This window comes from Ixodes scapularis, unplaced genomic scaffold (assembly GCF_016920785.2).
Source record: "Ixodes scapularis isolate PalLabHiFi unplaced genomic scaffold, ASM1692078v2 PGA_scaffold12__126_contigs__length_90152505, whole genome shotgun sequence".
NCBI lineage: Eukaryota > Metazoa > Arthropoda > Arachnida > Ixodida > Ixodidae > Ixodes > Ixodes scapularis.
The window spans coordinates 75,966,065-76,110,243 of NW_024609838.1; the positions used below are offsets into that span (position 1 = coordinate 75,966,065).

The following is a 144,179-nucleotide window of genomic DNA, read 5'->3' on the forward strand; positions in this document are numbered from 1 at the left end:
ATTCTCATTTTGTTCAAACTCGCAGCCCGTGCTAACGACTACACTTTGGCAGCGATAACCGCCGAAAATTCTAAAATTTTATTTTTTTTCTCGCTATTTCAGTGATTACCTAATTTCAGCCACGTACAACATACTCACGGGGGCCCAGTTAAAAGACCCACGGCATGAAAGAAATAATGAAAGAGTGGCCGTTAGCCGAACTCTGTACGCGTAATGTTTCACAAGTAACTTCTCGCAGGAATATCGAGTTCATTTTGAATCCCCAGGAAACAACAAGGAAAACTCGAAGGGCTGGGTGACAACTGTCACGTGCAAAAAGAGTGAAGTTACGCGGACGCTGACGACCAGAAGCCGCAGTGCGGCCTCCCCAGCCTCGATTCTTCGTCATATATAGGGCGTTTCGGGGCATTATGTTTTTCCCCGATCGGCTGTTTCTCGGCGTCGGATGACAGATTGGTGTTCGTCGGGGCTTGTGCCGGAGAAAACAGCGGCAAAGGATTCTGTGCGACCCGAATACGTACTCGTACTGTGTCCCGGTACAGGAAAAAAAGCGAGATAAGGGCCGTAGTTTCCCAAGAAAAAAGCGGCCCCGCAGACCGTGCTCGGGCCGCGTTCGGGGTCGACGCAAAAAAAGCTTTCTTCCCGGGAAGCTTGGATTCCTCTTACTCGAGGATAACTTCAATTAGGTGCCCTTTGGTTTTCCGAGATTTCAATTAAACTGTCTCGAAGGTTACTTCTCGAGGGTTTGTCGGCACTTACCAAAGGCACGGAACCCTAGTTATAGTAACAAGAGATGGCCAAACGTGGAACTTTTGCACTTCATCTCGGTATTTCACGTTACCAGGCATACCCTTCTTTCCCCCCCCCCCCCCCCCCCGAGTCTCCAAAGCGCGCAGAGTGAGATTTTGGAGCGGCAAATCCAAAATGAAAGTGCGAGCCTATAAATTTGAGAAAGAGCTGGGCACTCCATTAAGATTTAAATGTACCGCCCGTATGTACCATCCATACTCACTCCGATTCCTCCTCCTCAGGTTCCGACTCGGTTTCGGTCTCCGACTCTGTCTCAGTCTCGGTCTCCGGCCTCCTGGGAAGATGCCACTCGAATAAGCTTCTGGATCGCCGACGTTACGACCAAAGTTTGCGGAGGGGAAGAGGAGGCGGTTCGGAGCTAAAGAATGTGCCGCAAGTTCGGCAGCCCGTGGATAAGCTCAATTTGCACATTCAGATGTCGGGAGTTCGACTTGCACCTCTGCCAGTTGCCAAGCATCGATGAAGACGGGCATCGTGCCGGCATCAGTTCGTGTCCCACATGTTGGTGTAATTGCTATGACACGAGACGCGTCGCATACCACGGGTCGGCGATTGTATGTCATTGCTCGAGTTTCCTCCTTCGCGGCGAAGGCACGATTCACCACAAAGACAAATTGACAAATTGACTGTTTTTCACGGCTACGAGCCATTGAAGCCTATCCCACATGGTGAACGTGTGATGTGGACTTCGGGAAGGCTGCGGGAAATGAACCGATTTCGGCACGATGCCTCTCTCTATCGATTGTACCCTTGTGGGATGAATACAGCATTTGCACCCAACTAGCCAATGCTCCGAGTTTGCTGGACCTTAGAGCAAACACTACTAGTCAAACTCTCTTAATTCAAGCTAGAGGATAATTCAAACTAACATGCAGGTCCCATCCTATGTGTCTCTATGGAAGGAAACTCCCGGTAATTCAAACTTTGCTTTATTCAAACGAATTTTCGGTCCCCCTCGATTTCCAATTAACGAGATTCGACTGTAGTTAAGTACAAATGCTATCATCACCATCCCACGGATGTACAACTTCGGTTTGGCCTGCAAATCGAAAAATTTGTATCCTAACATAAATATTCAACACTCATTTCCAGACATGCCTGTCTTATAATTAAACATGCTCATTCAATTAGAAGTGAATAATCATTATGTCAACTACAATTTCTCGCTAAATAGAATGTCAGTTTATGTAATTCTGTATAATTTCATGCCCTTATATTCTATACTCCCTTATGCCTTGGCCGACAAAGGTCAACCGGCAGTATTCTTCAAATAAATAAATATGTAAATGAACCACACATATTAAAAAGCATAAATTTTGCATGCCAGCGTCAAAAGTTGTCGGTCTCTTCGCTGCGATTTTCACTCTTTAATGCAACCCTTTAAAAAAAGAAAAACAAAGCTGGTGCATACTCATTTGGCTGGGGAAATAGGTGGTGAAAAATAGGACTTTTGGACGTTCGACCAGAAAATCCCTTAGGCCCCCACGGACGTCGCACTTTCCATGTCTTTTCAGGTGGCAATGTATTCATACCTGGAAAAAAAAAAAAAGCAGCAGTGATAAACAAAAAAAAAAACACGACAAAGCCAGGGATGAAAGGGCAAAAGCACGGACAGGCTGGTGAACTAATTTTGTAAGACAAACAGAGATAAGGATGTATGAAAAAGATTGTATGTGGTTGTCTTTTTTATTTTAGTTTTCCCAGTCTCTAGAATTTTTAAATCAAAATAATACTCAATAAAAAAGTCTTTACTACATGTCTTTTTTATTAGGGGTCTAGTATGTTGGCAAATAACGAAAAACGGCCACACCAAAGCATTGCCATTGGTGCAGCCTCGCTCACCACAGGGGATGGACTAAGGGTGCACAATAACAGATGCATTGACCAACTCTCACTACGGCTTTGATCAGAGTGAAGGCCACTTATCTGGAAAGGATTTACCCAAAAATATTAATCCGTTACAGTGAAGAGTTACCACCAAAGTAATCGAAATGCATTACTTCCCTAAAGGCAATTGCTTAGATTGATTATAAGGCTTTTGTTTTCCCCTCAGTCCCCTTGTCCCCCATGGAAGAGCAGACAACACGTATCTACGACCTCGGTGGTCCCTTCGCAGCGCTTTGCCTCGAGATCTGTACGGTGGCAACTACCGGTACAACCTGGAAAGCTTGAACGATCGTTTTTACAATTCCGTTTGCCGCCATTACTAGGCCTGTTGGTTTATCTTCTCGACTCTACACAGTATGCCAATAGGACCCTTCTCCACAAACTCCTACAAAGATTAAATCAAACTCCGTATTTGTTACCCTATTATCAGACCCTTTGTATAGTAGTGAAAGGCTGGTTCATATATTGCGTTTGACTGACCAGCTGCAGTAGGATCACTCGCGGTTGCTTACACCAAGGCTGCCTAGACAAGATGACAGACAAATGCCATTTATTGGGTATCTTTCCTCACCTCCAGCCTGCATAGGTGCACTTCCTGATCTGTTATATGGTTCATTTTTTTTATTGCAGGCTCGAAATACCTCTGACAAGATTATAAGTGACCATTTTTTTCGTAAACAGTGCGTGCTGCATCCACGCATTGCCTCGTCATGTTCCTTATGCGATTGTTCATGCGCAACAGAGTGCCTGTCCATCGTACGTGTCCTCTTATTTGTCCCAGTGTTTTGTGCGCTTCTTTTTTTACGATGAATCAGTACCAACAAGCCCAGCTTCCAACCTTGCCGCCCCATTATCACCTGGGCTCTGGCTAGATAACCCACAGCAGCACAGCTGTTACTTCCCTTTGTTCTTCGTTGCTGCACTCGACGTTTTGAGCACGCGTCAATAAAGGTAGTATGCCCTGCCACCGGCCAACATCCACCCGTTCTTACCCGAAGATATAACGGCGTTTTGATCTAACCGCGCAAAGACCGCAGAACCTTGGGTCTAGTTCAGGACCGGGAATGTTCATGGCCGGGACCATTCGAGATGGCGCCAGTGCATTACATCGTCGATAGTGAGCCTGGATTTCAGAGTGTTTCCAAGTGCCCGATCGGCGTCGGGTGGTTCGTGGGCCACGTTTGCTATACGAGCTGCAAAGAGGCGACCAACGTCGATTGCCTTTCCTCCTCGCCACACGCAAAAGCAATGCATGCGCACTAGCAACCAATCTGCCCGGAAGGCGCCTGCCATTAAATTGTAAAGGCTCTCCGCGGTTTGAGCCAGTCCCTCTCTCAAATCTAGGCTCTCTACTCGTCGTAACACAGTCAAAGGCAAATGTGTAAACCGGCCTTTACCGTGTTTGGCACGCACGAAATTTGGTTCGTGTTGTGTTCTACGACCACGGTCAATCGTTCGATCGATCGATTACGATTGCCACATCGGCGCCCTGTCGAAAAGTATTCTGCAAGCCTTACCCACACTCTTCCTCCAGAAGCAGGTCTGCGTCGTCTTGTGTTGCAGGGCCGCCCTGACATTGGACTGAGTTCCTACATTCTTCACGTATAGTCGACTGCAGGTCAGCAAGGGGCGCGGACTGTCCAAGTCTCTGGAGACCACCACGGGTGGCACTGGAGGCACCACAGGTGGCGCTGGAGGCACCACGGGTGGCGCTGGAGAAACCACTGGTGGCACTAGAAGCACCACGGGTGGCGCTGGAGGCACCACGGGTGGCGCTGGAGGCACCACGGGTGGCGCTGGAGGCACCACGGGTGGCGCTGGAGGCACCACAGGTGGCGCTGGAGGCACTCTTGGTCGAGATGGAGGCGCTTTCAATGGAGCGGGTGGATTCAACGACTGCAGCGCCTGCGTCACGAGCTGCAACGATAAATAAAGTTTTGCAAGAACTGCAACCTTGTCGAGCGAAGTAAATTCTTTTAGAGCAAGGGTCAGCAGCTCAGTCCGTCTCTGCATCGTGGCGAATCGGCCCACTACAAAGAGGTTGCCGACCCGTTCTAGGGTGTAGCTGTTTCGTGGAATCCTTTCTCGACTTTATTTGAGAAGTCTGAAATCGTATCCGTCTTCTGCGTACGTAATGTTATGAATATTTAAATCGTAGACCTCGCTGTAGTTGAGTAGCTCTTGGCCAATAGTTGCACTTTTTGCACGGTCAAATGGACAGAACCTTCTACACAGTCAAGTTGACGGCATTTTAACGCAGAATCTATTACATGGCAGCTTCTAGCAGTTTGTTGTTTCGCAGCCCCATTACGGTAGACCTGACACCAGTGCTGCGTTTGGCTGCAACCTGTATCCTCCCGGAAGCCACAGCACTTGTATCCAATCTCTGCCCCTCTTCCGGCTAATGAATTAACCCATTAAGTGCCAGTTCCTTTTTTTAAAAAGCAACCTAAAAATGCCATATATTTTTATTAAGGAGTTTTAGTCCTCTAGTATAACCGATAAAATTTCAAAAGTTTATAACGCAAAAATCAGCGGCAGCGAAAAAAAAAGGCGGCAACTAAAACAAGTGCTACCATCTACGATCAGCGCCGCAAACCACTCGGACGAGCTAGGCTCGTCCGTGGTATTGAGGGCTACAAGAAAAACCACTGGACAAGCCGAGCTCGTCCATGGCATTTTTAAGCAGAAAGCGGCCGACGAGCTCAGCTGTCCAAGGCACTTAAAGGTTAAAGAGTCTGGCGGCCTCCTTAACACCCATTTGCGCAGCAGCGTTTGACTACCTCGTGTTGGCTTCGTTCGAAACCTTAATCGAGTAGATCCAATTTACTCCCGGGGGTCATATCACACGATGACGGAGATACAGCGACACTTAAAGGGGCCCTGCAATCATATTTAAGCATCTACCTTTTTTGCGGTTTCCACGTTTCTTGGGGTTCAGGCAAGCCAGCGAGCACGGAGGAAGTAACTTATCAGTGTGTCATATTTTAACCGGACGACGCGGAAACCTCTTCCACTTTCGAGGCCGAATTGCAGGTGCCGAAAGCGCGCGGTATGTGATATCTTTCGTCCTGGACTTACTACTGGTAAGAGCCGCTAAAACTTTCTTTTTAGTCGAAATACAAAATATAAGTGGCGCGAGCCGTTTGAATCATTTATAAAAGTAACTTTTGTTCAGTATTTTAGATAGGAAAAGGCAGTATTTTAGATCGGAAAAGAAACAAATGCAGTTCATGAAGTACGGAAACAAGAAATAACCCGTCGACATACCCACCACCAAGCGGTGGAAAAGGCGGCGCCTACTAGGAAGGTGTAGTGGGATCAGGCACCGACGAGCAGCAAGCGTAGAAAGGTCCCGGATGTACGCAGCGGCGCTGCGGTCGTGTACTGGCTCGAGGATCCGAGCGTTCCGAAGGCCTTTGCGAGCAGGTTTGGCCGTTTGGCGGTATGGCAGTGCGAAGTGGCTCCCGTTCTGAACTGATCTTTACCCCGTGTTTGCTGTCGTTTGTGGCCAATGAAGTGTCATGCCGAATTAGTGTTTAATCGCACAGCAAATGAAATGCGAGCCGCCCTGGCTGCTTGCTTCATACAGCCTATCCAGAACATGCTTTGACGGCGCCCTCTCGAGCCGTCGACATGAAGTGCGGCAGCCATGAGCGCTCGCTGAGCTCACTACACCTCCTCTAGTTCACGGTCACTCAAGCGACTAAGGACGTCATGAAGGAGGTTATTTTTTGCTTGTTTTTTTCATTTTAATTTGCCTATAACTTTAAAAATAAAGCGAAATTCAAGAAAAGATAAGTTTAATTAGGTTACTACGTTCAGTGCGCTAAGGCTTGGTGCAAATTAAAAACCAGTAAAAAAGTCCTTGCAGGGCCCCTTTAAGTATGTTTTTGAGGATCAAGGTACAAAACCTTCACTCTGGAGTCGGACCAGAACATGCCCCAAGTGATTTTGAGTTGCAGGTACTTCCTTCCGCACCTCGTACGCCGCGTGCCGAGCTACTCCCCAAATCAGTTGCCAAGATTCGCGCGAAACACGGATGTCTGGCAACCCACAGTCCCAACTTGACGTAAGTTCTTGCACACAGTGAAACGGTACTCTGGTCATGGGCTTTTACGTAAGTGTCAAGCGGACGCACACACACATATGGTGGGAGGGTGTGCAAAGAGTGAGGGAAGAGAGCAAGCACGTGCTCCAACAAAAGTGGGGAGCCATGACACGTGAGTGGCGAAGTTGGCGACACGCGAGGTTGCCATGTGGAGGAACGGGGTTCGAATCCCATTCGACAGAGATCTCTTTTTTATAATTCTTGCGGAAATCTCCAGCCCGCTCTCGGTCGTCAGCAAGCGTTCTGGTTGGGAACAATCCTAAACGTATTACTTGCATAAAGTCGGCGGTAACGTGCAACTGAGGGCCAGTCGCCCTCCCGTAACCGACGCAAGATGCATTGCACCTTTCTCTTTAAGTTTGTGGGTGCAAGTTAGCCTCATTAAACATTTTTTTACGTACTATATTCGTCCCCCGTTTTTCATATGTGACAATAGTAGTCAAAACTGGGGCATGTGAATACAAAAAAATTTTAACTTTGAATTCCTTTCCTGCCCGAGTGCTAGCTTTGATGTGCCTTTCTTTCGCAGATGCTGCGCACGACAATGTTTGTGCTGCTGGGGCATAAAATGCATAGCAAGGTCCTCTGTGCAATGTATCACCGAGAAGCAGTGCACAGTTCCTTCTGTACCACCACTGCCTTTGTTACGGTAGTGTAGAATTTTCTCTTATCAGTGAAATTTCGTATGCCTAATGGGATTGGTGAAGCTTTCCCATTTTAAGTCGGCAATCAATCACGTGCCTCACCGATCGAGACTTCCATATTTGTTGCCGTTGTAAGAAAAACCTAAACATTGAGTCTCGTATAGCATCAGACATTCATGTGACACTAGTAAAGATCTTTTGCGAGTAAATTGGTTTTCTGTACAATTTTTTACAGCGATAATCATTAGTACCCCCTTCACCCCTTTGGGCAAAATCAGGCTGAGCCTGCAATGACGCTTTCGCTTTTCTCATCGCCATCGCCCTTCACTTTGTTCTCGTTTGCATTGAAAGGTTCATAGTATGACGGAGTTGCCCCTAGAACAACCATGTCATCTATCGCAAGGCGCGCTATTGGGCTATTGCTCCCTAATCGCTTTCACTTCGGGCTTCTGGAACATCCTGCGATGCCTCTACTTGGCGCTCGTTCCCTTCTCTCCCCTCGGACACGACCAGGCCATGCAAGATTCGCTCTTTGTGCGAGAAGCGGGAAACATGGCAGTGAAGATTGAGGGCTGCACCGGGAACAGCAAATGGCGCAGGACCCCGACTATTACCCACAAGAGGCAGCATGCAAGTGCCTCTCACACATCTCCCAAGGCACATCTAAGCTCTTAAAATAAATATTCTGAGACACCACTCAACGACGCAGCAGCTGCTGCTGTCGATCGCAGCACAATTAATTTGTGTAATCGTTTGCAACTTTTTTACAACAGTACATTTCACAGGGTGAACCAGTACTGGTATGATTAATGTCTTGTATTTGCAGGCCACCATAGCGCACGATCAGATGGAGCATCATTTACTAATCGACGACAGCTCGTCTGTACCGTTTGCTACAGCGCCTACGAGTGGGCACAGCTATGGCGGCCAGCGTTTCGCGACGTAGCGACTGCGGGCTGAAAACGGACTCAGTTTCGGTTTTGCCTTATCGGAGCTTCGCGTTATCTCCGGCAAGATTGTTTTGTGTCAGCCTTCCGCGATGACATAGCGAAAGATCCGAATGCGACTCAACCTCTTGTCTCCTCTCGCTCTCGAGGTTCCGGCGGCGCTCTTTGTTGTGCTCGAAGATGCTGGGCACGGCGTCGGGCTTGAGCTTGGACTTGGCGCTGCGGCTGGAGAAGCCGAACCGTGCCCTGAGCTGCGCCGACAAGTCGAAGCAGTCGTCCGAGAAATGCTCCGAACACAGCTTCGCACTGTGCAGCCTCGCATCCACAGTGCTCGCATCTTCTTTCAACGGCGAGTCATCGCGCCGCACGGCGGCTATCCACTGCTGCCGCAGGCTTTCGTTTTTTGGGAAGGCAAAGAACTTCACATCCGCGCCCACCACCTCTCTTCCGCGACGTCTGCTATTCGGACAGCCAATGACGCTGCAAATGAACGCTTTCCGCATTATCATCGGGTCAGGTGGTTGTTCGCTTGTTGACGGGTGCAAGCTATGCAAGCGGTAAAATTCATCGCGCCAAGCTGGCCAAGCCCAAGCCGTCAAGTTTCAAGCGAGGACGAAATCAAACGCGACGAACTCCTTTGAGTGGATGGATAAATGAATGGAACAGGCCTTTTATTTGGGCGGCGGCTTGCGCCACCTTACCGAAGATTTTATTTCAACAATTAACTATTTAAATTTAATAAATAAACAGTTAATTTAAGTATTTCGAGAATATACTTCCACATCCAGAATTAGTCAAGCACGCTGGAGATCCCGTATCGCTGCTAACGTGACGTCATTCAAAGAGCGCTCCGATAACCACCAGAGAAGAGGGGAAGAGAGAGCTCCCTTCTCATTAGAGCACTATATAGGCTCCTTGCACAGGACGTCATTTCCGTTGCCCTCCAAAGAAGAGGGGAAGAAGGAGCTCCCCTCTTATCAGGACCCTCCTTTGTACCTCCCGGATTTGTACAGGCGTCGCTATTCTCCCCCCCAGAAGATTATAGAAGATTAACCTGTCACTCAAAATTCTTACAAAAGCAGCTTCCCTCTCCTCCTCTTACTTGGTGTTCAAAAGTGTGCGATGTGACGTCAGTGCAAGGAGCCTATAGCTCCTCTATATAGTGCTCTACTTCTCATGAGGATCAGAGCCGTATATGGGGAGAGTTTGGTCAGTCTATGATCTCGCCGCCGTAATGCCCTCCTCCCGAGTGAGCCAGTCAGCACGCGGCGCAGAGCGAGAGGCATGAGCGCATGCGCGTGAACTCCCGGCTGCTCTCAGCTGAGCGGGGAGGGCCGCCATCTTCGATCATTCTCCCGGCAGAATGCGTGGGATCGGCATCTAAATCTCGATTATTGCCTTTTATATCGCTGGCTCTGGCAAGAAAATGACATTCTGTTATTCTTCGGTAGGTTAAAAATCTAATAAGTGAAGATTTTTCGGCGTATGACCGTAAATGTTTATTCAGGCGAAAAAGAAGTCGGCCCGTAGCAGACGACGCGTAGTCTCAGCAGCGCTCTTCTCCGACCAGTCTCCGACAGCGTTGCTCAAATATGGCGGTCGTCTCCTCTCCGCTCCCTTCTTTCTCTCTCGCTCCTTCGGCGCTCTCCTCCCTTTCATTTCCTTTTCTCCTCTCCGGCGCCTTCGTCGCCACACCCACTGGCCAAACTCTCCCAATATACGGCTCTGATCAGGATTCTCTTTTCTGCCTCCCGGATTTGCACAGTCGTCGCTATTCTCCTCCCAGAAGATTACAGAAGAATAACCCGTTGCTCAGAACTTTTACAGAAGCAGCTTCCCTCTCCTTCTCTTACATGGTGGTCAAAAGTATGCGATGTGACGTCAGTGCAACCCATGTATATTCACGCGAGGGAGAAATCTGACATTTTGTCCCGCAGAAAACCAACAAAACAAAACAAACAAAAAACAAAAAGCACGGTGCAAGCTTTTCTAGTGCAACGAGGAATTTTGAGAACTGGCTGTAGCGGATGACAGTGGCAACGAAGGCAACGCGAGCCAGGGTTGGCGCGCAAGTGCACTGCTCCCGCTCCTTTTCCGGACTTTTCCTAGTGATACACGCGCGAAGCAGGAAAGCCTTTTTTAAACGGGGCCCCCTTTTTGATACACGGCGTTTCTCAAAACTGAAGCTCCGCTTTCTCTAAACAGAGCTTCGATAAAACATATTCCCATTCTCTAAAACGTGTTTCGATGAAATGGTGTCTGATCAACCCTCCCTTTTGCCTTTTCCAATGTCATTTGGTGTGCGCATAGCAGATGCTGCGGGACCAAGGAGCAGCATACAAGATTTTTCCATGATTCATTGCGTGCCATGCGCGCAGCCTTTTTTATTTGCAAAAGTGCAGCAGTATCCAGTGGAGCTTAATTTTTCACCTAATATTTTCTTTTATTCGTGCCATGGATAGTTTTTCTTTACACTCGCTCCTTCTTTCTTGATGGAGTTAATTAAGACATTTGTTGCATTTGTACACCTCATGCGCACCAAATCATGGTGGCTTAATTTAGCACCACGAGTTCGCCAATCGGTTTGTGGGAGCTTCTCCATTCCATCACCAGCGTCGTTCTCCACCACGACGTCACCCATGCCAACTCCTCAGGTCTATCCCTTATCACTTTGTGCTATAGAGCCACTATACTATCCTCCTTACAATTGGGAACAGTAGCTGCGTTTGATTTACCCGCACCTTCCGCACCGGTGCAGAAAAGCGTAGGGCGCAGTGTACTTCCAGTATGTGTACCAAGATACGACCGGAAGTACACAGTCCTACACTTTTCTGCACTGGTGCAGGTGGTGCAGGTAAATCGAACGCACCTGCCGTTTGGTTCTTCTAGAGGACAAAAATTTGACTACATAGACACAGAAAAAAAAAGGAACTCGGGACGAGGGTTGGCAAACATATCTTTTGAAAGATTTGTTTGTCGTCCGCCCTTGTCCCGAGTTTTATTCTTTCTGCATCGTCAATTTTACCAACATGCTCTACAGTTAATAAAACACAAAACATTCCTCGTAGATTACATCAGTTGGTACACTCCTTCTGGGGGATCCATCCAATTTACACGTGTCCCAGATCGGTTCGGCCCACATGTTTCGTACCAAAATTTCTTTTAGAACGCAGCTTCTAGGCGCCAGTTTCCGGCTTGAGTGGCGTCGGCGTAACCGCGCGTTGCATTATGGGACGTTTCCCATAATGACGTCACAGGTGACGTCATGAGGGTCACAAGTGACGTCACGAGGAGGAGGAGGAGGAGTGAGGAGGGGAGGCAGAGAAGGAGGAGGGGAGGTGGAGGAGCAGAGATGCGTCACCCACCATTATGCAGGCAAGTGATATCACCATTCATAAATCACAGAAAGGCATGTATGAAAACGTGGTGTACTCTTTATACAAGTGGCCATCCACATGGGTCTGCGCTGTACTCATCGATCTCTGTGGCACGTCACACGAAGTTGCTACATTCTGTGCAGCCAAGGTTGACAACAGCTTGCTGATGGTAGCTCTGTATCTCTCGCCTACAGCACTCACCAAATATTTTGTGCAAGACAAAGAAGAACTTCATACAGTCATGTAGGAAAACATCCCATTGGCCCCGAGAGACGTGCACTCGCTGTTCTGCTGTGTCTATTCTTGGTATCACTTTCTAGACTTATGCTTTGGTAATAGTGTACGCCGTGCAGTCTTTGACGGTGCCTGACGCAATTAGGATGACATAGAGAGTATCATGAGCTTAGTCAAAATGTCGACTCTTAACACTGTCTCGTTCTCCCGCTTGCTCCTGCTGTACCTTCCTGGCACCGGCAAAACTTAGACAGAGTGGAGCTTCCAGATGTAAGAACTATATTTCCTTTCTCCGGACAACCAGTGAGCGAGAGTACAATATATATATATTTCTCAGATCGTTCAGCACAGTATATCGCAAAATTGAAATACCCCAATAGAGGAGGAGGAGAAGGGAAGGAGAGGGTACGGATAAGGAGAGCATACCCTCCCTTCCTCCTCCTCAAAAGCTGTGCTCTAATTCGGCGTTACAGGGAGTTGTAAACGTCTTTCTTTTTTTTTTTTACTCCCCACTTTTCTAGAATCTTGCATTCGTTCTGCAGAGGTGCAATGTCATGGCACCAATTGAAAAAGATTGTGCTAACAGCTGCAGCACTGCACCGGTGTGGTCTGCCTCTGACAAGGTGAGAACATCATGGAGGAGCAATTCAGTTGACCCACCTCCAGCGCAAGCTTCTCACCAAGCGTTAATACCTTGGACAACGCTTCGGCGTCTTGTGCTGGAGGCATTCAAAAGACAAGCCCTGCTGTTCTCACTTTGATGTAGCGATGGCTGCCCTTTTTGTGGCTATCGCAAATCAGCCGGTTAGTTCTGAACCTTGGTACGACATTGCTTGAAAGGTCATTGGCAACGAGCTGGCCCAGTACGTTACTAGCCGCGAGGGGTAAAATGCCACAGGCAACGCCTCCAGTAGGCTCTTCTGTGGAACAGACTGTCACGCTGCAACTACAGCAAACGTGGCAGTCTATCGCAACCTCTAGCTTCTTTAACGGCTTAATCTTCCCGTGGCTCCCCACATCGACCGTTGAAACCCCTTTCGTGGAATTACGTTTCGTGGACTTTTTATAGACACATTTCATATGAACGCACGTTTCGTTGACACAAACGTTTTATCCACACTTGATCGTTACGCAGATTGCACGCTGTAGGGACATTTCGTCACGCGTGTATCACAGGAGTGCATTATAACCATTTCATCGACAATTTGTTTCATCGACAGCTCGCCCAGATGTTGTTAATTCAGTCTTGGATAAGAAAAGACAAGAATAGGGTAGTTACCTTTAAAATGGAATGACATTACTTATAACCTCCTTCTCCATAAGACTACAAATTAAATAAAAAAAGCAGCAAATCTGTTCTCCCCAAGTTTGTTACCGCTGAAGCGCAAGTAAAGTCGGAGCAAGTTGGCACGAGGGAAGCATGACGCTAACCATGTCGGAAACCACCCACGTAGCATCCAATGTCGTGCGAACATTCCCTGGGTGTTCTGAATGTTGAAGGAACGTTAAAACACCATTCGGAACGTTCTAGGAACGTTCGTATGCGAACATTCCTTACAAGGTAAGCTGCTCAACATTCTAGAAACGTTTGTTGGCGAACATTCATATGCACAATGTTCTCGGAACGTTCCCCTTTGAACATTCACATGTGCAACATTCTTGGAACGTTCGCTTGCGAACATTCCTAGAATTTTCACAAGTGAAGCCAACTTTACGGAGCTTTCAAGCAACCTGTGTTTCGAAACACCATCCACTATATGCCACCTTGTGCCAAAAATATGCCAATTAAGTGGAGGTTTTGGAAACTTAGCATAAGGGATCAGTTTTATCTTATACGAGTCTACCGAGGAATGTGAGATAAGGTGTAGGAGAAAAGCAATGGTCTTCAAAATTTGATAATGAGCTTGGCACTCACTGCGTATGTAGAGGGGCAGTTTTGAATAGACCCGATTTTTAGCATCTCCGATTTAATACTTTGAAGAAGGTATGTCCCGCTTGAGTGTGGGATGGTGTAGGTATCTGTCGGTGTGAGTAATCGGTATGCAGCACGTTTTGATAAGTAGGAGTAAACTTCCGTTATAGTACAGGCTCTGGCTAATGCGCTGGAAAAGCAGCTACATTGTGCTAGGCCTGGAAAAAATATATTTCGATTAAAAAATATTGATCTCTCTGTGAGGAGATATTATATCAATATATGTAGTACGGCTCAGTGGTGCTGTAAGCTAAGCAAGCCATAATTGTGGAATCTTAGTAAACATTCAACAGAGAATGTTGCAGATGTTCTTTGAATGTTTTGGGAACGTTCTTAAAACATTGTTAGAATGGTGATTAAATGAACTCTGTCGTGCTCTGAACGTTCTAAAAATATACCCTAGAAAACATTCCCCGAATGTAGTGATAAGCGCCTCCGCCACATTCTGACAGCGTCGATAGAATGTTCTTACGTAAATTTGCAACATTCAGAGAATGTTGCAGAAGTTCTTTGGATGTACTGAGAACGTTCTTAGAACCTTGTGAGGATGTTTCAATGTTGCTTGAATGACCTGGTAATGTTCTATGTCGTTCTCAGAACGTTCCAAGAATATCCCTTTGAAGACATTCCCCGAATGTAGCGATAAGTGCCTGCGCCACATTCTGACAACGTTGATAGAATGTTCTTACGTAAATCTTAAACATTCCAAGAATGTTGTCTATGTAATTTTGAACATTCCCGGAATGTTCTCAGAACGTTCTCGTGCTACGTGGGCATTATCTGAATTAGAACTTGGGTTTGGGCTAGTTGGTCCATCCTGAATAGGTTAAAAGCGCAAACAAAACAGAAAGAATGAAGAAACACACAACAGGACAGGCGCTTTTAAAAGTTATCTGAAAAGCGCAAGCAATTACTGGATTGCACTCATTGCTGAAGAAACTAAAAAGGACAAAATTAAGATTGGTACTCTCGTGGTTACTTGAGAAAAGGTAATAGAATTATAGTTACATTTCAACAAGGTCGTACGTTACAGTTAAAAGTTATCAAAAAAAGTCACAAACACTTATCATTTTTATTAACCCACCGTAGAGAATGCCATCTGGTGGGACAAAGCTTGGTTGCAGTCTGATCAATCACTTCTTGTGTCTCCTCTCACGTACAGACATTTCGATCGACATGTTATCCACACAAATCTCAATGTCTCATATTTTTTTCAATTAGTGGTCCTATGCAGATAAATGTATGCACAATGTGCACGTCCCCGCTAAAAGATGCCGTCCTTTTGCCAAAAAAATTAACTATACATCAGTCTCTACACAGATGTAGTGCTAGCGTTAAGGACCATATCGATGCCAGTTTCGGAGGGTGCCGTGATTCGTTTTAAAAGTTCTAAGCGATTTTCAAAAAGTTTCAATGGGAAACCAGATGAAGCCCACAAATTCATGGGGGCGAATGGGGACAGCTACCAGGAACGAGACCCGTTTTCTCACTAAAAGTTCCAGAAAACCACTTGCAACTTTTGAGTAACGGTTAGTTTGCAAATCCTTGGATCTCACAACTCTCGCAGCTGACCTTGAGGCCCTACAGAATCAGGCCAAATGTTTTATATTCACTATAACTATCATAACGCAGCTAGTGCCTCAACCCTGCAAACTAATTTATCACTTCCTCCTCCTTCATTACGCCGAAAAATATCTCCTCTGTGCCTTTTCTATAAAATGTATCATTCCAAAACTTCACTGAAAGACAAACTTGCTCAGCTTTCATTTGACCGCACGTAGATCGTCAATTTAAAGTCGGAATTCCTCATTGCGTTACATCCCCAGAACATACTTAGAGTGGAAGCCACATTCAGTAAACATACCATCCTTTATTTAAAAGTGCAGTAACTGCTTATAACCTTTGCGTGTGTTCCGTTCTACAATTTCATAACTTGTTTAGATTTCTTTTATTGTTTTTAGAGCGCAGCTCTTAGGCGCCCGTTTGTCGGCGTAACCAAGGTCACCCCGCGGTCACGTTACCCCCGCGGTCACGTTACCCCTCCCAACGTCACCCCAAGGTCGCGTAACCCCCCGAGGTCACGTGACCCCTCTCAAGGTCACGTGACCCCCAAGGTCACGCGCCCTTCAAGGTCACCCCGAGGTCACGTGACCCCTGCCAAGGTCACCTCAAGGTCACGTGCCCCCCCCCCCCCCCCATGGTCACGTGACCCCCTTCCCCCAATGTCAGGTGACCCCCCGGAGCATATTAGAGAATGAGGGAAGGAGGAGGAGAAGAAGGGGTCTACCCTTCCCTCAGTACCCTTCCCTCCTCCTCAAGAGCTGCGCTCCTATTCGGCGTTACAGGGAGTTGTAAACGGCTTTCACTTTTTAGTATGTGGCTTATGTAGCATTTCTATATTCCAAATTGTATACTATTTTTGTTTGTCCCAGTGCCTTTGGGCCTTGAGTACTGAAATACTGTCACTACATTAGGGCGAGGACGGTGTTGCTTTTTTGTTCTTTTTCGGGGACATGTTAACATATGTACAAATGTATGTTACAAATATAACTATAGTGTTTTATTCTACAGTATATATGCTCCACTCCCTAATTTGCCACTGGACAGAAGACAGTTAGTCACCAGAAAATGAGAGTAGCCATGTCTACGCTTTAATCACACGGGAAGTGCCTAGACGGACAAAGAGACAAATGCCATAATATCTAGAGAAATTCAACTTTATCATTTCTTTATTTACATATTCTGAGTCAACCAGAACAAGAGCAGAGCACCTCAGTTCCATGAAACAAAAACTGCAGTCACCTAGCCTTCGAGGAATAAAAGCCAGTCTTGGGTTAAGTTACTTTTAAAAAGTAATTACCGTAGTTACAGTTAGTTACTTTCAGGAAAAAGTAGCGAAGTTACCGTTACAGTTACCGCAACAAAAGAGTGACTCGTTACAGTTACAGTTACTTTTAAAAAGTAACGACGATACTTTTCAGGAACTTTTCTATAACACAAAAAATTTAGAAAAAACTAGAAAACGCCGCTTACCAAGTTTTATTGCATAAAATTAAAAAGCATGCTTTTTACTTCATATTGTAACTTAGCAGCAGTTGCTTCTCGAAATTAGAGTCTGAAAGCTCCCCTCGTTTGACGGCGAACACGTCCCTGCCCTTGCTGAACATACCCCGTGCAACAAGGGCAACGAGCAAACCCCCTCGCAAACAGCACTAACTTTTGCCTCGACTGTTAACACCCTGCCGGAGTAGTGGTGCAAATCAAAATACCATACATGCGCAGTGCGGATGAGTGGCAATAATCAAAATACGACACATTCGCAATGCCCTCTGTGTGCATTGTTATTTCACGGTTGACTCACCCGATTAAAAGCGTTTGTGCAAAAAAAGAAAAAAAGAACAGCCGCAACATAGTTAGTGTTTCAAGATACTACGATGTAAGTGTTCAGTCACAAAGTACAAGCGCATGCATAAATATAACTAGGTTCTTTTTTGTTTTTTTTCATCATCTACACGTGGTTATTTTTGGGTCATGAATTGCGAGAAAGAACGCATTTACAAGTTTGTGCAAGGCCAGCTTAACACTCGAAATATCGGAGCAGACGATTTGGAATGTGCAAGGAATAGCTAGATTGTGCTGGAAAGTAACAACACAAATAATGTCGTTGCTTTCATAGTTACCTGAGAAAAAGTAATAGAACTACAGTTACAAGTTACATTTTCAAAAAGTAACTACCGTATTTACTCGCGTATAGGTCGACCTGTTTTTCAAAAATCGCCTCATCAAAACTGGGGGGTCGACCAATACGCGAATCCCGGTATTATATTTTTCAACTTTTTTTTTTTTTCGGGGGTCCCGAAGTTAGGGGGTCGACCTATACGACGTATCGACCAATATGCGAGTAAATACGGTAGTTACAGTTACAACTTACCGAAAAAGTAACGAAGTTACAGTAACTCGTTACTAGTAACACGTTACTACCCAAGACTGATAAAAGCCCACCTGTTCACCCCGTGAGACTTCATTTCAATTTTTCTTTTCACTGCACGCACGGTTGTGAACTTCACCGACAGGTTTCTCCATAACACCACAGGTATGTCCTTCTCTCTTTGCCGAAGGAGGTTCCGCGTTCTAGACACATTTGCGTTTTACTGCACTTCAGTATGAAACAACATCCCCGCAGCAGCTAGTGGTCGCTTGCTCCACGACACACGCCGTTGCGCAGTGCACCACACAAAAGTTTAATCGGGCTCAGCTTTCGGATGTGGCAATGCCGACGGAGTGATGTGGCAGAAAAATCGGAAACCGAGAAAAGAAAAGAAGGGTCACTTTGAATTGCCCACGCCCATTAGCGACACTCATCCGGTAGCCCGTTCCGAGACGGGATCTCGCTTTTAGATGTTGAGGAGTGGCGGGGACTCGGGGAGCAGGTCATTCTGAGGCGGGACATTCAGGCGGGACAGAAGTTGCGGAAGCCAGCGGGCAGCTCGACAACCCTGGCCCCATGGCTTGGGCCAGAAGAGGTCGAAGCGGCCGATGAAGGGGCCGTTGTGGCTGGGGGTTTGAGGGCGGCGGCCGCGGCAACTGGTGCTGCGGCAGGGTTCTTGGGAAGCTGGACTGGCTGGCCGGGGGCCAAGGCAGCGGGAGCCAGAAGGTCAGGGTGGCTTCTTCTCAGGAGCTGCACCGCTGCCTCCACGTTGTCAGGGTGGGGGCATGCCTCCAGCAGGTCGTGATGGAGTTGACCTGCCTCGTGGGTTTCTAGGTGGATGATTGGGACCCCGCACAGCCAGCAAGTGTCCGGCATTCCCAAGATGCGTGGCACCAACGGCCGCGTGTGACCACGGAACGGGTGTGGGACCTCGTGGTCAGGCTGTCCGGGTGTTGGCCTTGGTTGATGTTTCCAACGCCGGCGAGAGACATAGAGGATGGCCTCTCCTTCCCCACACGCCGTCCACGTGGCCACGGTGTGGCAGGGGGGCCTACTCCAGGCAGGTCCCCCCATCGCAGGCGGACCTGCCCCGTTTTTCGGAGGTGCCGTCGCGGACAGCCCTGCCCCATGCCGCGATGGTGCTTTGGACGTGCTTGCCCCGTGCCGCAAAGGCATTGCCGCTGCCGGGCTCACGGACGGCAGACCTGGGCAACGCCATCTGGCGTTGCCCAGGTCTGCCGTCCGGCCATCCCCGGTGCCGTTCCCTGCGTGATTAGCCATCATGAGGGTCTGGTCAGCCGGACTTACATGGACAGCTGGGGTTGCCCATTGTCCCTTGCTCTTTATGATATACCTCAGTGAGATGGAAAAAATATTAGAGCAGTGCAACGGTTTTGACCTGACTTACATGGAGGAAGGACATAAAGTAAATCAAGTATTGCCAGGTTAATGTATGCAGACAACATTGTACTCGTAGCAGGAAGTCGTGAGACAATACAGGAATTGATTAGGATTCGCAGCAGGGAAGGGGACATTTTAGGCCTAAAATTTAATAAGGACAAGTCTGGTATAATAACGACGAGAAGGGGGAGCCCCTGGAGATGCAGGACACAGTGATATAGAACACAGAAAAGTACAAATATCTGGAAGTATGGTTAAGTGAGGGAAGAAAGTATCTGAAAGAACATGAAGATATTGTAATAAAGAAGAGGAAACGAGATTCAGCTATTATGAAACAGAAGGCACTCTGGAACTATAATATATATGAAGCCGTTAGGGGTGTATGTAAGGGAGTCATGGTGCCAGGACTGTCATTTGGGAATGCAGTATTGTGTATGAGGTCAGAAATCCAGGCAGGTTTAGAGATACAGAAAAAATCCAAGCAGTTTTAGAGATACAGCAAAAATCCAGGCAGTTTTAGAGATACAGCAAAAATCCAAGCAGTTTTAGAGATACAGCAAAAATCCAGGCAGGTTGGCATTGGGGGCATATGGGAATACATCGAATGAGGGAGTCCAGGGGGATATGGGTTGGGCATCTTTCGAAAGTAGAGAACCGATCAGTAAAAAAAAAAATTTGAACAAAGACTGGCTCAAATTGAGGATACACGGTGGGCAGCGAAAGCGTAACAGTATATATATATATGAAAATTTGTCTTAACAGTAAGTGGACAAACCGAACGCACAAGCTGCGATCTAAATACATTCAACGAGATAGAGCCGATCAGAGCATATATCAGCAGAAAAGGGAGTAAAGGAAACTGAGAGGAAATTGTGGGAACAGAGCCCTGTCCATTGTTAAATCAGCTTTAACAATGGACAGGGCACAAAAACAAGAAATAAAGAAGGAACAGTAGTATGATAATTCATTGGGGAGCTCATTGCTGTTTGAAGCTAGAATGGGGTTGCTAAGAACGAAAACATATAGGGCTAAATACTAAGAAATAGACACTCTATATATGTGACATATGCGACCACAAAAGGGAAACTATAGAACATGTAATTTTAAAGTGCACGGACATGGATAAACGAATGGAGGGAAAGAATTGCGGTAACTAAGAGGAGATTGGAAAATTGGTGGAAAAGGTCTAGGGAGGGGTAAAAATACAGATAACAATAAGCATTGAAAACACTTCAAAGGGGAGAGGGTTGTGTTACAACAAAATTTATACAAATTTTAAGAAAGAAGGGATGATGAAATTTTAGGCTAGGTGGCACAAGCTGCTGCCTGTTACAAAGGGTATGGCCATTACCATCCATCCATCCATCCGGACCAGTGCCCTCCATCTTCAGGGCCTGGCTGGTTGGTCGTGCACCCGCCATTCTGGGTGTTTGGGGAAACGGCCCAAGCCGTATTCCCGTACGGTGGGCCTCCTGGGTGACGCCGTCTGGGACGGCTTCTCCTGGCAGGCATCCTGTGCAGAAAGAACTCTGTTAGAACACCGAAAAATAATTTACTTTCTGCTGCAGAATGTGGCAGCAGCGGTAACCTCCCGTAATTTTCTTGCCTATTGCGACGGTAGTACCCCTTCAAGTCCGCGATGTAAACTGGACCAGACCCCTTGTTTGTGTTACGCCGAGCAGGTCTATAAGTAAGCCGCGACACTCGCATCTATTGGGGAGGAGATCGAACAGTCACGCCACTAGCGGCATGCTGCAGCTGTGTGGACAACAAACCTAATTTTATTGTTTGTTGTTGATCAGAGAAATCTAAGATGACGATTCGAAGGCCGCTCCTCGTGCGTCCAAAGCACTGGTCAAAGCGAAACGCTCGTGCCCAGATCATGCTGGGCGAAGTTTTATTTCTTTGTTTTGCTGTGTTAGTAAACACCGCACTGTGGGGACAACAAGCTTGATAAAGCGCCCCCTATAGTTCGATCTCCTGTCCAATAGGGTTTTTTCCATCTCTGATCGAGCGAGCAATGCAGCGAAACTGCTAGCTGCGTTGCCCAGAGGGCGGGTTATTCTCAGCACCGAGTCACCAATTTTGAATTCCAAGCGCCTATGGCTCTTGTTATACTGCGTCACTTGCTCGATCCTTGCGGCATCGAAGTTCTCTCTAGCGTCGTGCAACGCCCCAGACAAGCAGTTCATTAGCTCTTCCGCTTACCTAGAGAGCGGGCGTCCTGGTGTCCCTTGATTGCTTTGTAGCCCGTTCTCCAGCGGAGATGGTATCTCTTTACCCAGATTCAGAAACGCTGGCATAAAACCAGTTGATGTGTTCACGGTATTCCGAATGGCAAAACCAGGGTGTCTAGAAAATTATTTTGAAATTCCCTGACTTTTCTAGGTTTTCCCCGACAATTTCAGGTGAAATTCTCTGACTACAACACAAGGCATGGAGCATTGGGCACTGTGAGGATCACTTTGCACGGGTTTAATCAACTTGCATATTCTATAATATTCGGGTTAAATCAGGTCAGGATTAAATTAGCACTTTCTTCGCGCCGACATCGTGAGTGAAGAGGCTACTTCCGGAAATCTATCTTATGTGCGCCCAGTGCTAGAGTACGCCTGCACCGTTTGGGATCCTTCTCAGCAAAACCACATTGTTGCTTTAGAAAGAATTCAGAGTTGTGCCGCTCGTTTCGTTTTGGTGCAGTACGGCCGCTTTGAGAGTGTAACCGACATGATAAAAGAACTGGGATGGTCTACATTGGCATTAAGACGAAGAAATTTGCGCTTGAAGTTTTTATACAACATTTATAACAATAAAACTGGCATTAATAGCTCATTTTACTTATTACCACCAAATTATATCGCAAAAAGAAAAGACCACATTCATAAGATTAGAGAATACCGCACCAGGACGGAATTGCGCAAAAATTCTTTTTTTGTTAAAACAATTAAGGAGTGGAATGCCTTGCCCAGTGCGATTGTGTGTGCCGCGAATTCAGAAATGTTTTTTCAGAGTTTATTCGCCCCCTGCGATAATGCCTGATGGCGCTGCAGGACAATGATGAATAAAGAATAAAGAAATACAATGAAAACACGGTGCCCAACTACACATGTTCATAACGGAATGGCAGCATGGCATGGCTGCCAGAAGCACACTTTCAGATACTTTCGGCTTGGATTGGACTGGGGTCTGCGGATTTCCTATTTGCTACTAAATTTAGTAGCTCTAACGTAGATCTGCTAGCCTAGTGTCCCACCCTCAATCCCCCAATCTAAGCCAAGCCAAGGCTTGGCCTGGATTTGTCGGCTGTTCCCTTTGCATCGGGTAGCACACACTCTACATCGGGTGAGCAGAGCTCGTGCTCCGCCGTAAGCAGCATTTATTGTCAATGTTTCTGCCCCCAAGTCCTCGCTCAGGGCACTCGATGGCGTTTCCGGCTCATTTTCCATGACTGGGCTTGTTTTTTGACAATATCCCTGACTTTTCCCGGTAACTAAAATTTCCGACAATTCCCGGTTTCGCTAGACGCCCTGAAAATTCATCTCGGCAATGTGCTTATCCCAGTCTCGGTGTCTCTCGGTCACTGCGATCAGTATGCACTTGACGTTCGATTCACTCGCTCAGTGAAGCTGGCTTGGGGATGGTACGGTGTCGTCCCCTTATGCTTTATGTTCAGCGCCAAGCACGAGTCCACAAACACTTTACTAGTAAAATAACTAGCGTCATCACTAATGAGACACCTGGGCGTGCCGAAGCGTAGGGAAGTATCTAGCAACTTTTCCCAGATCCGCTCTGAAACCAGCTTCCTCAGTGGGTACAACTCTACCCCCTTAAATAATCGGTAATAACCAAGAGGTACTGGTTTCCCCGTGGACTTCTCAGCAGTGGGCCAATGATGTCGCAAGTGATGACCTCCCACGGGTAGTGACCCTCCACAGACTGCATCAAGACCGGAGGCTTCCCCCCTCTGGGCTTTGCTTTCTGACAAACTGGACAGCTGCAGGCGTATCGGAGTGCATCTTGCCCCATCCCCAGCCAGGTTGCGGTGCAGCGTAACTTATGAAAAGTCTTGCTGCCACTGCCATGACCTGCCAGAGCAGAGTTGTGGAAGTACCTCATAAACTTCTTCCGTAGCTTCCTGGGAATCCCCATTCTGAAGGGAAACTCATTACCATCCGTTTCATCGATCGTTGGGATGTACCGAAGCAATAAGCCCTCTTTGCCCAGCATATATGAATCAAATTGCTCATTAACTCGTCTGCCAGCCTTCCCGGTTTTCAACCGCAATTTCGGCAAGATTTTAATACACCCGCTGACAAAACCATGTGCTTTCTGGGCCTCTACAAGTTCTTTCTTGCTTATCACTTCACCCCAAGCAACGATCCTTTGCTTCCTCGTGCAGCGCGCTAAAGCTGCTACGAGTGCTGGTTGCTTCACCTCCTCCCAACCGTCCGTGAGGGACCTCACTCCCACACCCGGAGACATTCTCCTGTTTTTCCCCGAGCTCCTCGTTACTCCCTGGTTGCGTCACCTCTTCCCAACCGCCATCCTGGAGAGTCCGAGAGAGCGCGTCCGCGACCTTGTTGGTCGAGCCCTTTTGGTACTCAACCATGTACGAGTAGCACTGCACGGTTAGTACCCAGCGAGCCAGCCTTCCCACCGGCTCTTTTAGCCGCTGAATCCAAGTAAGTGCTGCGCGATCAGTCTGAACGACAAAAGTCGTACTGTCGAAATAGAGGTCGAACTTCTTTAAAGCAAACGTGATGGCTCACCCCTCCTTTTCCATCACACTGTAGTTGCACTCCGACGGTGTGAGTATTCGGCTAGCAAATTCCACAGGGCGCAACTACCCATTGTGCTCCTGTAGCAACAACGTATATCATACTTGCTCGCATCCGTCTTTATGACGAAATTACGATTGGTCGGGTAAGCGAAGGCTGAAGGTGTTCGCTCTTTCTCTCGCGAGAGTATAAAGAATGCAGCCCCTTGCTCTGGACCCCAGACCCACCTCGAGCTTTTCTGGAACAGCAATTCAATGGCCGTGCCAGCTCCGCGCACATTGGGATGAATTGCTGGTACTAAAAGCCAACCATCCCCAGAAACCTTTCAAGGCTCTTTACGTCGTGCAGTGGTGGATAATCGAGAATGGCCCTCAATTTTGTCATTACTCGGCCTCAAGGTACCGTTGTCCACGACAAAGCCCGACATTTATCCTTGAAGCTGCCAGCTGCACCTTTTTTGGGTTGTTAGACCGGCCTCACTCATTCGAATTAAGATGATCTCGAGATGAGTTAGGTGCTTTTTGAACGACTTAGAGAACACCACATCGTCGTCCATGAAGGCCATAGCGAAGTTAAATTTCGCATCGCCCAGCCTGATGTCCACGAGCCGTTGGAAACTCGACGGCGAGTTCGACAACCCAAACGGAAAACGGGTGAACTCAAATAACCCGCTGTAACAGGTGAACGCCGTCTGGATAACAGGTGAACGCCATCTGGTTCCACCTGGATCTGGAAAAAATCCCTGCTACAATCCAGCGTGGTGAAAATCCTCGCGCCCCCCAGCAAATACATTATAGACTCAATAGAGAGAAAAGGATACACGTCCCTTACAGTGATCTCATTAAGTCTCTTGTAATCAACGCAAAGGAGCGCGGTGCCGTCTTTCTTTGATGCCAAGACTACTGGAAACGCCCAGGGACTCTGCAATGGCCGCATCGCTGCCGTGTCCAGCACCTCCTCAAGTGCCGCGTCTACGAGACAACCCCACGGCCTTGCATCTCCCATATCTGTCCTATGTTGTAAAGCAGTTCTTAGCTCCGGTTTCTCAGTAAACATAGCTGCGTGTTGGAACAAGGCATTCGCTAGCATCCGCCGTTGTTCGGCAGGGCCATCGAAAGACGCAATTATTGTTCGCACATTCCTGGGCATAACTAGTGCAGCTAACACCTGCTCCTGGTGAGACCCAGCGAGCGAGCATTTCATTCCCTGCGCCACAGATGATGGGGCAACGAAGAGAATAAGAGGGGAAAACGGATTATAGTGATATCCCTTGTTCCTCAAGTCCAGGATTATGCCCTCACGGCAGATGAAGTCCTGCACTAAAATAACAGGAATTGACATAGCGGGCGAGTAAACGAAACGCTGCCTCCTTCGTCTGCCGTCAAGGCCAAGGTGAAGGCGCATCGCACCTTGCGCTTCGGCCAATCTCGTCGCTAAACACAAGAGTCACAAGAAGCCCCGCGTACAAAGGTTTCTGTTACGGCAGTCCTTGTACACATAGGGAGTTTTAGAAGTTTTAGAATAGTGCACGCTAAATCTTTGCGTACTCAAAAAATAGCGTCGTCGCCACTGCGCATGCGTCAAACGCAAACCACATTTTGCGCTTTGCGTGCACTATTTTAGTGCACGCTATTTGCAAAGGGTCTTTGTGCTCCATGGAAAATAGAATGGTAGGAGAGGGCACAACGTTAGCTGCGTAGCCTCCACAAGCCAAGCTCCCTTGATGCCTCGCCTCTTTCTCATTTTCCTCCTTACTTTCCTCACTTATCAGCCCAAGGTGTTAACCCAACACATGACCCAACATGACCACATCACGTGACCGTCGCTAGCCTTCGTCTAGCCTTCGCTCTGATAAAACCTACCGGACGGAGCGCGCGCAAGCCAGTGGCGCAAGCCTGCAAGGAATCCTCCTACAATCAACCATCCATCTCGCACGTGACATGTCACGCACACCAATCGCCAGAGAGATCTGCGGTCACGATGGGCCTCCTCCAAGGAGAATTCGTGATGAGAAGTTGGCTAAAGCCAAGACGAGCACAGTCAAAAAAATGGCGGCCCCCAGGACCATGGCTATGGTGTTCTAGAACTGGGCAGTGTGTCGTCCGCGCCGAAAAGCAACGGAGGAAGGAGGTCGGCGCAGCGATGACGGAGCGCAAGGACGCCAGGGGGCGCTGCGGGTAACAGGCGTGCTCCTTTCCGCTCGGATTGCCGTGTGGCCGTACTGCTTGTGATCGCGTAGTTCGCGTCGTCGCCTTGTTTTGCTGCAGTTTTTTTTTTTTTTAATGGTTGAGTGAAATGGATTGTGATCATTGCCGTTCAGTGGGATGTAGACAACGCGTGCAATGACGGAAAAACGGCGGGACAAGAGAGACGGGACATGTTTTGTGTCGGGGCAGTGATTTCCCTACACCCCTCTACGGGGGTGTACTCCCCCCTTGTTTTTCCGAAAGCACCCCTTTAATTCGCAACGACTCTTATATTCTCATGCCCCCCCCCCCCCCCCTTCCCCTCTTTAACCTCAATAATTGGGGCAGGTGCCGGGTTGCAACAGTGGCAACAGTGGCAAAGAAGCCCGTTCCCTTTTTCGTGCCCCTCTTCGAGTTCGATCGGCGTCGGTCGTCGTCCCGCAACATTAAAAGGAGTGACAGGGAGACTCTGCTTCATGTAATGCAGGCAGTCATGGCAGTCGTCCTCTACATTTTTTTTTTCCGGACTTTTTGCAGTCTAAGTATCTGCTAAATCGGTTTGACACTGGTTTGGACACACCGAAGGGTCCTGTGCACGCTGACTGCATTAGAAAGGCTTGGAGAGGTGTGTGAAAATGTGACGTTAAAGGTTATAACCTCACATCAGCAAAAATTTTCCTAACGACTTTAAAATGATGAGGGTTGGCCCAGCACTCCGTCTCTTCAATGAGGAGGTGCTAAGAGGCCTCTTTTTATTTTTACCGCAAGAAAATTGAAGGGTCTTATGGCCCAGCGGAAGATACTGAGTCATTTATCCTGAACATGTCGAAGCTCCTCAAGATCATTACCTCACGTTGGAGAATGTAGAGGTACAAAACGCCATAGGCGCCGACTACGGGAAAGTTCGGGAGCGCACCCCCCCCTCTCCCGAGCTCTTAGGAAAAGCAAGTACCATCGCCTCCGAAATCCTTGGGTGCACCTCATTAATCTCATCTGTGCGCTGGCGCCCAGTGTATAATTAAAAATTTATCTGTGTGCCCTGGTGCCCACTCAATGGATAAATAAGAATTCATCCACTGTGGTTACTACCAGAGCTGGTGAGTGGATACATTTTTCTAACTATGCGCACAGTCCTGTTTGAAGACCCTACGTAGTAACAGAAAATATGATAAAGGCTAGTGCTGCAAATTCCTTCGAAAGCCCGTGGAAGCAGCTGCAAGAGTCGACAGTGGCACCTCCATGCAGCCTACGGAAGTAGACGATATAATCCGTTTTGTAAGCCACATTTTGTTTTCCCAAACATTGAAACAATTCATTAGGGTAGTGCGCGCTTCAACCACGGATTTCATTGATCACAACTACAGTGACAGCGAAATTATAGGGTCACAAAAGCACACATTTGTTTAGGTATCATGCCATCAGCATGCTTATCCTACGTTATCCAGGGGATTACACACGTTTGGGACGTCTCTTTCAAGAGACTTCCCGAACGTTTCCCTGGGGGATGGATTTCCCGCAGCTATTCAGAACGCAACATTGTTAACGCGAACAAGCGATCGCCGGTTTTTCTATGAGAAACCAAAGGATCTCAGCAAAGTTCTAATTGCTGGGGAAAAAGCTCATTCGGGTCTATAATGCAGGTGATAAAAGTTCGTCCTCACTAATACTCTTTCAAAGTAAATGCGAGAAAGCGCCAATGTCTTGTTCGCGCTAGCAGTGTCGCGATTTGCACTGTGGCGTCCTGCCCGCAGATGCACGTCTTGGGCAAAGCATTTGGCAACAGATTAGTGCGATAAATAATATGTGAAACAGCAGAAATAAAGAATACCGTAAAGAGTTAGCCAAACAGTACGAAACAATCGAGCCCGTGCGGAACGCCAAGCCAGCCAAGCGCTACCGCTGCCTGCGCTCCGCACTCCGGCAGCACACCTACTACACGTTGCGCCCTCTCGCGGCCACCGATCCGGTCATCGCTGAAAGAGCCCCCCCTCCGCCGGCGCTCGCTACACTGCCCAGTCTTCTAGTACACCATACCATGGCTGCGGCCGCTTTGGCGGCGTCGTGAGCGCTAGAGCACTATATAGCTCCTACGGAGCAGAGTAGCGCAATCCTTTGAACCCCGTGTTTTGCCGACAACATGGCTGACAGAGCGTCTCGGCGCGAGTCACGTGGTACTGAGGGTTCCAGGAGGCGGCCCGCCCTATGGGAGAATACATGGAGATCGACATAACACGGCTGATTAAAACATTAACGGCGAGTTCACACTTTTCAAAACTAGCCTGTCGTGAAGTTAGTAAAGCGCTAAACACTTTATCAAAGTTTTAATAATATCGGATGCGTATGCAAATTTTGAGAAGGCACTTTCCAAGGCAATGGCGTTTGAAGCAGACGATTTTTGCTCGCAGCGGAGATGGGCTTTTCGGGTTGGCCGGAACAGGTCACGTGAATGGTGTGACGTTGCCGTGTCGTCTGCTGCGTGATGCCGCTCAGGCAATTTTTTAAAAAAAGTTACGTCCTTGCATGGCACAAAACTTATCGAAAATTTTTCTAAAATGTTTCATTTTTATGTCAAAAATGATTGCCATTCCGTACATCCCCACAAAACTGAAGAAACAACGATTTTCTCACGTTCTCCATGCATTTCTGACCGCAGTTGGAACCTCCGGGCGTTCGCCGCTAGTCGCCGAGAGACGGCGTTCTAGATTGCGCTACTCTGCTCCGAAGGAGCTATATAGTGCTCTAGTGAGCGCGACGTCGGTCCGTAACTAGGGGTGTCGCGAACCGGCCGAGGTTCGAGTTCGACCAGGTTCGACTTTTTCGAACCTTTTGCGGAAATTTCGACGAACCTTGTATTGAGGTTCGACTCGTGCGCGCATGCGCGACAGGCTGGACAGTTGGCTTCGGATTGGATGGTAATGGCTAAGGGAGGAATTAAAAGCACCGCTGATTGGTTATTTCAGTTAATACAGTACAAAACAAATAAGTTATTAACGTCTTCAGTGACTAAAATTGGTTTCTTTTAATTGCAACTGTTCATAAAAGAAAATAAGTCTTTGCATAAAAATAAATTCTCCAAACCTAGACATAAGTGTATCAAGGTCTGGCCACACTGTCCGCAAAGTCGAACCGGTCGAATCTGGTAAAAAGTTCGAAGGTTCGTCGAACCGGTTCGACCCAGTCGAACCCCGGAAGTTCGACCTAAAAATCCGGTTCGACAAAAGTTCGCGACACCCCTATCCGTAACGTCAATGTCATCCTCGCGACTAGGGGTGTCGCGAACTTTTGTCGAACCGGATTTTTAGGTCGAACTTTCGGGGTTCGACTAAGTCGAACCGGTTCGACGAACCTTCGAAACTTTTCACCAGATTCGACCGGTTCGACTTTGCGGACAGTGTGGCCAGACCTTGATAAACGCATGTCTAGGTTTGGAGAATTTATTTTTATGCAAATGGTTATTTTATTTTATGAACAGTTGGAATTAAAAGAAACCACTTCTAATCACTAAAGACATTAATAACTTAATTTTGTTTGTACTGTATTAACTGAAATAACCAACCAGCGGTGCCCTTAATTCATCCATTAGCCATTACCATCCAATCCGAAGTCAACTGGCCAGCCTATCGCGCATGCGCACACGAGTCGAACCTCAATACAAGGTTCGTCGAAATTTGCACGAAAAGTTCGAAAAAGTCGAACCAGGTCGAACTCGAACCTCGGCCGGTTCGCGACACCCCTACTCGCGACTGCGATTTTCATACAGGACGACATTGCACTTAGTTTGAAAAACCCAGCAAGGTGGGCAACGATCACCGGCAACTTGATGCTTGCGACGAGCGGACGTTTATCGGCGAAGGTCGGTACACTCTTGCCGAGGCGACGCATGCGGACACATAGAGTGCGGACACGACCGGTCAACCGCTCGCGTCGCATTCTTATGTTTAAACAAATGTAAAATGGTACTCTGGACCGAAAAACTTGTTTTTTTCCTGAAGTTACAGCATTTCGTGTGTGAAATAAAAATAGTTACTGTATCTTGGTGGCGTCGAAAGTAGGGTATCGCAAGCGCGAGATGCTTGGGCTTTTGCGTCGCGATGGAGAAACGCTATCCTAGCTCTCGCGTCGCGTGTGCTAAAATTGCGTACGCTAATCTAAAACTCCCTAATAGGGAGTTTTAGAATAGCGCACGCTAAAGCTTTGCGTACGCAAAGAATAGCGTCGTCGCCACTGCGCATGCTCCGAACGCAAACCAGGTTTTGCGCCACTGATCTCTATTGTAGTAGGCTGGATCGCGGATCGCGGCCTCGGCAGCTGGGGCCGAGTGTCGCCACCGGCGGCCATTGATTGACACCAGCCAATGCATGGGACTCTATGGGAAGAACGAGAAAAAGTGCCATTTTCCCCTGTTTCTAAGCTGTTCTCGGCACTGAAACGTTTTTGATGCTTTTCGATAAGCCCGTCAAATAGCTTGCTTACAAACATTAAAACTGACAGCCCTTTCAATTCTTATAAATAAATATTTTGTGGTCGAGAGTGACTCCGCAGTAGTGCAGCTCAATGATGCGAGTTACCTAGAGTTACCGCGGAGTCGGTGGCGGTTTCGTTGAGTTGGGTTTAGCAGACGACAAGCTCCAAGGCTTTGCAACGCGGAATTCGCTCACTCTCGGAAAGCCGTTGTCGAGATGGAACTTCTTTGTCATTCATCAACGTCAGGGCTTTCCCGAAGACGGTCTCATTGACGGCAAGTTCATTTGTTTACCCTACTAAGAGAGCAAGCTTGCCAGCTCAGTCGTGGGTGCTCCGGTCGCTCCGGTACGTTTGATTTTTTTATTCGGCGACCGAACGTTTGACAAATACCGATTCGATCTGCAAACACCCGACATAATGATCGCACCGCACCATAAAATACTCGCCTCCGAGCACAGCGTACATGCTTTGATATGCTTACTTTTGTGCGTTTCTCCCATAGACTTGCGTGTATTGCCTGGTGTCAAGCAATGGCCGCCGGTGGCGACACCGACGGGCTCCCGATCCGCGATCCAGCCTACTAAAATAGAGATCAGTGTTTTGCGCTTTGCGTGCGCAATTTTACCGTGCGCTATTTCTCGGAAATAGCGTGCGTACGCCACTGATCTCTATGTCTATTTGCTGGATCGCGTTTGACCAGCTCCTCCTATGGACCGGAATGCGGTCACTGGCGGCCATCTTTAGGTAGAGTTATATCATCTCTAGCCATCATAGTAATATGGCGGACAGCGCAATGGCGGCAGGCTGCCATAAAAATAGCCGTAGATCTAGTACACTGTACCGTGGGTGACGTTTCGTGCTTGATTGAAGTTGTTCGACGAAGCAGATTCTTGAAACCCGGCGTGAACGGTAGCCTCATCTTTGAGGACCCGGCAAAAGTTCTACGAAAGCGCAGCACCGGGGGAAAGCAGCGCAGCTCGCATCAAAAGCAGACTCCGTACCGTCGTCTGCTTCGATGCTTCTTTCGATGCGACTTTTGATACGTGCTGTGCTGCTTTTCTCCCGGTGCTGCGATTTCATGAAACTTTTACCAGGTCCTCAAAAACCAGACTACTGTTCACGCCGGGTTTCAAAAACATGTTTCGTCAAATAATTTTAATCAAGCACGCAATATCACCCACGCTATTTTGACCGCAGCCTGCCAACCTACCTGCCAAAACGCTATCTGCCATGGATGGATGATAGCGGCTGCAGCAGCTTACATTGGCTAGAGGTGATATAACTCTACCTAAAGATGGCCGCCACTGACCGCATTCGCGGAGCGGGCAAACCACTGGGCAAACGCGATCCAGCAATTGTCATAGAGATCAGTGGCGTACGCAAAGAGTCTTTGCGCCCTTTGCGCTTCTTCGATGAGGATTCGTGATGAGAAGTTGGCTAAAGCCAAGACGAGCACAGTTAAAAAAATGGCGGCTTCCAGGATTATGTCGGCGGCTGCTTTGGCGGCGTCGTGAGTGCGACGTTGGCGGCATCCTCGCGACTGCGATTTTCAGTGCGGGACAACATTGTACGTGGTTTGGCAACTACCCTCGGCAACTTGATGCTTGCGAAGCGCGAACATTTCTCGGCGAAGGTACGATGTGCGAAGGTCAGTACGCGAGACCTCTCTTCCCGAGGCGACGCAAGCGGACACGACTTGTCAACCGCTCGCGTCGCTTTCTCATGTTTAAACAATTCTAAAATAGTACTCTGAACCAAAAAACTTTTTTTTTTTCTTCTAAAGTTTCAGAATTTCGTCTGTGAAATAAAAATTGTGACTGTATCTTGGTGGTGTTGCAAGCGCGAACTGCTTCGGCTTTTGCGTCGCGGCGGAGAAACGTTATTCTAAAACTTCCTTACGTCGCGTGCGCTAATACAAGCGCTAAATTTAGCGCTAGCGTGCGCTAAAATTGCGTACGTTATTCCAAAACTAGGGAATTTTCGTAGACCGCGTTGCCCCCTCCGCTAAGCGTTCCGCAACGAAAAAGTTGCAACTGCGCCTGCGCGCCGATAGCCTTGACTGTGGAGTTCCCGCTATCGTAGCGGGTTGCGGAAGGCCTTGCGGGACGGCGAAAACGATCTACGAAAACTCCCTACTCCCTATTAGCCAACTTCCCATCACGAATCCTCCTTGGAGAAGCGCAAAGACTGCATACGCACGCTAAAGTTGCGCGCGCAAAGCACAAAACCTGGGCGACCTGGGTTGCGTTCGGAGCATGCGCAGTAGCGACGACGCTATTCTTTGCGTACGCAAAGCTTTAGCGTGCGCTATTCTAAAGCTCCCTACTTTCTCTGCGTCAGACGCGGATGGTTCGGCCCACAGTGGTTCGGCCAGATCTGTGAGACTCCTCAAGGGTGAGCTTCCTCTGGAGGAGCGGAACGAACAAGCGGCAGACCAATCGGCCCCACGTTGGGTGCGTTAGAGAGGATGTGAGAAAACACTTTACTGTTCCTTGGTGCTTGACCGCGTCTTGTGTTCCACCGACTCGTTCAGGCTTGCTCCGTTGCGGCCGGTCCTGCTCGCTCCTCGTCTCGCACTGCTCGCGCGCCGGTCTCGAGCGCCGCTCGGCCGCCCATGGCGTGTCCACCTCGCGCCGTCTTCCTCTTCGGCTTGCCTCAAGTTCTAAGCGATTTTCAAAAAAATTCAATGGGAAAAAGGCGGCTGATGAAGCCCTCAAGTATGGAGGTGAATGGCATTGGCTACTGGGAACGGGACCCAAACGGTTCCGAAACCCTGGATCTCTCATCTCTCGCGGCTGACCTTGGGGCACTCAGTGGCGGATCCAAGAGGGGGGGGGGGGGGGGGGGGCGGGGGGGCGGGGCGGGCGCCCCCCCCTTCCTTAAAGTCGACCCTTCTTCCTGCCCCCTTCTCGGAGGGCAATTTGACGTGGGTGGACCCCCCTGCGTAAGAAAAAAAAAATGGGAGAATAGTATCCTTAAAAATTGTCCGCCCCATTTCCCCCCCCCCCCCCCCCCAAAAAAAAAAAAAAAACGGATTTCTGCATCCGTCCCCGGGGGCAGTACAGAATCGCGGCAACTGTTTTTCGTCGCACAGATAGTGCCTCGACTATGCAGGTTAATTTATCACTTGCTCCTCTTTCATTACGCCCAAAAATATCTCGTCCGTGCCTTCCCTATTAAATTTATCATTCCAAAACTTCACCGAGACAAACTTGCACTAAATTCAGCTTTCATTTGACCGCGCGTAGGTCATCAATGTACAATGTAAAGTCGGAATTCCTCAATGCGTTACATCCCCAGAACATACTTCGAGTGGAAGCACCTTCCTGCATGTTCAGTAAACACACCATCCTTTGATTTATTGAAAAATGCAGCAACTGCTTTATAGCCCCTCCGTTTGCTCCGTTCTATAATTTCATAACTTGTTTACATTTTTGTATTGTTTCTGTATGTGGCTTATGTAGCATTTCTATACCTTTGGACCACGAGTACTGGAATAAATTATTAAATAAATAAATCTGGTCAGGTCCGCCATCACTACATTTGGGTGATGACTGCTTTCTTGTCGTTTTTTGGGGACATGTTAACTACGTATAAATATATTTTACAAATATAACTAGTATTCTACTCCACAGTCTGTATCATCCACTCCTCCTTAATTCACCATTGGACAGAAGACACAGGTAGTCACCAGAAAATGAGAGTAGCCATGTCTGTGCTTTAGCCGCACGGGAAGTACCTAAACGGGGAAAGAGACAAGTGCCATGATATCCAGAGGAATTCCATGTTCACCTGCATATACTCAAGACTTTACAACTGAGACAGGGCAACGTTATAATTTCTTTATTTACATACTCTGAAACAACCAGAACAACAGCAGAGCACCTCAGTTCTACGGGACAAAAACTGCAGTCATCTAGCCTTCGAGAAATAAAAACCCACCTGTTCGCAACGTCCCGTCCGACTTCGTTTCAATTTTTCTTTTCACTGTATGCGCGGTTGTACACCTGAACGACAGGTTTCTCCATAACACCACAGGTATGTCCTTCTCTTTTTGCCAGAGGAGGTTCTGCGTTCTAGAGGTGCATGCACATTTGCGTTTGACTGCAGTAGAGTATGAAACAACATCCCTGCAGCAGCTAGTGGCCGCTGGCTCCACAACACACGCCGTTGCACAGTGCACCGCAAAAAAGTTTAATCGGGCTCAACTTTCGGACGTGGCAATGCCGACGGAGTAATGCAACAAACCAATCGGAAACCGACAAAAAAAAAAAAAAAAAAAAAAAAGGCCACGTTGTTGCCTGCGCTCATTGGTGACACTCATACGGTAGCCCGTTCCGAGACGGGATCTCACTTTTGCATGTTGGGGACCCCATTCAACTTGACTGGAGCTGAAAAAATTCACAGGGTTTCTTATCCCCAAGATGGACTTGAAGGTGAAAACCCAAGTGCCTTTGCATTAAAGACAGACACATAATTTGCTTTGTTTCACATTCTCTTTTTTCAAATAGCCACTTTGATTAGCCAGCTTAATTTGCAGTGTGCTGAGTCATTCTCCTTAATGTGCAGTCATCTTAATTTGCATAGTCATCCACTTAATTCGCTTTGGTTCCTATTAAGTCACTTTAATTCCTCTTAATTAGCTTTAATAACTCTTCTCTTTAATTCCTCTTATTTCACTTCAATTCACTTTGATTCATCTTAATTCACTTTGATTCCTCTTAATTTGCTTTATAGTCCTTAATTCCCATTGATTACTCACTTCTTTTAGAGTGCAGCTCTTAAGCGCCAGTTTCCAGCTTCCGCGGCGTCGCCGTAACAGCGCAGTATTATGGGACGCGCGACGTCATCGGCATCGTCACTGATGACGTCATCAGTGACGTCGACATCGTCCCTGTTGATGTCATCAGCGATGTCACCGATGACATCATCAGTGACGTGACTGATGATGTCATCGGCATCGTCCCTGATGACGTCATCAGTGACGTAACTGATGACGTCATCGGCATCGTCACTGATGACGTCATCGGCATCGTCACTGATATCGGCATCGTCGTCACTGATGACGTCATCATTGACGTCATCGCCATCGTCACGTGACCCCCCTGAGGTCACGTGACCTCGTGAGATGACGGCGATGCCGCTCGGAGTAGCAGACAGGATGAGGAGGTGAGGAGGAGGGAGGAAGGATATACCTTCCCCTCAGTACCCTTCCCTCCTCCTCAAGAGCTGCACTCTAATCTAGCGTTACAGGGAGTCCTAAACGAATTTCATTTTTAATTCCTCTTAATTTGCATTATAGTCCTTAATTCCCATTGATTACTCTTACTTCTTCTTAATTCCTCTTAATTCGCTTTGATTCCTCTTAATTTGCTTTAGTCCTTAATTCCCATTGATTACTATTACTTATCTTTAATTCCTCTTAATTCACTTTGATTTCTCTTAATTTGCTTTATAGCCTTTAATTCCCATTGAATACTCTTACTTCTTTTTAATTCTCATCAATTCACTTTGATTCCTCTTAATTTGCTTTATAGTCCTAAATTCCTATTGATTACTCTTAATTCTCTTTAATTCCTCTTAATTCACTTTAATTCCCCTTAATTTGCTTTATAGTCCTTAATTCCTATTGATTACTCTTCTCTTCAAATCCTCTTAATTCACTTTGATTCCTATAAATTTGCTTTATAGTCTTTATTCCCCATTGATTACTATTACTTCTCTTTAATTCCTCTTAATTCACTTTGATTTCTCTTAACTTGCTTTACAGTCCTTAATTTCCATTAATTCCTATTACTTATCTTTAATTCCCCTTAATTCACTTTGATTCCTCTTAATTTGCTTTATAGTCCTTAATTTCCATTGATTATGCTTCTCTTTAATTCCTCTTAATTCACCGATTCGTCTTAATCTGCTTTATAGTCCTTAATTCCCATTGATTACTATCACTTCTCTTTAATTCCCCTTAATTCACTTTGATTCCTCTAAATTTGCTGTAGTCCTCAATTCACATTGATTACTTTTACTTCTCTTTAATTCCCCTTAATTCACTTTGATTCCTCTTAATTTGCTTTATAGTCCTTAATTTCCATTGATTACGTTTCTCTTCAATTCCTCTTAATTCACTGATTCCTCTAAATTCGCTTTATAGTCCTTAATTCCAATTGATAATTCTTCTCTTTAATTCCACTTAATTCACTTTGATTCCTCTTAATTTGCTTTATAGTCCTTAATTCCCATTGAATACTCTTCTTTTTAATTCTCATTAATTCACTGATTCCTCTTAATTTGCTTTATAGTCCTAAATTCCTATTGATTACTCTTCTCCTTAATTCTTCTTAATTCACATTGATTCCCTTTAATTTGTTTTATAGTCCTTAATTCCCATTGATTACTTTTACTTCTCTTTAAATCCCCTTAATTCACTTTGATTCCTCTTAATTTGCTTTATAGTCCTTAATTTCCATTGATTATGCTTTTCTTTGATTCCTCTTAATTCACTGATTCCTCTTAATTTGCTTTATAGTCCTTAATTCCAATTGATTATTCTTCTCTTTAATTCCACTTAATTCACTTTGATTCCTCTTAATTTGCTTTATAGTCTTTAATTCGCATTGAATACTCTTACTTCTTTTTCTCATTAATTCACTTTGATTCCTCTTAATTTGCTTTATAGTCCTAAATTCCTATTGATTACTCTTCTTTTTAATTCCTCTTAATTCACTTTGATTCCCCTTAATTTGCTTTATAGTCCTTAATTCCCATCGACTACTCTTACTTCTCTTTAAATCCTCTTAATTCTCTTTGATTCCTCTAAATTTGCTTTAGTCATTAATTCCCATTGATTACTCTTGCTTCTCTTTAATTCCCCTTAATTCACTTTGATTCCTCTTAATTTGCTTTATAGACCTTAATTTCCATTGATTATGCTTCTCTTTAATTCCTCTTAATTCACCGATTCCTCAAAATTTGCTTTATAGTCCTTAATTCCCATTGATTACAATTACTTCTTTAATTCCCCTTAATTCACTTTGATTCCTCTTAATTTGCTTTATAGTCCTTAATTTCCATTGATTATGCTTCTCTTTAATTCACTGATTCCTCTAAATTTGCTTTATAGTCCTTAAATCCCATTGATTACTATCACTTCTCTTTAATTCCCCTTAATTCACTTTGATTCCTCTAAATGTGCTTTATAGTCCTCAATTCACATTGATTACTATTACTTCTCTTTAATTCCCCTTAATTCACTTTGATTCCTCTTAATTTGCTTTATAGTCCTTAATTTCCATTGATTATGCTTCTCTTTAATTCACTGATTCCTCTAAATTTGCTTTATAGTCCTTAAATCCCATTGATTACTATCACTTCTCTTTAATTCCCCTTAATTCACTTTGATTCCTCTAAATGTGCTTTATAGTCCTCAATTCACATTGATTACTATTACTTCTCTTTAATTCCCCTTAATTCACTTTGATTCCTCTTAATTTGCTTTATAGTCCTTAATTTCCGTTGATTATGCTTCTCTTTAATTCACTGATTCCTCTAAATTTGCTTTATAGTCCTTAAATCCCATTGATTACTATCACTTCTCTTTAATTCCCCTTAATTGACTTTGATTCCTCTAAATGTGCTTTATAGTCCTCAATTCACATTGATTACTATTACTTCTCTTTAATTCCCCTTAATTCACTTTGATTCCTCTTAATTTGCTTTATAGTCCTTAATTTCCATTGATTATGCTTCTCTTTAATTCACCGATTCCTCTAAATTTGCTTTATAGTCCTTAAATCCCATTGATTACTACCACTTCTCTTTAATTCCCCTTAATTCACTTTGATTCCTCTAAATGTGCTTTATAGTCCTCAATTCACATTGATTACTATTACTTCTCTTTAATTCCCCTTAATTCACTTTGATTCCTCTTAATTTGCTTTATAGTCCTTAATTTCCATTGATTATGCTTCTCTTTAATTCACTGATTCCTCTAAATTTGCTTTATAGTCCTTAAATCCCATTGATTACTATCACTTCTCTTTAATTCCCCTTAATTCACTTTGATTCCTCTAAATGTGCTTTATAGTCCTCAATTCACATTGATTACTATTACTTCTCTTTAATTCCCCTTAATTCACTTTGATTCCTCTTAATTTGCTTTATAGTCCTTAATTTCCATTGATTATGCTTCTCTTTAATTCACCGATTCCTCTAAATTTGCTTTATAGTCCTTAAATCCCATTGATTACTATCACTTCTCTTTAATTCCCCTTAATTCACTTTGATTCCTCTAAATGTGCTTTATAGTCCTCAATTCACATTGATTACTATTACTTCTCTTTAATTCCCCTTAATTCACTTTGATTCCTCTAAATGTGCTTTATAGTCCTCAATTCACATTGATTACTATCACTTCTCTTTAATTCCCCTTAATTCACTTTGATTCCTCTAAATGTGCTTTATAGTCCTCAATTCATTGATTACTATTACTTCTCTTTAATTCACTTTGATTCCTCTTAATTTGCTTTATAGACCTTAATTTCCATTGATTATGCTTCTCTTTAATTCCTCTTAATTCACCGATTCCTCAAAATTTGCTTTATAGTCCTTAATTCCCATTGATTACAATTACTTCTTTAATTCCCCTTAATTCACTTTGATTCCTCTTAATTTGCTTTATAGTCCTTAATTTCCATTGATTATGCTTCTCTTTAATTCACTGATTCCTCTAAATTTGCTTTATAGTCCTTAAATCCCATTGATTACTATCACTTCTCTTTAATTCCCCTTAATTCACTTTGATTCCTCTAAATGTGCTTTATAGTCCTCAATTCACATTGATTACTATTACTTCTCTTTAATTCCCCTTAATTCACTTTGATTCCTCTTAATTTGCTTTACAGTCCTTAATTTCCATTGATTATGCTTCTCTTTAATTCACTGATTCCTCTAAATTTGCTTTATAGTCCTTAAATCCCATTGATTACTATCACTTCTCTTTAATTCCCCTTAATTCACTTTGATTCCTCTAAATGTGCTTTATAGTCCTCAATTCACATTGATTACTATTACTTCTCTTTAATTCCCCTTAATTCACTTTGATTCCTCTTAATTTGCTTTATAGTCCTTAATTTCCATTGATTATGCTTCTCTTTAATTCACTGATTCCTCTAAATTTGCTTTATAGTCCTTAAATCCCATTGATTACTATCACTTCTCTTTAATTCCCCTTAATTCACTTTGATTCCTCTAAATGTGCTTTATAGTCCTCAATTCACATTGATTACTATTACTTCTCTTTAATTCCCCTTAATTCACTTTGATTCCTCTTAATTTGCTTTATAGTCCTTAATTTCCATTGATTATGCTTCTCTTTATTTCACCGATTCCTCTAAATTTGCTTTATAGTCCTTAAATCCCATTGATTACTATCACTTCTCTTTAATTCCCCTTAATTCACTTTGATTCCTCTAAATGTGCTTTATAGTCCTCAATTCACATTGATTACTATTACTTCTCTTTAATTCCCCTTAATTCACTTTGATTCCTCTTAATTTGCTTTATAGTCCTTAATTTCCATTGATTATGCTTCTCTTTAATTCACTGATTCCTCTAAATTTGCTTTATAGTCCTTAAATCCCATTGATTACTATCACTTCTCTTTAATTCCCCTTAATTCACTTTGATTCCTCTAAATGTGCTTTATAGTCCTCAATTCACATTGATTACTATTACTTCTCTTTAATTCCCCTTAATTCACTTTGATTCCTCTTAATTTGCTTTATAGTCCTTAATTTCCATTGATTATGCTTCTCTTCCTCTTAATTCACTGATTCCTCTTAATTTGCTTTATAGTCCTTAATTCCAATTGATTATTCTTCTCTTTAATTCCACTTAATTCACTTTGATTCCTCTTAACTTGCTTTATAGTCTTTAATTACCATTGAATACTCTTTCTTTTTAATTCTCATTAATTCACTTTGATACATCTTAATTTGCTTTAGTCCTAAATTCGTATTAATTACTCTTCTCCTTAATTCCTCTTAATTCACATTGATACCCCTTAATTTGCTTTAGTCCTTAATTCCCATTGAATACTCTTTTTAATTCTCATTAATTCACGTTGATTCCTCTTAATTTGCTTTATAGTCCTAAATTCCTATTGATTACTCTTCTCCTTAATTCCTCTTAATTCACATTGATTCCCCTTATATTTGCTTTAGAGTCCTTAATTCCCATTGATTACTCTTCGCTTTAAATCCTGTTTATTCACTTTGATTCCTCTAAATTTGCTTTACACTCCTCAATTCCCATTGATTACTATTACTTCTCTTTAATTCACTTTGATTCCTCTTAATTTGATTTATAGTCTTTAATTTCCATTGATTACTATTACTTCTCTTTCCCCTTAATTCACTTTGATTTCTCTTAATTTACTTTATAGTCCTTAATTTCCATTGATTATGCTTTTCTTTGATTCCTCTTAACTCACTGATTCCTCTTAATTTGCTTTATAGTCCTTAATTCCAATGGATTATTTTTCTCTTTAATTCCACTTAATTCACTTTGATTCCTCTTAATTTGCTTTATAGTCTTTAATTCGCATTGAATACTCTTACTTCTTTTTAATTCTCATTATTACACTTTGATTCCTCTTAATTTGCTTTATAGTCCTAAATTCCTATTGATTACTCTTACTTCTTTTTAATTCCTCTTAATTCACTTTGATTCCCCTTAATTTGCTTTATAGTCCTTAATTCCCATCGACTACTCTTACTTCTCTTTAAATCCTCTTAATTCACTTTGATTCCTCTAAATTTGCTTGTCCTTAATTCCCACTGATTACTCTTGCTTCTCTTTAATTCCCCTTAATTCACTTTGATTCCTCTTAATTTGCTTTATAGACCTTAATTTCCATTGATTATGCTTCTCGTTAATTCCTCTTAATTCACCGATTCCTCAAAATTTGCTTTATAGTCCTTAATTCCCATTACTATTACTTCTCTTTAATTCCCCTTAATTCACTTTGATTCCTCTTAATTTGCTTTATAGTCCTTAATTTCCATTGATTATGCTTCTCTTTAATTCCTCTTAATTCACAGATTCCTCTAAATTTGCTTTATAGTCCTTAACTCCCATTGATTACTATCACTTCTCTTTAATTCCCCTCAATTCACTTTGATTCCTCTTAATTTGCTTTATAGTCCTTAATTTCCATTATGCTTCTCTTCCTCTTAATTCACTGATTCCTCTAAATTTGGTTTATAGTCCTTAATTCCAATTAATTATTCTTCTCTTTAATTCCACTTTGTTTCCTCTTGACTTGCTTTATAGTCTAATTCCCATTGAATACTCTTTCTTTTTAATTCTCATTAATTCACTTTGATACCTCTTAATTTGCTTTAGTCCTAAATTCCTATTAATTACTCTTCTCCTTAATTCTTCTTAATTCACATTCATTCCCCTTAATTTGCTTTAGAGTCCTTAATTCCCATTGATTACTCTTACTTCTCTTTAATTCCTCTTAATTCACTGATTCCTCTGAATTTGCATTATAGTCCTTAATTCCCATTGATTACTATTACTTCTCTTTAATTCCCCTTAATTCACTTTGATTCTTCTAAATTTGCTTTATAGTCCTTAATTCCCATTCATTACTATTACTTCTCTTTAATTCACTTTGATTCCTCTTAATTTGCTTTATAGTCCTTAATTTCCATTGATTTTGCTTCTTTAATTCCTCTTAATTCACTTTGATTCCTCTTAATTTGCTTTAGTCTTTAATTCCCATTGAATACCCTTCTTTTTAATTCACTTTGATTCCCCTTAATTTGCTTTATAGTCCTTAAATCCCATTGATTACTCTTACTTCTCTTTAAATTGTCTTAATTCACTTTGATTCCTCTAAATATTTGCTTTGTAGTCCTTAATTCCCATTGATTACTATTACTTCTCTTTAATTCCCCTTAATTCACTTTGATTCCTCTTAATTTGCTTTATAGTCCTAAATTCCTATTGATTACTCTTACTTCTCTTTAATTCCTCTTAAATCACTTTGATTCCTCTTAATTTGCTTTACAGTCCTTAATTCCCATTGATTACTATTGCTTCTCTTTAATTCCTCTTAATTCACTTCGATTCCTCTTAATTTGCTTTATAGTACTTAATTCCCATTGATTACTCTTACTCCTTTAATTCCTCTTAATTCACTGATTCCTCTTAATTCGCTTTATAGTCTTCAACTCCAATTGATTACTCTTCTTTTTAATTCCTCTTAATTCACTTTGATTTCTCCTAACTCGCTTTGTCATCCTTCTTAATTTCACTGCCTCTAATTCACCTGAGCGGTCATGGAAACGTTTTCGTACCTTTCGTGGCAGCAACGTGTTTTCGCTCAAGGACTTTGAAGGTCGACTGAATGATGAGACATAGAAGGCTTCTCCCTTAATAACAAAAGATAAAACAGCTTGGACAAACAACACGCGGTATATTTGAGCTTTGCTGTACAAAACATGGGAGACAACAATTTGTAAGCAGACGCAGTCGGGTGAACCTCGTCCAACCGTGCAATCTTCATGACTAAAGTGACGTTTCCGCGAGGCTGCTGCTAGGCAGTCCAAAACGCTCGTTTGCCCGACGGCGCCGAGAGGTCGATGACTTTTTTTGTTGCCGAGATGGCGATCACCCTAATATGTTTCTTCGTAAATTGCTGTAAACAAAGTGAGAAACATTGGGCAACGGTTAGTCTCAAAACTGTGTCGGCAACATTGATGTGGCAATATTACGAGGAAAACTAGCGAAATGGCACACATAGCTTCTGAAAGAATGAACGACCGGCATTTATTTTTCTAGCTCGAGCCTATTGTGGTCAATAATTTGTCCATGCAGGACTAGAGAAAAGTGCTACGAGGAGAGGTTGACCAGTAAAGTTGAGGAGTATTTCTATGTAGGCAGGCATATAGCAACATACACACATGAGACATATTATATTTTCCGGACTACACGAGGATGTTTTTCTAGGTCATTCATTATGACGAGACGTGGCGGATTTTGTGAAGGCGAGGGATCATTAATAACGATTTACGTACGATACCAGCTTCTTTGTGAACTAATAAGGGAGGCATTGCTTAAGGTGTGCCGTCTACGAGAACTTCTGCCGTGCGAACTAGGCATCAGGTGCGGACTATCTAAGGAAAAACTTTCATTTTTCAACTGAAATTCGCCCCTGCAGACTACCATCCGGAAAATATTGCGAGCGTTAAGGAACTGGTTAGTGCTATTTTTTTTTATTTACAGAATACCTACAGTGCCTCGAGGGCTTTATCATAGGAGGGGCAGGAAATAACACACACACACACAAAAAGACACAAAATGGTCACTTGTCCGCACAATTAGTTATACAACCGAGTAAAAGGTAAAATATTGTCCGAGATGCTCACCAGTTCCCCTGGCAGCAAATTTCACCCTCTTATTGTTTTTACAAAAAAGGAATTATGGAAACTGTTTGTTTCATAGGGACATGCAAAAACCTTTCTAGAGTTATCACACCTTGCTGAAACATTTGTTTCAGCAAGGTGTGCCGCAGAACAAGATGTAAAAATTGATCAGTTAGTTCAAAATAAAGAATATTCAGAGCCAAAATTTTTTTTCTGACAACTGCAATTTCCTTTTTATAGAAAAAAGCATTATTTAAAAGAAAATCGTGCAGCATTTTATAGGAATTTGCACGTGATGTACCAACAAACTTGTTGATTAACTAACAATTCTTCTTAGTAATATTGAAAAAAAAAAGAGACAAGGATTTGTTTTATACATAAGTATGCCCAGTCAGATATATTATACTACTGCAAAATACACTCCATCCACCTGGTCAGGCATGTGCCCCCCTCTATTTTTTTTTTTTTTTGCAAATTTTGATGAGAAAAAACTTACTGAAGTTTATAAACACAAACATTATATTTTCAGATATTTTCTTTTCAGAATTTCTTATCACATTTCATTAAGGGAGGAAACTGTAGCACAAACAAAAGCATTGATTGTACCTTCTTCTTCATCATCAATCAGTGGAGAATCACTAGGCTCCTTACTGCAAAAGAAAAAAGAAGCTAGTTTCAACTACCAGTTATTCACCCATCAGCTAGGCTCTCCAAACAACCACCGAAAACAAACTTACTCATAATTGGGGGACAACGCCTTCCGCGATGTCATGACCTGCGCAAAATCATAAACGGTACACGTTTAAGAAAAAAGTCTACGAATACAAAAGCAAGGTGCACGGGGTGCCAAGAAGCACTCGCAAGCAACGGCACCTCAGCTCGAGCACAAACCACGCTTCTATGCGCGCAGCCGTCGTAAAGATCCGAACGACCCAAGCATGCAACGAACGCGGCGTTCGAGTGCAAGGTCAAATGCACGACCAAAGGCGTGCACCGCGGTAGAAAACGGCGAATCGCTGGAAAGCTGCAAAGAACAAAAATGTACGATGCAGATCACGTCTACGGTTGAGTCCCATGCACATAATAAGCTTTCGTACAAGCGCGTGCGTTTGTCGGTCTCGTCAATGGCGGCTCGGCTTAAGCACCCCCAATCGCCAGAATAGGGGTTCTCAAAGGGTTCTCGTTTCGAAAAATGCCCGTCTGTCCACCGATAGCCAAAGAACCCGTCCTGGTCTTGGCACTGACGCGGTAAAGCGAGGGATTAGCTTAAGGGCCTTGCGATCTATAATGCACATACCATTGGCTCGTAGTTCAATGGGTAACTTGCATCAAATGCTGGAAAAACACCCCATTGAGGGCCGGGAATGGTCGAGGAAATTCGGCTACTTTTCATTTCATTTCATTTATTGTTCCCTTAAAGCACCCGTAGGGCTTTACATAAGGGGGGGCTTTGACAACAAACAAAAACAAAGAAAGGAAAAACACAGGGTTAAAGGTTGCTAAATATCGAGAAAAGTAGCAAGTGCAGCTTTGAATCCAGATGAGTTTTGAATTGTAACAATATGTTCTGGCAGAGAGTTCCATTCTGAAAGTAATAACTGCAGTGGAGAGAATTTAAAAAGGTTCGTCCTTGGTGGATACTGTGGGAAACCGCTCCTAAGAACTCCGTTTGAGAACCCATCACGCTAGGTTATCTTCCAGACAGAAACTCTGTGGGGCTCTTTGTCCCACCAGAGTAAAACCTAGATAGTGATCCACCATGCATAATGAGCCCCATTCTCCCTGGATGCATTGTAGCTCCACAGCCCCTAATACGCAGGGTTTGCTGCCGGTTGAACGGAGGCCTCCCAGCCTTGTATTGGCAATGGCACCAGGGGCCACAAATGGAAGTGTGGCACACCTGTCGCATTGTGCCGGCCTATCTTTCCGCCAACTGTCGGCGCGGGTATAGGAATGAACCGAGCCATAGTTCCGTGACCACGCGGTAAACTTCCGTGCTCGATGCAAGCCCGTGCAAATTCCGACAAAGCAAGATGTCGTTGAGTGTTGTACGCGATACTTAAAATCGTGTTTAAAAATTTGGCTCATGCGACTCTACGACGTGAAAATTTAAAACGTATATGTGCGCCATCAAACTGCTGTTTCCGGCGCAAAACGTTGGGGAAATGGCACGCACTTCCCCGCAATTTGTTTCCCCATTCGAAACAGCGATGTGGCTAAATGTTCTAAAGACTGCATAAGGCCTACGAGCACCGACAATTTGACAAAAATCAAAGCCACCGAGACAGCAGCGTGGTTTCAATAGCAGTGCCGAGAATGATGCCAGGCTGGCAAAACGTGCCTGTTCACGGCACATGAAAAAACGGGTGACAAAAACACAATAAAAACACTGCAACAACACCAGCCAAGCTCCAAGCTCAAAAGCAAAGCAGTTGGCGTGCCACAGAGCATGCCCCGCTGGCGCATCCGAGCAAAAGCGAGTTTTTTGCAAAGCCAGGAAAGGGCCATCTACAGTGCGCAGTCCCCTTCCTCTAAATGGACCACTCCAGTTGAGCCTTCGATTTGCCATGAAAAATATTAAAATTCAAACGATAGTAGAAAACCAAATGCCTTAGTAACGATCCTTTAGCTTGTCCAAAGTGCAATGCCCTCCAAGTCTGTTCTACAGACCACCTCCCAAAACCATCTTTCTTACTCCATCAAAATAAAGTTGTAGGGTGTATTTTAGTGGTGCATTTACCTCAAGAAATTTCAAAGTGTCAAGATTTCTGATATCCTATATATATATCAAGCAGCGAATCTTCTCCTCACTGCCATCTAAATGCATGTGAACCGAATTTGCAGTAGAACCTTTCGTAGACAATGAAAAACATTCGCTTCATTCCATATATAGGTAGGCACATATTCCAAACATTGAGACTGTCTAGGAATGGATGTACTAAACCTACGCGGACAACGAGGCTTCTCGAACTGGAGTGGACCTCTGAGCAGCAATCTACGCAAACTACGGCCAGACATGTGCGTCGGCTACGGCTTCAGCTAGTGCAGTCAGACGCAATCCGGTGACTTGCCCCACGCAGGTCGTCAGCTTGGCCAACCAATGGTAGGGCCGCTGGGGCCAGTCTTCCCAGTCGTCACCTCCCTATGGCCGACACCGGTCGTCAACTTTCGTGGCTTCAAAACGATCGCACTGTGCGAACGGGCAACAAACACTGCTCCCCAACGTGACATAAGAAGCTTTTTTGACGATTCGGTGATGCTCGGGTGTAGGGTGGCACAAGCGGATTTTCCGCCGTAAAATGAGCCGTAAAGATCGGCACCTGCACAGAGAAAGTTCAAACTTTCACGGAATGTGCACCGAGCAGGTCAGTTTTACCACATGAAATTTCAAGGCGTTGTTCTCTCCCTCTAAAAAATGAGAGCAACAAACTTGTCCAAGAGAGAGTTAGCGATGCTATTAATTTGAGGTACCATCTGCCGATAGGTGCAGCGAGCGGATGTCGCATTCTGCTGTCCGCTCGCTGCACCTATCGGTAGATGGCGCCACAAGTTAATAATGTAACTAACTCAGTTGTCTGCAAATGCGCCCCACATTGACTTGGGCAAGTTTGACAGCACTGACAGCACACATTCAGTAAAAGTTAGAACTTTCCATGTGCAGGCACCGTTTTACGGTGGAATATTTGCTTGTGCCAGCCTATACATAAGTGAGGCTGTAAACAAGCCGTTTATGACAAGTTTGCGAGCAGTGTCTGGTGAACGTTTGTCTGGTGCAAACTGGGCCACTGTGGATCACGTGAAATTTGTGTCCTTCAGAAGGCCACAGAAAGTTATGCATCAATTTAAAACAAAAAAACAAAACTAGCTTTTAGTTTGGGGAAATTTTTGAAGCCCACAGATTCATAAAAAGAAGCAAGCAACTGATCATCTCTACTTAAATGACAAAGTGCTGAAAAAAAGCTACACCCTTTCAACTCGCTCACAAAGAGTAGCACCGAGAAATTCGAGACACACTGCAAAAATTAGAGATTATTTGGTCCATCTGTCTCATCTCAAACGGTCTGTTCTTATCCACAAACTGGCCACTGGTGCCTCCCAACACGCAGTTACTTCACCTACAATACCCCACAGGACCTCCGTCAGAGGGGCTCCTAAGGTGCCATTTATGCCAAATGACCAAGTGCCACACGACAACTGAAAAGGCATTGATTTAGATCAAATGATGGCATTTGAGTTGCTACGTGGCACTCACGTAATGGTATTGAAACAGAATGTCATTTGGCGTAAATGGCATTTTAGCTGCCCGTCCGAGAGGGGTACGAGAGATCTGAAGCTGCTGGCAAAACATTCTCAGTTTCCCTCAGAAACATGATCTTGCCAATAGTCTCAATTATTTCACTCTTATAGGCTAACTGCACAAGACTAAAAACTGAGGGGTGCACCCTGTTGAAAATGTATCCACATTCAACCTCAAAACTCTCATTCTTCATTTCGGGGAGTGACTCTAAGCATCCATGGCCGAGACCGAAGTCTGATTCTCCGGGGGATGCTTCGGATGAGGGTGGGCGGTGTGCACTGGCAACAGAGCGACCCATGCAAAAGAGAGGAGTGCCAAGCAAGAACAAGCGCTTACGAATTTGATGGATTCGGCATCTACCTCAATGTTGGTCAGCTCCACGTAGCCAACTGAAATCAAAGTTGGGAGAGAAAGGGCATCACGTACCGTCGTGAAACATGCCTCAAGTGGCAAACGAAATCTAGGGGTTACGATACATGCAAACATTAGAGGTCACGACAACAGCCGAGCAAAAAGGTAGAAGCATATGCTAGGAACCTTGCATAGGAGCATGGTGTTCCACCAGAGCAGTAAATATAGAAACATAAAGTCAAGATTGTTCCCACAAAGGATCTAATGACCAAAACGTTCCAGAAAAATGGCACAAATTTTTGGGGAATGGCCCATGTTCCGTGATATTCGTCCCTGAATTTTGCACTTTTATTCGGAACATGGGCTGGTTACGCAAATTCTACAAAATAAAACAGTCTTGGCATACGACCGCCTCAAAGTTTGTTATGAAACATATATCCTAATTACAGTAAATAAAAGTTAATTAACGAATTTTAGTTAATGTGTTCGATAATAGTGATGGTTATGTTCCCATCTAATGTCCACCAAGCCACATAAACACGCAATGAAAACCACACTTGTAAGACTTTTCCCCCTTTATTTAAAAGTTTGGCGCAGCTAAAAAGAAATGCACTGTATGCTAAATGTTTGCTCAAAAATGGAAAGGAAAAGAAGCTCAGTCTTTTAACTGGACAGGCCGAAGCACGAATCTTAACGTAGGGTTAGCAATGGCATCATCGAGGGCGCAGAATTTAAAAACGTTAACTGACGCCGATGTTAACTGTCGGCGTCGGTTAACCCAAATGCACATTTTTTTCTTTCGGCGTCAGTTGTCATTAAACCAACACGCTCCTCAGTTCCCTTTAAACACGTTGTTTCTAATTATGTTTTGCGTTCCAAATAACCGTGTTTTTCTTTTTACGCACTGATCAGTTTAATTTTCGTTTTTATGCATGCCATTCGGACATTCTAGACCTAAGAGAGGAAATAAGTAAGTAACAGAGAGCGGGCTTTAAAACAGTGTCTGGCCGCTCCAAAATGGACTCGAGGTCCTTTAAAGGGACACGGCCGTAGATCGAGAAGGGCTGGGAAGAGGGTGCACTGACCGTCCCCCCTGTCGTTCTTGACCAGCCACTTGCCCGGGGGGTTCCGGTCCATGCGGAGGATGAGCACGGCCTCCCCTCCCCGCAGGGCCAGGTCCAGGCGGCCCCCCCGGCTGCTGCGGCGGGCACGCCCCGTGTCCAGGGGCTCCTCGCCACCCTCCAGCTGCACAAGGGGCAGTCCCTCGCACCCAACTTGCTCGTCCGCCCCTTAGGGGACGCCCCCTCCGCTGCCCCCGAGTTGCTAGTTTGAGCAATACCCTATTTTCCAAATCCACATGCCACGCACGTTTCAATGTTTACATTTTTATGTGGTTCAGACACCTACGGGTACGGACAGTGCCGCCACACCAATAGAGCGAGCTGGAGGGTTCCTTAGCTGCGCTCAGAGACAGTTTAGATAGAAAAGTTTCAAGATCCCAAACCACCACCTTTGAACGGAGCTTTTTGAGGCACTATTTTGGCCTATCTAAGCCACCCATTGATGCGTAACTATGAGCCAATGCTGTCGGTACGTACGGCATTGTTTGCCAGGTGTGTAGGGTAGGCTTTTGCGCTCATTTATTGTTTCTATGCCAATACCGGGTGGGGAGCTCCCTGGCTGTCAGTTGAGAAAAAATGGGGTTCCTCGAGATAGGAAAGCTTGGGACAAACTCCCAAAAGACTCCTTCCGTGAAGTGCCTACACATGAGTCACAAATAAAGAAAGAAGATACAGCGCAATATTTGCGTCGTGCTACACTCATTTTGAGTGAGGAGCGAATCCGAAACGTGCTTCCATTCTGGCACGTCGACCTAAAATAGAAGCACGTCACAATCCTCAAAACGGCTCTCACAACCTAAATATTGCGCTAAAAATCTTCTCTTTGCCCGAAAAAGATTTTTTTTGGGACACACATTCTCACCGGGGACTTTTTAGAAAAAGCAAGTGGAGTGCAGTGCCCCTCTAAAGCCGTCAAAAGAAAAATATAAATCGCCTCAACCCTACGTACGAGGTTAGAATTACACAGAATACACCCAAGACGACACCGTCTAAGGTTACGCCGCACAGTCACGTGACCTGAAGTGGCACCGACCGCGTGACCGTCGCATACTGTGGAAAGTTCTCGGTCTGACGCGGTCACGCAACGCCAACCACGATGTCGCAGTGTCACGTACTTGTACCGTCCGAAACTACGACGCGACACCGTGACCTCACGTGACCCAATGTCACGTACATGGTCACGTGGAAGGCCACGTTACATGTGTTCGTAAGAGTATTTCTAATGCGATAGACTCTGTAACTGGCCCATAAAAGCATTCCGCTTTAAAACAGAAATAAAGCAACGAGACGGGTGAGCCGAGATCTTGCATTGTTGGCCATATCATAGCATAACTCAAACAGATATTGTATTTTCGAGACTACCGTAAAATCCTAAAACATCCCCCCCCCCCCCCCCCCTTTTTTAGCACGATTTGCTATTTCTTCAAAAAACACCGAAAGATAGCCCACTTATTGTAATTGCGGGGCCCTGGCCAATGGTGACCTCGGCAGAAATGGTGTTACTTAACCACGGCAAGAGATCAGCAAACACTGCTGAATGGAAAGGACAGTCGTCTTTGGTTCTTTGCCTCTCCCTGGGATTACAAGTTTCGCAGGTCACAAAATCAAAAATTAGCATATTTTTAAACATTCTTTTTGTTGCACATTGAAAGTTAATTTACTCCTTATCTTTGCCCGATTTGCTTTCGATTTTAGGTGGGCTATTGAAATCTGTAATACGGTATACACATTTCAAAGTAGGAATTTTATGCGGTGCAGACTATCTACATGTGCAGAGTATACAAAAATGTGTTTCTTCGAGATCATTCGTTATTAAAATTGCGACAAATTTTCTGTAGCAATTGTACTCTTCGTAGCTTTAGAGACTTCCCATACCCAGTTTCTAGTGGTCATTCTTGATCACTACACTTTATAAATGACACGTCAATAATGATTTTTGTTGGGTACAAGCCCTTTTGAGCTTGTACCCAACATATGCTGTTGCATATGTTAATTTTTCACGTGCATACTATCCGAGGAAAAACCTTTTTTTCTTCGACCGACATTTGTCCTTGTGGACTATATTCCAGAAAATATGGTAATAGCGATCCAAGGCTAAACATTGAAATAACTTTCTGTGGCAATCGAAAAAAGAGAAAAGACCGCACATGCGTTGACTTTGTTTTCCCAAGAGCATTGGCTCGCGTGGCATTATTATGATGATGTATCCCCGTGACTTCGGTTTCATCGTTACCATGGCATTCGGCCCTACGAGTCAGGCTGATGGCTAAAGGGCCATGGTAGCGTACAATCTTCATTATTTCCACTCGCGAACCCTAACCGAACGTTTCAAACGAAGCATCGGTCCCCGGGAGAACCAAAATGCGCCGACTCACTCCAAACTTTTTCCGTAGCTTCTCGCTTTCCCGGTCCTTCTTGTCCTTGGACTTTCCCTCCTTTTTGGCAGAGCGATCGGCCTTGTCAGACGCCGTGGAGGAATGCCTGCAGAAATGGCGCAAGTCCATTCAGTTAGTGTTCCCACGTGTAGCTTCCGGTAACCACGAGAGATAGGCAACGAACTCCAAGTAGCTCAAAACTGTGTCAATTAAAAACACCGGACCAAAGCACTTTCAGAAGTTTGTCGATTCAACGCGGCACAAACTCTGGAGCTCCGACGATTGTTTTAGCTACCCAGTGCAAGGGTATCGTTCGAATGCCGATGGCTTCATGATTCCTAAATGCTGTCTCATTTCCCCATTATATAGTTAGCTGGAAAAGTCATGTTCAGTTCGATACCCATACTAAAACTTTGTTTTCCCTATTTTGTCTCCACCATCCAAAAGTGATGTCGCCAATGGAAACATGGCGCACGGCTGGCAATGAGGTACTCTCGCATCTACCGTACTCGCGTCTCGCAAGGAAACAAGGGCATTTGTGCCATCTTAAAGGTTGACCTACAGAATCCTCCTCTGCCGGGAAGAAAACCGGTTGCTGGTTTCCTCCTCGCACTCCGTTCTCCTCCTCTCCACAAGGAGCAGAGGAGGAGGGTTTCCCTCTTTCTCGGGTGGAAAGGAGGAATTAAGAGTTTCCTCATTTCTGGCTGTTCATCGACCTTTAAAGGGGCCCTGCAATCATATTTAAGCATCTACCTTTTATGCAGTTTCCACGTCTCTTGGGGTTCGGGCAAGCCAGCGGGCACGGAAAGAGTAGCTAAATATCAGTGCGCCATATTTTAACCGGACGACACGGAAACCTCCTCCACCGACGAGGGCGACCCGCGGTACCGAAAGCGCACGAAATGTGACGTCTTTGGTCCTGGGCTTACTACTGGTCAGAGCCACTAAAAACTTCTTTTTGGTCGAAATACAAAATATAAGTGGCGCGAACCGTTTCAATTATTTATAAAAGTAGTTTTTGTTCACTATTATAGATGAAAAAAAGAAAGAAATGCAGTTTATAAGGTACGGAAACAAGAAATGACCCGTCAACATACCCGCCGCCAAGCGGTGGAAAAGGCGGCGCATACTAGAAAGGAGTAGTGGGATAAGGCGCCGACACGGAAAAATCCCAGATGCACGCGGTGGCACTGCAGTCGTCTGGACAAGAGGATCCGACCGGCTCCGAGCGTTCCGAAGGCCGTCGGCGAGAGGCTTTGTCTTGCGGTTTGGCCGTTTCGCGATATGGCAGCGCGAAGTGGCTCCCATTCTTAACTGATCTTTATCCCGTGTTTGCTGTCGTTTGTGGCCAATGAAGTGTCATGCCGAATTAGTGTTTAATCGCGCAGCAAACGCAATGAAAGCCGCTTTGGCTGCCCGCTGCGTACAGACTATCCAGATCATGCTTTAGTGGTGCCCTCTGGCGCCGTCGACACGGAGTGCGGCGGCCGTGAGTGCTCGATGAGCTCACTATTCCTCCTCTAGTTCACGGCCACTCAAGCCAGGACCTACGACGTCATGAAGGAGGTTATTTTTTGCTTGTTTTTGTAATTCTAAATTGCCTATAACTTTTAAAATAAAGCGAATTTCGCGAAAAGAAAAGTTTCACTAAGTTACTACGTTCAGTGCGCTCAGGTTCGGTGCAAATTAAAAAACAGTAAAAAGTCCTTGCAGGGCCCCTTTAAGGTAATATTAATCTCTACGGTAGAACCTTAATTATACGACTTTTGCGGGACCGCCCACGAAATTGTTGTATAATCCGGAAGTCGTATCATCCAAAAAACATTACGGACAGCGATCGGCCTCATACGAAAAAGACAAGCGGTGGTTTTACTGATGTCCAAGCTAATAATTTGCTATACTTCGATGAAGCAAAAACTGTCAAAACAAATTGAAACAAAACTGTAGAAATGTGCAGTAAAGGCGCGAGTAACTGACTTTTTTTACGGTCACGAAACATCAGCTTTTATCGAAGGCCGCAAGTTCTGGAAGCAGATCAGTGACGCCATCGTGGGTGCAAACAAAACCGAGGTATATCTTTTTTTTTCTGCTTCTTCCATAATTTTTAGCTTTACTCATATCGTCAATGGTGTCCGTTTGCGAGACATCGTTCGAGTGCGTGCACAATTGCGACAATGGGATCCTTGTCGCTTTTCTTGCTTTCCAAAAGCGGGAACTGCGGGAACCAGTGAAAGTGTGCTCAATCCTGGGAGAAGCAACGAGTTGGAGAACGTGGTGCGCAGAGGAAAGGGAGGGTAAACGAGAGAACGATAGGATGAGCGGAGCAAGGATGGCAACACAAAATCTCCGGGGCATTTCACAACCCAGGGAGGAGAAAGGCCCCCTCTGAATTCGTCCCGCGTTTCCCTCCGGAACGTCGTATGATGCGGGACATGTAGAATCACTGAATTGAACCATGGTTAAAAGCGCTAAAAAAGACGTACACAAGAAAGAAGACAAACACGGGCGCCCGTGTTTGTCTTCTTTCTTGTGTACGTCTTTTTTAGCGCTTTTAACCATGGTTCAATTCAGTCAACACCAACTAGCCCAACAACAAGTTCTTTTACAATGTAGAATCACGCCTCGTGTAAACAAAATTTTTAATGCGTTATTTCTATGAGGAGTTTGTCGGGACCAGGCAAATCTGTCTTACAATGCGGGATGCCGTATAAACCGAGGACGCATAATCGAGGTTCCACTGTATTTGTACAAAGATGGCCTTGGCCTCTGTGCTGCAGCAATTGGGATTTTGAGAAAAACATTTTGCAACTAGGAACGCTTGAGCAGCGGTTCACTATTTTCGTAAAATCGTTGGCTTAAACCCATTCTCTTCTATCAGAAGCGAGCAATAATGGTGGCAAAAAGTAGAAGGGTCTCGCAATACACCTTTTGCCAAATTACCCAAGCACCGAGAAAAATGTTTGGCTTCTGGGTACGGGTGCCGCATACGCTCGCATCAACTAAATGCACGTGAAATTCCTCTTCTCCCACACCCTCTCTCTCTAAAAACCGATTGCTTTCTTCTCAATTGGATTGGGCTCGACGTGCGACACAACCCTTCCCATGAGCCCATGCAAATTCGTCTTAAGCTGGTTGTCTGCTTCGCAACGACGCCATGAGGGAGCGTCCGATGGCCGCTGCTCCGTTGTTTACGGCATGGACGTAGGTCTGTCTTCTTGTAATGTGACCTTGACGGCAATGCAATGTTGTTCTGTGGGTTGTGCAAATAGTATTGCAAAAGAAAACCTTCTCCTTGTTCCACAAAACACGCTGTTCTTTTTTTATTTTTGGTTGAAAAGAGCCATAGTTATGTGAAGGAAAACGGAGGTAAACGGAAATATATGCTTATCAGACTAGCTTTTAGCCCTGGACAGCGGCTGCCTGCCAGGGGTCGTTCTCGCATAATGTGACCGTTATCAGTTTGGTACCTTTTGTTTTAGAAACGATGCACACAGGGATTTACTGCAAATATCTGCAAAAAATGATCTAGTTTTGGGCTTCTGGATTTGGATAATTTTAAACAAAAGTAACTTAACTTTGAACTTTAAAACAGAACTGCTAGACCAGCAGTCTTGTCTACCCACAAAATGTACCTGCATTCAATGGAGGGGGGATGTAAATAGCAGATGAATTTGCAAGCCATATAGACTATTACAGACCTGCCAATGCATGTGCATTGTTTTCAGGTAGCGTCTCATGTTTTTTGAAGAATGCATCAGGTAAACAGAAGCCCTGGTTCAGCAAAACAATCGGTAGCGCTAAAGATCACAAAAACATCTATCGTCTACACGCGTCGTGGTGCCTTTTGTCTCCCGATCCCAAGTAATTCCTTCTCCGCAAATAAACTTTTTTTTCTTTTTTCTACACTCAGGAATTAGTGTTTTACATGACCTGCCGGCTCTCAGTACATGTTGCAATGAATGGGAAAATACAATTTAGTTCTGCAGTCCGTGTCCATGTCCCAAAATAATTGGTACAGCATTGCTGTTCTCTTAAAGGGGCACTGATACGTCAAAATCATATATTTTTATTATCCGACACGATTGAAAACGATACCTGGACATTACCCTCAAAATTCGAAACTTGGGAATTCAGTATTTGTGAAGTAAGAAAAACACTGTCTGCCGTTGCCACCCCGACCCGAAGCGAGGAGGTGAGGAGCGAGAGAGAAGGTTGCCGGCATACCAGGAAAAACCCGATTCCTCCATGCGTGCCGCGATGCCTGCCTATTGCTGCGAGCAGACGACGAATGATGTCTTGCTGCTTCTGCGTGAAAGGCTGCCCCGGCGATGTCACAACCAAAACTATGATACACAAACAAAAACCCAGTTATTGCGATTGTTTGAAAATTTCCTTTTCGAAGTCTGAGAGGTCACCGGGCACCTAAGAAAAATCACTTCGTCCGATTCCCTGACTCACCGATCAGCCATGTTTTCTGAGGGAGGATAAAAATCCAGGAGGCGACATCACAATGGACTCAGATTTTTGGTATTTCAAAAAGAAAGGCCGTAGTGCGTTCGCAATTGCATTAAAAAACATGTTTTAGGATTGCCATTATTAAATATTATAGAAATGTCGCCTACAAAGCTTCGAAATTTCACGATATTTGATGTCACAAATTAAAAAAAGCGAGGGGGTGAGGGGCGGGAGAGAAAAACAACAAAAATTAAAAGGCGCGCACGCGCGTAAGGCAATTTTTTTTGCAATGCAGGATTTTTTTTTGTCTATGACTACAACTTGCATCGTTTCAGTCAATAAAAAAAAAATACGACCTTTGAGGTGTCAGTGCCCCTTTAAGTCGTCTGCATTGGTCTTCATTTTGTCTTCAACCCGAGCGACTGCAATTCTGCTAGCAATGACATTAACTGCTCGAGACATCCTCCCGCACTCATGACCTCAAGTAAAGGCCCGTTCACACTCTTGCAACTGAGTACGACCGAGAAAGACGAGACCTGTTGAAACCTTTTAAAATTTCTTAGGACGAGGGAACACACTGGCATACTTGTGCCATCTACGCGGTGACCCTGGAACTGCATTTCACAAGAGCAAAGGTTTTGCGGGATTTCTGAGGTCAATGTGCGTAATACCTATAAGAAAGGCTCGCTTGTAATGTTGACAAAAGTTTTTCGAGCCACGAAAGAAAGGATAATGCGCGAGAAATAGAAAATATGCCAGAACACTTGGGTACCAGTTTACACTGGTACCCAATATAGATGGCACCAGCGTGTCCTCTCGTTGTAAGAGGTCTCAAAGCACCCAGTTCTAAAAGGTCGCAAGCGTGTGAACAGGCCTTTAAGGTGTAGGAACGCTACGCATTTTAGGTTGTAAAACAGAACTGTCGTCGTATTTGAAGGACTTCAGGGTCATTCTCCCTCGTGGCAGCAGGACGGCTGCCGGGAAAATTGGGCGAGGAGATTTCGCCTTGCCCAATTTGTGCCGAGAAATGAGTATTGTGCTACTTTTGAGTATATGGGGACCTTAGGTTTGAGCAAAAATAAAATAATGGCTCCCTCAAAAAAATAAAAAATAAAAAGAAATATGCTTTTTTTTTATCCTTCAAAGGCTATTTGACAACATCTTGCACTGTTCTGCGATGGTTCTTAGTTCTTCAGCTAGGTGGCACAAGCCACCGCCCATTATAAAGGGTACAGCCGTTAACAACCATCCAACCACTGGACGACCAAAACAACTGCTCCCTCACCAAAAATAAATAAATAAGGGGTGCATGTTTTTTTTTTATCCTTCAAAGGTTTTTTTGGCGATATACTGCACTGCCCTGCTGCGATAGTTCTTAGTTTTTAGGCTAGGTGGCGCAAACCACCGCCCATTAGAAAAGGTACAGCCATATGTATTTTTGTGTCTGTTTTTCCAATGTATAATATGAATTATAACCCCCTTTACGTAATGCTCTCACGTGTCCTTAAGGTTAAAAAAAATGACCGCGTCTCCACGTGGTGAATAATGTTGATTGGGGCGAAGCTCTGATGGTGCTGATGATACTGATTTTGTTCATAGGTAGTGCTGATGGTGCCGATTTTTTTTTTTATTGCTCATAGGTAGTGCTGAGTTCCGGGTTGCGTTGGTATGGAACGTGGTTATATACGCATTTGACCGCAGCGTCCTCTTGTCTATAAACGTTGAGCCAGTGGATGAAAGTTTAACACGGTTATATACACATTTGACCGCAGCACCCTCTCCTGTATAGACGTTGAGCGGCTACATGCAACGTTTCATCCACGACATCCCCAGCTCTTGAGTTACTACCACATCTCAGAGCCCCCTACTCGTCCCGCAGCCATGGCCGAGTTGTTAAGGCGATGGACTAGAAATCCATTGGCGTCTCCCCGCACAGGATCGCATCCTGTCTACTGCGCAAACATTTTTTTTTTCTTATTTTAAGAAGACAGATGGAATGGCAATCAATGTGAGCACGGACGCCGGACAAGGATGCACCCTAAGGAGCTTCGCCCCTAATAAGTGAAATGAAATGAAACAACCATCCACCCGTTGGATGACCAAAACAAATATGGTGCATCATTGCGTTTTGTCTGTTCGCTGGTCAGTCCTGTGGCGCAATTCTTGGTTCCATGGGCGAAAGAAGCTGCAGGAACTTTGCCCGAATGACGCGCTGCAGGTTCCATTACTTTCTCGGGTCCTTGTCACGAAGCTTCTGTCAAAACTCATCTTGCATGCCGCTATTTATCCTGCACATCCATCCAGCGTTTCATTGAGCGAGACCTCTTTTGAGGCCATGGTATGCTAAAGCATTGCGCATGAGCACACAATGCACATGACGGCATCTGTAAACGCCCCTCCTCGAGCCCCAAACTTGGTTCAGTTCTATGCCAAGCCTCTGCGAGTAAGACCATACTTTCGTCACACCTTTTGTTAGTAAAGCTAGTCAATCGTGCACTCTTCCAGTCAAAGATTCGACGGTGGAAAATGTTTCTGTTTTCTTTACAAATATCCGAAGCGTAATAAAGAAACGCGATGAATTGTGCTCCGCTCTTGATTCTGCTTCTGCCGACATCATTGTGTTGACCGAGACATGGCTCTCTAGCAAAATACGTAACGATGAACTTTTTTTTTGTGATAAGCAGTACAAAGTTTATCGGCATGATAGGGATTCGCGGACGGGCGGAGGCGTGCTGGTTGCAGTTGCTGATTACATTGAGTCATCCCATATTAACTTAGCATCTAGCTTAGAAATTGTGTGTGTACGTTTCCAACTAAGTCACAGAAACATTGTTGTCTGTGCATGTTACCGCCCACCTACCTTTGCTAAGAATTTTGTGGAGTTATTACATGACACACTTAGCGGGATTGTTTCAAGGTTTCCTAACTCGCAGCTATTTATTTTTGGCGATTTTAACTACCCAAATATTAACTGGTCACAAGATATTCCTATTTGCGTGCCTTATTCTTCTGAAAGCAACGATTTCCTAAATCTCTGTGCAGATTTTAATCTTTCGCAATTAGTAACCGAGCCCACGAGAATTACGTCCTCAGCATCCAACGTTCTTGATCTTATTTTAACTACGTCTAAGGACCTCATAGAGCCGATCTCTTATCTTCCAGGTCTTAGCGACCATTTAGCCTTGCATTTTTTCCTGAAAAGTCCTAAGAACAATCCTGCTGATTGTGTCAAACACATCCGTGATTACGCCAGAGCCGACTTTGAATCCATAAACCGCGAGCTATGTACATTCATGGGCTCTTATATGCAGAATTTTTCAGAACGATCGGTTGAAGGCAATTGGTGTCTGTTCAAAGATAAAATTACTTCATTGATCACCAACTACATTCCCTGTCGTGTTGTCAAATCAAACTCGAAATCACCTTGGTATAATACGACTTTAAAAAGGCTGTCTAATAAGAAAAAGCGCTTGTTTCGAGCAGCTAAATCATCAATGTCTCCCGATCGCTGGGCCGCGTACCATTCGGCAGCTGAAGTATACAAATTGGCCGTCGATGAAACTAAATATAACTTCTTCAGCATAAAATTACCCTCAATGCTCACTAACAATCCAAAACAGTTTTGGAACTTAGTCAACCCTGCCGACAAACATTTAATACAACTTAAAAATTCAGGCGGAGAGGTGATTTCTGGTGAAGATTGCGCTATGACTTTCAACGAAAGTTTCATCAGTGTCTTTAGTGATTTCTTAGGTGCCAACCATCCCGTACTACCATCTTCTGATTTTTTGCCCATGTTACCAATTGTGTTTGATCCACCCGGTATTGTTAAAATTATTGAAAACCTCAAGCTGTCGTCGGCATCAGGTGTCGACGAGATAAACGCGAAATTTCTAAAAAATACCAAAATGTACTCCTCAATCATCTTGTCATCTTTGTTTCAACAATCACTTGATCATGGCGTCTTACCCGAGGACTGGAAGGTAGGGAAGGTTGTTCCAATTCACAAAGCTGGTGACCGTTTCTCCCCTTTCAATTACAGGCCAATATCTCTTACTAGCGTACCCTGCAAAATCATGGAGCACATAATTTCTTCACAGCTCTCGCGTTTCCAGGAGTGCAACTCCTTCTTTAGCCCTTTTCAACATGGATTCCGCAGATCTTTCTCGTGCGATACTCAGCTTTTAGTTTTCACCCACAACCTCCACTCGGCTCTGGACCGTGGATCTCAGACTGACTGCATCTTTCTGGACTTTGCAAAGGCTTTCGATAAGGTAACACATAAACTACTACTATACAAGCTTAGCCTACTCAGTATTGATCCATATATCTTATCTTGGTTAGAGTGTTTCCTCACTAACAGATCGCAATTTGTAACTGTCAATAACAAAAACTCGTCATCGTCCCTCGTTAAGTCCGGTGTACCACAGGGTTCTGTCCTAGGCCCCCTCTTATTCTTAGTATATATAAATGACCTACCTACTAGCATTTCCTCCTCCATAAGCGTATTTGCGGATGATTGCGTTGTTTACCGTGAAATTACTAATGACTCTGACGTACACATAATTCAATCCGATTTAAATGCAATTTCTTCCTGGTGTGATGCTTGGCACATGAAACTAAACACTATGAAGTGTAAGACAATGAGGATTTCTCGCAAAGCAGCACTCTGTCCTAACTACTTCCTATCAAATAACATCCTTGAAAACGTATCAACTTACAAATATCTAGGTGTTCATATCTCTCCTGACCTATCATGGAAAACTCACACCGAATATATCGTTAATAACAGTAACCGCATGCTTGGATATTTAAGGGAGGAAGTGGGTTCTCAAAACTTTTTTTTTGTTTATTGGCCTATCTCAACGATTTTTGGCACATGCATGCAGTTTATTGTGCTGATTTCATAACTGCTATCAGATTTCAGATATCTCGTTTTTGTGAAAAGTTAATAACAAAATAAAATATTAATTAGCTAATTTCAGGAAAAGTTTTTAATGACCTTCTTATTAAAATTTTAATGAAAAAAAGGTATCAATTGCTTCCTAAAGAAATGTCATACAAGCTAAAGCTATTTTTATTTCTATAGCACCATACAATCACGTAAAAAAATTAAAGTGAACAGAAGACATACAATAGAGGCTATAACAATGGCTAATAATGAACCGCCAGTTCTATGTACCAAAAAATATCATAATAAAAATACTTTAGCTTGCAGTCCAATTCATTCCAAAAAAAATAGTACCAAGTTTATGAAAATCGGTTGAGCGCAAGTGAATCAAAAAGCCTTCCTGGCCGGAGAATATGCTGAAAAAAACAAAGCTGAGAAAAAAGACTTTGAAGTTCGGGTATGCAAAAGTAACAACATTGAAGCTTTAGATGGGTGGAATGCCCTTGGTTTGAATTTCATACTAAGGGAGAGACACGGGTAGGGAAAGACAGCCCGATATGCAACAATTGGTTAGCCCTGAGAAGGGCTTTTTTAGGGGGCGTCTTCAAAACACCAGCTTGTGAATGGGCGATGGGCGTGCCTGACTCTCAGAGAAGCCCAGGACTATAATCCTGGTCTGTGCCTGCCCTGTGCCTTGTGGAGAGTCTCTTCTTCATGCTGTCAGCATCAGAGAACTCTTTGTTAGCCTTGTGCAGCCTCCGACTGTCCTTCTCGGTGCTCCTCCTGACGAGGGCAGTGCCAGCCGTGTAGCCCAGGCTGCTAGCTACGCTCTCGTTTGTCTTCCTCACTCCCTGGTTGAAGACGCTCACAGCTTCAGCAACAGCCCTCTGTACACTGTACAGTGATGCATGGGTGTTCTTCGAGACCTGTGCCCAGATGACGGAGTGCAGGCTTTCACTCGGGTTCTGCGTCTTGCCATCACTGCACCGCTGGAGCAAGTCCTTGTTGCTAAGCCTGGCAAACACTGGTTCCAGTGCTTCTTGAACAAAGCCTGGGAGGGCGTTCTTGTGGCCACGGGGTTGCTCGTTGTTGGCAAGTGCTCTGTTGTAAAAACACCATGAGCTGGCTCCCTCGGGGCAGAGGTCGTGGTCGGGAGACTCGTCGGTGGACGACATGTGGCGAAGGGTGGCTTGCACAGCTTTCTGCATCGCAGGTACGTCGTGGCTGTGGCTCCGAAGGGCATAACCATAGTAGTTGGTTATCTTTTTTATCCTGTCTTGTGTCAGCCTGCCCTTTCCTCCGAGCACCTCGCCTTGAGCCTTCTTTTTGTCAACAAGCGTCCGCAAGGCTGATCCCATCCTCTTGTGGACATGGTTGAGGCAGTCCTTCTTTTCAATATCCACGAACCCGTAGACAGCTTCATCTGTAAGAGCATGATGCGTCCTGCTGTCTCCGTCAGAGAGGACCGTTGTGTAGCGCAGACCATGCTTCTCAAAGGACCTTCTGAACATGATGAGTGCTGCCTCCACCTCCATTCGCCCCGACTTGCAGTCTCTGTTCTTTTTGCAGTCTGGCTTGTGCTCGGCCAACCACGCACTGTAGCTTTCCTCTTCGGGCTTTGGGCCAAGTGAACATCCCAAGCAGAGGTTGCAGAGGACGATGTGGTCGATCACCAGGCCGGTGTATAGCTCCACGATGCAGCCCACACCAATGTGAGACGTGCGACCCCGCGTCTTCCAGGTGCCATCATACATGACGTCAATGTTGTTCGGAAGGTTCAGAAAGTCTGCATAGAGGGTCCTCACAGCTTCAACACTTCCTGCTTCACAAGCTGCTGCTGACAGCTCACAGGCTTGCATCACTGTCGGCAAGTGGTGCTGGAACGTCTTATGGTGAAGGCCTCTGTGAGAAACGTTCAAGGCCGCGCAGAAGTCGGAGAGCGCAGTGGACCCTTTTCCAATGGACTGAATCCCTTTCACAGCTCTCATGTTGAGCTCAAAAAGCGTAATCCGTGCCTCCCCTTGAGTTCTGGGCGACGAAAAATGCTTCTCGCAGAAGCCGCACGACGGGCACGTCAGCACCAACTTCACAGCCAGCCCGTACTCTTTCTCCTTGGCTTTCTCGAGCGTAGGCGCGGCCAATCCGCACTGCCCACATTTGGTGCTCGCGAAGAACATGTTCAGCACGTTCAAATCGACGATCACGAACTGCGTGCCGGAATCTGTCTCTTCATCCTCGACCGAGACATTGAGGAGGTCGAACTTCCGTTGCGTGGCAGACTTCGCGGCCAAATCCTTCTTCAACTCGTCAGCCCGCGCCGCACGTTGGGCAGTTTCGCTTGCCGTGTAGAAATGCGAGTCGAGTCGTGACGGACCAGGGCCGAAGCCGTCGTCTCCTTCATTGCTCACATCAGGGGCGGGCATCACGGAAGACGATGTAGCTGCTGGCAGCTGAACTTGCCGCATGTCCGTCTCAAGCAACGCGGCTGGCGATGCGAGCGAAGTCGTCTTGTTCGACGCCCGACGCTTCCGCTTGCCGTACGCACGCTGCGTTGAACGCTTCACGCTAGGCATCGCGATCGCTACCGATGTCTCCTAAAGACGTCGTGCTAAACGAAGCAGGCGGACGCCGAAAAATAACGTGCTTGAAGCCAAAACGCAACCGCTAGCAGACGACAAACAACGATCTCAACTGCGTTGCTGGACCTCTTGGCTCCTTCCGCGCCGCGAGGAAGGAGAGGAGGGAGAGGAGAATGACATATTTCAGGAGAGGAGGCATGCGTTTCGGCCAATAGCGACAGCGCTCGCTGCGGCCCGTGCTCCTTAGCCAATCGCTAGCTCGGTTTCTTTCTCCGGGGAAACGCGGTATTCTGTGCTTTCCCCGGGTGGACGCCATTTTTAGTGGCGCCAAAAATGTAGACAAAGAAGCAAGCTTTCGAACGAGACCAAAATTGCCGCGAACGGGCGCGCACCGGCGGAGCGCGGAGGGCGCGCATTTCGACGTCGGTTTCCTCTTTCGGGAAGATTTTGGGCGCGTTCCGCGCGACGTAATTATCGTTTTTTTTATACTTTGAGTTTGAATTACGCTATAATATTTCGGACAGAGGTGCCTGGATATGTAAGGCACCCAAATACGGGATTTTTGAAAAAAGAACTTGTTGTGTATTCGAGTTCTCGCGCCCCGGTCCTCACCGAGGAGTCGCGTATATTGAGGTTCCCCTGCGTTGTACCAGATGGAACCACGCGTCCGGAGAGCACCGAACCGGGCGCGTGTCAGGTTTCGTTTTCGCGTGCCTCGCGTGCCTGCGGACTCTGCGCCCCCGCGAGACCGCGCACGTCCTCGCCGAGCGTTGGAGCGATCTTCCACAATGTAATCAAGGTAATCCCGGCCAGCCACACGGGCTGGATATATACTCTAATAAAGTTGCGTTCTTACGTATCAAGGACTCAACAACTGGCGACGAGGCAAGTGATCCCCGGACTCGCCTTCCACGTATGTACGGCGTCAGAGCGTACTACGTCCCGTTTTGCGCGTGAAGCCCTGCGCTGCGCTCCGAAACCAGAACTCTTGGGTGTGGCCACCCTCCATTGTGTTCACCCTCCTTGGACCCGACATGTCTTCCCCGGACGAAGATACTCCGACTGTTGTGATGGCTCCTTCGGCCCCATACCTCGCCCTGGCTGAATTTTCGCCGGATCAGCCAGCCGCTTGGCCCGTGTACCGGGAACGGCTTGAATTTTACTTTCAAGCTCAGAACATCGCAACCGATGACAAGCGGAAAGCCATCCTCTGTAGTGCCTGCGGAGTGGACACCTACACACTTCTTCGCTCCCTGTGTGCCCCCAAGACGCCGATGCAGACACCATACGCTGACATCGTGGCTAAACTGGATACCCACTTCGTCAGCAAGCCCTCTGTCACCTTGGAACGCTTTCGATTCAACAAACGGGATCAGCTCCAAGGAGAGACAGTGCCGGCCTACCTCGCTGCACTTCGGCATCTCGCTCGTCATTGCGAGTTTGAGGACTGGCTTGATCGTCTACTGTGCGACCGACTGGTATGCGGCTTGCGCGACGAGACACTTCAGCGCCGACTGTTGGCTGAACCAGAGCTCACACTGACCAAGGCTGTTCAGATGGCTCGGGCTGCTGAGGAAGCAGCCGTTAAGACAGAAGAACTTCGTCGCACCAGGTCAGAAGCTCGCCAAGAGCAAAACCGAGTGGCACAGGCGCCGCGGAAGCCCCCCAGTGGTAGCGCTTCCACCAACGATCGATCTTCTCATGTCCAGTGCTGGAGATGCACGGGCTCACACGACGCTGCAAACTGTTCCTACGCCAGTGTCGTATGCCACTTCTGCGGCAACAAAGGACACCTGCAGAAGGCCTGCCGTAAAAAAGTGGCAAAAGGAAAAAAGAAACAGGGCAAGGCTGCTGAGCGACCACCTGACTCCGAACGGCGGCCCAGAGGCCGTAATCACCAGCTGACAGAAGCAACCGATCCCCCAGATCAGGACGTATACCACTTGACGCCGTCCGTTTGCCACACGGGTCAACCTGTGGAGGAGGTTCCGGTTCTTCAGTCACTGTCGACAGTCAGCTCCGTCACCCCCGCTGTATTCGCAGAGGTTGCGATCAACGGACATGCTTTATCCATGGAGGTGGACTCAGGCTCCGCCTGCACCGTGATCAGCTCAGAGACTTTCCGAGTTCTGGACCTCTCGACCACTAATCTTCAACCCTCTGCACTCCAGCTACAATCCTACACCCACGAGCGGCTCGACATCATGGGTACACTGGAGGTTGACGTCACTTACAAGACCCGAGAGGCACGCCTTCCTCTTCTGGTGGTGAAAGGAACCGGCACCAGTCTGCTCGGTCGAGACTGGTTTCCTGCGTTGGGAATCGGCCTCAGTGGCGTGAAGCAACTCTCTGAAGAACGAACCCTTCGGCAGCAACCAGTCAGCGTTGTGGTAGCCGAATTTCCTGAAGTATTCAAGGAGGGACTGGGAAAAAGCAAAGGACTACCTGTTCGCATCGAGGTCGCCCCTGCGGCTACACCCCGCTTCCTCAAAGCGCGCCAGGTACCTGTTGCTCTACGTCCTCGCGTCGAAGCCGCCATCGACATTCTCGTCGAGCAAGGCGTCTACCAGCCAGTGCGTAATTCACGTTGGTCAACCCCGGTCGTCCCAATTGTGAAGAAAAATGGCAAGATTCGCCTCTGCGGCGACTACAAGTGCACCGTCAATCCTGTGCTCCAATGGGAGACATACCCCTTACCTACCACAGAGCAGCTCTTCGCCAACCTCGCAGGTTGCAAGGTGTTCTCGCGCCTTGACCTAGATCAAGCATACCAGCAGCTGACTGTGGACGACGAGACCGCCGACTTGCTAACGGTCAACACGCATCGCGGACTGTTTCGAGTCACCCGCCTTCCATTCGGTGTCGCCACAGCCGTTGCCATCTTCCAGCGATATATGGAGGAACTGCTAGCTGGACTCCCAATGGTGCACGTCTACCTGGACGACATCATCGTCGGAGGCCGAACGGAAGTAGAGCACCACCGCAACCTCCGAGCGGTTTTGAACAGAATCCAGGAAGATGGAGTGCGCTTGAGCAAAGACAAGTGCGCCTTCGGAGTGCCTGAAGTCGTCTTCTTGGGCTATCGCATCGACAGTCAAGGCATTTACCCGACTGAAGAAAAGGTCAAGGCTCTGAAGGAAGCTCCAGCACCCAAGGACAAGCAGCAGCTTCAGTCCTTCCTCGGGTTGTTGAACTTTTACAACCGTTTCCTACGCGGAGCAGCGCACACGCTCGAACCCCTGCACCGTCTCCTCGGCAAAGACTCGCCATGGAAATGGGGACCGGATGAAGACCAGGCGTTTATCAACGCAAAAAAGCTTCTGGAATCGTCAGCGGTGTTGAGACACTACGACGTCCACAAGCCCCTCGTTCTCGCATGCGACGCATCGCCATACGGGCTCGGTTTTGTGCTGAGTCATGAAAATCAGCCTGGCCTGGAAGCTCCAGTCGCCTACGGATCCAGGACGATGACTCCGACCGAGCGGAACTACTCTCAAACAGACCGAGAGGCGTTGGCCGTGGTGTCAGGCGTCAAGAAGTTTCACCAGTACCTGTATGGGAGACACTTCAAGATCTACACAGATCACAAACCCTTGCTTGGGCTCCTGCACCACAGCAAACCCATCCCAGCGGTTCTATCGCCACGCCTGCTCCGATGGAATCTGCTCCTGGGACAGTACGACTACGAGCTGGTCTACCGTCCAGGTCGACAGATGGGCAATGCCGACTCCTTCAGTCGGTTGCCTCTGCCGACAAAGGACTTCCAGCCTCCACCCCTGGATGACGTTCTCCTGCTCGAGGCTGCTCCAGAGAGGCCAGTCGACGCAGAGCGGATTGCTCGACTGACGAAACAGGATCCGAAGCTGTCCCGCATCCTCCGATGGATCAAGCATGGATGGCCTGACGAGAAGCCATCAGAAGAGTTCCAACCGTACTATGTGCGCCGCGACGAACTCTCCGCATACCGCGACTGCATTCTTTGGGGCAGCCGCGTAGTTGTGCCACCTAGCCTCCGCCCCGAGATCCTAAAGATTCTCCACTCTGCACATCCCGGCATGGTGCGCATGAAGGGGCTCGCCAGAGGCTACGTCTGGTGGCCAGGCCTAGACAAGGGAATCGAAGAGCAGGTCCGCACCTGCGCGACTTGCCAAGTCACAAGGGACTCGCCTCCACAAGCTCCAGTGCATCCCTGGGAATGCAGCTCCAGGCCATGGTCCCGACTGCACCTGGACTTTGCGGGCCCCTTCCAAGGAAAGACCTTCTTTTTGGTCGTGGACTCGTATTCTAAGTGGTTAGAAGTACGAATTACGAAGTCCACGTCAGCAGCGACTGTTGTCCGCGAACTAAGAAGGATGTTCGCCACCCACGGACTGCCCGATGTGGTTGTCTCGGACAACGGCCCTGCCTTTGCGTCAGAGGAGTTCCGCACGTTCCTCGCCCGCAACAACATTCGACAAGCATTGGTGTCTCCCTACCATCCATCTTCGAATGGTCAAGCGGAAAGGTTCGTCCAAGACACCAAGAAAGCGCTGAGACGCTTGAGAGGCGCTGACATCGATGTGTGCCTCACACGCTTCCTGTTTGAGCAGCATATCCTGCCAAGCACATCGACAGGAAGAAGCCCGGCAGAGTTGATGATGTCGCGCCAACTCAGGTCGGCTTTGGACAGCGTCCACCCAGACCATCAGCGCTACGTCGAGCAGCGCCAGGAAAAGCATGCACAGAGCAGCAGAACAATGAGAGAATTCTGCCCCGGCGACAGCGTGTTCGCTCGCAGCTTTGCGTTGGGACGTCCACGCTGGGTTCCCGCCGTCGTCTACTCTCGCAGTGGACCGGTATCATATCAGGTGAAGCTGCAAGACGGCACGTCTTGGAAACGGCACGTTGACCACATTCGCCGACGAACGTCGGACATGCCGGACATTCCTGATACGCGTGATCGCGCTCCGGATTCTGGTGGCGCGGAACTTGATCCACAGGAGACTCGTGACGACGCCGGGTCGGCTGCAAGGCGCAGCATGCCGGGAACGTCTAGGACCGAATCTGAGGAAACACCTGCCGAAGCCAGATTGACCCCGGCCGCTGCTCTTGGGTCACCCTCGCCCGCTGCTGCGCGATCCACAGATTCATCCGAGAGCAACAGCACCTCACCGATCGCACTTCGCCGATCAAGTCGGACAACGCGCCATCCCGCCCATTTGAAAGAATTCGTTTAGGGGGGAGGGGTGTTGTGTATTCGAGTTCTCGCGCCCCGGTCCTCACCGAGGAGTCGCGTATATTGAGGTTCCCCTGCGTTGTACCAGATGGAACCACGCGTCCGGAGAGCACCGAACCGGGCGCGTGTCAGGTTTCGTTTTCGCGTGCCTCGCGCGCCTGCGGACTCTGCGCCCCCGCGAGACCGCGCACGTCCTCGCCGAGCGTTGGAGCGATCTTCCACAATGTAATCAAGGTAATCCCGGCCAGCCACACGGGCTGGATATATACTCTAATAAAGTTGCGTTCTTACGTATCAAGGACTCAACAGAACTTTTCTGCGATTTTTTTGCATTTTTAGGACCCGCGTCCCCCCTTAAGACGTAACTTTTCTCTAGCTCCATCATCATTAAAATTACTACTTTATAAAACACTGGTGCGACCAAAACTTGAATATGCATGCTCGGTCCGGGATCCCGGTACAGAAAGCCTCATATCAGCGCTTGAAGCCATCCAAAACCGGTCAGCACGTTTTATATTATCAAACTACCATTGTACATCAAGCGTCACATCCATGAATGCTAGTCTCTCACTGCCCCCTCTTTCCACTCGTCGCACTATCTCCCGTCTCTGTTTATTCCATAAAATTTACTATGCCAATTCACTCTTGAAAGAACAACTAATCAGTGCTCCCATCTACGTATCCTCTCGCCTCGATCACTGCTGCAAAGTTGGTATACCCACTTCCATTTCAAATTCTTTTTTCAAATCTTTCATCCCAAAAACATCTCGTGATTGGAACGGCCTTCCCTCACCCATTGCGTCCATTGGCGATTTTGTCCTCTTTAAAGAAGCTTTAACAAGTTACTATTCATGATCTGTGCCGGACTAACCATTTTCAGCGTTTTTTGTACTTCCGTTGCCCACCCCCTCTGTAATGCTTCGGCCCTGAGGGTATAATAAATAAATAAATAAATAAATAAATAAATCTTCGCGCTACGCCTATCACGGTGTCCTGTATCGCTCGTTACGTTACAGCATTATGTGCCGCGCGGCACATAATGCTTCTTTTTCCAAGCAAAGCGACAGTGCTGCACCCACAGCAGCAAACGTCACTTTCACTCTTAAACAGGTGTGTAACAGTCTGGATGCAGAAAGGATGCCAGAAAAAAAAATTTACAACGAAAAAGATAAAATTTTTAGAGCCATATTTACGGCGCAAAACGAATTTGTAGTTGACGTTTGTGAGAGCCTGTGGAAAAGTGGGCGTTATAGTCACGTGACTGGCCGCTATTTGTCACGTGGTGCTTGCGCTCTTTCGGGAGCTTCCTATGGGCTCTCAAAGTAACTTATTAATCTTCTTTCTAAGTGCAACAAAAAACAGATTAGGCCGTCATGTGCCATCACTGACCTCTTTTCTTGGTCCATGGGCATCTCCTCGTACATCTCCTCCTCCTGGCCAAGTGTGCTCTGCAAAACGCACATGGTCATGGGTCACCGGCATGTGCGAACGGACCTCGGAAGTGGACACTGACTTCACATACCGAGTGTTCCTCAAAAAAAAAAAGTGCGTTTTGGCTAACTAACTAAATAAACTAACCGTATTAATGCCAGCTTACGCGAGATTTCCCATCCCGTTTCTTCGGCTAAATATTAATGACATAAAAATTCTGAAACATCGCCACCACCCCCGATTTCCGCCGGATATATATTGCGCGATGTCCAGCAGGAATCGCTTCAACCATGCAATGTGCGGTGTCGGTACGTGTGACACAGCGTGTTTGCCGCGGGTTGCCTCGTGTTTATATCACCATGAATCTGCTGCATCCGCAATCTGCAGTAGCCGTTTCTGTAAAGCGCGGTCCAAACCAACCCGCAAAACTGGTGAGAATGGCTCCCGGAGGAATTCGGGGGGGAGAGGAGTGACGTCAATGGTAACGGGATTGTGACATTTTGCGGGTTCAAAGTTAAAAATATTTAACTTTTTACGGCACCGGAGAGCCCCTCCTTGCCCTCCTGACAAACCTTGAGCGGGGTGCGGTGGGGTGTGGGGTGGGGGTTGCGCTAATCGCTTGTCGGGTACCTAACAAAAAGACAAAGGCAGGTTTAACCCTTTCACCACTCAACCCGAGCTGTACTCGTCATGGAAGGTTGTACCAATATTGCCGATGACGAGTCAGAGTCAGACTCGTCCAGCCAAAATAATGGTTCGCTTTCACTGCGAAACACGAGACAGGTTCGTCCACCGGCTTTAGTTTAAATTTTCAACACTGGAGGGCAGGAGATTTCGCGCAAATATAGCATGTTTTAGCCTTTGATACGTATCTACCCTTGCAAAAGTGATCAGAGATGGCAGCGCGCTTGAGTGATGCCGGTGACGACCCTCGGAAACGGGCTCTCTCTTGCGGCAGTTCCAACAATAGCGACGATAAAGACATTGAATTTGTCTCTGAAAGTGAGTTGGACATGACGACGGCCACAGTGACGAAGACCACAGTGACAAAGAAAACGACGCGCTGGGTAGTGTTCGAGTGTGGCAATGTGTAAACGCTGAAAACCCGCCACCCGCACCTCCGAGGTTTCTGTTTTGTGCAGTGCCCGGGATTCTGCGGCAACCCACTGACGAAAAAGACATTCTCGGCTGGTTTGAGGTTTTTTTTATTGGGACCTTGCCAACTTCATTGTGACAGGGAGAAACCGCTATGCAGTTCCGCATTTCCCAGCGCGGGGTTCTTGACGGAAATCGGTGGACCGCGAAGAGATGATGGTGTTCCTTGCGCTATTAGCGCAAGGAACACCACCATCAACGATTCCTTGCATTTTGCAAGGAATCGTTCCTTACGGAACTTTGTTCGCGCTAGCACGGAGAGACGTCTAGGCACTTGATCTTTTGTTATGGTGCGTATTTTCAAATAAATACTGTGCATTGCAGCAAGTGTTATTCTTACTCTTACATGCACTGAGGGAAAGCTTCTATAAAAGTCAACATTTTCTTTTAAAATTTTTGTGTTAATACCTATCAAAAAGTAATGTAATTGTAAAATCAGAACCACATAAGAAAAAATATGTGCAAATAAAAAAAATTGGGAAAGTTTGCATATTTTTTCTAAAGATGACTTGGTGGTTAAAGGGTTAAGAAGCAGTTGCTTTTGTTGTATTCTCTACCTCGAAGTCACTCTAAGATCCCCACAAAGGGTGCCTTTTCTCACTCTCCAGCCCGTGATGCGAGTTTTTGTTCCGGCGTGCTTCTGATCCATACATCCACGCACGCTTTGGGCTAAAATGGCAGGCGGAAGTTATAAAAAAAGAAAACGGGTTCCGCCTCCCTTATTTTACAGGCCCATTTTGCGGCTTGGATTGGACCATCCTTAACGTGCAAAGTCATAACTCTGTTCCGCGTGTCTTTTCTTTGGTGCGCGACTTGGACGCTTGATGCTGGTTTCCATTAGACAAGTTTGTAGCGGTTTCCCGTTTTCATCGTATCGTGAAGCACGAATCACCCGCGTCCGCAGTCTGCAGTATCTGTTCCCGTGACATGAGTTTGTAGTGGGATCCCGCGCTTTTGTCTGCAATCTGTGAATGTGATATTGGTTTCCACGACACCCGAGTTTGTAGTGGGTTCTCGCGTGTTTACCACAATGTGAAGTGCTAATGTGCTGCGTCCACGTTCTTCGATATCCGTTCCCATGACAGGGGAGTTCACACCGATTTCCCGTGTACATATTGCACTGTGGAATGCGAATTTGCCGTGTCCGCGATCTGCGCTATCGGTTCCCGGTTCACATAGTTTGCAATGGCACCCACGCCTGCACCCCCCCTCCCTTCCATCCTCTTGCTTATCACCAATGTTTTATCAAATTTTGCTGTCGCCCACCCCAAATTTTCATAAGGTCATCCCACCCGATATTTTTTAACATTTACTTCTTCATTTTTCGATGGGCACTCATACAAAACTTTAGGGAAAACATTGCAGGAGGCTGAAACTCCGTGAGAATGTGATTGGGATAGAATGCAAAAGTTTGAAAACATGATGTTACCTGAATTATAAAATAACTGAGGAAAAACTAATTTTTTCTACTAGCCGACGTCCACCTAAGCCTAACATCGTCAGAACAAGAACTGACATTGTGGGATTTATATTGGGGAAAAACACTTATCGGCAAGAAAGAGGATACCGTTACCTTTCTCACTGACAAGTTTTCTTTCCCCAAAATATACGTTACAGGCACCCAAATCTACAGCAGCTCGCCATCACCGTTTCACAAATGTTGCTGCGGCGAGAGTATGACGAACTCACATCCTGGTAAAGCTCCTCCGCGGGAGACGTGCTGCCGGTCATCGGGGGATGGGAGGCGGGCGGTGGAGCGATGGGCCTGGCGCTCCTTGCTGGTGGCAGCACGGGCGCCTCGTCCCGGTCTGTGTCGGCGTACAGCTCCTCCTCGGAGCCCCTCCCCAGCTCCTCATCCTCCGTGTACTCGGGGCTGAAGCGCCCACCAGGAACCAATTACCATACTTTTCCAACTACCGTAAAATACCGGGCAAGCGCCCACTCAAACTTTGGAGATACTGTAAAACCCTTAATGTTTGCGAGCCCTCAATTTTCGCGAATTTCACGAATTGAAGAATTCGCAAAATTTAAGGGCGCGCAAAAATTTCGGTCCTCAAGATTTTCAATGCAGGCGTCTGAAATTCGTGAAATTTAGGGGCCGCGATTATGTCATCTGTGACCGATTCGCGAAAAATAGGGGCCGGGAAAATAAAGGGTTTTACAGTAATTGAAAAAAAATGGGGGATGGGCCCTTCTCCGGTCATCAATTTTACATATGAATCTACTGCGTGTATTTTCTCAGATCCTACAAATTTGGGAATAGGCGCTTAGGGTGGTGTGAGCGGATGCATGGTATACACGGTTAAAGGTCTAAATGCTACACGGTGCAGACGAGCTACAAGTGCAGGCTAGTATAGGAGGATTTGCGTTTCCATAACTTTCATCATGACGAGAGGTGGTAGACTTTGCAAATGATAGGTCGCGTTAATGATGATTTTTGTACGATAGCAGCTACTTCGTGCACTAATAAAGCTGGCATTTTTTTCAAGTGTGCCACATATGAGATGTTTTGTTCGGACTATGCACTGGTCTATCTAAGGAAAACCTTTTCGGTCGAAATTTGCCTCTGCAGACACAAGGTGCTGACTACTTGCAACTCCAACGCCCTATTGGTGGCAGGGGGTGGTTCCAAAATGGCGGAATAGACAGGGATAGACTCTCCAGGATTTCCCGTGCCTCTGCTCGCTGACGCTGGTCAGTGCACTAAAAATGATTTTTTGTCTACAAATGCGTAGCGGCCAGGGTAGGAGCATATAACAGGTGACGGAGATGTTGATGTGTGTTAGGAAAACTAGCATGTGGATATCTAAACCTTGCGGGATCCTCAATTTGCGAAGCTTGGTGGAGGGCAAGCGCGCTTTGGACACCGGCCACGTCACTGTTTGCGGCAAAATATTTTTGAGGGTGACGAAGATATTGGGGTGTTTGCGTTTTGCTTGGCCAATAGTGCTCCGATAAGTAAGCCGCACACGGTGACCGTCATGCTCCGGAAGAGCAGCGTTCACAGTATTGATGTCTCCGTGCCACAGGCTCACAACTCACTCCACCGTCACGGTTTTAAGCCGGGGTCACGTTGCCCGTACATTATACAAAAGACATATCTGCAAACACGGATCACAGCAATGTCCGTGGTTCAAATGCTGCGCGCAAAGTCTCTCCTTCAGCTCATTGACATGTGGCATTTGAAGCAGGGATCTCATGGTGACTCGCGTTCGAATTTGTAAGCAGACTGTGCCTTTTGTATGATGTATAAGCAGTGACTCCGGCTTTAGCGTTTTGCAACACGTGATCAAACTGCGCTATGGCTATTGATAGAAAGTTTTAAGATAGCGTGACCGCAGACTACCGTACAGTGCAGTATTGCAACCGGAAGCTTGCGCTGGAGATTTGGAGTATAGTTTTCAGCGCACGCTGAAAACTATACTCCAAATCTCTTTGACGTGCTCACGGTAGCTTTGACATGCTCACGGCAGCCTGCGATAACGCTATGCTAAAACTGTCTATTAACGTCATCGGCGTGTTTAGTGGTTTTATTTATTGCTCTACCAAGAAGAAATATTTTAATATATCAAACATTCATGTATACCGTGTTATTTGCAAGGTTGCGGCCCGCCTTGCCAAAACTACTCGTTCTAAGCTCTCGTCACTAATGGGTGGCAAACACAGATGCGATTAAAAGGCTTCTTGCGATTAAAAGGCTTGTAATTACCTGAAAGCAGGTACGCGTATTTTGTCTTGAACGTGCTTGGAGCAAATGTTCATGTTCCTTGTAATGGCCCTAAAACGCGAAACCATTTCTGATGTCTATTGCTCGGCATACCGTTGCGCGACCAGTTTTTCCCTATGTAGGGCAGAGAATAGACTTTTCGTAAACTGTACATGCTACAGATCTACACTACTAGCGGGAGCATTTGCCGTCACGTCGAGCACAGCTTGAGCTGGCGACCACAAGTCTAGAAATTCGCAGCGTATGCAATATACGAAAAGTCAATAATGAAATTCAGTCGCTTCGTGCAACGCTGTTGCGAGGCGGAACAGAATTCCTCTTCTTTTTGTCAAACCTGCTTCATGCACAGCGACCAGAACCAAGCAGTAATTAATAGCAGCATCAAGGCACCAAGGCCGACAGTCGCTGCCACCGTCTCCGCGCCGCCACCGCTGTCTCTGGTTCTCCGTTCGTCCGGGAGGGGACGAGCGGCGGGCTGGAGTTGCGAACAGTCCAGAAAATACGGCATTCGTGAAAGTGTGGAATGCTTTTTAACGAAATCCCACATCCCAGAAACATATCTGTTCATTTGTGCATTTCCCCGCTAGATAGAGTGGGGAAATGGACGTCCCGTGCCTTGCAGATAGTTGATATACTGCAAGAATGATCGTCCCCAAGACACGTGAAAACTAAAATATGTGAATCATGTAATTTAACACCCGAGACTGTGGTGGAGAAAAGGAAAATCTTTTAGTCGAAAAAACAGACACAGAAGGGAACGCCACAAACTCAGTTAACTCCACCCCTCAACCCCCTTCACCGCAGAGATTGCCTTTGTTGAAAGCATTTTCAAGTACAAGGAACTACACATACACAAGAGACCATGCTGTCAAACCCACAATACAATCATTCTCAGCCACCTTCTATGCAGAAATCTCTTTTGTTGAAAGCATTTTCAAATACAAAGACCATACATAATTACAAAAGACCACATGGTCAAACCCACAAAACAATGCCCTTATCATCGAGGACGACAAAAGAGGGATTTCGGTCCTACATTTGGTTAACATGTCAGAAACACTGCTACTGCTGCGCTTTGTACCCCAATCCCGGAAAAGCTTCGCAAATAATGCCACCGCTTCCCAAATACCTCTCTCTCTCGTTTAACTCAGGAACAGTGGCATTAAGCTTGGCCCGGGTTGGGGTACAAAGAGCAGCAGTCACCGTGTTCCTGAGGTCATCCAGATGTACCGTAGGTCCCAGAACCCTCTCCCATCATCCTTGATGATAAGGGCATTGTACTATGGGTTTGACTGCATGGTCTCTTGTGAATGTGTATGTTCTTTCTATTCGAAAATGCTTAAGGTCTCTGCGTAGAAGGTGGTTGAGAGTGGCTGTGCGGGTATATAGGATGCCTGAGACATAAAAGAGCTTGAGGCGTTCCCTTCTGTGTCTGTTCTGACTACAATTAATTTCTTTCCTGCACCAAAGACTTGAGCGTTAAATGACATGAATAGCTACCATCAGCTTGCCTGCGCACTTAGTCTCTTTAAAATAGGTGCTTTTTTAACCAACTTTGCTACCGTAACTTTCCTGCATTAGCAGCGTTCGAGCCAAGCTGAATCAGAGTTCAGCGATCTTTTGATAGATTGATGCACGTGAACAAGTTGACCTCGTTAGGACTAGAGCCCTGCACGGGGTCGGGCGTACCCAAAAGCCCGGGCTTGGGCCGGGTAGGACGGAATCTTTTCGGGCACTGCCAGGCTCGCGCGATGGTGTAGCACACTTTTTAAGACGTTGAGAAGAAAATGCTAACGCACTGATCGTTTAGATTTGAAAGAAACGAAAATGGAACTGCCATCTCGCTACGATGCCACTAAAATCGCTTTAGAAATGAGGGAACACGTTTCTGACTCACATGGGGGAAGAGGGCTGCCGAGGCACCTCTGTGTCCCCGTACAGGTCTTCCTCCTCGGGGCCTCCGACCGGCGACTGAGGAGGGGTCGCTCTGGGTGGTGGCAGCGACGGAGGCTGCGGTGGCGGCCTCGTCGGAACCGCCCTCGCCGGCACTGCAAAAAAGCACCGCCGACTTCAAGATGCGTGCCCCCTCAAACGGCACGTTCGAAGCTACGTGTTCAAAACAAATGGTTTCTCCGTCTGTTCAATTATTTCGAGTACTTCGCAGTGCCCGTGAGGCAGGCATGTAGCCAGGATTTCGGTTCGGGGGGGGGGGGGGGGGGGGGGGCGGGGGCGGGGGGCAGCCCATGACAAAATGCTGTATGAGGGAGAGGGGGGGGGGAAAGGAGGTCCCAGCAAAATGAAACATTACGGGGGGGGGGGGCCACCCATAACAAAATGCTGTATGAGGGAGAGGGGAGAGAGGAGGTCCCAGCAAAATGAAAGATTGTTGGGGGGGGGGGGCAGGCCCCATGGGCCTCCCCCTTGGCTACATGCCTGCCGTGGGGGCATTCCCGCAAGGTTGGGGCAACCGGGTAAAAGATGGCAGAACATATTGAAGAAAACACGCGCAGCCTACGATGGAACGCAGATCTTGAAAAAAAAGAAGAAAACACTAACGCGTGCTTATGCGCTAAATCAAAAATATAAAAAATAGTATTACACAAAGCGTTAAGGACTGACCTAGACCTTCTGGTATCTGTCGGTTTGCCAAAACACCCTGGTTATTTCCTAATAATTAACCCCCTTATGGCACCGATCGAAACTTTTCAACCAATTATTTAATTCGTTCGTATATTATGGTACCCTCAGTGCCTTTGGGGCATTACACAGGGAGTAGGCAGCTAGCAACAAAAAAGATGCAAACGGGAGTTAGACACAGTCACTAGGCGCTTATGCAAAAATATTTAGTAAGAGCAGACTTAAACATATCTAAAAAGAGTACTGAATGATGAAGGGCAGATGGTTCTACCCTGACAATGTCCTAGGGATTGGTGAGATTTAATCGACAAATAAATTGGTTCATCAGATACATGTTGCGGAGGCTGGTACAACTTTTAAAGTATCGCGAAGTTATGACACAAGCTTGATCATGCCGACAAAGACTGGTAAGCGCAGAATGTGCGATAGGTCTCCCAGGGAAGAAGAGAAGAACGTCTCAACGGCAGCGCCTACCGAAGGTTCCCTTTCATTTCTGGCACATGCCGTGAGATGGCGCTAGGCCGCAAAGTGCACGAGCTTATTCACACGCAGTGCGAATGAGCTCGCTCTTGCGTGGTCCAACGTCCAAACTACTAAGCCTGGATAGCTGTTGGCAAAGCACTTGGCTCACTGTGTCAAGGTGGTGAGTTTAAATTCTGCCGGAGGACTGAAGCCTTTTTATGTGGTTCCCAATGGGTGCAACGCATTTCGGTGTTGGTTTTTTCCTACAATTGCCTGTACGTCTAGCCACCACAGCCGGCTGATAAGACACATTCGGTGTTAAAAGAGCCGTAGAAAGTTACCATAAAAGTTAGGTTACAGCTGCTTCAGCTGAAATTAAATTAAAGTTACAGATGTACAGTTACAATACAACAAATCTACCTAGGTTACAAAAAAACACCTCAAAAGTATAACCTAGCTGCATTCTAATTACTTTCAAAATATTGTCGCGAATGAACGGGCGAGGAAACAGAATAACTGGCGAAACTGAAACGTAAGGGCGAACTTGTGCACAAAAAATAAAAAGGAAACAAAAGATAACAGCAGAGCGTCGCGGGCGTCGAAGTCGGCGAGAGAGCAGAGTCGAACGCTGGGGCGAAAAACTGACTCCGGCTTGCCACGTGGAGCCGCTTTTGTACACGCGTTGGCTTCTGGAGCATTCGACGTAGAAGGTTCGACGCGTAGGACATTCTAAACTCGAATCAGCTAGACTGTTCTCAAATTCACCAGAACATCACAATACAGTGTCAACAAAAATACGTAGCCGCGGCCAGGAATCGAACCCTGGCCCTTCGCGTGGGAGGCAAGCGCGATAACCGTTAGGCTACGGCCGTGCTGCTTACTTGGCGAGCGGCAATATATCCCGCAACATAAAACCATGCTGCAAATGATGACCCATGGTTCAGCATTCAACTTGGAAAAAATATTGGCACAAACCTATCTTTATTTGACACTTTGCTCACAGCAGAGGTTAAGACAGTCAGTGTGAATCTGTATGTTTGTAAATATTATTTTGAGAGGTAATAACAACTGAATTCCTGCTATGAGTTGTTCTAAAAATGCAAAAAAAGTTGGTTCTGAAATTTTATAACACCTTAGGAAGTACTTATTTACTGGAATCATTGTGACTATTAGTAAATAAAATACTTTTATATAGTAACTTTACAGGCCTGGTAACAATTAGATTCCAACGACTATATCATTAAAACAATCCTTTAATAATTTTTTTAAAATTTATTTACAGAAAAGATTTGCAGTGCGAAAGCATATCGCAGATACAGCCCTCAAGAAAACAAAATACACAATATTATGATAGTACTAATGCAATATACGCTAAAGGCTGTAAAAAACAACACACATAAATGCACATAAAGACATGTAAAATTTTAAAATCAGGACCACATTCTAAAAGGAATGGTTCCACAACATTATGGATAAAATAGGCTTCCTCAAATATGGTGATTTCAAATACCCAATTTTGTCGATCCCTGCCAAGTCATTAGGAATTGCGCAGACAAAAACATAGTTAAAAACTTCTCTGTCTTAAAGGGATACTACAACGAAATTTCGGTGCTCATTTTTTTGGTCTATATGTGTTCAAAAGAGCAGTATCACATGGAACATACCAATATCTTGTTTAAAAAGTCTCGAAAAGCAATTTTAAAACAAATTAAACGATTAGCAAAGAGCACCTGGTGGATGTTGCTAACGCCTCGTTTGTAATGCTCGTCTAGGAACCTTGACAGCTAGTGACGGAGGTTGTCTCGTCTTCGGCCACAACGAGAGATGGGGGGAAGGAGGAACTCCCCTCTTCCCGAAAATCCCTTTTGTGTGTCGCAGAAGTCGCTATTGTCCCCCTAGAAGATTATAGAAGATTAACCCGTCACTCAAAATTCGTACAAAAGCAGCCGCTTCGGTGGCTGGAACGACTAGGCCATCCTCTCGACGTCAGCCTCGCCGTAGCTTTGCTTGTCTTGAGACGACCTACGTCACAATTGCGTTGGATGTCACGTGCTCTAAGCTGGGCCTTCTCCGAGCGCTTGCCAGAGTGGGCCGTTTATAACGAAAAATACAGCCCCCAGGATCAAAATACAAACGTGCGATTGTCATTTACGGATACTGTGGATCATCTTCAACCTATTTTTGAACACGACGGGAATATTTCAAATTTCGTTGAAGTATCCCTTTAAAGATAGAAGGTCCCATTAAATTACTGTATATTGCCTTGTATAAGTCGAACTTCTTAAAAATGGGTATCTCAAACATAAGAACAAGCAAATATTTTTTTATTAGTGAGAAAAACATTTTTTTTAGACTTTGTGAGGAGGGGGGGGGAGTGTTGAGGCCTATATTTGGAGTTGACCTACATGCAACAATATACGTCAAATGCTTAATCTCTGTTACTCTTAGATTTCTACTATAATTACCTGATAAAAATCTTGCTGAATGGTTTTGGAGTTTTTCGAACTTGTGTACAAGGCACTTTTGATATTTATCCCACAGAACATTCACATATTTAACTGTAGGCCTTACCAAACAGCAAAAGGCAGTTTTTTTTATTTCTCCAGGAGCCCTAAGTAAGTTTTGAACAATAAATTTTAAGTTCAGCTAGCTTCTTTTAGTTTGGGTGACATGAAGATTAAAAAAGTGTCGACAAAGTAATCCCCAGATATTTAACGTCAGCCTTAATACTTAATTTTTGATCATTAATAAAATAGTATGATGGGGAAGGACTGCGCTTCGTCCCAAAAGTGACCTGCAGACTTTTCAGTGTTCAAATTCAACTCCCAAGTCTTAAACCATTTCAATAAAACACCTAGGTCCGATTGTAAAACCGCAACTAGCACCGTCTAGTTTGCTATACAAAACACAGTGGTCACAGTCATCCGCAAATAGCCTCTAGGGCAAGGTAATGCCTAATGCTATGCCATTCACAAGTACGAGAAATAAAAGAGGTCTAGTGCTCAGTGGCATCACTAGGGGGAGGCGAGGGGGGGGATGGACTGCCCCAAGTGCAGCGCTCAGGGGGGTGCAGCTGGGCAGTAAAAGGAGGAGGGCGGGGGTCGTGGCAAACCATTGCCCCAGGTGCCACTGACACTAGAGATGCCACTGCCAGTACTGACCCTTGAGTCACACTAAATGTAACATCAATAAAATCTCATTTTGAATGCTGCTTTTTCCCCAAAATATCATTTTCAATCCATCCATACTCCTTTTGGCCAAGGTTTAGAGAGCTCAGTTTGTGTAAAAACAATGGATGAGATGCTCTGTCAAAAGCTTTGCACCAATCAATAAAAACTAGTGCACATTTCACCTACATTCTCAGTTTTGTGTCCTTGTATCGGGTGTCCCGTAAAAAGATTTAGTGTTCTTTAGTTGCAAAAAGAAGCTATGCATCCCCGACCGCTCAGTCTTTGCCCAAATGTAGCACTAGTGGTATGAACCAGACATAGAAATTTCAGAGCTAACCACTACCTTATTCAAAAGTTTCGAGCGATTTTCGGAAATTTTTAATGGGAGAACAATGCCCAACTAAGCCCACGAATACATGGGGCCAAATGGCGCAAACTACAGAGAACGGGCCTGAATTTTCCATTGAAAGTTTACGAAAATCACTTATTTGAATAAGATAACGGTTAGCTCCGAAACTTTGGCATCTGGACTGCAGCATAACAGCTAGGCCGAGACGGAGAGTCGGACGACACATAGTTTATTTTTGCGGTGAAAAGAACGTTGAACATCTTCGGGGGGTGGACATACTGTACATCACGAGAAAGGCTTTCGTTGCATTATACATTTTAAAGTCTGAAAAAATATCTCCAACCAAAAATTGAAAGGCAACCCGACGTTTCAAAACCAACACGGTTTCTTCTTCAAGGGTTACTGAAGGCAAGCGGACACAGCAGCAGCTCCCAACCTCTTCGTCTTCAAAAAAGAAAAGAAAAAATAAAGAGAAAAGGAAAAATTGTGCCCCGCAACCTACATCGGCGAGACCAAGAACTTTCCCGAGCGTATCCGCCAACACAAGAACGACGTGCGGACGTTTGACAGTGAGTGCAGCGCCATTGCCGAACATTGCGATACCCTAGACCATCGCATTGACTTCGCGAACGCGCACGTGGTGGACACAGAGCCCAATTTTCGAAGAAGACTTTTCTTGGAATCGTGGCAAATCCAGCACACGCCAGGAAACCTAAGCAGGTTGCTGGGTGCTCTGCCCTCTGTGTACGCGCATGGCCTCTGTGACCTAACGGGAACTTCTCCTTTTTAATTTTTCCTTTTCTCTTTATTCTTTCTTTTCTTTTTTAAAGACGAAGAGGTTGGGAGCTGCTGCTGTGTCTGCGTGCTTTCAGTCACCCCTGAAGAAAAAACCGTGTTGGTTTTGAAATGTCGGGTTGCCTATCAATTTTTGGTTGGATATATTTTTTCAGACTTTAACTCTCACCCAACCAGGCAAATATATGTCGAATATGGTTACTTTCAAGTTTATACATTTTAACTTTTCTTCACAAAAACTGACAATGAATTTGCTCGTCTGCCGAGCCCATTGACTCACCCGGTGGCCTCTCCCGCTGCGCAAGATCGCCAAGCCTCGCGTCTTGAGGGGGCGGAGTCAACCCTGGCGGCAGGCGCATGGCATCCGTACGCGGCGGCTTGGGCGGGGCGGGAAGACCCGTCGGCGGCGGAAGACTGCGCCGACGCCACGTCGACTCCCTTTCGCCGCCGTCGCTCCGTCGTCCGGACCCCGACGACGACCTGACACTCCCGGAGTCCGATGCCTCCGGCAAGTCCAGACTCCCCCTCGACAAGGAGTCGTCGTTGGAAACGGAGCTCTTATCCAAACGAGAGTCGCTGTTTGTTGGGGGGCCCTTGCGGGATGCGTAACCAGCGTCGGAAATGTACTCCCTCCTCGAAAGGTAACCTCCCTTGGGACAATAGTTTTCCTTGGGAGAACTGTCCTTTTTGCAGAGGCGTTCGTCCGCAGTGCCCTGGCCGTCCTTCTTCCTGCACAGGCTCACGACGGGCAAAAGACGTGGCTTGGCGACGTCCGGCGACTTTTTTGGCGTCGCCGGGGGCGGCGGGGAAGGAGCGTGAACGGCGTCAGGCTTTGGACTGCGCCGGTCGGCGCGTTCTCGGGTGGAAGACGGCGAGTTGTCCGTTCCGTCGTTGCGGACTGACGTCGGCTGCTGGACACGGATGCTAACGGTGGGCAGCGCGGGACGCGACGGTTTGGGGGCCAGGGTGGGCCGAGGTATCCGCACTCCGCTCGGCGTTGGCGGCGAGGTCTCCGGACCGGCCGGCTCTTTGGTGAGGCTCGGGTGCAGGTCGCCAGAGCGGAGCATTCGCATGGGCAGGATGTCCTTGTCGTTGAACAGGTTGCGGAGCACCTGCACGTTGGCACGCGGCGACTGGTCCGAGGCCATCGCTGCTCCCGCCCGGTCGCCCTGAAACTGATGGGCAAGACACTCAAAACCCCCTCTTCACAGCGCGACACCAATGTTTGATGTCAAATAAAGACGACGGTTGTAAGTGGGAACCTCCCCGGGCATGGAGGCGGGAAGCTTCTGGTATGGAGGGACACGCCACCAACTATGACCAAAAAACAAACAAAAGCAAAAGACACCATTGAATATTGGCTGGCTCGAGCCGGTATGTCGCCTTCTCCCTTTCCTGCCTCCATGTCCCCGGGGAATTGCTTGTCGTCCATTGCAAAAGCTTCCAGTGTCTCGAGCGTGTGCGCATAAGCAGACCATGTGTTGAAAAGCAAAAAGCACACGTTGGAAGTCAGGCGTTCAAAAGAACTGCCATTCTGACTTTGACGGTGGTTGTGGCCCACACCCGTTGTGCCAGCGCACGCGCATGACCGTTTGAGCGGACAAACTTGCGTGCCGCATGACAAGGCTTCCGTGGCAGATTTGGAAAAGGCAGTTTTCAATTACGGCACACTGAGGAGGTACTTTTGAGACAGAGCATGCATCAGGCAGGACATAAATTAGGGTGAGGAAGAAAAATCAATTAAAAATATTACACCTCTTTCAGTACTGCCTGAGAAGGCACAACCAATTTAAAGCCAATTTGAAAATTAAAAAAAATAGGGCACCAAATGTTATTTTTGAAAATTAAGAACCAACTGAAGAGAAGAAGACTAAATAGTTAAAGCAATAACCTAGCTAAGGGAGCGGGCTTGATCAACATGTATTGTGTTTTTGCTCTTCTTTATTTCTTTTTTTTTTTTAAATAGAGTAATTTTTCTGTTTTTCGTGCTTCTTCTTAAGTTTTTTTTTGTTCTTGTTGTTTTATTTTTTGATCAGGCACGACGGTGGAACTAAAAGCGAAAGTGAAAACGCCGCAAAAATCCTCAGAATTGTGCTTGGGGGGAGGCGCAGAAACGAAGACTACGCCACGATGACTGCAAATTAGTACGCAAGCACCGAGCTGCTGTCGCTGCAACACACGTGAAGCGACGGCGTAAATGCACTGGGACTTTTCGGGCTTGTGGAACTACCAACTGTCATACGAGGTAGCTAAAAAAACAGCCCCCCCTTCTTGCCAATGTTGCTATCAAACATGGCAGTGAACAACAGTGAACAAAGCATGGCTCAGCTATGCTGTGCATGATCTATAAAAAAGCACTTTACCTAGAAGTAGCGCGACAGTTGAGAAAATCTGCATGAGAGTAGCAGTTGACTTGTCCTCAACCCGAACTTCCGAGGGACATTAATTTTGAAAAATTGGCAGCAATCTTTATCTTCAAAGTCCTTTAATGCATAAAAGGCAGTATTTATAAGCAACTGTTCGGAAGACAACTGTTTCCAGAGTGAAGAATTCTTTTCCTTTTGGGGGGGGGGGAACCGACTTGGTGTGTCACATGATTAAGAAGGGCGGAGGGGGAAGGGAGGCAAGTGGGAAGAGGAGACGGGAGAGCACTGTAGGAGGGTGGGTGGAGGGATGGCGAGAGGGGGGAAGGGCGATGGACGAGGAGGGGGAGAGAGCACTCTAGAGAAAGTGAGGGAAAGGATTGGGAGAGTTAAAGAGAAGGAAGGGAGGAAAGAAGGATGGGGAGAGGAAGTTGGCAGGTCACAGGGGGAAGTGAAGAGAGGGAATGTGTGTCACAAGATGCATATTCCCTGCTAAATTTTGTGGAGGAACAGTGCTGATGTACAGGTCATGTGATGCCGATTTCCCCCACCACATTCTGCGGGGAAACTGGGTCTAGGTCACGTGACGTCAATTACTCCACTATATTTAGAGGAGAAACTGAATTGTTGTATTCATTCATTCATTTATTTTACCCTTGAAGGGACACTGACAGGGTGTTTATGCTTGCCAAGGTTTTTATTTGTACATGACATATGAGAGTCAAACTAGCCAGAAAACAACTCTCAGCTCGAAATTCGTTTTCTTTCCGCTCGAAAACCACCGACCGAGAAGTGGCCGGTTTGAGTCGCGTTCACTCTCTTCTCCGTGGTCACATGCCGTTTTCTATGGTTTAGACACAACCACCAAATATAATCAGTTATGAGTCATCGGAGGCACACACACACAATATTAAAGAAAGAAAAAAAATACAATACCCATTTTCTATGGCTTCTAAAAAGCTGCAAATACATCGCTTGGGAGAAAAAAAGCTGCACAGCCACGTGACTTCTGTCAACTCTCTCCTCTATATTTCTTCTTCCTCCCCAGTCCAGTTTCGGTATCGAGCAGTTGCAGTTTTTGACTTTATGAAAAATATATGAGAAGCTGCAGCAAAATATTGATTGGGTAGTCTTCAGACACCATAATGAATTGCTGGGAAAAAAAAATAAGATATAAATTTTGTCCGATTCATTATGGTATCAGAAGACTAGTACTCAATCAATATTTTGCTACAGCGTCACATATATTTTTAACAAAGTCAAAAAACGCAACTGCTCGAAACCGAAACTGGACTGGGGAGGAAGGAGAAATATAGAAGAGAGTGTTGGTGGAATTCACGTGGCTGTGCAGCTTTTTTTTCTCAATTGATGTATTTGCAGCTTTATAGAGGCCACAAAAAATAGGTATCATATTTCTTTTCAATTTTTAATATTTTTTGTGTGCCTTCGATGACCCACAACATAAAAAAAGGGAGAGGGAGGCAATACAGGAAAAACATACATGTGGAGCTTTTATACAAACAAGAAAAACAAAAAACGAAAAACAAAGAGCTGTGGCCAAGCAACGGCTACAGGAAGAAACATGGTATTGATTACACGTTTATGGCAGGTAACGCTACATCTCTGGAAAGATTGGGGTCACTGATGTGTCATGTGATCCGGTAGATTATTCCATTCTGTTGTGACAAGGGGAAGAAAAGAGTTGCTAAAACTGACAGTGGAACTGGGGATGCGACCGATACTAACAGAGTTAAAATGCGGTGTTGATGAACGATGAGGCTCCAGCAGCAGAGGCTGTCTGAGTTGAGGGTGGTGACAAAGGATTTTGTGGAAGAGACAAGGGTGCGATATTCTGCGGCGAGCATTATGAGTAGGAAGACATGAAGAAGTTTTCATGGCCGATACACTGGCAGTATGCCCATAGGTAGACAAGATGAATCGGGCAGCTCTACCCTCAGTTGCTTCTAACGTGTTAGTGATATATATATATATATATATATATATATATATATATATATATATATATATATATATTATATATATATATATATATATATATATATAATATATATATATATATATATTATATATATATATATATATATATATATATACTATATATATATATATATATATATATATATATATATATATATATATATAACCACGGGTTCTGGAAGCTTCTGCAGACACAGAGTTAATGCGGTTAGTCCAAGACACATGAGGAGAAAAATGTACACCAAGGTATTGATACGAGTGAACACACTTAATGTTTTCTGTGCCGAGAGAATATTGAAAAACAGATAGGGAGAAATTGCGAGAAAAACAAACCAACCTGCTGTTTGATAATAATGCAATTAAATGCAAAGGTGCAACTGAGCTGGACAAGAATAACGAAAATAATACCTGGAGAAGGGGAACAAGAGGGGCAAAGGACAAACACCTAGCTGTGTTTGGGGATTTGTGTTTGTGCTTTGTCCCTCTTGTTCCCCTTCTCCAGGGATTATTTTCCTCATTTGTTGTCGAAAAGTCGTTGCACTTTGAGTTGTTCAGTGACATTAGCCATAGATCACACCATTTGTCAATTTTTTCAAAATCATTCCGGAGAAGATGATGATAGTCCACTTCATTTAGTGATATATCACACACTCGTCGGCAAACTGACGTATGTTAGGGGAAATAAAATTTGGAAGGTCGTTAATGAAGATTTTAAAAAAAAGGAAGAACCCGGGGGGCTATGTTCGACAAATGTTTCGTTTCTCCTAAAAAGAAACGGAAGTGATGGAGGTAACGATATTGCGTCTGATTTGCTAGAAGCTCAAATGACTAAAGAGGGAACTTTCGTCATTTGAGCATCAAACCAATCAGACGCAATATTGTCACTTCCGTCACTTCCGTTTCTTTTTAGGAGAAACGAAACATTTGCCGAACATAGCCCCGCAGGACACTGCCCTGAGGGACACCTGATGAGACACTGGTGAGGTTAGATTCCAACGAGTTTCGGACTCTGTATTGGACTCTTGATGAGAGGAAGCTACAAATCCAAGTAGTAACTAAGGAATCAATATTAAGTCAGGACAGCTTTGAGAGGAGTCTGAGACCAGGAACACGATCAAACGCTTTGGAAAGATCTAGGAAGAGAGAAAATTCAAATAGTTGTGTATCGCAGGAATAATTGAAAAAGTAGGAAAGAAAGAAAATCCCAAAAGCTCAAGCCGCGAACAAAATTGAACGAAGAGAAGCAATTCAAAAGGGGGAGAAAGCAAAAAAAAAAAAAAAAAACATGCACGCACAAAAAAAAAAACAAAAAACTTTTCATCCCAAAGCAGTTGCCGGCGAACAGAAGCAGTTCAAAAGGAAAGATAAGCTAAAAAAAATATACATGCCTGCAAAAGAAAAAAAAAATTCCAGCGCATCATTACAAGGCGGAAGCGAAGAGATGAGTAAGAAAGAAAAACTCTTGCCTTCCAACGAACGCATCATGGAAGTTCGTTGAAAATGGTTTTTGCTATATCGAACTACTTGCTATATCGAATTGATCATAGCATTTCCTGCTGTTCGTTATAAACAGGTTTGACTGTAGACCTCTCAAACAGTGAAAGTAGTGTTTCTTTAATTTGTGACTGGCCGCCAAGATTGACTCTTCATCTTTAAAGCTTACCAACTATAGTTGGTGACAGGCTAAGGGTTCAGGGGAAGCTCCTCCCACCTCTTTCCACTTTAGCAGAGCAGAGGCAGGAGAGGAGGTCACCTCCTCTCCTGCGTCCACACTGCTGAAGTGGAAAGAGGGAGGACTTTTCTCTGGACTCTTAGCCTGTCACCAACTATAGGCCGCCAAGATTAACTCTTTTACCACTAAATTTAGTAGGAAAGTGAATCGGCGTTTATGTCACCCGACGTCAATTTTCCCGCTAAAAAACTGCATGTGTGTTTGGGTCACAAGAGGTAACTTTTTCCGCTAAATTTAGCAGGGGAACGAACTGACAGATAGGCCACTTGACGTCAATTTCCCCACTTGGTGTATACATCACGTGATATCAATGTCACTGCTCAATATAGCGGAAAATACGCGGACAGACGGACAAAATATTGGGATTGAGGGTTCCATTAAAAAGTCTTTCAAGCTTTCAAATTCCAAGTCCCTCCCGCATTAAAAAAGTAATGTATTATTGGGGCACATGAATGGACGGACGATCCTGTTTTCTGGCACTTGCACTCCTTGCAGTAACGACAGATGAGGATGTGCAAAGAGAACACAGCTCGTACCAAAATTAATGCGCAAGTAAATGCCGAGGTTGGTATACTTTCCCAAATTACAAAGCTCTAATTTCAAATTTATAAAAGCCTCACAATGCTGGTTTTTATTTAATATTTCTGAAAGCAGCATCCATGCTCCACTTACCCGACATTGGCACATGAAGGCTAAATTCAAATCAAGTCGGGTCGAGGTAAGTGTTCTTACTGAAACCCCAAAACTTCCAAAATCATGAATTGGCCCATTTAAAATGAGCTTTGGGTTGGTGTTGCTAAACTAACAAAATTTGTAACTCCTGACAACCCCCTATAGAATGCAAGGGGGAAAAAAAGGAAGGCCAAATATAGCAACTTCGAGGTTCCTCTCTTCGCGTCGCCTCCTTTGTGAAATCCTACAAAAGCAGGAAACAAGCACGAAGAAGGAAGTGGATAAGAAAAATGCCCAAGGGGGAAGGGGACAACAACCAAGGAAGCCGAGAGGACAGAAGGGAAGCCATGCAGGAACCGAGAAAGCAAATCAAATAGCAACGACAGCCAGAACCCGCCGAGCAAACAAAGCATGCAAATGCATTGACATGCCCCAGGAGAAGTGTCAGGAGACAGACACTCCGAAAAGTTGCTTCGAAAGGGAGTTTTTTTCAAATCCTATGATAATGCTTGATAAAGATGATAGTACCCAAAATAATTAAATAAACAAACTAACAACCAAACTAAGCCAGGCTACTTGTGTTTAAGAAGGTAGACAAGCGAATTAAGAATAGTAACATTATAAGTCAAGCAATGTATGTACGAGGCGCGTCCAGAAAGTATGTTCCGTCTTGAGCCAAGTACCGGCGACGCTGTTTGTGAAATGCTTTAATGAGTTCTGCATACCTCAACCTAGGGTATAACATAATCCCACTCAATATTAAGGCCTTAAGCCATATTATGGAACAAGTTTTTGAATATTGTTTTTCTCATAGAAGTCCGCCATCCGAGTCTCAATCCAACATCTTTGGCCGTTGCCGTGAGGACAATTCGTGCTACTGAGGTATCTTATATTGATTTCGTGAAATAATGATAATGAGACTTCAGGGACACGTGTTGCGAGATCAGAAGTAGTAAAACGTCAGTCCCTCCAGAAATACTTTTTATTGACTTGCTCCACCAAATCTTCCGTGACAAGAGAGAGCCTACTGATTTGGATTTGTCGTAATGCTTCATTTCCCTTCATGAAACATTTGTACTCGATACCATACCATACGTTCGGCCGTTGCGTTTAATTGATCTACAAATTGTGCAAATTTTCTCAATAAATTTTCAATGGCCTTTGTGGTCGGACATTTGTGGCATAAAAAATCTTATGAGTTAGTGGGTCGTTCTATTGATGTATGGGAGATTTCATTACAAATTGTTTAGGAAAAAGGGATAATGTCTCAAAATCTTTTGAAGAGGTATGCAATATGTGCCTGGCATCTTGGAATAAAATGTAAAATATACTGTAAACGACTTAATTTTCGCAAAAAAACCTAAATTTTGCGAATTTCGCAATTTGCCTACATTTCGCAAAAAATAGGTCCCGCGAGCAATTCTAGCAAAATGTAAAGACATTGGAATCTATATTGAGATTCCACCACATCGCGAAAATTAGAACCTGCAAGTTATTCCAAAACTTCAGCTTTGACCTAAATCGTGAAATACTGAGCTTGCGAAAAATAAGTTGTCTACAGCATTGTATTTTCGAAAATACAGATTTATATGTCCAAACCATATATGACATATATGGTTTGACAATGCAGAAATAAATCCATAAAAATATATCCAAACCATATATGGTTTGGAAAAATGTTTGTCCAAAAACTGGACAGGACTACAATCGATACAGAGATGCTGTGCTTTCAGAAGATTATGGAAGCAACACGGATTATGAAAAATAAAAAAATCCAAGTGAGCTCTTATACCATATTCCAATGATATCTTGTCTGCCCTAAAAAATGTACTGTGAAAAACCCAATTTCTTCCTGATTACCAGCTTAGAACAAAGTGCCTGATTTTCACCCCACCATTTTTAAAGAAATATAAAACCTTAAAAAAGAAATGAAATGTTAAAACATGTTTAACAAAAGTCATGTCACCAATTTTTCTTTCTTGATAAAAAAGAAAGAACAGAGTACACAATAAATTAATTATACAATCATTGCAAAAAATGACATGTTCAAGATATAATTTCTAAATTCACAATAAATATTTAACTCATCTAAGAGGCACAAAATATCTGTTTAGATATACTAATACAAAGAAAAACAACAAAAACATTTTTAATGCAGACACTAAAGCATTACCTATGCATATGTTCAGTGTAAATCACAAGAGTTTGAAATTCCGTTCCAAAAAACTATTTTGCTGCGATTTTTTTTTTTCAATCTTGTATTGATGAAATGATAACGAAAAATTAGCATGGTCGTCAAAAATGTGTAGCAGTGAAGGAACTTGATAATTTATTTTTGATTTCCATAATTTATATTATCTTTTAGCGTTTTTTGTGTTGTATTTTTTAATCAGTAGTTTGTATATTTACATAAGTTTAAAGTAATAAATCTGGTTTGCTTTAAGTAGTTTACATTTTTCTTAAATATGAGTTACTATAAAAATCGCAAACATTATATTAGTTCAAAAAAATTTGCAACACCTTTTTCTGGAGTGTATATAATTTATTTTAGTTTGTCATTGTTGTAGTTCCCCATACAAGAATTCCACAACAGAGTTTCAAGTAAAAGTGTGAACAATATAGGTTTTTCTTAGGCCAGTTGGCCATTCAATTTGACATACCACATATACAACTGCAGTGTTGGGAAGCACTTTAAATACATTGTACTTAAAGTAGGTTAAGGAAACTCTTACTTTACTTGAAGTACATTCCCTGAGTGTGTACTTGTACTTTACTTAAAGTATTTTTTCGGTACTTTCCGAGAAAAGTACAATTCCCAACTTCAAAGTACATTCCCCAAATTTGGTTTTGTTACATTTGTATCACGAAATGGTGCTGTGTCAGCTCTGAAGAAATACTGAGAGGGATATTCTACCCTCACCAGAAATGTGAGCAGACGACGCATCACTCAGTTTGTTTTGGGGGCGGCTTACTCGGAGCTTTTTGAACTCTGGCTACTTCTCGGTCGGTCAGCGCAAGGGAGGAGGTTTAAAATATTACGAGAGCAAATTTAATCGTAATGTAGCACCTGAGACTGTGGTGCGGAAAAATTAAACTTTCAAGTCGAAGAAAAAGGCAAGAGAGCAGAACGTCACAGTGTTTTGAGACATCCTCTTCTGTCTTTTCTTTTGACTTGAAATTGAAAGCTGACTAATTTTTTCACACCCCAATCTCGGGTGAAAAAATTATGATTAATTATCACCAGCTAACTTTCGCACTGACTGTTCTATTAATAAAGGAGAGAACACTCTTCTATGAGAAGATTGCTTGCGGAAGCTACGGGGCTTACGTCATGATCTCTCCTAGTAAATTTAACCCCCTTGGGTGCAACAAACCAGTGCAAGTGGCGCCATTCCTGAGAATAACTACTCTGCGGCCGCTTCACTTTATCAAATATTCGCTGCTGTTTTTGAAAATAGGTCATGGAACCCTGATTGCCCCTGGGCAGTGCATACCAGTTAAAAAATAACAATATAAGGGAATGAAATCGCATCGTGAAAGGTTGTGTTAAAATACTTGTACTTTACTTTGTAAGTACATTGTATTCATAGTACTTTACTTCAAGTACATAACACCCAGTGTACTTACTACTTTACTTGAAGTATATCACGTCTCATTTACTTTGTACCTTACTTGAAGTACCATTTAGATGTACTTTACCCAACACTGTACAACTGACCGATTTTGATAAACCACTTGTTAGTTTAGTCACCCGAGTCATCTGGGTGGACCGCTAATTAAACCAAACATTAAGGAACTTTTTCTGTTGTAAATGAAATTTGGGTATATCACGCAATTGTATTTGTATTAGCTTGATTCTTCCTTATTTATGGGGCTACTGTCATGTTTTCTGTTTTGTGCACAATATGTTAAAGTTGATTTCTTTAGAGCCATTTTGAAAGTATTGCTAGGTAAATCATTTGCCTGTATCTGTAGAGTTGATTTTGCACTTACATTGAAGAAAATGTTTGTCATCAGTGTACATTACCTCAGACGGAGAATTCGGGATATTTTTTATGCTATTTATATATATAAGAAATAACAGTGGGCCTAATATGAAACTTTGAGGCACAACATATTTTACTTCTATTGTCTAAAGCTTATTTTATTGACAAAAAAATTAAAGCCATTTACAACTCCCTGTAATGCCGAATTAGAGTGCAGCTCTTGAGGAGGAGGAGGGGAAGATACGGAGAGGAGGCTATGCCCCTCCTACTCTCCTCCCATTCAGGGGAACATTGTCTGCTAAATTTAGCGGGGAAATTTTCGCGTTAAATTTAACGAGGAATGTTTTCCGCTAAACTTAGCGGGGAATTTTTTCCGCTAAATTTAGCAGGGAAGTGTTTTCCGCTAAATTTGGCGGGGAATATCTTCCGCTAAATTTGGCAAGGAAATTGTCTGTTAAATTTAACAGGGAATTTTTTCTGCTAGATTCCCCGCCGACGGTGACGCCGGTCAGGCCGGAAACGGGCGCCTAAGAGCTGCACTCTAAAACAAGCTGCTGTCTTCTCCACAAATGCAACATAATTAGGTGAGCTGCAATCCCACGTACACTGTAAGACATCAGTTTTAAAAGTAAAATATTGTGCTGTATTAAATCAAATGCCTTACCAGAGTCCTTTAACACACAGCTTGTCACAAAACTTCCCGTAACACTATGGGAGAGCTCGGTACGCGACCATGCGTGGTGTAGCATCGACAAGGGGGCTAGCCGCCAATGCAGCCAGCACTGCTAGGAATCTTGCAATTAGAAAGTGGGATCGTAATTTTGAATACTTTCTAAATGAAGTACAAATAGATTGTGGTGATGGGTCACCGCACTGGCAGTGTTCCTTGCAAGCGCCTTCATCTCTGTACGCTCGGTCAACTGTTCCAACTCGCTTTTCTGCAAAAATCTCCAAAATAATATCAATCTTCATTCCTTCTTGCTTCAAAACAAATTCTCAATACCACTATCACCATCAAAGTTCAGCGCCACGAGTAGCAATATCAAGTAGAGGCATTGCAAACACATATGCTGATTTGTAAAGTTATTTTATTAGAGATTAATAAAGAATGATGAGTGCTTGTATACAGTGATCAATTTCGGTGTAACAAAATGTGGGTGTATGAGAAACATTTTTTTTAAAACAGCTCATCACTGCGAATTCGGGGTAGTTCACTGAAACTGGGGCAAACAAACAAAATACCCCGTCTGAAACAGTAGTACCCTTGGCGGCAGCTCTTGACCCTGTGCCAAACTTTGAGCGAAGTTTTGTCATCAGTAGTGTATTTAAGGGCTCTGGCCTTACTAAGATTAAGAAAAGACCAAGCGTGAATTCGTCTGTTTTCTACATGGGTTAAAATATTGACCTTTATATCCAGAAGAGCTAAAGTAAAAAAACTCAAAAACTATATATATGTTTGACAAAACAAATGGTTTAAAGTTTTGTCCCAAAGAAAAATTTGCCCAGCGTATATATATATATATATATATATATATATATATATATATATATACCGGGTGTTTTTGCGAAGACTTTCAAAAATCCTAAAAATTAGGGCGATTGAAAAAAGAAGAAACTCTCTTCGGGAACAAACTACGAGCCACGGCGGACGTCAGGAATTGCCAAAAACCTACTAATTAGCCAGATAATTAATTACAACTTGTTAATTAACTTTTTTAATTAGGGGAAATAGACATATGGTTCCAATTAGAAAGTTGCTGAGCGTTATTGAAAACCACTAAATCAGTCATTTTCAGAAAGACTTTGAGCGCGTGAGACGAGTAGTAGCGCACTAAAGTTACCACTCGTGGAGCAGGCACAAGGCTAGCGGTTGCGGTAAGGCGCCCGTGCGATTTTTCCGCCTCTTACCTAGCCCCAGCCTTGTACCTGCTCCACGAGTGGTAAGTTTAGTGCGCTATTACTCTTCTCAAGCGCTTAAAGTCTTTCTGAAAATGACTGATTTAGTGGTTTTCGATAACGCTCAGCAACTTTCTAATTGGAATCATATGTCTAGTTCCACTAATTAAAAAGTTAATTAACAAGTTTTAATTAATTATCTGGCTAATTAGTAGGTTTTTGGCAATTCCTGACGTCCGCTGTGGCTGGTGGTTTGTTCCCGAAGAGAGTTTCTCCTTTTTTCAATCGCCCTAATTTTTAGGATTTTTGAAAGTCTTCGCAAAAACACCCGGTATATATTTTCTTTTAAAAGTTTTCGAGACACAACTCACCTCTTCTGCACAAGATTTGAAGTTAAATTGCACTTTTAAAAGATTAATGTAAACCACAAACACCACAAAAAAGCATCAGCATGTATGGACAACTGCACATGCGTGGTGCATAAGTCAATACTCTTGCAGGATGTACACATCGCGACACTGTTAGCGCGAACACGGCATCGGCGCATTTTCGCATTTTGCTTTTAAATAGTAATACCGAGCACCAAATTTTATTGTTTACACTATGGAACTAAATGAGCTCTTTCCGTAGCAATAATAAATTGCATGACATCCCTTGGTTTCAAACAGAAAAACTGAAAAAACCGACGATCGCTTGTTCGCGCTAACAGTGTCGCGCTCTGTACGTGCAAACAAAGTTTGCTTTCCACATATGCCTTACTTAATTGAGTCGCCAATCCAATGTGAGCAGCAATTTAGAGAGCTAAGTATCCAATCTATGCCGATCAGTGGATTGCAATGTGTGTGTAAAAAAAAAAAAAAAAAAACATAGCCAAGTTGCATTTAAACTAGTGTCAGTGAGTGAAATGTGTTGAGATTGCCTAGACGAGCCAGATAAGCTTTCATCCATTGGTGTCCAAAAATCCACGTCTGAAGTTCATTTTCGAAACAAATCGAAGGGTGTTAGTATTCAGAGCTTGCCACTTGCTAGAGGTTGGAACGGAGTTTTCACATGGCGTGAATTGGAAATACCGATTTTGAAGCAGTTCTGGGTTTTGGAGATCTTTAGTATTGTATTGCATCGATTCTCCTGCAACTGAAATTAAGTTACAGATTCAATTGTATAAACTCACACCAAAACCATTAGGCAACACTCCCCCACTCAAGCACTGCCCATTCACAAATCCAGTTACCTAGAGAATATTAATCTATGCTTTCCCATCTGCTGCCATGTGATCAGATGTCACCTGGCAGTAGGCCTGTCAATTTTGCCAGCTGCGCTAATATGGCATTCACTTCACATCCATTTTTTTTTTTCTTCTCAGCATATATCCGTGCGCAGTATGCAATGGCATCTGGAACTTCTAAAGCAAGCTCGCAGGATTTTTATGCTTGTTTTCAGCGATGTATAGGGTGCAACACAGTTAAGAGGAACAAGTGCTTAATAGTTGTTTTTTTGCTTGTTTTCCAACTAAAATTTAATATATGTAACCAAAACAACCAGTTTGGTGGAAATGGCTCGTCCTGTACACCAAAATGGATGGTAAAATTTAGTGTTTGTTAACACCCTGCCTGAAGAAAATGCGAAAAAGTGCAGGAGTCATGTTGATGTCAAGTGTGACAGATTTGTACCTGTCCAGGATGACTATAGCCTAGCAGAGTATGTCTTTTTGTCCAACACAATTTTTAATTAACGTAGACATCTCATTGATGACAAAACTAACAGAAATAACTCGACGGTTAAAATCTGCGTCCAAAGCACATTTTCGTTTGAAACATATTAGAACACTGCTTGGAAATTTAATTAAAAAGAACAAGTACTAAAAATTGAAACGAGGATCCCCAATCAAATGCCTGAATGCTGCTTTTTTTGAAGGACTAAAATTATCTCAAATAAATGCCGAAGGAAATAAGAAAAGCATCTTCGCGAGAATATATACCGTAAAATACCGGGGAAGCGCCCACCCTGCTTTCACTGAAAACTGGTTTAGTCTAGAAATGTGCATGTGTCCGGACAACTTGGGTCAGAATTCCCAAGTTTTGGAAATGTGAATAGTGGGTGTTTCCACACTATTTTCAGTCATATATGTATATATATATATATATATATATATATATATATATATATATATGTATGTATCTATAAAAACATAGCAGAGTTGCTTCTAAAGTGTTAGTGAATGAACTCTTATGCTCACATTCTGCAGGAGATGTTTTTGAAAGCAGTCGTTTCACGGCTAACTTTTGGCATGCATTACCAGTATTCAAAAAAAGAAAAATAACTGTGAGCTGTCAAAGTTTAAATGGCATTTTTGTACTAAAACAGATGGCCAATTTAAAAAGAACCATCTAAAGCCAACCAACTACAAAAAATCCTAAAAAGAGTAAAAAATCATTCGAAGTAATTAAAGTGCTATCCAACGATCTGAACAAATTGCCAACTTAAACCAGTTAGGCCAGATGCCAAAAGCAAGTTGCTCCTAATCGCCACTGTCTTTCCAAGTAAGCTACCGCTCCGCTAAAAGCCGTCTACAACTGCAGACACCAACACGCTCCCAAAGAAACATAGCAAAGACAAGTCATGCGTCCCATCCTGCCGGCAACCAATTTGGGGTGCCGGGACCTCCAATGAAACTCAATTGGACGAAGTGGCTTCCTGCCCGGGCCTCCTCTGCCATTGGCCACTGAGGCGGAAATTTTTCGTGATGATTTGGAACAGTCATTGCAGCAATGTGCACATGCATGTCGGTGTCAAAAGAGGCTGATGATGCTAAACCGTGCTTCCACCTAATAAACATAGCAGATATGGACATGCACAAAGAAAACTGAAGGAAGATAATCTATGGTTCAGTCACAGCCACGACTTTGAGGTCCCATAGTTTACTGAACTATTTGTTGTTCTGGAAACGGCACTCTATAAACACTTCATTGTTGACTACGCACAATGGAAAGTTTTGCTAGCTCTAATCTCTCGTCAATTTTGCGACACGCACATTAGCCATGGTATTCCATCTCAAGTTCCTTTTAAAATTATGCTTTCGTTATGCAAATGGTGACGACGATTTATTTTGAGTCTCACAAATACTGACATTGTGATCACTAAGTTCCTTCAGACTTAAATGGCCCATAGTTTGGACTAGTACATTCATTGAAAGATACCTCCTAATTTATATGCTATAGTACCATTTTTTGAGACGTTTTGTGTTTGTCCCCTTTTTCATCCGTCGTCTCCGTTTTTTTTTTTTTTCTTAAAAAATGTGTAACATCAACGAGCTCGCCTGTTTACTTACTCTTTCTTAGATCTCATCTGACATCTTATGTATATGTGATTCTGTGAAAAAGCAAATTGAACATTATTCCTATAATAAAATAATTTTTCCGAATACCAAGTGGTTTACCACGTGCCCCAAAAAAGCTTGAAGGCCCAAACAGCCCCATCCCACTGCAGCTCATTGGGTGGGCCACTTGGACAGGCGAAATTCATTAGGCAACTAATGATCGAAAGTCACTACCATATAAAACGCGGCCATGAAACTTTTATCAGTTGAATCTACACAAAGCCCCCACGGCGTCTCCCACGCTTGCGCTCTTATAATCGCCGAACCCTGTGCTACTACAAGTGTGGGCGAAAATGGCCGTCAGCCAAGATCGGCAGGCGTCGCCACCCGTCGATAGTGATTGGCTCATCGTCCACCGGTTATTTTTGATCGGCTACCGATCCACAACGGCCGCCGACGACGACGCTAGATGGCACACTACCCTGGAAGATTAAAAGTTTAAGATTAAAGTTTAATTATCCATACCAACTCGCTCGTCCTTACCCTGGAAGTTTATATCTCTTTATTTTTTTTCTCGCTTTCATATGCAAAACGAGTTTCTAATTTTATGCACAGCCTTTCCAAGAAAAGAGAAAAGCGGTTGTCCGTGAAGCAGACGACCTCCCGCGAAGCAGACGATCTCGTTTTTGCACAGCGTGCGTCCGTCCGGCTTGGGTCACACGCGAAGAGACCAGCGTCGCGCGGAGCAGACCGTCTATGAGACTCGCGAAGGCGCCCGCGTAAACGTTCCGGGTCCGGTGTATATATTATGGACCGCCTCCACCTCCGCTCTGATAAGAACAGCCGACAAAGAAAAAAAGACAAGAAACAACAAGCCATTCCGGCCGTCGTAGCGGCCGGATACGGCCCGAGCGCAAACGCGTTGCCGCGGTCGCTCGACGGAGTCCGTCGGAATTGTGCTTACGGGTTTCCGCTTCGCTTCCCCTGATAATGGAAGTCTCAAACGAACCGGGGAAGAGTTTCGCCAAATTTTCTTCTTTTTCGGCTCTTCTTGAAGACGGCACGGCAATTTCAAGTCCATTTTGGGGGCAGCGCCGCTCCGCCCCCACCGGAGTTTACGGGCTCGCGCGCAGCAATCAAAGTGCACACCAATTAAATTTTTTGTACCTCGTTAGTTTGATTCTAGCGAGGGCTTTTATATTTGCGTACTTCGATCGCTGTTCAGAAGAGAAAATATGAGAACTACAGCTTTACCTTCAACTATACGGATGCGCGAAATGTGGACCAAAAACCGTTTTTAAACGAGTTGAAAACCGCGCGCGGCCGTGACAAATCAATCATGACTTTTGTTGAATACGTCGGCCGTCGCGTCTCAAAAGGCGACGGGACGCGTCAAACGCTGGCATACAACAATTCGTTCAGCCGTGCCAAGACTCACAAACCGGACACTCCGCTATGTATGATCAACGGACGGACTCACCTTCATCAAACGTTCACCTCCAAGAAGCCGTCCCGCGTAGCATTTTCTCGGTTGCGAAGTCGATCACTCCTTCGGCAGCGTCGACAGAAGAATAGTACAGACTTTAAAAATCAAACAAGTAAACTTCCAGCGTCGAGATCCTCGAACGCGACGCTGGAGCTCCAGTGGTCCCCCGCGAGGAACGAACTGACGCACACTGTGTGTGTGTCACGCGAGCGATTCAAAACTTCTCCACTTCTCATTAACAAACTTCACACACGCTCCGCCCGCCCTCTTTCACAGAAAAAGTGAAAAAAGCTCTGGCGCGCGTTGCAAGGGTGAGAGAAAGAACAAAGAACAAACTTCAAATTATACAAAAAAAAAAAAAAAAAAAAAAAAACAGGAGGAAGTTACATTCCGCAGAAACGCCTTACTAACTTTTATTAGTATGTTAAAATTAAGTTTTATTTCGTTAAAATATATTTTATTAAGCTGATTGTTTTTTCATTAGCTTGTTATTTTATTAGTTGATTTAATATCAAACGGACATATACTGCGGAGCTGACCGTCCCCGTTTTGTTTTGACATGGCGAAGTGTGGGGTTTCGAATTGACACTTTTGGAGCTTTTGCGACTTTAAAACGGCGAAATCAGCATGGAGGTACGTACTTCCTGTCATTTACGTGAAAAGTTTAGGTATTGCCGTCTATTTACTTTGGCCTGTGTCTTTTTTACTGTCTGTCGTGGCCTCGCAGAGAGAAGAGAAGGCGCTCGACATAGCGCTGGACGCTATGATCAGCCGCACTCAAGACCTGAAAAACTCCATCGCGAGCTTCATAGTCAAGCTCGAGACAGAGTACGAGACCCTGCAGTGGTAAGGACATGCTACGCTTGGCTGGATCCGTCGTCTTTTTATACGATATTTATGCTATATGTAAGAAGCACTCGTCCAACCCCGCCAAGGGCCGGTGTTTCGCACAGCCGGGCTCCAGCGCTCGCCCGTTGCGTTCCGTCGTGCCTCGACTGCGCGTGCAGGCTCGAGCCTTGCGAGACGTCATAAGGTGAAATAGAGTATAGAGCAGACTTCGGACAGAAAAGTTCCAGATTCGTCTGCGACTATGGGGAAATCAAAACGCGGCTGCCGAAACGTGCCAGGATGCCGAGCCTATGGACCCTAGTTTCTTCTCATAGTATGGGGTCTACTTACTGCTATGACCCTATATTTAAGTGGACCTTTCACCGGACAAGGTCAGAACCAGCTCGCATTCGTAGGCTGCTGAGACCGGCAATCTTGATGATGTGGAACGAAACGCAGAAGGTTCAAGTAGCAAATAAGCGTGCGGTTTTCCTCACCCTGCTGAAGGAAGATACAGATTAGTTGTGTGAAGTGAATAAAAGGTTTGTTGCGTTTCTACTGCTTGAACATGCGGACAACGGGTATTGTGGACTGCTGAAGGTGAAGAGACGATGGAATGTATGCTTCTGAAATGCACGGCGTTTCGTCCAGTCCCCCCTAAGGGGGTAACGGGTATGGCGGAAACGCTGAGTTTTATGGGTGAGGATAGAAGAATGGAGGAGAAAAAAAAGATAACGATCACAAAGAAGAAGTTATACCCCTGCCACGTGGTAAAATCTAATGTCAGTTTCATAGACTGATGTTATCTGATCGGCCAATCGGCGCCAATCAGTGCATGTGCGACGTCTGTAGTCGGGATCACAAGCACATTTGCCAATCACCTAATGTCAGTCTATGAAACTGACGTTAAATTTTACCGTGTGACAGCAGTCTAAGATTGGCGGACAAAGTCCTAACGAAGCGTAACATCGCACCAAATTGGTGTTTTAGACCAAGGGTCTCCGAATCCCGGCCCACAGGCCAGAGGCCTTCCCACCGGTCTGTGGCTAGCCGCGGTCATTGCAGTGACGCCCGGCCTATGGCTATTTCCAGCATGCCCATTGATACCGGCATAAAAATAAGAGCGTACGAAGAAACGGCGCTGCGACGCTCATCAAAATTCTTTTGATCCGTTCTGACTTTTTATCCCGCTCATAGTTTCGTCACGTTTCTTGCACATTGTCATCACTGGCATCTCAATTCTTAGTCCCCTGCTTTATGTCTGCATAATTATCTTGAAATTATTTTGCATTTTCCTGGGTTATAAGTTTTGCGTATTGCTATAATCATTCCTCCCATTTCAATTAGTTTTCTGCTGTTTGCAAATATGCCGACGACCGTAAATGCCTTGATTTATGCCAGGCGAGGTTTCTGGGCTACAGCTTATTATATGTCATAATTAGCTAAATATTAAATTATACTATACATTGGACTATATAACTCACAAGTCATGTTTTTCACACATAAATTTTCTCTTATTACACCTTTTCTTTTTAAATTTTTGTATTAAAAAGCTTTTGTCTATTTTATTATTATTTTTTTAGTTACTTTTTTTTATTTTCTGGCCCTCGAGGTTGCGACAGACACCTAGTTTGACCCCTCAGCCATAAAGTTTGGAGATCCCTGGGTTAGACGATGAAGTGAGATACGGAACTTGGAGCAAAATTTGAAGGGGAGGAATGTAAATGTTTCTGGGGCAGTTTGATGCCTTAGCTCCATGTTCCAGAAAAGCAAGCCAAGCCACCGAATGAACGAAGAAAACATATTTTTGTTGTCGTTTCGTGGTAAGTCATCCATCAGTCATCTTGGGTAAGTCTTTATTTTGAACTCTTTTTGTTCACGTTTCGCTCATCGAAAAGCAAAGCAAAAGAGCCAAAACACGCACTTTGTCTCGGCACTCTGCCGTCTCTTTCCGCACGATGAAGTCCGTCTGCTGTGGTTACCGAGTGTTGATAAACACACACATATGCAGCTTCCAAGTTCAGCTACAGCCACACCATTTTCTTAATGCCAACGCAGCGAGGCTGGCTTGGGCTCTGAGCTAGGCTTTTATACAAACTGCACTATGCGCAGCCATTACTCTGTTCAATCTGCTCGGGGAAAATTTATGGTAATATGAGGCACAATCATGCACCAACCTGTTCGGAACCCCCGCAGGTTCTCCAGGCGACCACTGTTTACTGTCAGCAATTCCCTCCACAACAGTATGTACCACTTTGGCTAGAATTGCTGCGTTCACTTTGGCAGATGGCATTTGGACGATGGCATCTGCCGTTTCCGGCTTCAAACGCCGTGTTCATGCATCCCTTTGTAAAGAAGACTCCTTGTTGCCACGGTGGCACTGATCATTGCAGACGACCTTTGTTGTGTGGAAGAAGACAGCGGGGTGGTGAGATCGGGTGCATACTTGGGCTCTTTCGCCTTGCTTTTTTAATGGGTGGAACTTGAACAAAAGGAGTTTGAAATTAGGACTTAACGCAGACGCAGTCGATTTTCTTCGGCGCCTAACGTTTTGATGAGCCTCACACAAGAAGTATGGTTTTAGTTCGCAATTTGGACGAAGTTCGTTATACTACAACACGTTGCTAAACTACTGACGTGCCATTTCTAGGTTAAGTGGCGCAAGCGACCGTCCGATGCAAAAAGTGTGGCGACCGCCGTCCATCCGTCCATAAAGCGAGGAAGTTGTTTTCCCCCGCATGACCTCGACCCTTTGCAGGCCCTCCGTGCTGGACAGCTTTGCCCTCCTGTCGGGCCAGCTGAACACCCTCCTGAAGGTGCTGAGGAACGACAAGACGCCGCCGCTTCGGAATCGCATCCTCCTGCCGCTGCTCCTCAACCCGGAGAGGGACGAGGAGCTTGCGGTGAGCGCGCAACAGGCTCTTCCTTGTCTGGGGATGGAGCGCGCCAAACTCTGGCGGTTCGGCCCTTTCGTTGCGTTACCTGCCCAGACGTCTGCCTGGGACGGCAAAGGGGTTCTAAAATGGCATTATAAGATAGAAGAATGACAGGAAAGTCCTTCTTTTGTCCTACTTCTGGCACGAGCTTGCTGCCTTCAATAATGCTTGGGTACCACGTGCAACCAAAGCACGGCGCTACATGGCGAGCACGCGCCGGAGGCCAGACATTGGAGAACGATGCCCTGTCGTTCTCACCCTATTAGTGACGGATTGCACCCGTTACGGAGCCCAAAATACAGAAAGATGGAATGCAGACCTCAGGTGAACGCTCGTTCACAACCACGAGTTGTGACCAAGTGCTCGCGACTTCCAGTTGTGAACGAGCGCTTTTTTGTTGTTTACACTTTTTTAGTCCCCGTCTTTTGTGCCCTTTTTAAATTACGAATATCCGAAATTAAGGTAAATTATTGAGTGGCCCACGTGCAACCTAGGTGCGCTTTAGTTGATTGTTACTTCTGTGTGTTCTGCCGTGCCATATTGCGTCATGTTATGCTATTACGCAGGCATTTACGACCACCATTATGGTCATCGTCGACACTTCATCCATGAGCCTTGTGTTTCTGTTGTCGCCACCTAGCGTTTTTTTTTTTGTGTGGGCAACTACTTTGTCAGTGTCACCTGTACTTGCAAGCTGAACTGTAAAGGTTACTTTTAAATGATAATTAAAGGGGCCCTGCAAGGACCTTTTTACTGTTTTTTAATTTGCACCGCACCTGAGCGTACTGAACGTAGTAACTTAGTGAAACTTTTCTTTTCGCGAAATTCGCTTTATTTTAAAAGTTGTGGCAATTTAGAATTACAAAAACAAGCAAAAAATAACCTCCTTCATGACGTCGTAGGTCCTGGCTTGAGTGGCCGTGAACCAGAGGAAGAGTCGTGAGCTCATCGAGCGCTCACGGCCGCCGCACTCCGTGTCGACGGCGCCAGAGGGCGCCACTAAACCATGTTTTGGATAGGCTGTATGCAGCGGGCAGCCAAAGCGGCTTTCATTGCGTTTGCTGCGCGATTAAACAGTAATTCGGCATGACACTTCATTAGCCACAAACGACAGCAAACACGGGGTAAAGATCAGTTCAGAATGGGAGCCACTTCGCGCTGCCATACCGCATAACGGCCAAACCGCAAGACAGAGCCTCTCGCCGAAGGCCTGTGAACGTTGATTTCGTCACTATTCTTGCCCTGGACTAGCACCGCAATCACAAAGTCACTAAACGCTTGTGCTTGATTGAGAAACACTGCATTCAGTACAGAACATAGTTTTCTTCCTGCTCTGGACACGTCTTAGGATGAGCAAAATGAGTCGTGACAATAAATTTGAGGGATGTATTTTTGCCCACAAAATTGTATTTAATTACAATTGTATTTAAAATACCCACGCTTTAGTATTTAAATACACACGTCAAATACATTACCCAATTTGTAATTAAACACAAATGCAAAATACACAAAGTATTTGAAATACTGCCCATCCCTGGAGACAGCTATGTCGAGAATGTAGAAGAGAAACCTTCTTGTACCCTTGGAATGAGAAGCGTGCTGGTAAGGGTAATATAAACAAAGGGGAGAACATAAAAGACAAGGATGGACAAGACACTTTTGCATTATCGGAAAGGATGCTAACAGCTGACCTTGGCGGTCGACACCTCCCATTCCTTTGTTGTACTGTTGTACAACTTGAGCCTTCAGCCCTGGCTCGTTTCCCTTGTGCCATCTCTTTCCAGTGTCCATAATGTCAGCTGCACTGTAGCACGCTTTTTATCCTGCCGTTGAATAGCCATGATGCCATGTGAGAACAAAGTCTTGCACTCCTCCATGGCCTACTTCAAGTCCTTTTAATGCTTTTGGCATATTATTCCTGTTAGTCCCATCTGTTTGCATGTCAACTGATCCATTCTTCTTGACAGCTATGAGGAGGTGTAGTGAGGAATACCAGTCATCTAAATAAATGGTATGTCCATCACCAAGATGCTCTCCGAGAACGTCGATGACGATAGCTTCACTGCACGGCATTGAAAAGGTTGCATCTGACTTTGTGTCTTTGCCTGCGTGTATGGAAAGGTTCATGCAGTATCCGCTAGAGGATTCACGGAGCTTATAAAATTTGATGCCGAAACGAGGTTGCTTTAAAGGATTGAATTGCAGATAAGCCAGGCGTCCACAGAACCTCATCAACCTCTCGTTCACTGCGACGTTTTCGTGTGCAGGATAGGAACTTGCAGATGTTCTTGGAATGTGATCAATTACCAGCAGTCTTGCACGCGTTACTGAAAAAAAGTAACCAATATCTAACTGTTCCCAGTAGTATAGTCCCATCAAGACCACCTATGTCCACTTCTAAACCCCGCTGTTTCAAAGCAGCAAGAATGCGTGGGACCGTTGCCTCTAGATGATTATGTTAACTCTATGCCGCAAGCAAGGATGGGAGGTCGTACGACTCGCCTTTTATCCGACGACACTCGCAGAAGTTGACGGAGAATCGCATCCAGTTCTTCAACCACGAGGTGGTGCCGGACTACCTCCGCACCAAGCCAGACCCGGAAATAGAGGCGGCCGAGCTGCAGGTCACCTCCAAGGCCAGCCTCCTGTCCTTGGATACTGCCCAGGTACGTCGCTCACACGGCACGCGCCAGGTCTTCAGACCGGAGATGTCGGATCAAATGACCAATGTGGTAGGGATGGTCACGTGACCTCGAAAAGGAATCTCCCTTATGTCTGTCAGCCAGTGTTCCGCTACAAAATTTTTTTTTTTCATTCGGGGCTAAAACAGAAACGTTTTAGGTTTTGGCAAAACTTTGGCTGACGTTTTAAAGGGGCACTAAAGTGGTTTATGAGATTGCCTATATATGGTCATTACTCAATCTATGACCTCTCAGAATTCTAAATAATTCTGGATTAAATTAATATGCCTCCAATTTCCCCGTTAAAGAAATGAAAGCCGTTTACAACTCCCTGTAACACCGAATTAGAGCGCAGCTCTTGAGGAGGAGGGAAGAGTACTGAGGGGGAGGTATACCCCTCCTCGTTACCTCGTGATCCTGCCTGCTACTACTCCTCCTCTCCTCCCTCCTGCCCCCTCCCCCTCCACCCCCTCCTTCCCGGGGTCACGTGACCTCGGAGGGGGGGGGGGGGGGGGTCACGTGACCTCACGGTTACGCCGACACCGCTCAAGCCAGAAACGGGCGCCTAAGAGCTGCGATCTAAAACAAGGTTAAAGGTTATGACATTCCAGTTTTTCTGCTATTCAGTGTGGAAACCAGAGGGTGCCATCGGCCGTGCGACAGCCAATCGCGAGCGATTGCTTTTCTCGCTGTTGGTCGGGCCCCCTTGCCGTGCAGGAAGCGATCGCTCACGATTGGCTGTCGCACGTCCATTGGCGCCTGTTTTTGTGCCGAAATATATTAAAAAAAAACAGGTCGCAATTTTTTTATTTTGTTTTTAATAGGGAAACCAAATGCATATCAATCTAATCTCCAATTTCTTAGAATGTTTAGAGACTAAATCACGCTGAGGGGAGCTGCAGCAAAACATTGACAGTCATCAGTATTTATACATTTTTCATCATGCACTACATATCCACCCCTAAGTACGTCTACAAAATATCTCATCAAAACATTAAGTTTCTTACGAGAAAACAAATTTTGAATTTTACGCATGCACCCCCAAGTGACTTTCCGCCGCTACGCCGGCGACAACGAGCAGCGGCAGCACCGACGTCGGATGTTTTAAAAGTCCGAAGTCTGTGATGTAAACGTTCCCTCCTCCACTGCATGGTGCATTGCAGTGATAGTGAGCGTCTGGGGATTGACTGCACAACAAAGAAACACAGCAGAGCGACATCCCATTGGTTTCCGCAAAGAAACACAGCAGAGCGACATCCCATTGGTTTCCGACCAAGAAGTCTTTGCGACGGAAGTGAGTCCAAGCAGTTCGACGAGCCGCTTTATTGCCCCTTTAAGACTTGGCCGTGAAAAAGCTAAGTGCCTTGGTGTAATGTTGGTTGTCGGCCTGAGGCCTTCAGGATCCTTCTTTTCAACTTAAACACATGCAACAGTGCAGGCAACCAATTTGTTACTTCAAGGTCTATAGTGTATGCGTCATATGATGAACAAGGTCCACGATGCATCGTCATTGTTACTTTCACCCGTCGTAAGACACGTTTCGCGAGTGACAAATGCGTCCGATGCCGATTCCACTTGCAGAAGCAGATCGCAGCACTGAACAAGGCAGCCAACACCATTCTGGACGGGGTCAAGAACCTTCAGGAGAACTGGGAGAGCAACTCAGGTTTGTGGACAAAGAGGTCTTGGGTTTGGCAGAAGGAGTGACAACTGGGTCAGCTGGTACTGATTCATAAGAGAAAACAGAGCGCTCACTCTCAACTGAAGGTTTCTTTTCACAAACCGCGAACCATAAACATCATGCCTTTTGTCAGGTCGTCACACTTCGGGTTTTGGGAGAGGACGTCGAACGATGTCGCCCGTTTTGTCTCGAGTCGCCTCGTCCTGGACCACGACACTAAAGCATTTCGGTTGTGGAGCTTGCCATACACGCGGCACAACTGAGAGCGCTTAATACCGTGTCCGAGCTTTTGTGGCATTTTATTGTTGCATCGTGCGCGAGTGATGGTGCAATACAAGCGTCTGTCAATGGCGGTAAAAAGCGACTGACAGGACTAAAAAAACGAACAAAATAAATATGCAGTCATTTCAGCTTTTATGTTGTCATTTTTTTCTCGTGGCATCCCGGACCAAGCTGAGAGAGAGTCATGACGCTCAATTAAGACAGGACGTAAAAGTATTCGCTTTAAAAGGCGAGGTGCGCTGCAAAACTTAAACACTTGCTTTTCGAGGTGCAATGATGGGAGCATACCTAGACAAACTTGACGCGAGCCAAACGCCTGATTGCCTCCTGCCAAATGGCTCGCAAATTCTTATTGTGTAGGTGTCTTCTCGGGTATTTAAACCATGGTCTGAATCATGACGGTTGCATGAATCATGACGGTTGCGTAAAAGCAGCGGGGCCGCTTTTACGGGACTTTACATCTTTATTGAGCATCAACATGCGCAAAGAAAGAAATCAAGCCAAATCGACCAAAATTGTTGATATGGGATGCTAGGCTTGGGCCAGTCCCGCTGCGCAAACAAGCATCCGCACAGCGCTTCCGAAGGCGCATACTTGCCGCAGTTGTTTGCTGCAAACTACGTCAGTTGATGGGATCTTCCTCTAAACACCTCCGTAAACTCAAAACAACCCGTGCTTACAAAAATTAACGAGCTCAACGAGCTGAGCTCGTTGAGCAGTCTGCAGATGACGGCAGCCATGTTTGTTAACGTTTCAAATAGAAGCGCGGGAAGCAATCTCGGGATACATTTCAAAGCAGTAATGACTCCATCTTGATTAGTTGCTTCTTAGACATAAAAAAAATAATAGATTAAAATATTAATACGCCACGGAAATACAAATTTACAACCAACCTTTCACGCATCAATCATCTCACCAGCCAATGAGAGATGTAAGCACGGGGCGGGGTTTAGTAGGCTGTGACCTCCACATTCTTCGCCTACATTGCATCTATACTCCGCGACAGCTTTTCTTGGCAATGCAGTGGAAGGTAGAGGCCCGCGTCCCCTCTCCCATTTTGAGTGTACGCAGGCTCTCCTCCTCCCCCATTTCAGGGGGAGAGGAGGAGAGCCCGCGCACACTCATCGACGTGCATCACATTAATATTGCTAAAAAAAAAAATTTATTTTTCGTGCTATAAGATGTTTTTTTTACAGCTGTTAAGGGCTAGCTTCCCCAGGATCGTGTCCGGTACCAAACAAATGTCAACACCCGTGGCCGACACAATACTCTTGTTGTCGCTGTCGCTCATAGATGGCGGCGTCTGTCCAGAGTGCTGTGTTTGCCGGTTGTCTGCTTGCCACCATTGCTCATTGATTGCAGCAACATTTCTTCGGTGGAAGAAGAGCAAGAACGGAATGAGCGGTGATGTGCGCAGCAGCGCGAATGGTTTTGCAATTGCCGTGAGGTTGCTATCGCTTCAAGTTCCACTTCGTCGAGCGCTTCAGATTCTCTTGCGAAAGCAGAGCATGTCGCTCGCCTGGAAAGCCACCGCCGAGAACAGAGGCTACAGCTCCACTGCTCTTCATTCTTCACCAGAGTGGAAAGGCTGAAAGCTTTTTTGTTAATATATGTGTCCCTCGAGACCAGGCGTGGCCAAACCGCAGCTCTTTACTGGTCCAAGTGTGGCTCGCGGATCCCTCGTAAGGGGACCCCCCCCCCCCCCCCCCCCTTCTCCTCACCTCTTGCTCGCGGTTTGGCAGCCTTGTACCCCCATACATACAGTCGTACAGCCTGTGCCCCCATACGTACAGTCAGACTCTGAACAAAATTTAAGTTTCCCTTCCCCCCCTCCACGGCTCTTAGAAGTTTCGTGATTTCGTTTGCGGCTTTTAGGGCAGGTCAGCCTGGCCACCCCTGCTCTAGACGAAAACATTATTTTTTCATTGCAGTGTCCCTTTAATCACACACATTCAACTGCTTATGACTGAGTGTCTTACAATCTCTTGTGATCTCTTACAATGAGAACACACTGGGACCATCCGTAGGTTAATTGTAAAACACGTGTCATTTCAGTATGTTTCCTATTTTGGTCGCGCATCTTTTTTCGCTCGGAAAATCTCTTGACAATGTTAGAAACGACCATTTCTCGTAGATAGTGGTACATTTCATCTGGAAAACACTGCATAGCGTTCACTCTAGAGGAGTGCAGTTCCAGGGACGCCTCATAGATGGCGTCGGCCAGTGGGTTTTCTCGTCGTAAGAAATAGCGAGAACCGGTTGTAAGGAAAGACGAGTGTGTGAATGGGCCTTTACGGTGAAAGAACGATGTTCGAAAAATGAGGAAATACCGTATTTACCCGAAAAGAGGTTGACCACAAAAATAGGTCGATTCCTACTGATTAAACCCACCGACCAGAAAAATAAATAATTTGAATATAAGTCGACCCACATTTTTAAAAGGACGACAGACAATTTTAACGAAACACACCTTTATTAATTGCATGCGTCGCTAGGCCTGACTACTCGCTGCCACAATCTCCATCATCGTCCGAACTTCCAGACAAGTCATAGTCGTCGGACGTTTCGCAGGCGTCCTCAGCACCCCAGATGACATCGTCTTCGGTGCCGTCGAGTGCATTCGATATGCAACATTTTTTGAAAGCGGTCTGAACGATGGTCGCTGGCAGTTCCTCCCACACGTCTTTGACCCAAGATGCGACTTCGCTACACGAAGCCTTCTTCCGGCGCCCCGTTGGAGTCATGGTAGCGTCGTCCCTTGCCAGCCACTCTTTGCAGAGGACTGTGACGCGGTCCTTGAATGGCTTGTTTACGGCGACGTCCAAGGGTTGAAGTCATACTGCCTTCTTCACCCCTGGGCAAATGTGGCCCCTAAACGAGTCCAGGACCAGCATCTTGGGGAAATTCAGGTCTACTCCCGGGGCGCTTCATCCATACAATTTGAACCACTCTCTAACCATCTCTTCATTCATAAAACCCTTCTCGTTTGCCCGGATGATTATCTTCTCTGGGAAGACTTCTTTTGGGATTGTCTTTCAGTGGAACACGATATAGGGCGGAAGCTTCCGTCCGTCGGCTGTGCAGCAGAGTATCAAAAGTAAATCAGGTATGCTCGGGTCTTGTTGTCAACAAGCGGACATCCTTGGTTCTTTTTGTTGTCACCGTGGTGCGGCTTGGCATTTCAAAGTATACTGAGGTCTGGTCGGCATTCCCAAGCTGGCCAAGAAGGTAGTCTTTCTCATGTCTCAGCTTGATAACGTACCGCTGGAATTCCACCAGTTGCTCCTCAGAGTTGGCCGACGAAGAGAGAGTCCATTGCGTCGCATAAACTTCCGCACCCACCCCCTACTCGCTTTAAATGTCGATCGGCTGATCCCATCTCGTTGGTCCAACTCTCAAGCTTTGGTCTGAATATCCTTGCAAGACACCTGAGCCCTTTAGTGCACTTGTCTTCCACGTGAAGCCTCAGTTCTTTTTCGAGGGCATCATGCCTTCCGGTTGTTGGGCCACGAAACGCACGACGCTGCCCAGAACAGGCAAAAAGATTGTCTTATTGTTTCTGCCAGCCTCTGATGAGCTTTTCATTCACATTTTAATTTCGTTGAGCGGCGCAGTTGTTGGAGCTCTGAGCGAAGTGGATAACTCGCCGCTTGAAATCAGCGGTGCAGCTCGTCCGCTTGGTCATCGTTGGAAGCAACGTGCAACGATACAGGAGCGGAGAACGACACGGACAGAGACACAATTGCAATATGGCGGCAGCGGACAAAAGAAGTTTTGCAAAACGTAACGAAACGACGCTCACACAGCCACGAGGTAATTTCGTACTTTGCTTCTGCTCTTTTCTGCAACGTGGCGCCACTGTACGTCCCAGTGCCACTCGCTTCATGTGCTCCGCTCTGCCGCAGACGGGTAATCGGGTTTAGCGGCAAGAGACTTCTAATGCTTGCTTCTTGCCGTAATTTTATTCTTTTATTTTTGCTTTTCTGTGTCTAGACCCTCGGTACGAAGAGAATGCGCCTCAAATATGTGTTTACAGACATACAGAGCAGCCGGCAGAGTGGCGGGCGCGAGGGAGGAACTCCGTTCGCTTGATCGGCTTGCTTTTTTTACGATTATAGGTCGAGATTTTTTAGTCGCGAATATAAGTGGACCCTTCATTTTGGAAGATATTTCTGGTAAAAAAAGGTTGACCTATTTTCGAATAAATACGGTATGCTCGAACTGGAAGCGTGTCAGGGCTAGCTGATGGGTGACACCACAAAGTGTGCTGCCAAAGAAAACGAAATCAAATAGACATTTCGGTGAATTTTTTAGTGGCATCTCGAGCGGTTTGGGGACGCCGATGCCAAATGGCTCCCGTGGTGCACGGGGAGGTAAAGGTGCATGCCGAATGTGGCAAATGGTGAGCGCCGACGTCGGTGGTCCCGAGAGAAAGGAGGCGAAAGAGAGCGACAAAAAAAAGGCAAGAGAAAGTGGACGAAAAGTTTGGCGCGTTCATCGTACTGCGACGAGCTGGGGTGTTTGGGCGCTCATCAACTTAATTTACTTTCATGCAATGTGCGACACCGGTGCTTTTGTGCGAAATGAAGCTAGAACACAACCATGTGCAGACCTTGGCAGTGGTGTTTTAACTTTTCCTTGCGCGTACCAAAGCGTCGCCAGCAATATAAGCCCACAGGGACTGCTGACGTCCACGTCCGTGCCCTCTACACCATTACATCAGCTCTGCTTGTGCTGCAGGTCAGCGGGGCACCATAGCGCAGACGTCGTCCCTGCAGGACACCAATGCGCTGATTGCAGCGCTGAGCGTGGGGAAGGGCCTGCGACCTTCTCTCGGCTCGCCCAAGAGCCAGTCCCCGCTGCCGCAGGTGTCCGGGCAACAGCGGGGAGGCAAGGCCTTCGCCAGTAAGACGTTCCTCCTCTACCCGTACTGCGCCTCGCAAACGCCTCTCCGACCGATCCGTTCGGTGTCCCGTTTCTCCCGCGCGTCGAAAGTAGTCCCCGAGCGGCAACAAACGACGCCGCATACGCCGGAGTGTCACGCCGTCAAGTGTCGCCATCTTGACGGTTGGACGTATGAGTTCTGGAAGAAGGCGAGAAAGGACATGAGTGTCGAGGCGTCCCAACTCCCGGTTGCCGAGGCTTCTGGGGACTGGTCGGGCTGGAGATCTACCCGCAGATGAACGGGCGTCTGCTTCCGCGACACCGCCACAATGGCGGCCGGCAATGATGCGACACCTTTCTGACGTCGTAGGGCGGAAATCGAGGGACCACTTTTGACGACGCAGGAAACGCGCCGGTCAGAGACGCGTTGCGGGTGTTATAGTAGTAGCGTTCTTCGCAATGTTGGGACTACGAGAGAGGCTCCACCGTAAATATGGTACCGTATTTTCTGGACTGTTCACGACTCCAGTGAACTATAGCTAGTCAGGCAAAATGGCAGACGAACCGAGGTCGTTTTCGTCGTTCAGCATGCGGACCGCCATCAATTTCTTGCACTGCAGCGTAAAATCGGTGTTACATATGAGAGCAAAGCGATTTTTTGGCGATAGTGTCATTCCTAAAGTGCGTAGAAATGACACGGCAGAAGCATAAAAATAATTACTGGAGACAATGTTTGTTTCTATGCTGCCTACGAGAATGAAGCAGCGATTGCAGACAAGAGTCGAAATGACGTCTTATCCCGAGCTTCTCAGTGTTGCCGCTATGCGGCTTCGGTTTCGCTGCAGTCGCCAATATTCTACGAAGTGTACTTACTTAAGAGTTGCAATTTTTCGCCATGCGGACTATCTGTAGGGTGTGGACTATACGAGGACTTGTTTTAATGTGAAAGCATTAACTGGTCCCGTGGAGCGAAGCCGGCGTTATCTGATGTTTGTAGCAGCGAAAAACGGCACCTAAATACCCATTGGCTGCGCTAAATGGCACCTAAATTCCCATTGGCTGAGCAAAACGGCACGTCAAACATACTCCTCCTAATTTGTCCGGCAGTGCCTTCTCTGGAGCACAATAAGCGCTTCTTTACTCCAGTAAAAGTTAATGCGGATTTGTCTGGACGGGGGCAAGCCAGTGCTGGTGGGCATCTCTGCTGTAGACGACGGCCAGTACTGTACAGTGTAGACCACTTACAACGTAACCGCTTATAGTGTGGGACCGGGTATAACGCGGTTTTTTTAAACCACCGGTTCGCCTCCCATAGAACTCCATGTAATTACATACCGCTTAAAATGCAGGCGCGCGAAGGGAAATACCGGTTATAGTGCGGTTTCTAGAACAGCCCGCCGACCGCGCCGGCGACCGGAGCAGCGAGCACGCTTCCCTGTGTAACACTAGATAACGGCGCTGACGGCGCGAGCCAGCGCGAGCCGCAAGCGGCACTCGCGGGGCAAGGAGGTTGCTCGAAGAAGCGGGAAGAAGCAAAGAGAGAGGCTTCAGTTGCCATAGCGACGGAGGGACGCACGCATGTGTCGTTCACGTGCGTGCATCCCTCCGCTGCGTTGGAAAACAACCGCAACGACAGACCAAAAGCAAACAAGCAAAATTTAAATGAACCAATCGCAGGTCGAGGAGACCAATCGCAAGTCGAGGAGAAGTGTTCGCGCGCGTTGCATGCCGGTCGCAGGCCGGCTGCTTCTATCCGCAAACATGGCGTCGGTTGTGGTCGTCGTAGAGGGCGTGGTGGAAGCTCATCATTCCGCGTAAAAGCGCTATCCTTGACTGTGAATTTTCGTTGTGTGTCGCTATGATAACCCAGCACGTATTAGAAAGGAAGATCCACCTACTCGTGCGGCGATGTCATGGCGGTGCTTTCAAGACGGCAGAAACGCCCGTGTCGTCGTGTTTGTTTACTTCGACTACAGTGGTGATTTCTAAGCATTTGTGTCCTCGAACATCGCCCGGATTTCTTATTTGGCGCATTTCATGCGTGTGCTCAAGTTGAAGGTATTACTGGCGCGTACCGTGTGAAGGATGCGAATTTTCACGCGTTTTCATTTCCGGAGAAAAGTGACTAGGGTTAGCAATCCTGAACGCTCGCAACGTCCGTCCGCAACCCGCGATGCCGTTAAAAGGCTGCGCCAGGCAAAAGCCGCTCATTTCTTTCAAAATGTATGACACACTTGAGACAGAACTGTACTTGTCTGGTGAAATAAAGACTTTCCTCAAACTAAGCTTTATTTTTCATCTAGCATAAAATAAATTCTTTTACAAAGGTAAGTTGTCTCAAGGCATGTGTTTCGGCCTGAAAAACTGATGTTTTGGTTGTAGCGCGGTACCGCTTATAGTGCGGATTTTCGCGACTCCCGCGACATACGTTATATGCGGTCTACACTGTACCACTGCCTGCCTGGTGTCTTCGACGTGCATCACGCAGCATCGAACCGGCGTGCAGTAGTGGCTGTGCACGTTGGTGCGACACTTGTCCAGATCGGGCAGGGATGACCTGGGACCCGCGGGTTCCGTAGCACGAGCTTTCGCTTCCCGGGCTTTCTAGCTGCGGTGCGCAAACACGGTTGACCACCTTAACGTTTCATGATGCTCGCATCTTATCCCAACCATTAGCACTACATTCTGGCATAGATTTCAACGATGCAGAGTCCATTTTTGTCATCTCCCGTAACATCACCATTGTCGTCCGATGTCTCTGGTGCGGAAACTCCGCCGTTTTCAACCCCGGTAAATATTTTCGCCCCGGATGTCGCCGATCGCGGCAGTGGGCAAATTTTTCAAAGTACCGGCTAATTCTCAAAGCCAAAACTTGTCAATTCGTTTCTTACTTTCTGCGTCAGTGCATTTCTCCTACTTGAACTGCCTAAGGGTCTGCAGTGTCGTTAGATAAACCGATAAAATAGAAATGTACTTGTAGCCGTTTAAATGCATATGGCTCGAGAATTCAGACAGAATGGGTAGAAGGTATTTCGACAGTAATAGGTTGCTGCGACAGGTGACACCGCCAGTCATCCGTTCTCGCTCTTGGTATTTGCTCGCTCCGATTGTTAAGCCTCGTCTCCTTCGTGGGCTTTAGCCGCGGCCTCGGACGCATTTTTGACTATACTGGCATAGGTACCAGCTACTGAACTCGTGTCTCAAAGCGTCGGAAAAGCCGAAAGACCTTTTTCAACAGCCGGCGAGATTTTGAGGCAAGTACGGATATTTCCCCATGCTCGGTGTTGACATTTTTACGCTATGTCGTTAAAGCTAGCATCGCTTGCGGAGCGCTCTAATGCCGTCAAGGCCGGTCGTGCGAGTGCGGGACCTCATTTGGTGTCGCCTCTGCACGCGAGCATGCAAGAATGGGACGCGAGACGTAGGCATGGGGCAGCATCGCTATAGAAGCTACGCTTGTCTCGATATTGTAGCACAAAATAGCCGATGCCGAGCATGGGTTCTGAAACAGGGTTCTTAGGAACCCAGTTTGAGAAGTTTAAACACCAGAAACACCTAAAGATTGACATTGCGTGACCTTCCCACGCGTAAAAAGCAGCGCACGGCATCTTCTCGTTAATTGGACCACCCTCTCGATGCAGTGCACCCTGGCGGAAAGATGCCAAGCACCATCAAGACCAACATCAAGTCAGCGGGGGCCAGTCATCCCTACGGGAGGTGAACCCGGCAATAAAGCGGACGAGTCCAAACCGTGCACTTGGCGTCGCCACGGCCCGCTCTTCCCACTGCCACGTCCCTAGCCTGCTGCTGCACCTTTTTCTCCTGCTCTGCAATGCCACCTTTGTGTCACATTGGGGAATTTTACTTTGCGTCGCAGAACGCTCGGTCTTCACCAAAGTGTTACAGTGCTCGACGAAACGAAATAGACCTTCAGAGTATGGGGCCTTGAAACTGCACACGCTTCGCTCGAGGAGCGAGGTGCCGAGTTGGCGTGCATTGAACACAATGATAAACGAGAGCCAAAGGCACCGCAGAAGAAAACGGACAGGACATCCTCTTTCTTCCTTTCTTTTGTATATTTAGTCGCGAGTCGGCGCTCGTCCCATCTGTTTTCTTCTGCAGTGTCTCTTGTGCACTGTTCATCGCCGTGTTCACAAGAGGAGCGTATACATTTATACCAATGTTGAAAACGGTAATTGCCCTCGATGGTTAAGGTCTCGCGCGGCGATCGTGGGTTTAAACGGGAAATGTTTCCGGGCCATTGGTTTTTGACCAGACCTGGCAGGTCCCAAAACGTTTCCCGTTTGAACCCACAATCGCCACGCGAGACCTTAACTGTCGAGGGCAAGTACTGTTTCTAATATTATAACTCGCGAGAGCTTGTTTTTTTCTCCCAAGTCACTTGTGTTATATAGCATATGCAGCTAGCATGAACAGTTACTCTAACCATTGCCAGAGTTACTGTACAGCTATAGAGGTTCATTTCGTTTGGTTTAACACTGTACAGCTATAGTGGTTGAAACCAGATGCCAAAGTTTATGAACATACTGTTATCTGATTAAAAATTGCTGTATCTTTTGAATCGGATAACAACGGTTCTGAAACTTTGGCATCTGGTCCAAACTGCTAGCACTTTATTTGGGTGGAGACGGAGTGTTCGGCAATGCATAGCTTATATCTGCGGATAAAAAAACATTTTCATCTCCGAAATCTGCGGTATTTCATACTTTCTACTGGATTGCACTTAAAAAAAAAAAAAAAAAAAAGAAATGAAAAGTAGCATAGCGGGCATTGATCATGATGTAGAAAACCCGAGACTGTGGTAAAAGCAGAGAAACATGGTCGAAGAAGAAAGACGGGACATTGAGACATACTTTTCCCCTGTCTCTCTTTTTCGACCAAGTTTCTCTGCTTTTACCACAGTCTCAGGTTTTCTACATCATGATCAATATCCACCAGCTCGCCTGTGCACTCACTATTTTTTCATGGCGGGCATTTAACTTCTATGGTAAGGCGAGTGCCCATGCAAGCAGATATGCCCACAGAACTGGCACACACACACTGGATACTTTATTTCACGAAATACCGAATTCACTCAGTTATAGGCATTGCAAGATTCTAGGTAACTTGTCACTCTAACATGGTAAGATCTGAAAGATACTGGAAGGCAGTAGTTTGCAGGCAACTGTAAGTGTGCTTCAATTAGTGCGTCCCGCAATTTCCTTGGGTGCCTCATTTCAGGAAGCATGGTGCTTGCATGTTGACTAGTGCATCAGATATGGTACTAAATTGTTTGTTGGCTTTTTTGGCTCATTCTATACTAGTCAGTGGAGCCGTGTGTGTAGGTAACAGTTTGATCATCCACAGACTTTGTGGCCCCATCCGATTTGCATCCGCAAAATTTGGAATTGCGTCCAATTCTCAATTCGCAAATTCATTTTACGTTATAAAATCAAGCATAATTAAACATTAAATAAATTAAAAAAAACATCTGGATGGTATCCTATAAGCCATCTGCTTACCTTTTTACAAAGAAATCTTTGTGTAAGAATACGGTGAAAGTCATTTTATTGTATTTATAAAATAGGCGATCATCCTTCCAGACATTTCACATTGCTCGAAAGATGATCGCAGTTATTAGATTGTCTTGGGGAGTCCAGGACACTGACCCTCTGTCCAGTATATGTGCTCAAAAAGAAGAAAATTTATATTTATTTTTTTTTCTTTGTAAAACCCACTCCAAGCAAACGCATGTTTTATAAATGTGAAAATTGTCAAAGGAGAGAATAATAGCATTGCATCAATTATATACGCCAAACAATAAAAAAAAAAAGCGGGAGAGCAAAATACTCTTGTATATGTGGTAAGGTGCTAGTACACCACTGGGAAAATATCACACTATTCAATAATGCCAACACCTCCTATCTGTTTCAGTTTTAAACACGGACCCTCAATTGCATGCTCGGAACCATATAGCACTTAAAAACAACTCGGTGCCAACTGTCGAGAAAAAGAAATTGCATGTGCACGCTACGTGTCACTCGTGGAGGTTGCGGTGTTGAAGAAACAGAATATTGTCAACTTGGACGGATTCAGACTGGTTCACCTCTCAAATGAATACCCGCTAATGAGAAGTCTCTTTTTGTTGGTGCACTTGATGCTGGGATGGCATGCACGAACTGCGCTACAAGACAGGTCTGGAAACCCATGCTGGCGCAAGTCCCACCACTCCAAGGACCGAAATCAGTCTCCTCCATATATACTTGTAGGCGAAGAAGCCGCTCGCAGGTTTTCTTTTGTCCAAAGAATGTTTTTCGCTCTTTCCCTGCCAAACAAGAACACACTTCTCAGGACAACTGATAGTTCTGTGTTCTTTACTTTTTCTAGGGACGGTATTTTTGGCGAGATAGAACGTTCCAAAGCGAACTTCGGCGAGAATCAAATCTTTTTCAACATAAAGAACTATTTTCTCCCCAATTGGCACCTTTTATGTAAGAGAGTAGTTTGCCCCTGCAATACATTTTGATGATGCACTTCACAGTATTACTCGCTTATTCACTCTACACCTTGTGGTCGCACACATTTATATACTGCCTCGGCAAAAACGATACCTGCGGATATCCGCGTCCGATCCGCAGTCCCTGGCAACTGCATCCGATCCGCAATCTTCCAAATCTCATTAATTTTTATCCGAATCCGCCGGTTTATTGCGGGTATCCGCGGATTTGCCGGGCTCATTGAGTCGGTGTGCTCATACATGTTTAAGAGGATGAAAAAAAACAAAAAACTGATCAACATGGTTTATGAAAGATGATCGTTGTTGTGGTACTATTGTCAGGGGGGAACATTAAATGTATTTAGGAGACACCAGCTGAACAAACCAAGCATACAAATGTAAGGAGGACGAGAGAGACGCTGGTGTCTCCTAAATATGTGTAACCAACGTGCTCAACTCTTTCCCGTGGAACATTAAATGATTTCCCCAAAGCGTGGTCAAAACAGCAAAGTAGAATTTTGTTGTGGACAAACGGTGAGAGTCGACATACACTGGAAGAAAACGGATTCAACAGCTTTGTGCAGCCCGATGTGTTGTTTTATGTCTCCTATGATGCTGCATAAAGCTTTGTCCACTCGCACCATGAGTGAGGAGTTTGGAAAAGGTGGCAACCAACCAATTTGAGCACCGAGGGGCCATAAGCTAGAGAAGGGGCAAAACGGGAAAAACAAAATTCTGCAGGAGCTAATAACACTTGAAACTTCGTCACATTGCATGAAGGAAATCATCCAAGACTCCTGCCATTCTCGTCCTGGGTGGCACCTCAGGACTGAGTCACTGAGTCTTAGCTAAAGCAGCACCAAGCTCTTTGCATGGAGGCCATTTTGGTCCATAAAATGAGCAGTTTCCCTTTTACCTCTCCATTTTTTAGAGAGCTAATACAAATTTATGGTGACGGGTTGCTTTATAAGGCCATTTCTTGAATACCGAGATTTTGGTATCCACAGATCGGCAAAACAAGCGCACATTCTCACACTGCCAGTAAATGTGGCTTTGGGGCTTGTCGGCATTAAAAAAAGGTTTTCCGGTCTTGAAATATGCAAGAACATTATCATTGTAAGAGATCTGTGGAGATAAGCTTCTTTGATAAGCTGATTCCATACACAGTGCCAAAGATGCTTATATTGGCAAGGAACACTTTCAGGACGATGACGCTCCATAGCAATCTTGCAATCTTGGCGCGGCTGGTTGAGAATGACCTTTTTGAAGATTGGAAAGGACCAAAATGGCGATTGCCATGGCAACAGATACCGACCAGCCAGTCACCTTGCGAGGTTTTGATTTTATGTTAGGATATGTTTGTGTCCTCCTAACAGGCAGGGAAGGCCAATGGCACCATCATTTCTTTACCCAAACTTGCTGGAAGCTTTTGCACTTTAGCTTGTGGTAACTCCTCCTGGCACCACATCTCTGCAACCTTTATGTTTGCCACCACCTCTTTTCACTTTTTCCTGTGCCACCACCACTGCCACCTTTCCGCAGTGCTCGATGGAGCAGCATTGCCTTAGTCATAGCATTCTGCAGCGCAATTCATTTTTGAATGTGCCACCTACTGGTTTGGCCACAAATACTGTAAACGACTTCATTTTTGCGGGCTCAATATTTTGCAAATATTTTGCAGCAGCAAAATTTTGTGGTTGGGAGCACTATGCTACGTATTCATTATTGTGGGGTGATGTATTTGTGCGATCGAATCTTTTAATTCTTCTAAAATTGCAAAGTTTGTTAATTAATTTGTTTACAGTATGCAACCGATTATTTGCCTGCCCAGTTGTCAGACTAACGAGTTGAAAATAACAATGCCGTACATGCAGCCTTCTCAGAGTAAGTGCCCACCCCCCGTACCTTTGAAACATTTTAGATATTAGCAAAGGACACATCAAGCCCCCACCCCAGCAAACTTTTGAGCCCACCGAGCTGTACCTCCGTGTTGCCTGGTTCTCAAAGAAACTGGTGCGAAGTAGAGAGGCTTTATGCACGTGCGCTGGAGGAGAGCAGCGAAGCTTGACACGAGAGTGCCAGTTCGAAGCAGGCTCGATGGGAGCGGCTGCTTTGAAATTGGGGGATCTGCCAGACCTCCGTCGTCCCGTCAGATCGAGCGACCACCTACACTACTACGTGCCCTTTTCGCTTTTAGGCCTAATAAGTGCCCATCCTCCTTTTTGTGATATTCCGCGGTAGTTCTTTTTAGAGGTGTGCGAAAAGTGGCTCCGTTCGAATGGCACCCTGCAATTCCTCGCTTCTACGGCGCAGAATATCCTAGCCTGCCTTTCTGCCCCGCACTTCCTCGATTTCAACCGTGCCACTGTTTGCACACTCCTAAATCTTGTATTTTTTTTTTAATTTGCAGCGATCTAATGAAAGCCATTTTGCACACATGACGGTGCACAATACGCCTAAAATTTTGTAGTTCGAGAACCTCAAACAAACTGGCAACAGCTGGCTAGATAATACGACCAGTAGTGAGTGCAGGCTAGACTCCGTCTTAGCTCGCAAAAGAATGCAGTGGAAGCTACGAGCCATCCAAGCAAGTCCGATGCTCCAAATGCACCCCTCCCTCAGGTCGTGCGACACTTGCGCGTCAATAAATGCGGAGCACAAGTTCGTCCGCTCCTTTTGCAGGGGTTGTGGTGACGTGAGAACGCCGAGCTCCAATTGAAGGAGAGTGGGTAGACCTCAAGGCAGCTTGCTTTGAAGTCTACCCACCATCCTTCAATCAGAGCCAGTCGGAGCTCGGCATTCTGACGTCACCACAACCCCTGCAAAAAAAGCAGACGAACTTGCGCTCCGCATTAACGGCTCGTGGCGTCTGCTGCAGTTCGTTGTAATATGAAACGGAGTATGGTAGAACACGACGTGCTGCACTTTGGGACGTGCATGCTCTTGGGCTTTAAGGTCTGCGAGGAGGAACTAATGCTGATCTGTCTGATCTCTCTTCAAGGTGGTGACACTAGTGGGCCAGCCAAAGCAACGTACGCTACATGCATAAGGCATTTAGCCTGGACGCACCCTTTCTAATCGATCGTCCTTTGCATCTGTAGTACGCCGCGTGTTGCGGCAAAATAAATCTCGACTGTCTCTGGAGTCTCATGATTTTTACGGACGAGTAATGTCTGCAAGGAGCTTGCAGCGCAGACAGAAAACAGTTTTATACCGGTGCAGCCCAATGCACCGAGGTTTACATTAGCTCTGCTCGATTTGCCAAGGCTGGCTGAACTAGTTCACAGTTTGAAAACTGGCATATTTGAATCCATGGGAAGTAAAATCTGGCCCGCCTTTTCACCGTACTTCTGTGAACTAGTTCAGAACGTTTTGTCAAATCGTACGAATGTAGGAATTGTGCTCCCTTGTAACGATTCCGAATGGGTCACCAGCAATTTTTTACACTTCCATACAAGTGATGGAGTGAAGTGGATACGAGACAACCGTATTTACACGCTGAGAATGTTTGAACCATGGCCCCAAGATCAGCGTCGTCCAATACTGCAAATTTATTTTACTTTAGACGCGCACATTCGCTGTATTTGGTATGTAAATAAGCAACATTCAGTACAATGACTGTGACATCACATCTTGCATGGTGTACTTTAGTAAAAATTGTTTGCAATGCACCAAAAAAACAAAAAGAAAACGCGTACGCATACTCCATCCTGTCGACATCAGAAAGGGTGCTGTAAATGGGCTAACATATGCTCTGACCTGCGACAACTACATAAAAAAGAAAATTAAAGTTGAGGTGTCGTTTGCTCGCCGCTGTGGAATAAGGGGTATTCACTTTTGTCACATGCCGTTGCTTGCACAGATGACACGTTGATAGCGAGCATTCCTCCAAGGATAACTGCGAAATGCGTGGTTCACGGAGGCTCGTCTCGCCGCTCTAATGTGGAACAAAATGGCGGATTGACGTCACGTGAATACCCCTTGGCTTGAATGGCTGTGCATCAGCGGCCATTGTGGTAACTGATGCTGAGCGCGTACCTTGCAGAGCATACATTTCGCACACACGAATCATCTCGGCAGAAACAAGTAGGATGACCCCCAGCGTCGCGCGATGAACAAGTCGCGTTTTCACAATTCGACGTCATCGCGTACAGCAGGATCACCCCTGAGCCAATGTTCAGAGTTCAGATTTCTTGGGCGAGTCTGGCTTCGACGACTCGTCACTGGGCGGTGGCAGGACCTCGTCCAAGCAGCCGTCGTCGCCTTTCCGGAGCGCCCTGCCCCGACACAAGTAGTCGCTCAGCGCTCTGTCCTGCTTCCCAAAGTACCAGGCTTCGATGTCGGCCTCGTGCTCCTCCAAGAGCGCCTCGCACTGGGTCTTGAGGTTGGTCACTTCCGCCGACGGCGTGTCCCACAGCTCGTGCGGGATCCCCAGGTCCACCTTGACGCCCTTGGCCACCAGGTTGTTGAGGGCCTTGAAGGTGTTGCTGGTGCCCTTCGCGAAGCGCGTGCTGTCCTTACGCTCCTTGTGCACGTTGTACTGGAGCAGGCGGTCGCAGACTCCGTCCAGCGTCTCGACGAGGCGGAGCTCGGACACGGCGTACTTTTTCCTCTTCTTAGGCTTGCCGAACTCGTAGCCGGTCTCGATCACGTCATGAGTCCTGCCGGTCTCTCCCAGACTCGCCTCCAGCTCGACGGCGAGGTACTTGCACACCTCGCACTTGGACGCGTACTTCACGCCGTACTGGGATTCCTCGAAGCTCTCCTCGGCGGCCCGGAGGTGGCCGAAGAGGAGCAGGGTGGAACAAAGTAAGAGTCCGAAGACTGCCATCGGAATACGGCGGACCACGACCGTTTGTGAGTTTCCCCGGCTGTCAGAAACACGTCGACTTTCTGCGCGTTATCGTCGCGGCAAAAAAGATAAGCCGGTCTTCCATCGAGCGAACGTGGGAGCAGTGCGGAGACAGCGCTGACGGAGAGCGACTCCGGACTCCGGAAGACGGAAGCTCTCGACGGAAGCAACGGAAGCGCTAAAACGAAAGCGCCTGTGGCGCCTAACGTTGGTGGCGCCTGCGCGTTCGGCGTTTTGGCGCCCTAGTTTGCCTAGTTCATATAATCAAAAAGTTGTTTCCGTTTTTATAATGTTTACTTAATAAAAACTTTACAGATACATTGTTTTTATTTAGTTTTATGAAATAATTTTTTCTCACACCGCGACAGAATATTTGCGTCGCCAGAGAGCGCAACCTACGACCCAACTCAAACAATACTCACATTTTTTTTTTTTTCTCAGCGAATGCGGTGATTGGACGACCATCTTGAATGTGGCGAAATCGCGTTCTTGCGAGCGTTGCTGAGGCTGGCGGCAGCAGGGGGGTAAAGGTGGGTGAGGAGGAGTGGCAAATCCCGTGCGCCGACATCCTGGGTCCCGAGCAAGGAGGTTAGAAGTACTAGGAGGGGGCACGTTGCAATATTGGTGAAGCCTAGTCATAAAAAGTTTAAACGATTTTGTGCCCAGCGTGACCGCAGATCTGTCTGGCGATTGGTGCGCGTGACAAGTCACGTGTGAGATGGACGGTTGAGTGTAGAAGGACTCCTTGCAGGCTTGCGCGCGCTCCGTCCGGTACGTTTTATCAGATCGAAGGCTAGACTGTGCTGTATTCTAGTAGCCTACAGTAAGACGAAGGCTAGCTACGGTCACGTGATGTGGTCACGTTGGCATGGTGAGTGAGGAGAGTAAGGAGGAAAATGAGAAAGAGGCGAGGCGTCAAGGGAGCATGGCTTGTGGAGGCTACGCGGCTGACGTCATGCCCTCTCCTACCCTTCTATTCTCCATGGTCCCGAGTGAACGATCGCGAAAGAGAGCGACAGAACACGAGAGAAAGAAAGCAACGTTGCCATGGTAAACGCGGTAAACGCGAAGAGTGTAAACTCTCAGCAATATAAACAGTGATAATTTAACGTTGTAAACTAAATTCTGAGCTATTCTAACGCTTATACAAAGCAATAAAGTCATTACCCTGCATTAACTTCCCTTCTGTCGAAATCTCGGAAATCTGGTGGTTGCGCAGTTTCGTATTCCTCAACCGCGCCCAGCCGCGCCCCACCAGCGAAGCCGGGTATATGGTTTAGTTTAGCGTTAACGCGAGGCCGTACATCTGCGCGCTATGCAAAAAGAAACCTTCGAAAGGAACGCGAGTATTTTTCCACCGGTAAGTTCGTGGATTGTTGAAGTTCACGAAACTGCTCTGATGATGTAACCGTGTTTGGGACCCAGAGGGTCTGCCTGCATGGTCCGCCGCTTGCGGCAGCCAGAATGTATGGGAAAATGGCGGACCTTTTCCTCTAGATTTAGTATATGATCCCTATGGGCGGCAGCGTGCTGAGCACACATTTTCTATGCGGTCGTCGTGATACGCCGAGAAAGTTTCTTAAACCCTTCTAAAAACGGCGAGATTTGCCTTTCAAAAAATGTGGAATTTTTTTTTTTTTTTGAAAGCGCATAAAGGCACAACTCGCCGAAAGCAAGTTTTGCCGGTCCCGTGGAGTGATCAAAATTTTTGATGATAGTGCAATTCATGCAAAGGCGCAAGCGAGCTGGACAAGAATGGCAAAAATAATCCATGGAGAAGGGGGACAGAGGACAAGCGTAAATCTCCAATTTGCAGATTTGCGTTTGTCCTCTCTCTCCCCTTTTCCCCTTCTCCGGAGATTATTTTCGTCATCAAAACTTCATTGGCACGCCGAAGTGCTGCATCTCTGTGCCTTCGCACGCTTGAATACCGATCAAAAATCGACGCCGAGGCAAAATTGTGAAGGTGTGTCGCGTGTAGACGTGTTTGCATCATAGGGTGTCTGAGGCCACCAGGCTCGATCTAAAATGAACCGTAAAAATCGACGCCTGCACGAAGCAATTTAAACTTTTCGCCAAAGGTGCATTTCACAGGTCCGTTTTTTTCTTGTAAAATTACAAAGCGTAGCTCCCTTTTTGTAAAAAAATAGGGCCAAAAAACTTGCCAGGGTCAACGGCGGGCAGTGACACAGACGACTGAGTCGAGCGGCGGGGCGCGTTTGGCGCACGTGTGACGAAAAGTTCAGATTGCTTTATGCAGGCGTCGATTTTTACGGTCCCTTTTAGATCGAGCCTGGTGACTTCAGACACCTTGCATACCGGCCACGGAGTTCTGGATCGTTTAGCTGTTTCGGCGAGTTGCTATAAATAAAGGGGGAAAGAATCTGTACGGTTGTTCTTATGCACTATTAACCATGACTATATTCAAAATCTACTCTAATGGATCACATGGCAGCACAGATAGAACAACGCTGTGACGTAAGGAAGGTATGTGATGGTAAAAGTGCAAGACGGCGAGATTGAAAATCTTCGAAACATGGCTCATATGGTCGTGTGCAATCTGCTTACCAATCACAATTCGTTAAGTGTTATTATATATATCAATATATATATGCAGGGTGTTTTTTTTTGTTTAAAATTTGATTTGTTTAAAAAAAAGCCGGGAAAGTTACACTTATGCGGATTGTGCAGGTGAGTTGTACGGCCAGGAGGACAGAGTATAGGAAGCTAATCGTAACGATCAGTCGCCTAATTAATTAAAATACGTCAATTAATGTTTTAATGATAAAAATAGACATATGGTTCACTGGCTTAGCGTCATTGAAGACCACTAAATCAACTCTTTTTAGAATGATATAACGCAGGGGTAGTATATTACGGCGTTCCGTAAAAACGCTCAATTTGAACGCGTTTCTAGGTTTCGCTTTCTTATCGGAGCGCATCATGGCGCCCGCGGTCCTGCCCCCAAGTGGTCGCGGCGCGAAGCCACCCCGTCGCCTCCCTCGTAGCATGGAAGGAGGTTGGGCGCACGTGTTTTGCGCGTTTCGACCACTGCGGAGCAGGACTAGCAGGACCACGGGCGTAATGATGCGCTCCGATAAGAAATTGGGCGCGTTAAGTCCGTCCTCTGGAGCCCGAGAGTTTCGCGCTCCTTTGACTAAACGGACAGGAGTGCCACCGGAGACTGACACTCGAGCGCGCTCTTTGTGCACCGAAGACAAGGAGGATAGAAGGGTAAGAGAGGGCATGACGTCAGCCACGTAGCCTCCACAAGCCATGCTCCCTTGACGCCTCGCCTCTTTCTCATTTTCCTCCTTACTCTCCTCACTTATCAGGCCAACGTGACCATATCACGTAACCATAGCTAACCTTCGTCTAGCCTTGATTTGATAAAACCTACCAGACGGAGCGCGCGCAAGCCTGCAAGGAATCCTTCTACAATCAACCATCCATCTCACAGGTGACATGTCACGCGCACCAATTGCCAGAGAGATCTACGGCCACGTTGGCCACAACATCGTTTAAACGTTTTATGACTATAGCTTCACCAATATAGGTAGAATCCACTGGACGCCATATTTGTGGGTGCTGTTTAGAGCGCATGCTCAGAACGAGCTCACATCAATAGGCTGCTAAGACCGGCAATCTTGGTGGTGCGGAATGCACGTGGCGAAAGAACTGTGGAAGCTCGTCATCAGCACGCGCTCAGCATTCGCGCACACAGCTATGGCCGCCAGTGAATTGCAACGTGCCCCCTCCTAGTACTTATAACAAGGGGGTTAGAAGTACTAGGAGGGGGCACGTTGCAATATTGGTGAAGCCTAGTCGTAAAAAGTTTAAACGATATTGTGCCCAACGTGACCGCAGATCTCTCTGGCGATTGGTGCGCGTGACATGTCACGTGTGAGATGGATGGTTGATTGTATGCAGGGTTGGGCAGAAATACTCAAAAATGTATTTGGAAATACAAATATTGGGATACATTGAAATAGTAGCTAAAATACTGATACTAAGATACATCTGTAAAAATGTATCGCGATACGTATCGGAAATACATTTTAAAAAGAGTCATAAAGTATTTGGAAATACAAATACAGGAATACATTTTAGGGAAGGCAGAAATACAAATACAGAAATACTGATACTGCAATACATTTTCCAAATTTTTTGAGACGCCAACTGAGATGAAGCTTGAAGTTTGAAGTGGGTGTTTTCGATCCCGAAATTACTTTCCTGCAGGCTTGGTACTTTGCCTTGAAGGTAGTGGTTTCGGACGGCAAGGAGTCTTCAATGCACCCAAAAAAACGTTCCAACAATTGCTGACCGCGGTCCCTTCCATGACATCCTGTCTGTCTGACGAGGGAATCCTGTCAACATTGATCACATTATGTCACGGTGTAGTGAATTAGAATTCTTTATCTTTAGGTGTGGCCTTGAACATGAAACTTTACCATTCTGCTGTATGAAAGGACAATACGTACTTTCGTTGTAGGCTACCTAGCTGAAGATCGTGCATGCAGTGTCATTTGGAATTTTCGAGAATAGTGGACCACCTGAAGCATCTTGAAATACATGTCTTATCTTCTGTTTTACAGTTGAAAAAACGATACGGTAGCATCCCTGTTCTGAAGGTCCTTACTACCGACCCTCCACCACCGACGCACGGATTGCAGTCCTCAAGTTTTGCCTAGCATTATCCAAACAGAGACCTCGTGGATTGCGAGCTGATATTGCCGGCACAGGTGCGAGCTATCCGAGAAACAGCGGTCTCGAGACTAGTCGCGGGAGCACGTAGTCTGGGATGGCACAGCGAGGCCACTTCTGGCCTCCTTCTAGGTTTTAGATCACCAGAGCAGCGGGTCACGTTCACGTCGGCTGATGACGTACCCTTGAGGCGTGCAATGTTACGGGCGCAGCCGCAGATGCATTCGAATATGTGTTGAACTTCACAGCGTGAGTCTTTCTACTATCTCAAGTCAACCACCGCCTGGCTCGTGCTGCAACGGAATGTGCCTCTGTACGCTAAGGCGAGAGAGACGGTTAGCAGCGGGCATTGGATGCCAGGAAACAATGACTCAAGAAGTCCCTACCTAAGGACCTGCGGCAGAAGATGCTCTGACTCCACTCCTAGCACGCCACTTGGTTCGAGTCCCCGACTACGCAACACTTCTCAGAAGAGGGAAGAGGACGTATAGAAAAATAGTTTGCAGAATCAAAAGGAACCTTGGTCAGCATAGCAACAATACCCCAGTATCTTCTTGACTCTAATGCCCTTAGAAGTAAAAAAAACAAAAATGCGTTCGGACTTTTTTTTTTCGGTGGGGGGGGGGGGGGGGGGGGGGGGGAGTATTTCTCAAGAAATGTAACGAAATACATTTGATCCTGATTGTATCGCGATACAAAGGAACATTCAAAATGTATTTCGATACAGGAATACAGATACTGGTGAAAAAAATGTATCGCGATACAGAAATACAGATACGAAATGTATTTCTGAAATACTATCGCGATACATTTGTATCGCGATACTGCCCAACCCTGATTGTATGTAGGACTCCTTGCAGGCTTGCGCGCGCTCCACCCGGTAGGTTTTATCAGATCGAAGGCTAGACGTGAAGCAAGCAGCTCCGTCAGCTCCGTCCGGTAAGTCACGTGCTGGGCCGGTAAGCGATGAGGAGGAAAATGAGAAATGGGCGAGGCGTCACGTGAGCTTGGCTTGTAAAGGCTTTGCGGCTGACGTCATGCCCTCTCCTACCCTTCTCCGCGCTCCGTGACGTCACACAAGATGGCTGCGCTTCTGTTGAGACCAAGGAGGATAGGTTGAGACCGTCGAGGCGAAAGGCGTATACAGTAGCCGTACCGCTGCCCCTTTCAGTTGATTAGTGCTTAATCCAGCAGGTGCAAACGATTTGATTTGAAAGCCAAGTCATCGATTAGCGTTCCGAAAAGGTTTGTTCGTGCATCTCGCCTGAAAAAGAAATTCATACCTATCAAAGGGTGGCGTGCCGATATAGTACGGCGACAGAAAAGTTGTCGAGATGAGACATTCGGACCGCTCTGCCCCTTTTATAATGCTTCGCCCAGCGAATAGCGTTGAGGAAAAGGTTTGTTCGTGCGTCTTGCCTGAAAGCGAATTGATCTCTCGAACGAGCGTGCCGATAGCTCGGCGACAGAAAAGTTATGATAAAAAGACAGTCAGACTGCTGCCCTGCTTAGAATGCTTAGCCCAGCCGCAGCGAAAAAAAGATACTTCGATTAAAAAGTCGAAACACCAGTTAGCGTTACGAAAAAGGTTTGGTCATGCATCTTGCCTGAAAACGAATTTATCTATCGAACGGTAGCGTGCCGACAGCTCTGCAACAGAAAATGGACCATTTCCACATACCGAAAGCACCAGGCGGTGGCTGCACGAACTAAAAATCGAGGAAGTGACCTACCTGCGCTACCAATCCATAATGGGAGCTACGCTACCAGTTTCTTCGCTCTCTGAGCAGCGGCGCCTGCCCAACGCGACTTTAAAGAGGGACATCCGTGGCGTCCACCCAAACGTCGTGTTTTCCTTTCCGTCGACGTTCTTTTTTTGTGTAACACAATTATATATATGCTGCAGTTACGTGTTCTACTCGCTGATATACAGCCTCCTTCCGAATTTCCTCGATTTTTCGTTCCGACTTCCGCCGCTTGGCATCGGGCGCTCGCGCGTGCGCAGTACGCTTCTCGGAAAAGGTCCATTTGAGACGAGAAAACAGTCGGAACGCTGCCTGCTTAGCCCAGCGGATCAAGACTCTTTGAGGGAGAAATCCCGGGGATTTCTCCCCGGCACGCGCGCATCACGAGATAAAAACGCGAGGCTTTTGCTCATCGCAAAGCCTGACGTTTTCGTCGCGGAATGCGCGTGCCGGGGAGAAATCCCCGGGATTTCTCCCTCGTGTGAATACCCCTTGAAGGGATACTACAACAAAATTTCGGCGCTCATTTTTTGGTCTATATGTGTTCAAAGGAGCAGTATCACATAGAACATACCAATATCTTGTTAAAAAAGGTCTCGAAAAGGAATTTTAGCAAAGAGCACCTGGTGGATGTCGCTAATGCCTCGCTTGTAATGCCCGTCTAGGAACCTTGACAGCTAGTGACGGAGGTTGTCTCGTCTCCGGCCACGACGAGAGAAGAGGGAAAGGAGGAACTCCCGTCTTCCCGAGAATGCCTTTTGTGTGTCGCAGAAGTCGCTATTGTCCCCCTACAAGGTTATAGAAGATTAACCCCTCACTCAAAATTCGTACAAAAGCAGCCGCTTCGGTGGCTCGAACGACTAGGCCATCCTCTCGACGTCAGCCTCGCCGTAGCTTTGCTCGTCCCGAGACGACCTACGTCACGATTGCGTTGGCACGTGGCCTCCGGTGGGCCTTCTCCGAGCGCTTGCCCAGAGTGGGCCGTTTATAACGAAAAATATGCCACCAGGCTTAAAATACAAACGTGTGATTGTCATTTACGGATATTGTGGATCATATTCAAGCTATTTTTGAACACGACGGGTATATTTCAAATTTCGTTGAAATTTGAAATATACCGAAAGCGCGAGCTTCCGTCTCGCGCTGCAAGACGACCATGGAATCTCTGACAAATTTGAGGGTTTCCTGCGTCGACGAGCGGTTCCCAGAATGTTGTCCTTAAATCGGAACAGCATGCAGGGTCAATAAATACAGGGTGTCACAAAAGAAAATTTACATGGTCTTTGGTACCGCAAAAATAAACTGGGCATCGCCGAACGCTCATTCTCCGCTCAAAGGTAGAGCTAGAGGTCACAACCAGAAGCCAAAGTTTCAGCCCGATCCGATAACTTAATCAAAAGTTATAAGTAGGGTTCCGCGTTTTTGGTTTCTATTTTTTTTTCAAAGTTCGGCGTACTTTTTTTGGTGTTTATTTTAAAATTCAGTTTTAGTTTTTTTTTTTCGGTGTATATTTATGCCCACAAAAGTTTATCGGCTTTATTCGGTGAATTAAAATAAACACTAACGGACACCGGATCAGACGATCCTTGTAGCTCTGATATTTGTGATCACTCGAAGAATAACTGCACCTAACCGACAAGAGCCACCCAATAAGGCATGTACCAACTGGCCCATCTGTCACTATTGACGCACCTGAAAACCCGGACGGCGCAAGGTGACTATAGCAAAGAGCTCGTGTTGGGGGAGAAGACAGCCACGTGGAAGGCAGGCTGGCTTCGGGCGCGATGCGTTGTGATGGTGCCGTGGTGGTTGTAAGGGGCATGTTCCCCGAGCCCGCAACATAATCGGGGAAAGGCGTCTTTTTTCCTTTTTTTTTTCCGACTTTGACGGTTGAGAATGAGAGAGAGAAATCGTTTGCATTTGCTTACAGCTTGCTGTCCTTGCGTTACCGTTCTTTGGAGCAGCAGAAAGATGAGCTTGTAGTGGTCCGGTGGCGTTCTTGCAACGCTGGTGCAAGGGCCGTGCACAGTAAAAGTTTTTACACCTTTAAGGGTGTAAAAAGGGCGTTTTAGCAACTTACACCCTCAGCTACACCCTTTTAACACCCTAAAATCTAGCAATGCACTCTCATAATTTTATGGAAAGGAGTGCTGTTTCGTGTTGCACCCTACATTTAGTGAAGGTTGTGAGAAGGTTGTAGAAGAGCGTTCTAAGTAAATAACATGAAATGGTTTTGGAAAGCTTATATGGCTCTGTCCATAATGTACAGACAAGATTTCTTCTTGAAAGGCAACAGTTATTAGAAGTCGTCTTTTATAATGTCAGTAGGAATTCATGCAAATATCTGAGAATAAAGTGCCTCTTTTGCATACAATTTTTATGTTTCCAAGCAAAATTTTATACATGAGTTCACATTTAAGTTTCTTACAAATCACTCCATGCTCAGAAATTGAAAACTAGGGTGAAATTCTCAATACTAGCATTTTTTACAAATATTTATTGATGAAAATGTACAGTAAGAAAATCAGTTAGTCTCGAGTTTTTATCTGACAACATTAAATCAAAATATAGTGAAAATGTTTGACAAATATTCGTGACATACTGCTGGAACCTGTCACATGACCATGTCAAATCAAATTTGGGGGTTTTACGTGCCAAACCAACGACGGGCATCTGGCACGCCCCAGCGGAGGACTGAGGAATAATTTCGACCGTGCAACCGAAAGCTCGGTTACCACGGCGCCTTCTCCACAATAAGCCTAAGCGGGCACCTCGGCCGGGATTCGAACCCGCCACATGGGGGCCGGCGCTCTCGCCTCGGAGCCACCGAGGCGGCTGTATGACCATGTCAACCTGGGTAAACTATTCATTTGAGAATATGATGACATGCACAAAAACTCACACACATAAAGAGGCAAAACCCATCATAAACCAGTCAGAGACATTCCATACAAAAATGGTCTATGGTCGTCTATGGAAACTTCAATGGCAGGCTATCACCCCCTGTAGACAGGGAACCAATACATTTTCTTTACCCGCCCATAGGAAATTCTAAGGCCCTGGGTCTAAAGACTCGGGGCTATGTTTCAATAATAATAATAATAATTAATAAGTTAGTGTTTCAATAGTGTCCAGGGACATCCAGTTGGTCGTCTTGCTGGCGCTCGCAGTCACACACATACACGCGCTCACGCACGTACACACGCAGGCACACGCGCAAACGCACGCCCGCGCGCAGGCGCACACGCACGCACAAGCAGAGACGCACACACGCCATGCACGTGGACGCATCCACACGCGCGCGAACAAACACACGCACGCGCATGCACGCACACACACCCAAACGAATATGGCGAAGGAAACGTTGCTTGAGTTAGTTTCGGTTTCGGTTTACACAAAAAAGAAACAACCTAAAGTTTCTCACTTTTTGTAATGTTTTACATTATCATTGTAGTGAAATTCTTATTGTTACTAATATAATAATAATTTGCTTAGCATCGTTCTAAAAAACAATAAGAAAAATAAATAAAAAGGAACAGAGACTCCAACCTCGTTGAGAGACTAGATCCTGGACTAGACACTAGACTGCGCAAGACCATGCAGCCAACAGCCATGCAGGCTGCAGCTTCCATAGAGTTGCCGAACTTGATGGCCGAAAGAATTTCAGAGGCCTCGTGAATCTCCTTCCCTTTTACGTTATAGACGTTTTAGCGGATATTTTAGATATCTTCCTTATGAATATTGTGTCCAAGAATAGCAAGCAATGACTGAGAGCTGGGGAAACGCTGCGTCTTGCCAACGCCCGTAAGTTCAGGACAGCATGAACGACTTTGTTTCTGCGAAGTGGGCTGCTGTTTCAAACTTTGTCGTGTGCCGTGTGCTTGCTAAGCTATGCTTCATTTTAACTATGCTTCTGTCCTGTGCTATTTTGTTATTTGAAAAGAGTATCTTCTTCAAAGCCTGTCTGGCTCCGCAGTGTGAGAAGGATTCCCGTGCGGCGGAACCGTGGGCATGTTCTGGGCGCCGTCCAACGACGCTCCTCCGACGACGCTTTTGCGGAGCGTTCAAGTGCCGTCTGACGGACGTTCAAACATTCAATCACCGTCCTAAAGTGTTAATCACAGGTCATGCTAGTTCTGACGTCTTGTAGCAAGAGCCGCTCGCCACCGGTTTGTTTCATAGCGCGGGAGCGACAAAAACTTTACAATAGCGAGCAGCATGATTTTTTTTGCCTAAGCTAATGGCTGTGCCGTGGAGATGTGCGGTCTCTTTGCGCTTGCCGAACCGGCACACTTTCAAAGTTCACGACTGTGTGATGTAAAAAAAAAGTTTGGATGTTACGTTTTTTATACTCCGTTTCATACATAGCGTGCAACGCAGTCAAAGCTAGCGCAGCGGTTTGTATCGCCGACCGTGTCTACGTTCGCCTCATATAATAATGCGTCCCCTGCAAAAAAAAAAGAAAAAAAAAGTCGAAAAATATGTCTTCTTAGAGCTAGTAACTGGTAGTGGCATTATGATTTCCACGAAGCACAAACTTTAAGAAAAAAAAAATCTAAACTACTTTACATTGTTTTCGTTTTCGTCCGTGCGGCAGCCGCTGCGGGTTTTCAGGTTGTGTGGCACTGGCTGGTTTTGAGGAGATGGCGTCTTACGCAGCAAGCTCAAGTACCCCTCCCGCTCGGATATTTTCGAAGATTCGTTGTGCGCAGACCTTGAAAGAGTGCAAGCAGGTGATCGCCAACGTGTACGCGAGTACAAGAACGCGTTTCCCGGAGAAGTCGGTCGTGAAGTCCTGGAGACGGTCAGTAATGACACTGGAGTGTGCGCCCAAACTGTCGCGAAATACAAGGCTATCTGGCAAGGTGGCGTCCCCGAAGCGAAGACCTCACAATGTAGAAGTTTCGAGCACAGGGACCGTCAAGCATGACGAGTTCACACACAACGCCATTCGCCTGAAGGTGCGTCGCAAGTACCCCGAGAGGGAGATTCCTACCTTTGACAGCTATTTCAAAATAAACTGTACAGGCCTACGAAAATAATCCACGGAGAAGGGGAACAAGAGGGACGAAGGACAAACGCGCTTGCACCTTTGCATTTAATTGCATCATGATTGTAGAGGCCCCAACTATTGTCGATTAACGTCCTATTATAAATTTTGGGACAAGGCTGCTGTCAGTGTGATTCCTCATTCCACGCTGCACTAAAGAAAAATATAATTTGAAGCTGGAGGCAAATAACACTTGCAAAGTGGCAGAGCAGATGGTAGAAATGTGGCCTCTCGGCGACCTATAAATAAAAAGCAAGAAGGGAGGAATTGAAATATGCAGTCCGGCAATGCGCACAATCTTGCACAAAAAGTATGTCTAAAAACGAAAAAAAAAAAAAAAAATCTTTGCACGTTAAGTGGGTTTGAACCACCGCCACCGAGACGTCGGCATCGCCAGGGCAGCGCCTTGTACCACTCGTCCACGAAACGCGTGGAGTTACACATTTTTTTTTTGTTATTTGATGCGCACCATTTTAGTACCTTTGACAGCGTTGCACGCTATGTATGAAACGGAGTATAGTGGTGGCGAAAGCCCTCACAAAAGGGAGAGCAGCTAGAAAAAGCATGAAAAAAAGGTGGAGAAACATTAACTGAAATGCTACTATCAAACCTGAATATTCGATGGAGTTGAAAGACTACCACCGTGCCAACTCGCCCGGATATTTTTTCTCTCAAAGACTAATAGCCAGTAGTAATAAATAAATAAATAAATGCCAGCTATTAATTGGTTACAAATTTGTAATTGATGCAGTACAGCCCTACCCTGCTCTATTGTTTTTTATGAAATCAGATAATGTGTAAATGTATAGGACAGTTCATAGCAGCCATTTATGTCGGACCCATTATATTGAATCTTTTCTCAAAAAGCTCGACGTTATATAAAAACATGCTCTTCATAAATTAAGCCGCACCACTGAATGTACCACAGCGTGTGACTTATATGTATGTTCTCAGCGAAAGAAAAGAATGCATTCAAAAAGGGCCAGTCATATTGTTTCCTCTCTGTTAGAGATTCTTTTGGGTACACACAAAATGTGGGTGTCTATATCTAATTGAGCGGAATTGACATTTCCTGCAGGGCTGGCTCAGTTTGGCTAGCAGCTTGGAACCTATGGGAGCCTAGGGAAATGCACCACAAGAGTGGGAGTGACGCCCGCCCAGCACTTCCATAACGATGGCACCATGAGGAAGGGGGAGCTGCCGTAAGGTGAATGCAATGGCAGGTGAGTCGTCCAGTGAAGCCCTATACAGATGGTACCAAGCAGAAAATATAAAAAAAAATAGTATTATTAAAAACACGGAGTGTGAATCGCACGGACAAGGAGGAGATCAACACAGTGCTGTGTTCAGTTCGTATCCACTGTTCCCATATTCTTCATGATTTCTTTTTAATTATTGGCTACCAACTGGTCCAATTATCAGCACCCCTAGTCAACAAAAGTATGCTGCTATTTATTTGTACGCATGAACACTGTGCTTACAGTTAAATCTTAGTCATTTATTAAAGAACACAAACGAAAACGAGGGTCCAAGCTAGCTATAAGGCTAAACACAAATAATTTATTTAATACTGGTCCTCTGAAGGATGACACAAACGCAGAGAAGTGTTAAAAATAGCTGGAGTTTTAATAGACAAAAAAAGAATAGGCGACCCAAAAGAGGAAACATAGGGGAAGACATGAAGTCGCTCTTTACAGTTTCTCTTCTGTTCACCACCCCTCTACAAAGGGAATTTCTAGAACATGGTTAAAATTGCGCACAAATAGAAAGGAACAGAGAAGAGACAAGCACAAACTCGCAACTCAATGTATTGAAGGAAGACAAAGGAGGCAGCCCTCGGTATCAGCTCGAGCCGAGGCCACACTCGCACGGGGGCACCCGAACACTTAGAGGACACACACCATCAACCACACTCAAACGACTGTAGAAAGGCAATTTCCTTGTTGGTGAAAGCCACAGAAGGATGGCTGACACAACGCTCGCCTAAGCGGAGTATACTAAAAGCTTCAAACATTTCGCGAGTGTGTTTTCGGTGAATCTGCCAATTATCGAGGTTTTTCGTAAAGCTAGTGCTCCGCGTCTTGGTCTCTCGGTTCTTTGTTGGTCTATACCAAAATGTAATCAACAAAAGAAGCTGCTTGAAGCTCTGTACTTTTTTCACCTATTATGTCCTAGCTGATTACATTTTTTTGTGATTATGTTTCTATTACGTTACTGGAGCCTCGCACACAAACTCCCGAGTGTGCGATGCAAAATTAAAATGAGATACCCAGAAACCCGTTGCAGGTGCCCCGAAGTCGTTGACGCAAATTTTGAGAAATATATTTGGAAAAGTATTTGGAGGAGAACAAATACATTTGATTGTATTTGTATTTTGTACTTAAATGCTTTTTTGGAAATGTAATTAGATTTGTAATTAAATACATTTTTGACGAAGTATTTTGTATTTGTATTTGGATACATATTTGCATGTATTTTGCCCATCCCTGACCTGGGGTCTTTAACGTGCACCACGCAGTGGTGATACACGACGGCACGCCGGTACGATGCTTATTCAGATCGGAACGGACAGGGTCGCTAAACTCGTGGAACAAAACATCCTTTGCTTTCTAACGTAGCGGGGGGAGTGATTAAAAGAATGCCGCAAAGTTTCCTCCTCCCTGTGCGCGCCCAACTTCACAACTTTTGACGAACAATCCGCCGCGATCCCTAGGCGGTGCACGAGACAGCGCGGGAAGGCGAGCGTTCACACCGCTCGCTGTGCGTTGTCTTCGGGCTCTGTAGCGCCGTCTGGCCGAAATTCGATCCCGTCATGCCTCGCTCAGACGAGAAGTGAGAGCAAACGACGGGAGTTCGTCTGCTACGATGAGGCATTCGCACAGCGGAACCAAAAGAAAAAAATTACACCATCTTCCCGAGGGGAACTATGGGGTGATGCGGAGCATCGCGGATCGTTATTAACGGTGTTATTAATGGTGTTAGCAACGTTGTTAACTTGCGTGTTATTACATTGTTAACTTGCGTTGGTTACCACACATTGCGTGAACGTTGTTGGCAACTCCGCGATGCTCCGCATCACCCCATGGTTCGGGAAGATGATGTAATTTTTTTTCCGTTTCTTCTTGTGGGTGCTCCGGCGGCGGGGAGTGGAGGGGGGCTCTCTCGTCGTCCCCGAAAGAGCCTGCCGCCGGCAGCAGCCAGCGATCGGCTCGACAGCAGCGCTGCGCCGACGAGCTCGCTCGCTCGCTCCAAGGGTCGACAGCCCTCCCTTCCGGCGGGCGAGGAGGAAAAGCACGTGCACACACGCCGTCGCTGCTGCTGGCAGAGCTGGCAGCAGCGCACACCAGAGAGAGAGAAACAGCGGTGAACTGAACGCGCGCAGCGCGCCACCGCTGCTTATATTCACTCTTGAAGGAGAGGAGACTAGAGGAGGAGAGTTGAGCATGCGCGCGCGGTGTGAGTAGAAGCGAACGCACGCGAAGTGCACGCAGCTGGTAGAGAGAGAGAGCGGAGAGAGTAACGCGCAGCTGTTGGAGAGAGGGAAGGAGGAGAGTTGCGCATGCGTAGTTAAGTGTGGACTACGACGCCGCGGGACATAGACCCGTGCAAGAGATGCTCCGCATCTAAAAGTAGATTTTCTGCTCAAAATCGTGTCCCGCAGGCCACAAACTCAAACGCGAGCTTGAATTGTAAGCGTCTGATATTTCACGAAGGGAAGAATCGACGGCCCGTGCTTTATTTGCACAATTTGAGTTGTTATGTTGCCGTACAGACGCTGAAACCTACCAGTGTCTAAAGAAAGGTCCAGGACAAACACAGAGGCCGCGAGATCTCACATCATCCGTGTGCGGGTGAAAAGTAGAACATTTGTCGACAAAGCTCCCACAGCAGAAACCTGTGACGCGTTCACTCAGCGTCCGGGAAAGCTAAACATGGAGACGTTGCCCGAAGCTTGAGCGAATTCATATTTGAATGGCAGCTATCTTGCCCGTCGTATTTTGTTTGAGAAAGCTCTCGTTCTCAACAGCCTCACCAGGGAAATAAAAAGTCTTACAAAACATATTGCTGGATACCCCAATGAACCAGATTTAAGCTATATCCTTTCAGTGGTTCACTTGTAATACCCTGCTTAAAACGAAGCAAGCTCTTGCGCGTACAGTGAAGCGTTGGCTATGCTGAAACTGCGAACACGTGCTCTAAATTGCCTGGCCCTTTTGGATTTAGAAACCATTCTTTCGTTATAAAGCAAGCAAAGAAAAAAAAATTTTTTTTTGCAAGTCTTGTTATTAGAGATTGATGAAAAGCTTTCGCTTTTTTAATGCAGCGAGCAATTACAGGCGCTATAGAATACTGACAAACGAGGAATGTTTCCATAATGTTCCTCGTAACCGCGAATTTAAGTGGGCTTGCTCAGAGCAAAGTGGCGAGGCAAAAACGAACCTCCACGTTGTGTTATTGCGAGGTCGGCTAATTCTAGCTAGATTTAGCGGGTCACAAGCTCCACCCATTTGCCAAACTTTCTCAGCATATATGGATACATGAAGCTCTATGCCGCCAGTTACCGAAATCGGGCAAAAGTGGGTCCCATTTTCTTATTGACAATTTCAGAAAAAATAACTTTTTAAGAATAGAACGGTTAGTGCTGAAACTTTGGCACCTGATTCCAACCTCTAGCGCTACACTTGGGTGGAGAACGAGCGCTCAACAACACATAGCCTGTATAAAAAACAAAACAAATAATGCATTTTTTGGGGGGGAGGGGGTTGTGGCATGTTATATATATGCATATATAGTGTATAATTAACATACTCCTTTATTCACTAAATTCGTTTCGTGATAATAGACGAGCCTGTAGATAGTCCGCGTAAACCGAGTAAAATTTCAACGCGTATTGGCCTCAAGATCGACCTAGAGGTGTCGCAACTTCCGCGCTATCATCATCATCAAAGCGGGGATAGAAGCATGGCGGCTCCATAGGCTCTCCACGTTCGCGTGCGAGACGGTGTAGATTCTTGTGTTTATTTCGTCGCCTAGTATCGATGGGAAAAAACTTTTAGCTGAAATTGGTGTGGTACTGTTCGGTGCTTCAGTGAAAATTGAATTGTCTTACCAGCGTACGGCCTGAATTTATATAATCGCTCGCGCGGATGTGTCGTCTGCTCTAGGCAGACGTTGGGAGGCACGGACCATCACGACGGATGCCTGTCTCCAGGTGAACTTCACTATTTATGTTAAATATCTGTTTCTTTTAAAATAGACGTATCGGTTCACCAGCGTGGGAATTCAACAAAGCAATGAATTCCAACACGGATAGCATATTACTTGTATTGTCAGCTGTGAAATCGCAGGTTCTATGCATTTTTTTTTCTTTTGGCTTTTGCAGTAATATAAATATTTCGCATTAAAGAGGTTAGTGCTGTACTGTAAATTACCGTGCTATTAAGTTGTGCTGCAGTCAATGCTTCCCTTTGGTGTGCCGTGGGGTGGGTAAAGTTTTCGGAATCGGAACTATTTTACTATTTTGCGATGAGGAGAGAGCGCCTCTTCTAGTTACGATCCACAAATTGTTCGTTGGCATGACAACTGACACAAGTGAAACAAACTATTTTAATATATCTGCCGTGAGTGGAAAAAACGAGTGCAGCCGAGAAACGCACTTGCGAGAGTGTTATTAGATGCTTTTCTTTGTAGTGTGGGTTGACCCACTTCAATTTTCTCGTTGAGGGCAGCGGCTGTCGAGAGGCTAATTTTATAAATTTATGGCTAAATAATCTTCTATTCAAATATAGAAGACTGCGTAACTCCAACAAACGACCCGCACCACGACACAAACTGCATCGGCCGCAAAGACACAATTTCACTGATGAGGACTAGCGACTCTCACAAGACTTTAGGATCACCCTCCGCCTTTACCTAACGCATATCGGGACTGGGCACTTCGTCGATTACCGTTCAGATTATTCGAGTGATGCTTTGATTGGGATATTTGTTTTTGCCGTTTAATTGGAATCTTGGGCTGGAGAAAGTTAGGAAAAAGTAAAAGCTGTCGGCTTTGATATGTCTGACGTATTCTTTTATTTTAGGACACAGGCTTGCACGGTAAACCACTCCAGCAAGCTTGTGAATGCCATCGAGGGTGATTATACTGTTTAAACAATAACAAAAAATTACTTCACCTGAAAAGGTCTCCCCCTCCGGTGTTCATATTTCTGTAGGCATCACAACTTGAAGTTTAAAATGGGAATGCAGTAAGTCATTTATGACATAGTAAAAATAGTTAAAAATGAGTAGTTTTAACGTCTGTCATGTAATACGACTGGATAATAATCAATGGATTGATTGATTGATTAGTTTATTAAAGGGTTGTGAGCAGTCGGATTAATTTTTTAAAGAACCCTCAGTTTCAATCAAGGTTCAACGTTTTATGAAAACTATGGATAGTGCGAGATAGCAAAAATATGTGCGCAAAGGTTCTATACAAACCACAGCACTAAGATTATGGAAGCATCCGAATTAATATTTATCACTTTGCTGAATTTCAACTCGTGTGAAACGATACAACGGAACCTTTAGTAAGAATAAACAACAAAAGCCTCAAACATTTAGTTAGGAGGGTCCAGCTCGGCCGGAAGAGAGAGTGGGCATGGAAACAGACGGAGAATGACGTCGTCTCACCCTGTCTACATCGTTGTGCAGACCCTGGCTTCCCTGACTATCTCGTGGACAGGACCATCGTCATACCCTCGAGCCTTCACCGCACCATCGGCGATAACGCAAGGGGCGTTTTTCAACCTGACACGCTCTGGCGGCGGCACTTTCAATGTTTCCGCCGAGTGGCCGCAGCTAGTCCTCGTGCCGTTCGCGCAAGCCGCCGCATCGACATCATCATTCATGGACGGTTTTCCTACAAGACCGGGAAGCACCTACAGTTCCGTCAGTGGGCATGGAAACAGTCGGAGAATGACGTCGTCTAACCCTGTCTACATCGTTGTGCAGGTTGGTTCCATTCCGTCATTACATGCTAAGAAAACCAACAATGTCTTTTATTTTTCGTTTCCATGCCCCAGTGTTTGTTCTGAACTGCTTGTAGAGTGTATTGGCGTTTTAAAACTGCTACTAATTCTTTCTGGCGATGTAGAGACTAACCCCAGCCCTATGACAGAATCCCAAGCCAAGCAGTTCGCAGATATGTTTAAGATGATGCAAGATTTGAATGACCGTTCTTTGAGGGCGGAGCAAGGGCAGAAAAGTTTAATTAATACTGTAAAAGAGATAAAAGAAAACCAACACGTCATTGAAGCAAAAATTAACGCTATTGGAACTAGACTTTCTCTTGTTGAAACAAAAGTATCCGCACTTGAGCTTGCCAACAATGAAATTCGCGCGAAGCAGTGTCTTGCTGAAAGCAC

The 144,179-nt window shown here is 45.7% G+C and overlaps 4 protein-coding genes and 1 pseudogene across 4 annotated transcripts in view; 2 read left to right on the forward strand and 3 right to left on the reverse strand.

Annotated features, from left to right (window-relative positions):
• The window catches only part of LOC8027600 (pollen-specific leucine-rich repeat extensin-like protein 1), an 11,637-nt gene extending 2,627 nt beyond the window's left edge, over positions 1–9,010 (reverse strand). The window contains exons 1-4 of the mRNA XM_029984083.3: positions 8,525–9,010; positions 4,215–4,614; positions 2,222–2,342; positions 1,013–1,084 (exon numbers count right to left, since the gene is read on the reverse strand). Of these exons, the coding sequence (XP_029839943.2) occupies positions 1,013–1,084; positions 2,222–2,342; positions 4,215–4,614; positions 8,525–8,908 (977 nt within the window). The 5' untranslated portion in view covers positions 8,909–9,010. The remainder of the gene's footprint in view (positions 1–1,012; positions 1,085–2,221; positions 2,343–4,214; positions 4,615–8,524) is intronic.
• Positions 9,011–43,203: 34,193 nt separating this feature from the next.
• LOC8037845 (FYN-binding protein 1) lies at positions 43,204–100,975 on the reverse strand. The gene is made up of 11 exons (XM_029987738.3): positions 100,626–100,975; positions 83,463–84,357; positions 77,667–77,817; positions 73,732–73,915; positions 70,846–70,904; positions 52,317–52,422; positions 49,906–50,065; positions 48,806–48,858; positions 44,910–44,947; positions 44,779–44,822; positions 43,204–43,445 (listed from the first exon to the last, which is right to left on the reverse strand). Exons 1-11 carry the CDS (start codon positions 100,629–100,631, stop codon positions 43,423–43,425), a joined length of 1,719 nt encoding a protein of 572 aa, XP_029843598.2. The 5' UTR covers positions 100,632–100,975; the 3' UTR covers positions 43,204–43,422.
• Positions 100,976–101,173: 198 nt separating this feature from the next.
• LOC8037844 (mediator of RNA polymerase II transcription subunit 8) lies at positions 101,174–117,679 on the forward strand. The gene is made up of 7 exons (XM_029987739.3): positions 101,174–101,264; positions 101,359–101,477; positions 104,218–104,362; positions 106,921–107,061; positions 108,658–108,742; positions 113,780–113,944; positions 117,565–117,679. The coding sequence occupies exons 1-7, from the start codon at positions 101,259–101,261 to the stop codon at positions 117,642–117,644; spliced, it is 741 nt and encodes a 246-aa protein (XP_029843599.1). The 5' UTR covers positions 101,174–101,258; the 3' UTR covers positions 117,645–117,679.
• A 6,271-nt stretch (positions 117,680–123,950) lies between these two features.
• LOC8037847 (protein canopy 4) lies at positions 123,951–125,583 on the reverse strand. Its single transcript, XM_002412428.4, has one exon. It carries the CDS (start codon positions 125,248–125,250, stop codon positions 124,597–124,599), a length of 654 nt encoding a protein of 217 aa, XP_002412473.2. The 5' UTR covers positions 125,251–125,583; the 3' UTR covers positions 123,951–124,596.
• A 9,757-nt stretch (positions 125,584–135,340) lies between these two features.
• Positions 135,341–144,179, forward strand: part of LOC115326799 — a 21,395-nt pseudogene continuing 12,556 nt past the window's right edge.

Coding starts and splice junctions, on each gene's coding strand:
- LOC8037847 (XM_002412428.4), bottom strand. CDS start 125,250: ATGGCAGTCTTCGGACTCTTACTTTGTTCCACCCTGCTCCTCTTCGGC.
- LOC8037844 (XM_029987739.3), top strand. Junction 108,743..113,779: donor GAACTGGGAGAGCAACTCAG/GTTTGTGGACAA, acceptor CTTGTGCTGCAG/GTCAGCGGGGCACCATAGCG. Junction 113,945..117,564: donor GGGAGGCAAGGCCTTCGCCA/GTAAGACGTTCC, acceptor CTCTCGATGCAG/TGCACCCTGGCGGAAAGATG.
- LOC8037845 (XM_029987738.3), bottom strand. Junction 73,916..77,666: donor CGGCAGCCCTCTTCCCCCAT/GTGAGTCAGAAA, acceptor TGGGCGCTTCAG/CCCCGAGTACACGGAGGATG. Junction 70,905..73,731: donor CGGAGGAGCTTTACCAGGAT/GTGAGTTCGTCA, acceptor TGCGTTTTGCAG/AGCACACTTGGCCAGGAGGA.